General features: G+C 37.8%; 4 protein-coding genes and 1 pseudogene across 19 annotated transcripts in view; 3 read left to right on the top strand and 2 right to left on the bottom strand.

Moving 5' to 3' along the window:
- The window catches only part of LOC131682620 (zinc finger protein 287-like), a 6,747-nt gene extending 5,508 nt beyond the window's left edge, over positions 1 to 1,239 (top strand). Inside the window, exons 3-4 of one of the 3 annotated variants that reach the window (XR_009304110.1) lie at positions 696 to 861; positions 1,006 to 1,239. The gene's annotated coding sequence lies outside the window, so the exon portion shown is untranslated. Of the gene's footprint in view, positions 1 to 695; positions 942 to 1,005 lie in introns of those variants that run through there. The other 2 variants (XM_058964260.1, XM_058964259.1) reach the window with 2 other exon arrangements.
- A 12,523-nt stretch (positions 1,240 to 13,762) lies between these two features.
- Positions 13,763 to 74,087, top strand: LOC131682625 (choline/ethanolamine kinase). 6 transcript variants are annotated; one of them, XM_058964271.1, is made up of 9 exons: positions 13,763 to 14,274; positions 23,989 to 24,018; positions 48,486 to 48,737; positions 65,411 to 65,563; positions 65,626 to 65,999; positions 66,168 to 66,260; positions 66,328 to 66,589; positions 67,083 to 67,256; positions 72,265 to 74,087. In XM_058964271.1, exons 1-9 carry the CDS (start codon positions 14,254 to 14,256, stop codon positions 72,361 to 72,363), a joined length of 1,458 nt encoding a protein of 485 aa, XP_058820254.1. In that variant the 5' UTR covers positions 13,763 to 14,253; the 3' UTR covers positions 72,364 to 74,087. The 6 variants fall into 6 exon arrangements, with proteins under 6 accessions (XP_058820254.1, XP_058820250.1, XP_058820251.1 ...); XM_058964267.1 differs by having other exon boundaries at positions 66,090 to 66,260; XM_058964268.1 differs by lacking the exon at positions 23,989 to 24,018 and having other exon boundaries at positions 66,090 to 66,260.
- Positions 74,088 to 82,205: 8,118 nt separating this feature from the next.
- Positions 82,206 to 83,370, bottom strand: LOC131679976 (large ribosomal subunit protein uL1-like; annotated as a pseudogene).
- A 5,433-nt stretch (positions 83,371 to 88,803) lies between these two features.
- On the bottom strand, positions 88,804 to 90,239 carry LOC131679975 (uncharacterized). Its single transcript, XM_058960718.1, has 2 exons — positions 89,354 to 90,239; positions 88,804 to 89,301 (listed from the first exon to the last, which is right to left on the bottom strand). The coding sequence occupies exons 1-2, from the start codon at positions 89,477 to 89,479 to the stop codon at positions 88,804 to 88,806; spliced, it is 624 nt and encodes a 207-aa protein (XP_058816701.1). The 5' UTR covers positions 89,480 to 90,239.
- Positions 90,240 to 108,055: 17,816 nt separating this feature from the next.
- On the top strand, positions 108,056 to 123,909 carry LOC131682617 (peroxisomal acyl-coenzyme A oxidase 3). 9 transcript variants are annotated; one of them, XM_058964247.1, is made up of 6 exons: positions 108,059 to 108,393; positions 108,535 to 108,921; positions 120,412 to 121,352; positions 121,411 to 122,004; positions 122,065 to 122,219; positions 122,278 to 123,909. In XM_058964247.1, the coding sequence occupies exons 2-6, from the start codon at positions 108,734 to 108,736 to the stop codon at positions 122,674 to 122,676; spliced, it is 2,277 nt and encodes a 758-aa protein (XP_058820230.1). In that variant the 5' UTR covers positions 108,059 to 108,393; positions 108,535 to 108,733; the 3' UTR covers positions 122,677 to 123,909. The 9 variants fall into 9 exon arrangements, with proteins under 9 accessions (XP_058820238.1, XP_058820230.1, XP_058820232.1 ...); XM_058964249.1 differs by having other exon boundaries at positions 108,066 to 108,273; positions 108,832 to 108,921; XM_058964248.1 differs by having other exon boundaries at positions 108,066 to 108,393; positions 108,832 to 108,921.
- The last annotated feature ends 11,249 nt before the right edge of the window (positions 123,910 to 135,158 follow it).

Below are 135,158 nucleotides of genomic sequence, written 5' to 3'. Positions count from 1 at the left end.
TTTCATTATATATCTAGCAATATCGCTTTCTAGTGATGATGACTGTATTAAATAAGACAATATTATTACAAACGTAACTGAAAATAGAGGTGTTGCTTTGCATTGCACCAACTTTAAAAAATATGTTTTCTAAAAATTTTATTCCAAACTTGAATATTAGCTGGTTCTATTCAACGACGAGATCCAGCAAAGTTACTGAAGCAGTATTACAAAACAAGATTCCAGCTATCCAAAATACATTCGAACTCTTTCGATCATGTCCGATCCACAAATTCCAAGCGATTTGAAAATATTGAAATTTTTACTAATTTGAGGTACGCCGAAATGCTGTAGGGCCAAATACTATGTTTGGAAAAATGTATCTCTATGAATATGTGCAGGCTTTCCTTCCCCTCTCCCTTTTCTGTTTATGCAACTAATATATTCACAAAGATCTCCTCGAGATTACTACACGCCAGGAAAATATGTCGTAGTTAAAATGAAAAAGCAAACAACATTCAAAGCATAAAATTCTAGCGAGATATTAAGTGAAAACCGTGAAAACAAACATTTGTCATTTTTGGAAAGAAAAGAGAAAAGTTTATTTTTATTTAAATTAAACATATACACTGGTAGTCATAACAAATATTTATATCAATTGCAATACTATTTCGATATCACTGTTTATATCTTTAAAATAAATTATTTCTATGTAGATACAAAACAAGGTTTACTTGCGTGGTTCTTTTCATTTGCACTTTCAAAATGTCTTCTGGTGAAGAATTTTTTATCGACGCGTTTGAAATGAAGCTGAATGCAGCAGAAGCAGAGACCATCGGGCTGCTAGATGTTTATCTGCCAACAAGTGTTATTAAATTTTATGTAAGTATTTGAATAATTCACATAGGGATAGAGTAGCTTATCTCTATTCTGTTTCTTGAAAAACGAACAGAATTTGTTTTACATTTATCAGAATAAAAAAATCTATCTCGATCCTAAACCTAATATTTTTTCATGTTTCCACAGAAACAGAACGCTCATCACTGCCAGAGGTTTGTGCAAAACGGATGGATTGTTGAAATTTTGCGGGAGCAATCCTCGTCAATGAATTTGTCGTCAATACGCCAAAGTACGAAAAAACATCCATTTCCTACCAGGAGAATGTTGTCAATGACATGGCTCACACCTTTAGAACCTCAAGAAACGGCTTTGTTTGCCTAATGTAATTAGAACAAAGAAATTTAAAAAAAACAAATGAAATACCCAACATAGGTTTATAAAAGCATTTATATTTATTCTAACCTGCTCGTTTATTGTTGCGAATATTTTGGACAAGCCAATTCAGGTCAAATAATTCATTTGAAATATCTACCCAATTATTGATGTTACCAGTATTGTTTTTGTTTCTAAATAATACATTTTATCCAAACAAATAGATTAGCTATAACTAAGTTCAATCAACATTTCTTGAGCGTTTTTTCAAAACGTCATATCTGCAATGAGTTACTCTCTGTTTATACTTTCTCTTTCGATTTTTACGGCGTCACTATAACAATTTTCACTTATTTTACAGTACAGATCGAAAGACGGTGGTTTTAGCTAGCATATTATGCAAAGAGCTGAGGGATAAATGTTAAAGTGACCGAATTATTAACAGAAGAGAAAGTAAACAAAGAGAGTAACTCATTGCAGATATGACGTTTTGAAAAAACGCTCAAGATTTTTGTTACTTATATGCCTCGTTCTGTCAAAAAGGCTAACATCATTAATTTTTTATCAATTTAACAAAAAAAAACTGTTGTTGTTTTAACGAGAAATCTGCATAAGCCATAGAACAAATTTAAATACAAACAAATTAATTCAAAAATGCTTGATTCTTCTGCGTGTAGATGTATAGATGCCAAATTGTTTCAAAAAACTAGTTATTGTCTATTTTTAGTTCATATTAAAGCATAATAACAGCAATATCAGCAGTAAATAATTTTGGCCAGGATTCGACCCCAGTTACTCTTCTGTGCGTGGTCCTAAAGCCGAAAATGGCGAAGCGTTTTCTGGCTCTCGTGGTGTTTTCGTGATTAGGTGTCTTCACCAAAGTTTCATGAAACTTGATTAGGCCTATATTTCGGTAAGCACTTTCACATTCCTTAAGAGGGTACTCTCATTATTTAAAATATTTTTTAGCAACCCCAGTGTACGGTTTGCCGTTAGCGTTTCGTCAGATTTCGTGCTGTTAGTGCAAATGTGACTCGTGACAATACCAGTTTAAATAGTGGTTATTTTACTACGTAGGTAACAATTAGTATTATATATTCGTTTTTAATCATTTATTCAATTAACTTAATTTAATTTTGAAGCAGAAAAAAAATTGTTCTTATTTATGCTGATTATTGCTGTAACAGTAACGTTGCGTGTTACCAATGTATTACTGGTCAGATTTTTTTTTTTCATTTCAATTTCCATCCAAGAGGGTGAATGTTTTGACGTTTCTTTGAAAAATTAGTGAAACCAACAAAAGTTGGCTTTCTGGCTCAGCTAGTTGCAAACTATGACAGCGAACGCGTTTTAAGCAACGTGCACATCTCTATGAGCCAATGTTGTTAACTCGACCTGAAACTTATCGAATGCAAACAAACTTCATTTTGATGTGCTTAACTGGTACTCAGGTGATAAAAACTTTTGGATTTTGTGGAGGAAGTGTGATTTCTCATATATGGTTAATAATTACTTGTTTGAATCCAACTTTTATACAGTTTTCTACAGTTCATGTGCACAGACCTTGAACATTTGAAACGTAGCTAGCGCTACTGGCATTTGGTGGCAGCTTCAGGCAACAAACAGTTTTCACGGGGCTGTTCAAAAGAGATTATAACTACTAGAGAGAGTGAGGCGCTACTGTCTCCATGTATTCACGGACTGAAGCATGGGGTCCCGCTCTAGCATGTTGTATCCCATTACTTTGACATGTGGTGTACCCGGGGCAATAGGTGTCAAACTAATGGGTCTAACATATGTGTGAGCGAGATGATAAATTTTCAGTGTTATCAGCGACATGCGACTTCTAGTAGTTATAATCTCTTTTGGCTGTTTCCATCCATTTCGTGGTATTTTCCAAAATCCGATTTTTAAACTTTCACTCTTCCAATTAATTGCACTTTTCAAAAATATTCCATTTTATATTGTTTCTAGACTATTCTTTCACTTTTAGAATCATTTAATTTTTTTTCAAATCGGTTGAAATTCGTAAAATTAATTTATGTATCATTGATTCAATAAATTCCGTACTTTCACTTACACAGCTGTTTCCGCAATTAAAAAACGAAGGAAATGATGTAATTATACATTTCTTTTGTTTGCATTTTTTCCTGCGAAAATTGCGATCAAACGCGTGAGATACGTTTGTACCCCAGTGCAACGTTCTAAGGTGGAAAACGCAAGTGCAACGTTCTAGGTTTAATAATAAAATCCACTTGTTTTGAAGCCATGCTGGTTCTTTAGTTAATAACTTTTCTGAGCGCATTTTTACAAACTTGCAATGTTCCACGAATGCCTTCACTAGAAGAATACCTTTAGAAATATATAATGTTCTTATTAATTGGTTGATGAGGTAATTTTTTGAGAATTTATTTTCAATGATAATCGATTTTCCGTACTAATTCAATGTAAACTTTGAAATTTTTGGAGGGTCCATAGACACAACCGATCGGTACCAAAATTTCTACATTTACATTTACTTTACATAAAAGGTATATATATATATATATATATATATATTATATATATATATATATATATATATATATATATATATATATATATATATATATATATAATATATATATATATATATATATATATATATATATATATATATATATATATATATATATTATATATATATATATATATATATATATATATATATATATATTATATATATATATACAGGGTGTTTGGTTCATGGTTAAGAATCTCTCGGGGGGTGATAGACTGCCATATTTGGAGAAAAAAATTGTTCTACACATACCATCAAATCTCAACCGTTACAGAGTTATTGAACTTTTAGTGTAAAAAACTTATTTGTCTTAAAATACCTCTAACTTTAAAAGTATACTTTGTATTTTAAATGTTTTAGTTCCATTCGAAAGGTGAGAAAATTTCGCATTGAGTGATGCCCTCACATGTTTCATCTAATGAGTTTAAATAGCCTTTTCAAAGTAATGTATTGAAAATTAAACAATTTCAGACGATTTTTCGTTCATTTCTTGAAAATCATAATAGTTAACCTCATCATTTTAATAATTCAGATTGTTAGTCTTGATGAGCTGCTTAATTTGTTCTTTGACATGATACACTTACCTTTTCTTATTTTCATGATTTTGGGTTATTCAACTTGGATATTTTTATGTTATTTTCACTAGTACCAGCTCTAATTGAAAAATTACGGCACCTATTGTACTTTTTTTCTTTTATTCGAAAGCAGGAAAATTTTACAGTGAAAAATGTATTAATACCTTTCAGTTAAGTGAATTTAGTATTCTTTTAAAAGTAAATTAGTTTAAAGTTAGTGCTATTATTAGCATTTTCGTTAATTTTCTTAAAATAGTAAATTATAAACATCACCATTATTATCATGGAAATAATGCATCTCAGCAAGCTCTACAGTTCTTTCTTTGACTCCATTCAATTATCTCTTTGGTTTCGACGCAAAATCGTTTTTATCACATCGTTTCATATGCAAAAATAACGATTTCGAACCCACTACATTTGTGGCGAGCTCATGCTGTGTTAACTATTAAATAGCAGCAAAATGAAAAGAGATGTAGACAAAGTGTCAAATTAAAAGTTATAGAGAACATTAAGGGGCATCAAATGAACAATAGTAACGATAAATTTTGTTGATTAATAATTAGAATAATTAAAAAACTCCAAAAAACACAAATTTTGAGTTATTTCGTTAGTAAAAAATCATTTAGTACACTTAACTAAAAGACATTTGTACATACATTGATAGGAAATTTTCTCAGCTTTCCAATGAAATCTTGTAAATAATGATATAAAGCATATTTTTTAGATTAGAGTCTTTTAAGCACTTGCAAGTCGGTTACGGGAAAAGTATAGTAATGAAATTACTAAGAAATGAGAAGAGATAGAAATATGACGTCCAAGAACAAATTATGAATCGTCCCAAAACTCAACTTTTGGATACTGGATATTGCTATAATCATACTTCATTATTTCGAGAAAATTAGCAAAAACCTCCTCAAAAACACTAACTTTTAACTACTTTACAGTTAAAAGGTAATTAAAACTAATTACTTAAAAGATATGAGAACATCATTCAATAGGAAATTTTCTCACCTTTCAAATGGAACTGAAACATTTAAAATACAAAGTATACTTTTAAAGTTAGAGGTATTTTAAGACAAATAAGTTTTTTACACAAAAAGTTCAATAACTCTGTAACGGTTGAGATTTGATGGTATGTGTAGAACAATTTTTTTCTCCAAATATGGCAGTCTATCACCCCCCGAGAGATTCTTAACCATGAACCAAACACCCTGTATATATATATATATATATATATATATATATATATATATATATATATATATATATATATATATATATATATATATATATATATATATATATATATATATATATATATATATATATATATATATATATATATATATATATATATATATATATATATATATATATATATATATATATATATATATATATATATATATATATATATATATATATATATATATATATATATATATATATATATATATATATATATATATATATATATATATATATATACCTTTTATGTAAAGTAAATGTAAATGTAGAAATTTTGGTACCGATCGGTTGTGTCTATGGACCCTCCAAAAATTTCAAAGTTTACATTGGAATTAGTACGGAAAATCGATTATCATTGAAAATAAATTCTCAAAAAATTACCTCATCAACCAATTAATAAGAACATTATATATTTCTAAAGGTATTCTTCTAGTGAAGGCATTCGTGGAACATTGCAAGTTTGTAAAAATGCGCTCAGAAAAGTTATTAACTAAAGAACCAGCATGGCTTCAAAACAAGTGGATTTTATTATTAAACCTAGAACGTTGCACTTGCGTTTTCCACCTTAGAACGTTGCACTGGGGTACAAACGTATCTCACGCGTTTGATCGCAATTTTCGCAGGAAAAAAATGCAAACAAAAGAAATGTATAATACATCATTTCCTTCGTTTTTTAATTGCGGAAACAGCTGTGTAAGTGAAAGTACGGAATTTATTGAATCAATGATACATAAATTAACTTTACGAATTTTCAACCGATTTGAAAAAAAATTAAATGATTCTAAAAGTTGAAAGAATAGTCTAGAAACAATATAAAATGGAATATTTTTGAAAAAGTGCAATTAATTGGAAGAGTGAAAGTTTAAAAATCGGATTTTGGAAAATACCACGAAATGGGATGGAAACAGCCAAAAGAGATTATAACTACTAGAAGTCGCATGTCGCTGATAACACTGAAAATTTATCATCTCGCTCACACATATGTTAGACCCATTAGTTTGACACCTATTGCCCCGGGTACACACATGTCAAAGTAATGGGATACAACATGCTAGAGCGGGACCCCATGCTTCAGTCCGTGAATACATGGAGACAGTAGCGCCTCACTCTCTCTAGTAGTTATAATCTCTTTTGAACAGCCCCGTGAAAACTGTTTGTTGCCTGAAGCTGCCACCAAATGCCAGTAGCGCTAGCTACGTTTCAAATGTTCAAGGTCTGTGCACATGAACTGTAGAAAACTGTATAAAAGTTGGATTCAAAACAAGTAATTATTAACCATATATGAGAAATCACACTTCCTCCACAAAACCCAAAAGTTTTTATCACCTGAGTACCAGTTAAGCACATCAAAATGAAGTTTGTTTGCATTCGATAAGTTTCAGGTCGAGTTAACAACATTGGCTCATAGAGATGTGCACGTTGCTTAAAACGCGTTCGCTGTCATAGTTTGCAACTAGCTGAGCCAGAAAGCCAACTTTTGTTGGTTTCACTAATTTTTCAAAGAAACGTCAAAACATTCACCCTCTTGGATGGAAATTGAAATGAAAAAAAAAATCTGACCAGTAATACATTGGTAACACGCAACGTTACTGTTACAGCATAATCAGCATAAATAAGAACAATTTTTTTTCTGCTTCAAAATTAAATTAAGTTAATTGAATAAATGATTAAAAACGAATATATAATACTAATTGTTACCTACGTAGTAAAATAACCACTATTTAAACTGGTATTGTCACGAGTCACATTTGCACTAACAGCACGAAATCTGACGAAACGCTAACGGCAACCGTACACTGGGGTTGCGAAAAAATGTTTTAAATAATGAGAGTACCCTCTTAAGAAATGTGAAAGTGCTTACCGAAATATAGGCCTAATCAAGTTTCATGAAACTTTGGTGAAGACACCTAATCACGAAAACACCAACGAGAGCCAGAAAACGCTTCGCCATTTTCGGCTTTAGGACCACGCACAGAAGAGTAACTGGGGTCGAATCCTGGCCAAAATTATTTACTGCTGATATTGCTGTTATTATGCTTTAATATGAACTAAAAATAGACAATAACTAGTTTTTTGAAACAATTTGGCATCTATACATCTACACGCAGAAGAATCAAGCATTTTTGAATTAATTTGTTTGTATTTAAATTTGTTCTATGGCTTATGCAGATTTCTCGTTAAAACAACAACAGTTTTTTTTTGTTAAATTGATAAAAAATTCATGATGTTAGCCTTTTTGACAGAACGAGGCATATAAGTAACAAAAATGTTGATTGAACATAGTTATAGCTAATCTATTTGTTTGGATAAAATGTATTATTTAGAAACAAAAACAATACTGGTAACATCAATAATTGGGTAGATATTTCAAATGAATTATTTGACCTGAATTGGCTTGTCCAAAATATTCGCAACAATAAACGAGCAGGTTAGAATAAATATAAATGCTTTTAATAAACCTATGTTGGGTATTTCATTTGTTTTTTTTAAATTTCTTTGTTCTAATTACAATTAGGCAAACAAAGCCGTTTCTTGAGGTTCTAAAGGTGTGAGCCATGTCATTGACAACATTCTCCTGGTAGGAAATGGATGTTTTTCGTACTTTGGCGTATTGACGACAAATTCATTGACGAGGATTGCTCCCGCAAAATTTCCAACAATCCATCCGTTTTGCACAAACCTCTGGCAGTGATGAGCGTTCTGTTTCTGTGGAAACATGAAAAATATTAGGTTTAGGATCGAGATAGATTTTTTTATTCTGATAAATGTAAAACAAATTCTGTTCGTTTTTCAAGAAACAGAATAGAGATAAGCTACTCTATCCCTATGTGAATTATTCAAATACTTACATAAAATTTAATAACACTTGTTGGCAGATAAACATCTAGCAGCCCGATGGTCTCTGCTTCTGCTGCATTTCAGCTTCATTTCAAACGCGTCGATAAAAAATTCTTCACTAGAAGACATTTTGAAAGTGCAAATGAAAAGAACCACGCAAGTAAACCTTGTTTTGTATCTACATAGAAATAATTTATTTTAAAGATATAAACAGTGATATCGAAATAGTATTGCAATTGATATAAATATTTGTTATGACTACCAGTGTATATGTTTAATTTAAATAAAAATAAACTTTTCTCTTTTCTTTCCAAAAATGACAAATGTTTGTTTTCACGGTTTTCACTTAATATCTCGCTAGAATTTTATGCTTTGAATTGTTTGCTTTTTCATTTTAACTACGACATATTTTCCTGGCGTGTAGTAATCTCGAGGAGATCTTTGTGAATATATTAGTTGCATAAACAGAAAAGGGAGAGGGGAAGGGAAGCCTGCACATATTCATAGAGATACATTTTTCCAAACATAGTATTTGGCCCTACAGCATTTCGGCGTACCTCAAATTAGTAAAAATTTCAATATTTTCAAATCGCTTGGAATTTGTGGATCGGACATGATCGAAAGAGTTCGAATGTATTTTGGATAGCTGGAATCTTGTTTTGTAATACTGCTTCAGTAACTTTGCTGGATCTCGTCGTTGAATAGAACCAGCTAATATTCAAGTTTGGAATAAAATTTTTAGAAAACATATTTTTTAAAGTTGGTGCAATGCAAAGCAACACCTCTATTTTCAGTTACGTTTGTAATAATATTGTCTTATTTAATACAGTCATCATCACTAGAAAGCGATATTGCTAGATATATAATGAAAATGTTTAAAAACCTACATTAAATGAAAATCAGTATTGGTGGTCAACTTTGGTTTGAAAAGATTTTAAGTTTAAAACTAATATAAAATTCAAAATAACTTAAAATTTCTCAACAAGTTGAAAATTTTCGGGAGGGATCGGAACCCCCAGGACCCTCCCCCTGGATCTGCCACTGAAAACACCTCATAAACATCACCATTTTTCATCCATGTAAAAATTCTTTAATAATTTTTGACATACTCATAATTTCGCTACGTTATACAGTAGACTTTTAGGTACCGTAAACCGGGGCGACTTTGATCATCAGGGTGACTTTGATCACTCGAAACTTTTTTCGAAGATCGCTTATTAAACCAGAATAGTCTACCGAATCATTTTAATTTGAAATGATTTATTCTCTAAACTTATAAAATACTGATTTGTTATACATTTTGAGTATATTGTTCGGGGTTTTTGGGTACAAAAACCACCAAAAAACGAAATTTGACTTTACCTAATTTTTACGAAGCTTCGTAAAGTGTCTATTTTTTATAAAATAAATAAATCTCAGATTTGTGCAAGAGTAATAAATTACAAGCGAGTTTTTATTTTCCTTTATATTGGGTTGTGCCAAATTTAGTTTTAAAAGTTTGTTTATTTTAAATTCATTTTTGTGAAACTAGTTGGCAATTATTTCAAATTATTTTAAGCTACAATTCGCAACATTTTTTTTATTGTTCAATATTCCAACGTGTTAAAATGGATAAACTTTTCGTACATTGACAATGCAATGAACCAATTTTAGCAATTTTAAAGGTTTTCAGAATCTTTTATTCTAGTTGTACACAAATTATACGAATTTTGGTTACTCGAATTTTACAGTACATTGCAATACTTTGTATAATACCAATTAACATCTATTTAACAATGAGTATCTTTCCAGAATTAGTTTACACAAACATTTGAAGGAAAAACATTGACATCAAAAACGTAATGTGAGTGAACATGCAGGTTATCAAAGTCACCCCGGAATACGAAAACGGACTTTAACTTGAAATCATTTTTGGAGAAATAGCTGTAAGCAGACAATTTTAGGTATAATCATCCAATCTTGTTCTCCATACATTAGTACATGCTTTAAAAATATTAAACTCAGTCTATTCTCAACCACCAAAGACATCAGTCACAATACCAGCGTGCTCTCTGCTGCTACCCAAGCCAGCGCAAATAGTTGCTTTTTTCTTGTGTGCATTGTCTTGAGAACGAAGGGAACCGTTACTATTATTCTTGTGTGATGATCTATCAAGATGACTGAGCCTCATCAACAAAATGTGATTCTTCGGGCTAACACGGTGGCCATTGACTTCCGGTCTTTCCGCATAAGACCAAGTGTTGGTGATGTAGAACAATTGCTGAAGGTGAAAATGCAGCTTCGGTTTTCGGAAGTCAGCTTCATCCAATTGGAGCACGTCAGACACGCGGTGCTGATAACGTTCAACAAATTTGCCCAGGCGAAAAGATTCATTTCGCAAAACAACTTGAAACACGTGCTGGATTGTGACACCGCTAAAATCAAGATCCCTGTGTATATGGATAACGGAAACGTGGAAGTCAAATTACATGATTTGGCACCACGTACTTGCAAAGTGGTCATTAAAAGATTCATGTCGTATTTCGGAGAAGTGGAATTCATTACAGAGGACACGTGGAGGAACTACTTTCCAGGTATTGCAAATGGTGTTTTTGTGGTGAGAATGCGGGTAGACCAACCCATTCCCTCCTATCTTACCCTGCAATACACAACAGAAGGGGGTGATACCATTATACAGCGAACTCTATGTACATACCAAGGACAAACTAACACGTGCCAGTTCTGTGAACAAACGGGACATTATGGACAACCCTGCCCAGAAACCGCTAATAAAGCTCACCTACAGAAAGAAATGCCAACACTCAGTCTCCAATATCATTCCCTGAACCACAAACGGTTGCCAAATTTGTGGCTGCTGTTCAAGCAATAATGACAACTGCGAAAGCCGCGTCAAGTACCACAAACTCAACAGCTAATACCATCAGTGAGGGAGCTACTGGCAATGACGAAGGGTTCACGCTCGTGACCCGAAAAGGAAAAAAGTTAGGAGCAACACCTGATGGCGAACATCAAGGCAGTAACCCCGATGATGATCCGGACATGTGCGGCGACGATAGAGATATAATTGACCCCCATGATACAGTTGAAGTGGATGCAAATATTTCAACGACACGAAAACGAATCTCCGTACGCAATGGCAAGTCGCGCGTACTGGATCGGATAGACTCTTAGAGTAGTATTGTTTATTATTTTTATTTTTTACATCATGTAAATATATAAAAGACCCACGGCTCCGTGAAGCTAACGCCTTGAGCCGTGCTAAAAAAACGAATTAAAAAAAAAATAAACTTGAAAAAAATTTGTTGCGTCTAAAAATATGTAATGATTACTTTGAAAAGTGATCAATGTCACCCCGGTTTACGATAGGGTGGATGTACCAATAGTCGCATACTTAAGGAAAACTTTGGCTAAAAAATCGATGAATAGACTTATGGCCAATGTTAGCCCGGATAGAATTTTACAATAGCATTTACCCTACAAACAATCATAAAACAATAAATATTATAGTTATTACTGTTTCAACATTGTTCGATGCCAAGTTCTCACAGTAGATTTACAATAAAATTTCATGTAACAATAAATTTCACTGTTCAGCAAAAAACTGATACAGTGCATTCACATTAAATTTGACTGTTTTCGAGAAAAAAATGTATGGAGAAAAATTGATTTTTTAAATGTTAAGATACATAACCACCCCCCTTTTTCACTGTAAAAGTCTATTTTACTTTGAAATTTACTGTAAAAACGTTAAAGTTGATTGTTTTTGTATTGTAGCATAACACTAAAACTTACTGTAAATTATTGTAAAATTACTGTTGTGTCACAGTGAAAATCATGGTTTTGTTACTGTACATTTCTATTCGGGAGTACATTAAACAAAAGCTTCCAATCCTTACTTCTTAGGAAAAATATAAAGATGGTTTAGTAATCAATTTATGTATTCAAAACCGCTTGTACCACTATTGGAACACATGTACCAATAGTGATGCAATCGCTAATTTTGGTTCTTATTGTTGCAAATCCCATTGATTTCTTATGGGACTTGAAACTATAGGTACATTAGATCAATTATAGGTGCAACGGAGCTCAAAATCCGTAGAAAATCAAAGAAAATCAATTTTTTCAATAGTTATTTGAAATTTCAAGGATAACAGTTTTATTGTCGCATAATTTTAGTGCGATGAATCGATCAAATATATTTGTTCATGGTTGGTACCTTAATTAAACGTATAACCCACTACTGCAACTATAGGTACACCTCAACTATAGGAGCATCCACCATATGTAAAAAATATATAACGAAACCAAAAATCGAAAAAAAAATTAGATTATAGGCCAGGAATTTGTTCTAGTTACTCCTCTGTGCCACGGTGCGACGTCTCAACTGCACATGCGGCATCGCATCCCACTAGATCTTTTTTTTTTCAAATATTTGTGAAAATTTAATGAATTTTTTTTAATGACGAAGATCATTTCAGTTAATTTGAGATACTTGTCGCAATTGATAAATATGTTTTAATTATATATTGTTTTGTTTACTTTGATGCAGGAGTGATTTTTGAAAATGTGCGGCATCCCGAAATTATCCTATAGCAATTACCATACAAAAATGGAAAAGTTCTCATAATTCAGTTGATTGAGGTTTCTAGTCAAGTCACGCCATTATTTTACATGACATTATTCGCTAGTCACGACATTACCGTTTGTACAGGCCTCTTAAAAGTCCTTTTCTACATGAGCTTATTTTACAATGCAAATTGCTGAAATAACTTCAATCCAAGAATATTCGAACGTCGGAATTTGTCTTTTGTTTCCAATGTTATTGAATTATTTTCGCCAAACAAATATGCAGTAATTATTTATTAGTCGCGGTAGGATTGATTAAATTACTTTCGTTCTTTTGGGCTAAAATGCCATCTTCACAAACTGTATTTGATAAAATCAATACACTTATGATCAGTCCGAAATCGGGACTCTTCTGTACTTTACTCTCTTGGTGAAAAATTGTCTATGCAAATTTGAACTAAAAGAAGGCCCAACAAATTATGTTCAGCTTGGTCAACAGTGAGTTCGGTTGGACGATGCGATCGAGAACTTTTGAATGTTGATTGACATGGACAAACTTTCGCCTGTCAACGCTGTTACTTTACAGGGACACCTTAACAACGATACCACACAGCAGGGAAACCTAAAATTTATAATTTTCTTCTTGGTAACCGTTTTGCACGTCTCAGCTAGAGCATGTGCTGCTTCAGGTCGATCCTTCACGTTGTATTGGTGTAGACACCATCGAATGTTTCGTTGGAATATACTGACTGCTTGTACCATGCGGCTCAGTTGCTTCGGAGTAGTCGTCATTCGCACATTGCTTCTGCTTGTGAGCTCTAGCTAAACAAGATTTTCAACTTGTACAGAAATGCTATCTGCTTTTGTAATTTTTCCATATGTTGCCTGAGAAAAGCAGAAACGGAGAAAATACTTGATTTACTCTGAACTGTTTGCATGTATCACCAGTGTCAAACATATCTCTACGAATAGAGAAAACTTTGTTTGCGAATTGTATAAATGACAGAGGTTTCATTGCAGTGAAGAAATTTGTTTATTATTTAGTTGGATGTAATATATGTATTGGAAAAAAGCTGAAAGTGTGATTTTATAAATAATTCTAGCTCTTACAAAAACCTGCAAAGCAACTAGTGAATTGCGATAGTGAGTTGGTGGTAAAAATAAATTTCTATACCCTTATCACTTGGTGTCTGTTCATCGGTTTTCACTGATAGTATAGCTGTCGTTCATAGTCGATAAGATTTGAAGGCGCCTAGTATAACCAGGAAACCAATCATGCATTCTATGATGATAAAGGTAAGCATGATAACCTGTAAATCCTTAGCTATACAATATTCAAAGTTCTCTTGCCATTGGATTTATTTGCTTAAGATACCATGTAGTGCAAAGTAGACAGGGTTACACATCTGGTCTGGTTCAGTAACAACTATCTACATATTGTATACAGGTTGGAACCAATAACATGTATTGGAATGGTTATAAAAGTGCGGTGAAGTGGGCCAGATATATGTATTTAGTAACTTAAATTATTGAATAGTTAGAAAAGCATTCGAAATTTAATACAGTTTTCTCTGAGCCTTGTGGTATAAAGTCATCGTTATCCCTCGTCCTCTATTCATCTAGAACAATATTTAGATCTCATACTATGTCCAAATATTGCTCTAGAGGTATAATATTTGGACATGTTCATGTACTGTGTAATCAATCAAAATATCACCTTATGACACAGAGTCTTCGCCCAATTTACCAATCTTTGGTGATAATAGAAAAAAAGCTTAGGTTCTTACCACAACGAGTTAAGAATAAATATTTAGGAGCAACCATCTTTTGGTATTAAAGTTGCTTATTGTTGACGTGTTCAAGTCACCGGACATTATTGGCGTTGATCGTAGAGCAGTGGAAGAGGTAATTGTGCCTTTTAAACGGCTGCTGACAAGACAACGTATATGGCAGCTGGTAGAGAACGACGAGGTTGTCAACGAATTCATGTTTTGTAAACCTGGGGACTAGGTATGCTAAAGTCCCGTAGCGTACAGTCGCGTATAAAACTGGCTCTATAGGAATCGCTGATACTTCCTGTTGCTCTGCACGGCCATGAGGCATGGGTGTTGAAGGATTCAGATTTTCCAGTACTCGGTTTGTTCGAAGGAAAAGTTCTGCGTTCAGTCGGCGGCACAGTAAAACATAGAGAGTGGCGCAGATATGTACCAAGTATACGATTATGATGCTATTGGACGACTGATAAACATCGAAGACCACAGTAGGTTGGACATGTAGTACGAATGCTAGAAGAAAGATCAGCTAAAGTTATGTTCAGCAGAGAACCTTTAACTGCTCGTCAACTTGATCATGTGTTATCGTCGTGATATTTCCCCCTTTTTTAAATCTTGCGACCTCTCTTGTTTTCTTTTTCCCCTGTTTTTATTTTCTGCCGTTGTGTTGCTTTCTCTCCCGGGTGGGACGTTTGTTATATAGCGTCCTAGTGGAAATGACTACGTCATGTCATCTTTTGCTTGAAAATTATGAGACCTTAGCAACATATTTTTAAAAATATTTTGGAAAAGAAACATTGTCCAAAATTCATCAAATTTAACTTACAAATGATTTTGGAAATTATGGTCTTAAATCGTTAGTGTTACCGACGTAAATCTCAACCAATTTTGAACCCATAGAAGAAGTGCCTTTTCGTTTACGTCGAAAAATGTTTATTTGTAGTTGTTTTTAACAATATTTACATGGATCTGTTCTAAAACTACTGCTCTTGGAGGAAAAACGTCAATAGGTGTTTGATTAATTGGCATAAACTGTCAATTCCACGGACAATGTCAAAAATATATTTTGATCGAGTATACTTTGAAAACAGTGAAGCTCATTCAATTAAACCTAGATACTGACTCTTCTATTGCAGTATATTAAATGTAATTTAAATAAACTTGGCCTGGGCAGATTTCATAAAAACTATGCATGGGAGAATAACGTTAGCAATTCACTGATTACAAAAATATATTATCAAAAATCGTACATTTTCAATGGATTGATGATTCAGCGTATAGTAGCAGTTTTTGGGTCATTTTCTTCACTCATCCAACAAGCTCAAGTTTAGTGTCGGAGCACGTCCAAAACTTGACTGATAGCGCTTACTCACCAGAAACTTGATAATGGACCTTGGAATACCGTACCATTGACAAACTGTTTTGATGCCTTATCATGTCTGATTGCATACTAGCAATGGTCCATTATACATCAACTGAAAAATAAGTATGTTAGCAAGCGGAGTACATTACGTTTATATAGTTAGCAGGGACTACCTAGCAATCACATTTTTGACATCTCTCTATCAGAATGGTTGAGATTTGCTTCACACCCTATAATATACAGCAATCAAAATACCTCCGTCACGACCATGAATGCTGTTATTGGTACCTCTACCGCACGATAAACAGGATAAATATTACCAAAAATCGATGTGATTTTAGTATCCAACCAGGTTTCCGTAAAAACGTATACATCGTAGTCACCGTAAACAGCAGCCAAATTCCACTCTTATATTTTCTTCTCATTCCGCACATATTTCGTTCTCATTCCGCGAACGCTCTGGTAATATATCCGTAATTACCTATCGCGTGCCACATGCGCAGAACGTAACTGAAATTGGTTCGGGGGAGCAACAGACTCAGATGAAGTAAAAGAGATGTACTCGCCTGTGACGGTGACGTTACAGCACTCACCGTCCATATATAAGTGCCTTTAGATATTCATATCAACAGCTGCATCGGTGGGGAATAATGAGCAATGACGAAGTTTGATCGGAGCATAGTAAAGAGGCGGTACTTGCCTGAGAGAGTATCCTGCTCCATCTCCGAAATTAATATTAATGTAATAAGGTGACTTATTACATGCTGAGCGGGAGATACAAGGACTGTTTCGGGAGTATTAGGGGCTTCCAATATGCAAAGTGGGATGCGTTCCGAGAATGGATTAGTTAATGACAGTACAACCGGAACATCGGGCATTACTCCTAAAAATAAGTTTAAACTCCGAAAAAAAAATCTCGCTTGAGTTGGTCGATGACACTGTGTGCATTTATTGACCCTTCCTGGCCAGCCTCGAAAACTGCCCATATCGGCCATGAAAGACGTGCAAGGTTTGCAAAGCCGAAAAATCCCACTGAATATGGGGTGAAAAGTAGCATTACAAAATTCATAACATGAAAAATGTGCATACCTACTCGCAATATCATCGGCTAATCGGTAGTTGCAAATCACGGTGCTCATTTCGTCCCCGGCTACCTATCCTCACTCAATGCACAAGAAACTCCACACAAAACACACAATACAGAATAATTATTATGGTGCCGTTCAGCAACAGCAGGTCGGCGGATGGGACAAAATAAAACTGCTAATTATCGACAAAAAGCTGTTGATTTTGTTATCGATGGTACTATATTCGGTCAACAAATCACTTAATTGATCAAAGTCCACAAAACATAAATGCCAACGGTAAATAAAACATGTGCAAATAAGAGAGCGTTCAAAAACTGAACTTCACAAACACTGTGACGACATAACAGATTGGTAATGGTGGAGCCACCTAAATAAAAAAGAGATAAACTAGTGCCAACTTTTTACAACATAATTTGAACACTTATGCTTCTACGTAAAACTTTACGAAATAACCTTTGCAAACACGCAAATTGCACAATCTAAAGACTATTTGAAAATGCATGACTACTACCGATTCCTAGAGGTCGACGTGACCGAAAATAAAAGTCGCAAGGACAGAACATGCTTCATAAAACACTTTTTAAATATATTAGAATGCAGTGGCGTAACCAGAAATTTGGTTTGGAGGGGGTTCTGATGAAAATCGCAATTTTTTTGAAAAAATGCTGAAATTTAATATGAGTTTGATAAATTATTGAAAACTCAAAAACATAAGTAGTCTAACAGATGTCATTCCAGTCTACAAACAAGAAGGATCAACATGGAACAGTTTTCTAAACTCTATAGATTATTTTCTTGTATAATATGTCAATGAAGTCAAAAATTGCGATCTTTTAAACAGGAATAAATGATCTAAAAAATTTTCAACGTTCAAGATCACCTAATATAATCCTTGACTTTGCAGGTTTGACAACTTCGGGAAGTTATCAACATAAAACAGCGCCTGCTTTAATATAGAAATTTTAGTGATTAACTCTCATAGAGGTAATTATGGTGAATTAATTTTTCAAAAATATTAAGAGACATGGTGCCTTCAGCAAAATTTTTGATAATGTCATTTCAAACAATTTTGTTGAAAATGTGAAGGCTACATGAATTCAACATATAGGGATTTAAATGGACTGGGCCTGCTATATTTCTTCTTAGTGAAGAAAAATTTAGGTGAAAACTATTTTTTCTGCGCTACGGATAAAATTGTTTGAAACAATCATTGCGAGTTGAGAACACAAAACCTATAACTAAATTATGGACGGATGGAACTGAAACTTGCGTTTCGACTTCATCTCATCAGAATCCGACACTAACTTGGTGGGCGGACTAAGCTTGCGCCGAATTGATGCTAGCTCCTGAAAATGGAATCACTCTTTGTGTTTTTGAGTCCTTTTAATATCTGGGAATTATTTGTTTTATATCCAGTTCCCTTATTTTTTTTGTAAGCTTCAAAGGCACCTTGAACGCAATGTGAATTTATTATTTAATTACCGCAGAAGAGATTTATCAAATGCAGTTTCGAATGAATGTGATCGTGACCGTTAAACATTTATCGAGCATTAATTTTACTTTTCTTTATTAGTCAACCTCACAACTTGCAGTACTAGTACGTAGCACACAAAATTTTAGTACGCCATTCATTGCATCCTGCTAAGAGGCTATTCATATAGTTGATAATATGTATGTATGTAAAGCGAAAGTTTTAACTTTACGATTGACAGAATCGACACGATGTAAATATTGCATCACTACCAAAAAAACAAGACATGAAAACGAAATTAAATGTAACAAATTGATCTGAATATAAAAAGTTACCACATTGAAGCTTACTGAGCTTTTCGAAGAGTTCAGTGCCAACAATCTTATGGCGATTTCGCTTGAACCTGAAACTGAGTCAGGTTCTAACCCCAACTGCTGTCAGTTCATACATTTTGACAGCAGTTGGGGTTAGGAACTGACTCAGTTTCGCTTCAAACGAAAACCACATTATTAAGCATATAGGTAAGTGCATACACCTTACGCTGATTCTTTGTCAAATCTGCGACTCTTCGCATTCTTATGCAGATAAGCTCTTCTTCATTATGAGACAGACCCTCGATTGTATTGCGAATGTTTCACAGTTCCTGCTGTTCCGCGGTTACCCTCTCTCCTCTTCGCGTTTTAAATATTATCTACATGGTTGAATGTGCCAAAGATATCTAGAGAAAATTTTCAATAGGACGTAAGTAACAATGAGAGATTCTCTTTGAGGTCTTTCTCTTCTGTTCATTACTCGGCCATTTCAACATTTACTACTCTACTCTTTGCATAATATTGTAGTAAAAACCGTCGGCTTTCGATATGTACTGGAAAATTAGTACAAAGTGTTGTAATGACGTCGTAATAAACGAAAGAGAAAGTAAACAAAGAGAGGCTCTCAATGTTACTTACGTCCTATTGAAAATTTTCTCTAGATATACTTGGGAAACTAACCGAACTTTTCCGGTTTGGTTCCGTACATGTAAGTTTTTTGTTACTCAGTTTACAATAAACGATTTCTTACAATTGTTTTCGATCCGTATCCTGGACCACGTCAATGACAGTGAAGCGACAATCAGGATGTTGGACTGAAAACTTTTTTGGCGTTAAAAAACGTCTGTTTTCATTTTAGAATTATTTCTGAGTCAATTAAATATAGTAGTTAAGCGGTCAATCATGCACCATAAACATCTACATGCACCATAAACATCATTCATACACCATAAACATCTAATAATACTATAATCATATGACTATTAATTTTTTTTCTATAGGAAGGCTACATTACCTTCACCTCAATACACAGTTTGGATTTCGACGTGTGGATACTGTTATAAACAGTAAATACCGCGCCGTAATCATATACTCGTTATCGGCATCCCATAGCACGTAATCTTTAAAACAAGTACCTATACGGAAATTTCCGTCTAATGATGTGGTGAATATGAGCTTAGCTTATTCCGTTGCACGTGAGTTGTATAGACGCTTTACTGCGCACTCAAAATGGTAACGACTACAACTTTTGAGAAGCATCGGCGAGACTGTAGATTATTGGTGTTCAATATATGACTCGCTGGCTGATGTTATGTAAAACAGAAAACATGATTTTCAATTCATATGTTCACATATTTGCTGAGTCGTATATGTTCAAGCTTGCAATATATACTGCTATGATATTTCTACATAATGCCCAATATTAAATATATGTGAATCATAGTTATATGCATTTAAATGCTTGTTGCTTGAATGTAAACCGTTGTTTTCTGTGCTCTAAAGTTTAGACAGCTGGAAATATATGTTTCTATTTGATTTGTGTCTAGGATTATGATAGTGCTAGACAGCTGTTTTGCACGTTTTATTTTTCTTCGACGTGGAATTTAAATATTTACCAGTCAGTAGTTAGTAGTGATTCACCGATTGTGTACTCCCAACATTCGCGTTCTTAACTATCGCTACAGAGTTGAATGTTTTAAAGATGTTTTTTTTATTATAGAGGTTTTAACCTTGGGGTTATTCGCCTCTTTTCGGGTTAGAGAAATCTCTTGGAAAAATCTTTTGGAAAAATCTTGTTGGGAATCGAACCCAGGTGAGCTGCGTACAAGGCACTCGATTTACCAACTACGCTATGCCCGGCCCCCGTTAAAGATGTCTTTGGGAAATTAACCGGGCTTTTCCGGTTTGGTTCTGTACATGTTTATTTTTGTTATACATACCTGATATTGTGTATATACTCCGTAGAGTGTATTTGTTTTGCAACTTAATTCTCACCACTGTTCCATATGATGGTCACACCTTGAAAAAAAATTGTATTTATTTTTGTTCGTGGACGATTTTGTTAGTTCTATTAAGTGTAGTATTTTTGTTGCATAATTCTAAATAAATATCATAGGATTTAGATAGGTCATCGCCCTCCTCTTGCAAAAATATGTGTACACTGGTTATGCTACGATGATAGCTATGCGACGAGGCGGTATGTGTTTGTTTTTGGTTGAGGTGGAAGGCGGCCATCGTAGTTGAGACAGTTAAGGACCACGGTAACAACCAAACGTTCAGACAATTGTTGTTTTGTCGGGACAGTTTCTCACCACCGCAACAAACGTAAAGCGCGTGTGCGAAGGTAGATTCCCGTTGAAAGTGCCGGCCCATGGTCCAGTGTTCAGTGTTTTGTGGTGTTCGGTCGCCGGATAACAGAAGCTGATTGCCAAGGAGCCGCTTGCTTCCCCGGCTAAATAAAAAGGACCAAGAGGCACCAGTGCCATTCTCACTGTGGAGGATCAGTTGATCGAGCCAAGCTTTCCTCCACAGTTAACTGTCAAGGAGTACGGAGCAGGGCGGATAAAGGTTCTTCCTGGGAATCGTTTCCGGGATCGTTTATGGCGAGTAGGGAGGTTCCCCCAAAGGAGCCAAGCTCACCTCCCTTGCTAAACGCAAAGGACCGCTGTCGGAGCAGCTAACGATATACCGGGAGAATTCGGCCGTTGTCGTCCCGGTCGGTCGGACGAAACCATCCATTTACCGCCACCAGCAGTAGAAGCAATTCGACGTGTGTAGTAGAAGAGAGAGGGTGAATAAACACGGTAAAATTTATTTTGTTGTTTGTTTACTTTTCTTGTTTGTGTTATGAAAATACGAAATTCAATTGGAAGCACCTTGGACGCCCTGTTAAATAGGAAACCCATACTTCCACAGTCTTCAATAAATTACTTCACAATTGCTTTGGATCCCTATCCTAAAACATGTCAATAACAGTGAAGCGACAATCTGGATGTTGGACTGAAAACTTTTTTGACGTTAAACAAACGTCTCTTTTATTTCCGGCTTATTTATGTGTCAATTGAATAAAAGAGTTAGGTTGTCCTTTGTCTACCACAAACATCTGCATAGCTAACAAAACTAGAATCGTGATCGTTTATTTTATTCTAAGAAGGCTACAGCCTTCATTTATTACACAGTTTGAAATTCGATGAATGGATACTGTTATAAACAGTAAATAACTCCGCTGTAAGCATATACTCTTTATCGACTACCAATAGCACGCAATCTTCAAAACAAGTTCCTACACGGAAATTTCCGTCTAATGAAGTGGTGAATAGGAGCGTAGATTATTCCGTTGCGCCTGAGTTGTATAGACGATTTACTGCGCACTCAAAAGTGGCAACGACTATAACATTTTAGAAGCATCAGCGACTCTCGACTGTAGATTATTGGTGTTTCTATATATGACTCGCTGGCTGATGTTATGTAAAACAGAAAACATGATTTTCAATTTGGCTGAATAACCTGTAGTTATACCGAAACATGTTTACATATTTACTGAGTAGGTTAAGTGCAAGGTTGCAATAAATCATGTTTACATAATGCCTAATATTAAATATACGAATATAAATCATATAGCGTTTTCGTTTTTTCTTGGTGCTACACCAGTGTAGTGCAAAGAAAGAGTAGATACAGAACACTAGATTAGGATTGTCGCTGGTGTCAGGGTGGCCAGATAGAATTCCTTAATATCGGTAAGGTCACTAAAAGTTTATCGGTAGTTATCGGTAGGCCGGGTTGTTGTACCAAAAACGTAGTGTTGACATAGAATTGTGAAATACTGAAAACACAGATCTCAGACCAAATCCAACCCAAAAAGGAATGTTGAGTAGGATGTGTCCAAAATCAATAAATGTCGGTAGTTTTCGGTAGGGATAACAAAATATCGGTAGTTTTCCCTTGGTCTTCTGGGAATCGGTAGGGATGACCAAAATCGGTAGGACTACCGATAAATCGGTAGGTCTGGCCACCCTGGCTGGTGTTCCCATTGTTTTCGCCTCGGAACATGTTTGTTTTGCTTCCGGTATATATCTGTCAAAGTATCGAAAGTCTCTCTAGTAAAAGTCTTTGGTCCGCGCTTTTGGTACACGCAGAAAAATATGGCCAGCTTTTAACCACAAACCGTTTAGTTGAACTTCAAATTGAGTTTGCCTATTTTTCATTTCAATCTCGTTTATTATGCTGTGATTTTTATGCATTCCAGACCGAAAACGTCCAATGCATAAAATTTGCAACAGAATAAACGAGAGGCAAACAGAAAAATGATGTGATATCTGCTATGTAACAAATTTCTATGTGGCATACTATTATAATTTCATTAATTTTCCCATGATATCTATGCGTGACAGTTAATTTTTATCTGCCACTACAAATTGCAAAAAATATGTGTGAAATCAATATATTCAATATAACGAATTTTCTCGGTGTAAATTTTCGACTGTTATTGTTATGAAATGAAAGAGTTTGTATATACCGCACAAGGAAATGAAAATTTATCAAAATTCAGTACAAGTTTAGACAATTTGTGCATTCTAATTAGTGAAAACACATTAGCCAAGAATAGCCATTGTTTTGCTGGCTAATAGAAACAAAAATGATTAGTCGCTATGAAACGACGATAGAGGATTATTTTTTTGCTTTTTTTATCTGGCCCATTTGACAGGTATATCCCGGAACCAAAACAATGATGTTCTTACCACTGATGCCAGCGACAATCCTAATCTAGTGTTCTGTATCTACTAAAGAAAGAGATAGACTGATTACACCCAAGTTTGAATGCACCGACTACACCGGTGTAGTGCACTGTAAAAAACGAAAATGCCAATAGTTACATGAATTTTAACACTTGTTTCTATAATATAAACCTTTGTTTTAGGTATCGGAAGTGACAGTTTGTTATTGACAACCTATTAAATTTATTAAATAGGTAGATAATAATATGTAATCTGTTTGTTCTCACTAGGGTAATATTCTCACGGAACAATTCCAAGAGGTAAGATATACATACAAGTGTTATAATGTTATAGTTAGTTACTTTCATTTAATTCAGTTTTAGGGAAACATGGGGAGATTTGACCAAGCGCGAGATCGAGGGTCAAGCATTAGCAGGTTTGAGTGCGTCGTATTGAAAATACCAACGTATTTTGAATATAATTAAAGTAATAAAAATACTTCTGTTGTACTTAATGAGGTACTTAACTTAATTACTGTCGATGTGTACGTACTTAAAGTATTTAAAGTACATCTTGATGGTAATTGAAGGATTTTGCGTATTTAAAGTACGAATGCGCTGTGCTTAAAATCGTTTCAGTAATTAATGTACAAAGAATTGGACGCGTACTTTTTTAAATCTTTACGATACTTAATTTACTTTATGGTGTTTAATGGTACTTAAAGTATTTAATTGTGTTAGACTTTTGGCACTGCGTGGTATTGAAGATTTAGTGTTTCCCCTCGCGCGATATTCTACAATTGGTCATGCCATTTGAGCCAGACGCTACATTTGGCCCTACCGTGTTCTATTTGGTTCTCAAAAATTACTTAAAAATATTGGTTTTGATTCCTTCAGGTAATTTTAAAAATTTGGAATGAAAAATCCTTTCATCATAGAAAATATTCCGTAATTTATAATTTGCGTTAAGTGATGTAATTTTCTATCAAACTTTATATTAACGGAACATTGCAATAGTTATTACTAAAATTTGCATTTTATATTTTTACTGGTACCGATGGATTTCAAAAGTAAATGAAAAATGATTACAACATTATTTCTTCTGATTTTTTCAAAATTCTCTTGATTATATATCCCCGAAGTGGAGAAACGGCTAGAAAAACGATCGCAGTGAAACTTTTATAAATTTTGAAGAAGCGCATCAAAAAATCATGAATGCGCACAAACCTTTGGCCATTACATTACAAGAAGTTTTGATGGATTGAAAATTGCTCTAGAGATTTAAGCAAGTTTAGCTTAAAACCTGATCAAGTCTCCTCATGTTTCCCTGTATATGCAAAATATAACATACTAATCTGAATGCCGAAGTTGCGCACTAATTTTTAATTCAGCTTAATTAGCATTGCTGAAATATCAGTAAAACACATACACACAGACAGTTTCTTATCTCGTCGATCTGACACATATGCATACCCTCAAGTTTGAATGTGTTTAGATGCGACAAGATTGAAAATCGGTTAATATTACGAAATCAAAAAACAATTTTCCTGCGACCAGTATTTTTACCACACAAAATGTACTGTAAGTGTGCAAAGCTAATGTTCACATGCTGTACATTTTAAGGGTAAAACACTTGTCACGGGAAAATAGAATTTACATTTCGTAATATTAACCGATTGTCAATTTTGCGGCATCCAAACACATCTACAACCTTAGAGTTATCCAAGAGTGTTGTTTAGGATCTGTTGGAGAGTTTTAGCAATTTAAATCTAAAGGTGTAATTCTATTTTTTGCTATTCAAATCTAAAGGTTCAGCAAATCCGTTGGTTTTTATAAATATCGACAAAATAAAAATTCATGTGTTGAACTTTAGCAAATCAGTTTTGCTAATGCAGTTTCATTTTTTTATGAATCAAAATATATTAATTTTATGATTCCATTGCCGCCGGTTTTCGATCGGTGAGATAATTGGCGATCTAACGTGGGTAATGCAGGTGTAGGTCGTCAACTTCTCACAAGTCTCCTATCTCATGCCTCCACGCGAGTCTAAGGCAGTTGATAACATTTGGTCTTTAGAACGGCGACGACTGGGTGCTATCAGTCTAGGCGTGAAAACACCACCGTCAAAATGAATAGTTGATCGGAGATCATGTCAAATGCGACTTTTATCTGTTTAGTATCGCTGATCACGGGTCGATAGATACTGAACATAAATTCGCCTCGTATGTATTTATGAATCTAAATTCAAACTCCATTTTTTTCTAACATGTCCGTGGATTAGGTTATCAATACCTTGTATTTCCCAGAAATGTTATTATCGCTCATATAAGATGTATTTCACTACAATCCGATATGAAGGAATATTAGGAAATATTTTCCTTAATGTATAACATTCCGCGCTATCATAACTATTTGCCTATATTACCCAAGTATTACCAATTTCGATCCAATAAATATATACCATATGGGAGAAAGAACGAAAACTGTTGCAACAAATAGTGATCAAGTCAATTACGCAGATAAGATAAGCTTTTCTACACACAAAAAATATGAATTTTTTCGTTGACGTAATTGCAAGCATGACAGAGTTTTTTTCGCGAAATGACGAAATATAACCGTGCTCCGTCTAATTTTACATAAAACATATACATTACATGCGCAATGACATAAAATTACACTTGCTGCCATTCAGAATAAATTTGTAATTTATTTATCAGCAGAACGAAAACTTGTCAGTCACATAAACTTTGTATCAAGTCAAGGAAAAACGCTATATGTGGAGTAAAATTACGTGATTTACGAAATTCAACGTCATGTAAAATTAAAATCAAATTCAAAAGTAAGTCATTTTTGATGCTCGTATATGTCAGGGTCAGGAGACGTAAATTTACACGATTTTTTTTCTAGGTGTGTTGGCAATACACCCACGGTCGGCTGTTTGGAGTTCAAATTGCCATTGTTTAGAGCACACTGATGTGCTATCTTATGACAAGCGCCATTTAGCACATTTCGAGAAAAACCAGTTTTTAAAATTTGAGATTGTATGTCTTGAAGCTTATAAATGGTAGAAACAATTCAGAGAATTCAATTCTGTATTTTTGCTTACAGTATTGCCAAATATTTAAATTTTAAAGCTTAAACTGCATTTTTCTTACATTTCGTGCATTTTTATTGTAAAAGTAATTATGCCATTGTGCTTCTCAGATAATTTTACACAGAAAAACATCTAATACATCAAGATAACATGAGCTAATCTCCCAACATAGTCATTTGAAGCAAAAACTACAAGGGGCAGCCCTATGGGATTGCACGAGCTGTAGACGTAAGACTTTACTACTTAATGTAAAACATTTATTTTCTTAGTACATTTATGGTAATAATAAATCAAATATATTTCTTACGTATGGTTTAATCACAACCAATCAACATCGAATATTACATATTGAACCAAACCTTCTTGGTTATCAGGTCATTTCATTTGTAGTAGGTGATCGAATCCGATTTAACTTATTTGAGAAGATCTGAAGAAAGAAGACAGAAAACTGTGACCGAACTAATATCTGGAACTAAATATTTATAGCATAAGATTAGCTTGTAAGACTTTTCGATTATGTGTGGTCAAAAAATCCGGACCAGTGAAGAAAAATCAAATTTTAGACAATATAATCACATTTCATGTATAGACCAAGCCTTCTAGTTATATTTTGCAATTATTGTAACTTTTTCGCATACAAATGTAGCGAAGGCAAAGGTCTAAATCATATATCGAAACTTTAAATATACAAGAATCGAAAACAATTTTATATATGGACTAAGATGCATTTTTTGCAACGGTTTTTCAAGTGGCAGTGTATTCATTCATAAATAGGCTTTGTAGTATGTACCTATTAGTAGAATCAAAATACTATAGGCTGAGTGAATCACGTTAGAGGAACATGAATCAATGAATTTTTCGAACGTAAATAATAAACTTTCGTTGAGCAATTTAGTAACACATTAGATCCACCTACCTACACATTCGCCTTGAACATTGAACCCAAGCCCACAAAGCAAAATGAATCAACGCTGATGATGATGGGTAGAGCGAAAGAGACAACTAATACCACGCCACTATGTTAACCGTGTTTGCAAATGGAGCTCGCATGTACAAACGTACACAAAATGTACGAATAATTATACATAAAAGTGTGCTGGAAACGAGCACAACACAAATAAAGCATAGTATTTGAATGGACAAGCTCAGTCGCGTGTTGGACAGCACTGGGTAGCGTACATCCAGAGCCAGTATAACGAACTTCTAACTCAGCTAAACTGGCTGTGAAAACCCACAGCGCAGTGATCTGCTCCGCCTGTCGTTCAACAGGCAACTGAGTTTGTCCGTGTAAATGCGCGATATTTTGACTAGGTTGTACATTATTGAAATTTTCAATGCCATGATATCAAAAATCTTTAGGTTTATCTATTGGGATCTATTCTTAGAAGTATTTCGGGACGATATGCGCAAAAAATTTGAAAATTTATCGTGAGATGGCTGAATTATATGCGTTTCAAATTGGACCACTTTTCGTTACATACCATTTTTGTAGGATTTGCAACGTGCACCCCCATATCGAAAACAAAGACGTAGTTCTACGTCAAAAACTCCAAATTTCTCAGCGCGTTTCTCGTTATATCTCAGTAATCAAGCAGAATGTCAAAATTCTAAAAACGTCACTTTGTAGAGATTGTTTAGACAAGCAATGTGGCATATACTACACAAATGGCGTATGTCATAAGATAGCACAACAACAACGATATAGGATACTCTCCCAAGTAACAATTGAAGTTTTATAGCACGCTACAAGTGCAATCTAAGTTTTATCACTGGCTATAAAACTATCATAAAACCTCAATTGTTACTAGGGCTCGGTAACATGTACTCAAAGTAAAAAACCTCAAACACTTAACACTCTTTTTCGAGTGATTTTGTACTCGAAGACTAACTACATAATAAACTATGCTTTACAGATCGCATCGATTACCTAGAATCCTAGATCTTTTGTCCTTTTCAGGGGAGGCGGGGTCTGGGTTAAGGGTAAAGGCGTTAAGGCGTAAAAAAACTCTTTTTTGTTAATTTTAGGTTCAGGTGAAGCGAATTGATCAAAACTTTTTTTACATTGTAATGTATTATTTCAAAAATATTCTGTAATTTTTTTATGCAAAAATTTCGACAAGCGACGCGGTGACAAAGCTTTTTGTAGAACGTCTCTGAAGAAACGATTTGCGGTTTTAGCTGCCATTCAAAAACTACTTAACCGATTTATTTCAAACTTTGCATACACATTCTATGTAAAAAATACCTAGCCCCTAAGTTGAGTTTTCAAGATAATTTTTCAATTAAGGGGGTTTTATTCATAAAATGGTAGAATTTTTCATGCAAAATGGCAATTTTTAATTCAAATGAGTAAAAAAAACCCTTAATTGAAAAAATATTCCAAAAACTCAACGTAAGGATTAGGCATTTTTATATATAATGTGTATGCAAAGTTTGAACTAAATCGGTTAAGTAGTTTGTGGATATCTTTGCATAGAAAAATTATAGAATGTTATTGAAATGATACATTATAATGTGCAAAAGTTTTGATCAATTCGCTTCTCTCGAATTTCTAAAAAAAATGCAAAGCAAAAGTGTTTTTTTACGCTGAAACTCTTACCCTTCCTTAAACCTTCTATGCCGTGTTTTTCCGTTAAGTAGGTGAAGTATCAACACTTCCCGTCTACCCTATCCTTTATCCTTCCCCGTGTACGATGGAGATAACTCCGATTGGCAATGGTAGCTTATCATGCTGGCTATCATGCCATGGGTCGAATTAGTATCACTTCCAACTTACCATTTCCTAAGCAACTCTTACCAGCAGCCAAACATGATGAAGTCAATGTGCAATCCGCCAAAATCATAGTCACATAAAATCGCCGATATAGTGCTCACAAATCATGGATGGAAGGGTGCCGTCACCTTGTCATGTGGGGCTCTTACATGGTTGATTTTCTATCCGTAGAAATTCGTCGGAACATAATGGAAAATAAAAACAACCGATTTCTTCAACTCGCTTTACTTATGAACCAGGCTTAACGAGCATTTAAACTTGATTTAAAAGTAAAGTTTGGGCGCAGAAATTAGCTTCAAGAGGTTACACCACCGCATAATTTAAAAAATCCATTTTTTATTGGTGTAAAATGTGCTTTAGGATCTTGAAAATGATATAGCAAACATTGAAAACTTTAACCGCGTTTTTCTCGAAACCTGACCGGAAACGTAACTCGAACAAACGATTTTTGATCGTTTTGAAATTTTTACCTACAACATATTCAAAATTGATTTCTCCAGCGACGTACGATGATTTTATTTTTTTTATTCGTTAATTCTTTTTAATCAACAATTTTGTGTAATTTTTATGACATATTCAGCGTTTTTTATCTAAAAAGAGCGCAATTTAGCGAAAAAACGAAATATTGAAAAAAATGCGTCGCTATGTTAAAAGGAAATAAAAAAAATAGTTTTAAGCTCTAGGTTAAAAATTACGGGAGAACTAGTTTAAACTTTCCGGCCGTGGACCCTTTCTAAAAAAGGCGTCAACGAGAAAAAATTTCACGGCCGCCATCTTGTGACAAAATTACTCGAAAATTATTTTTTTGTGCTTTATAACTAGTATTATAAATCCCATTTGACAAGATCTCGATTTACCTCTTTATTGCGCCTAGAAACATTTCTGAAATAAGCCTATATGTTGTATTTTTTCTCAACACTAATATTTTTCTCAACATTAATACTTTTCTTGCATGTTCTCCGAAAGAAGAATGTTTACTTTGCACGATAGGTAGCCATCGATAGGTAGATTTGGCTTCACTCTGTGCGAGTCTTTATAACATAAACAACGCCTTTGGTAAACACGAATGTCTAGATGATTGTATCCACTGAGGTAGAAGAAGAGAAGGATTGGGTCAGAGTAAACTGGGTAGCTACTGCATTATCTTCTGAATTTTACGCTCAGATAGGGGTCAAGGCGGATACGCGCCAGTCTGGTGGGCTGGCTGATGATGGTTCAGAAGGCTCCGGGAAAGAAACAAGTGAAACATATGGAAGTGGAAGCTGACAGATTAGAGCAGACAAAACCCCAATAGGGAAGACACCGGGGGGATGGTATTAGAATGCAACAAAATCCAGAGAAGCACCCAAACTACAACTAAATTGCTATGTAATGCCCGTCAATTCAGTCTGATATCCTGCAAATATTTTCAACTTGGAACATCAGATATTCGATGTATCTCGTGATCGCCTGTGAAATCCGATGGAAACATCCACCGGCTGGTGTAGAATCAGAATGACAATGTATGCACCGAGCTTTGGATAGCCTTGAAAAGAAGTCTTTCAAACTATGGAACTCTTGTTGGCCACCTGAACTATGTTTTTGGGAAGACCAGACTGCGCTAACTCAAAGAAGCTTGTGCCTTGACGGGATGCGGAAGTTTCAAGCAGTAAAGCACCCGTAAGTGGTCCAATGAAGGGCATCTTACAACGGACTTCTGATCAAAGCAATCCTGCACCAACGTTAAATACGGAATGCAACGCGAGGCGGGGCTCGGAAACTCCCTGTAGACCAAAATAGGCAAATCAAAGTGTTGTACGGCAAGAGTACAGTAATATACAGGACCGAATAAGGCCACTTGAACGTCAAACACACAGGCCACGACCAGCTGTCAGCATAATAATGGTGTCGAGGAATTGACCCCAAAAATCGACGACCAGAAAATGCATCCTGTGAACTTTCATCATTCACAATGTGTAACGTATCTTTGATACAGGAAAAAATATAAAATCTTTAGTTTACATATCTCCTGAGGTAGTATATTCTTAGGACCAATTTTGGTAACCGGAGCAATTATATTCGCTGCCATTACAAAATTCATTCATGATAACAATGTATTATACGAAGGAAATAAAGCTATATTTATAATACAATTAGGAACGGAGTACTAAGCAGTATTCAAATAACAGAATAGATAAAGATTTGGCACGCTTTCGTCTAATCTAATATGAAGGGCGGGTTAAATAGACGTTATGTTCACCATTGTAACTATACTCACACAAAACACATGATTATGAGGAAAACCAACTTGCGTTTATTTCGTCCATAACAAGGAACAGTCAAAGAGAACTGAGGGAAAGATCCTATCTCTAGCTGGTCTGGAAAATGACTTACAGACTAGGATCATTACTGTTCATTGAAACCGCTGTCATCTAATAAAGAGGTCTGTATGTTGCGTTGCTCTTTGGTGGAAAGAAAATTTGCAATCTTTAGAAAGGAAGCTAGACGTCTGTTCAATAAAACATTGGTATCTGATTAGACCACATGAGCGCTCTTACCAAATACAATGCTGAGTTGAGATAGGCAAAAAATCGTTTCACTAACAGGACTTTTGAGCAGGGGGATGTCACTCCTGTCATCCGCTATGGAGATATACAGACTTTGACAGTAGTCAACATATGATGGACCTAGTCGCATCTAGGCCCATGTCGCCCGTGCAATAGCATTGGGTTGTTTTGATTTTAACAAAGACAGATGTTTCACTAACAGGACAAAATGGCTGCCTAGCAGGGGCTGCTTTTGAGGCATCTTATCTGACAGATTTTCGCGTCATCGCTTATAAAATAGACTGTCAGCTGTTCCGACTGGCGGGTTTGGATAGTCTGTCCTTGAGATTTGACGTGTTTCATAAAAAACAAGAGTTTTTACAAACATTCCTTGACATAAATATCTTGATTGACAGTGCCAGTGACCACGCAAAATTCGCTGTTCGACCAATATGTGGTTTTTAGTTCTATTGATGCATCGATATCATTGCTTTCAATCACAAAGTCGAGGAAATGATTTTTTTCATTTAAAGAAAGTCTGCGAGAATCGGACTGATTATACCTAAACTCTGGCAAGACAAAGTACACGGTAGCTGATAAAGACATTCCAAGCGATGTTGGCTATGTGCTGGAAATTGATAGCGAATCCTAGACCTTATACCCTTCCAAACCACCAACTCCGCGACACCTACGGAAGAGTCTGATGAATCGTCGTCCTTCCGTTAAGTAGGTGGAGCATCAACACTTCCCGTCTACCTTATCCTTTATCCTTCCCCGTGAACAATGTAGATGGGGGCGGCCAGCTACGATGGCTATCATGTTGTTGAGGTTTTAATATGGGTCGGATTGGTATGAATTCCTACTTACCATTTCCTAAGCAACTCTTATTAGATAATCAGCAGTCAAACATGAGGAAGTCAGTGTGCAATCCGCCAAAATCATCGTCACAACACAACGCAACGCATGAAACCAACAATTCAGGATGAACTGCATCAATGTTCCGGAAAAAAACATATTAACCCCCTGGTAGTCGCGGCATTATCTGCACTCAGTGCGCGACTTCCGGAGGGATAGTTATGGTCTGGTACTGCAGCCCGTTGACCATAAAGTTGATTTCTGTCTCATTAAAAAATATGATGACACCACTGACGGATATTCCAAAACACGAGGTGCTCTTTTGTGGGTGTAACTAGGTCTCAAGAACTCTTTGATGACTGCTCTCGCACTAGAAATAACAATTTTTTTAAATAATTTCGTCGTCAGCGTCGCACTTTTAGTTCATGTGGGTAGTAAGATAAGGTGAGAGGATCATTACTGGGCATTTGACAAATTTTTGCAATACACACGCTTGTAAAGGACGAGCACAAAATTATTGCGACACATTCAACAGGGCATAAGTTTTTTACCATTGGGTAAAAATCAACAAAATTTTGCACACTTTCTCATTGATGTGTATTGTTTACATGCTGTCAAACTCGAAGTCGTGTTTTTCGATTCAACGAAAATGGAGGTGAACCAACGCGAGTCGAGAGAACAAATTCTTTCCAAACACCTGGAATTTCCTGACCTGTCGCACCGGTAGTTGGGAAAATGTTGAACATTCACCATTCAACCGTCTCCAGAGTGTTGAAGCGGTTCCAGGAGCGGTTGACGTTGGACCACGGCAAAGGAGCTGGAAGAAAACCGGGACCGGAGAACAAAAAGAAGGAGGGAAAGGTGAAGCGGATGATTAAAGCAAATGCCAACGTCTCAAACTGTGATTTGGCTAAAAAGATCGGCATGTCGCAGAGCTACGTCCAGAATGCAAAGAAGAGAGCTGGACTACATACATACAAGGTACAGAACTTCCCAAACCGCGATGAGCGGCAACAATCGACGGCTAAAACTCGGGCATGGAAGCTCTACGAGAAGATGCTGACAAAATATGGCTGCTGTGTGATGGACGACGAAACGTATATAAAAGCCGATTTTAAGCAAATTCCGGGGTTGGAGTTTTACACCGGCAAGAGCAAGTTCTACGTGGGCGACAAATTTAAGAAGAAGAAAATGTCGAAGTTCGCCTCCAAATATCTCATTTGGCAGGCCATCTGCTCTTGCGGACTGAGGAGTGAGCCTTTCGTGACAAAGGGCACAGTAAATGGCGAGATCTACAAATCTGAGTGCCTCGAGAAGCGCCTTTTGCCGTTCTTGCAGCAGCACGACGAAGCTCCGCTATTTTGGCCGGATTTGGCATCATGCCACTATTCTAAAAGTGTCCTGGATTGGTATGAGGCCAATTCTGTCCATTTTGTTCCAAAGGACATGAATCCGCCAAACTGTCCGGAGCTGCGCCCAGTGGAGCAGTACTGGATAATGATGAAGCGGGAACTTCGGAAGAACAAAAAGACAGTCAAAGACCAGAAGGACAGGTTAAGAAAATGGAAAAAAAACTGAGAAACTGGTACCGTATGCCACTGTAAAGACTTTGATGGAGGGCATCAAGCGAAAATGCGTTCAATTTTACACTCAAGGCTCCATCGATTAACTTTTCTTTTGATTTTTGAAGTAAATATATGTATAGAACTACCCTAAAATTTTGGTTTGATTTTAAACATTATAAGAATTGGCATGACATTTTCGGTGTCACAATAATTTCGTGTTCGCCCTTTATTACATTCCCGCAAATCACTTGTAGTGCGTCCGGACAATTGGAGTCGTGGTAGTTCGAAAGTTTCAAACGGGTGTACTGTGTGCTCGAGACACATGTGCGGCTGATTTGAAATGTTAGGATTTGTTGCAAAGTTTCGAGTGGGTAATTACCCAGTCGGTTATGTTCAAGTGGGTAGTACTACCTATACTATCCACATTATACGCTGACACTCCAAATCCATTAAGCCAGAGCTGGGTTACGTTGGTGAATACAATTTTGCGGTATAAAGCTGATCTTCGGCCAACTCATCAAAAGCCCATTACGCAAACGCGCGGCTTTGTCCAGGGGCTAGTGACTTCAATTCTTGTATCAACTGGACCTTGTATGAAATAAGACCAAGATGTTTTCTTAAAATTTTTCATGTCGTAGATGGAAAGAGGTGCAATTGCTGCGCGCATATTCGGACAGGGGTAACAAAAGAATAAACCATAAACTTTCATATTGTTGAACGTGTTTTTATAATAGCCAGGTGAATGGCTATTTTTTCCATGTGTTGTACTTGAACCATTTGGCATACATATGTAAAATTCTAATATGATGAAACGTTACTTCTCATTTCTGAGTGTATTTAATATTACAAAGTTTTGTCGTTTTTTATTCACACATAAAGAATACTTTATCGCAAAGGTCTAAGAAATATTACAATTAATAAACAAGTGGGTCACCTATCGTTATTCCCTCCTATTAACGATGTGACAAGAGACACTTTCATGGTTGTTTTAAAAGATTCGTTATTCCTAATTATTGGATAATGACCTACACGTATTGTAAAATAAATGAATCTTTTCGTCAATATTGATATCGTTTTTTCATATTGGATTATGGATTATGCCGTCCTGTATCTTTGACTAGAATTTCAACAAAATATCAATTGCAATTTACGGGAGCATTAAATCATGAACTTGAGGATTAGTTTTTGGAAATAATTTCAGGGATCTTCGCGAAAAGAACGAGATTTTTGCAATTAAGTTTTGTAGAACAAATTTGGAAATTTAATATAGAATAGATACACAAGCTATATGTACACAACCTTGCCGTTCTAAGATAGCTGTCACGTTTAGCCATTAAAGTTTTACGCGACGCTCAACGAAGCAATATCATCAGACTGTTTGGTTTAGGTAGCGCACTGCATCGCGCCATTTTTCGGGTTTTGCTTCATGTGTTTAGCCCTAATAATTAAGTGATCCAGACTTACAACAAATTAGTTTAAACGCGAGTTTAACATGATTTCCAAATTTGTTTTATACTGCATAAAGCTTAGACCACTGTATTTCTTATAGTGTTCAGGTTAAAAAAAAACAAAAAAAAAATCAATAATGTATGTGTTCCCAATGATTTGAGCGAATACCTAAATTGCCCATGATCGCATATCAGTCCCATAAATATAGGAAATTCTATAGAAAACGGGACAACTATGCGATCATGGGTAGTAAATAGAGTTAAGTGTACCCCTTCTCCCCTATACATCGAGGGTACTAATTGGCGATTCGTGACTCGATAACACACGATTGTCACATATTGTATCGCATTATTTCCCGTTATTGACACATCAATCGCAATCAATGCGGATTGCTGTCGTATTGGACAATAGGTGCTAGTAGAATTCGTAAATCGAAGCTATTTATTAACCAAATATTTCGATATATTTTTTTTATAAAATTTGTTATATTTTTTATAAACAGTGCATATAGAACACGAGATTGGGATTGCTGCTAGTACTTCTGATGAACACCTGTTTAGTTACTTCTGGCGTACTGCTAAGTTTCTTAGAATCTCTGTTAATTAGTAATCTGTGTCAGTGCCACATAAATATGTAGAGTAGGAGTACACTAGAAGTTAGATCGAAATTTTGTACGACTAAATAATTTATTCATTCTTACTTACTGTCTTAATCTAAGGCCATTATGTCCTTTGCTGTGGGTAGAGGTAGAGATTTCGGAGTGAAAAAAGCACTTTTTTGCATTTTTTAGAAATTTGGGTGAAGCGAATTGATCAAAACTTTTGTACTTTATAATGTATCATTTCAATAACATTCTGTAATTTTCCTCGACAAGCGACTCGGTGATGAAGCTGTTTGTAGAACATCTCTGGAAAAAACATGATTTGCGGAATTAACTTCATTCAAAAATTACTTAACTTTAGTTTGCATACACAATCTATGTATAAAATATCTAATCCCTACGTTTTCGAGATAATTTTTCAATTAAGGGTTTTTTTTTCGTGTATAATGATGATATGACTAATGTTTAAAACCTTATTTTGCTCCATTTTCATTAAAAAAATTAAATGTGTACAAAAACATTAAAAAAAATATATGTTTGTAGAACATCTCTGGAAAAAACATGATTTGCGGTATTAACTGTCACTTTTGGTAAATCAAGATTGAACATGAAATATAAACCTTTATAAGGCTGTGGCAACTATTTTCGTTTCGTTCATAACACAGGAATATGAAGTGAGAAATGTTCCAATCATATGAAATCTACTTGTTAGGAGTCTGGCAACTCTTGTTATTACTTTTTATTGAGATACAGTGAAAAATGTCAGATTGGTGAAGAGTTTTTTGAAAAAAAAAAATCGACGATTTCCTTTTGGACAATAAAATTAGCTCGATTTTGAAAAAAATACTCTAGACCCTATAAGTTGGTAATGTAAATTTGTTAAAACAACTATTTTTAATCCGAAAATTTAGTTTAAGAGTGGTAAAAATTGAAAGGAAAAAAAAATAAAATTAATAAATGTGAGTCTGTAATATGTGGTCTCATTTTTCAACTCATCCTCAGAATCCAGGGATTATTTACTGTTAATCAGGTAATAACCAGTAACCCACCTTAATTTCTGTCTGAATTTCTGATCCAGCTTGATTTGTCTTGATATTTGACCAATCTCGTCGGAAATACATCAAATATTACGAAGACTGATATTTTCTAACGGGCGGCAGCTATTATATTTTCAAAACAGTTTTTATTACAAAATAAATGTAAATATGTTCTAAACTAAGTGAAAGAGCCGTGTTTCTATTAATATAACATTCATTAATAGCCTCAAACTCTGGGCCTTATAAAGGGATAAAGAACTAAAAATGACGAAAATCGCCCCCACAGGGGTATGTTCAAAAACACGTAACATGCATCCAATAACCTTGTTTTGGAGTGTCAATAAGTCCTACAATGAAAAACAGCAAGCCGATAAAAATGCTGTTCAAGAAATACTTTTTCATTGAGCATTAAGAATTAGACAACCTCGGGTCGTCAAACGGTGGGATAACAAAATTCTCACAAGTTTCCTATCTCATGCCTCCACGCGAGTCTAAGTCTATTGATGACATTTGGTCCTTAGACCGGCGACGACTGGGTGCTATCAGCCTTCTGCCGATAGTAGCAGAATAAGAGGGTGCGAACAGATCTAGTCGAGAAACCATTGCCGTAAAAATGAATAGTTGATAGGAAATTAGCCCTAATAACACTTTAATCTGACTAGTATCGATGATCACGGGTCAATACGTATTGAAAATTCGCCGCGTCTGTTTTTATGAACCTAATTTCAAGCTCCGTTATTGCTAACAAGCCCGTGCATCAGGTTAACAATCCTTTGTATATCCCTTCAGTGTTCGTTATTATCACTCGTATACTTGTATTCCACAAACAATCCGTTATGGAAAATAAGAAATACTTTCCTTGATTTATAACATCTCGCGCTATTTTTGCCTGTATAATGTGTTATCACTAGGTAGTTTTCAAGCCAATAAATATATCGTAGAGAATAAGTAGCGAATTCTGTCCAAATACTGTTGCAATAAAGAGTGATCCGGCCCATTACGCAGATCAGATTAGCTTTTCTAGGCAATACTCCCACGGTCGGCTGTGTGGAGTTCAAATTGCTTTTGTTTAGGGAACATAATATACTCTCGGTAGCCGGCTGCCCAGAGTTTAAAAAGAACCAAAAACTAAACAAGATCTTCTCTTTTTAGAGTGATCGTGCACTCGAAGACTAACTAAACAACTACCTAATAAAATATTCTTTAGAGGTCGCATCGCTTGCTTGGAGCGAATCCTAGACCTGATACTCTTCCAAACTACCAACTCCGCGACACCTATGGAAGAGTCTGATGAATCGTCGTCCTTCCGTTAAGTAGGTGGAGCATCAACACCTTCTGTCTATCTGATCCTTTATCCTTCCCCGTGAACGATGGAGATGGGGGCGGCCGGCAATGATGGCTATCATGCTGTTGAGGTTTTAATATGGGTCGGATTGGTATGAATTCCTACTTACCATTTCCTAAGCAACTCTTATTAGATAATCAGCAGTCAAACATGATGAAGTCAGTGTGCAATCCGCCAAAATCATCGTCACAACGCAACGCAACGCAACGCAACGCAACGCAACGAGCATTAAGAATTAGACAACCTCGTTTTAGTGTTTTTTTAAAGTACTTTGAATTTTGTTCTGGAGTGCAAAGGCATTTCCGTCAAAACACGAATGGGTCTGTTACATTCAATGGCCATGTCAGTTCATCCATCTTTGATGAGATATTATTCCAATCATAACTAAACAAATTATCGATTGAAGTGAACTGTCAAACTAGTACGCTAATAAACATCAGCTTTGAATTAAAATAAAATCCCAAAATAAGAGTCAATAAAAATGTGCATATATGTGCACCAATTACCAAACACTAAAAAAACGTGCAAAAGTACGAGCACTAATAATTGCATTACATTTACAGGTTAATTTCACGTAATCTATATCCTCTTATCTAATGATTTGGTTAGTATATCATACTTTTTCAAGAGAATTTAAGCTACAATGTTTTTTGCATATAGTTTATGTTTCAGATTTATCGCCTACTACGATTACTTGCAAGCATTTTCTTAAACCTATATCCAATTTTTATATTTGTGTTGAACCAGCGTACTCCTCTGTAGAACAAATTCCTGGCCAATAACCAAAATTTTTTTCTTGATTTTTTATTTCGTTATATTTTTTTACATACCTAAAAGTCTACTGTATAACATGGCAAAGTTAGGAGTATGTCGAAAACTGTTAAAAAATTTTTTGCATGGATACGGTGATATTTTCAGGTGCTTTATAATCATTTTCATAATATATCCAGCAATATCGCTTTCTAGTAATGATGACAGTATTAAATAAGACAATATTATTACAAACGTAGTTGAGCACAATTATTTGTTTAACTTCAGCCTAAAACTAAATGAAAATAGTAGTGTTGCTGTGCATTGCACCAACTTTAAAAAATACGTTTTTTGTAATATACAAAAGGTTACTCAAAAACACCCATAATAAATAATCGTTACCAATACATTGGCGTAGCCAGGGTGTGGTTTTGTGGTTTAACATCCCCTACCCTCAAAACTCATAATAATTCTATTGAAGAAAAAATTAATTGAAGCTGATTAATTTAATTAAATATTACAATTATAAATTTGAAAGTACATTGTCTGATTATTACATTGAAAATCTATTGTTTTAGACGCCATGAAGACCTTTAAAAAATTATGGAAATGGGATCTCTTAGTCGGGATTCCATCATTCTAAAATCATATCAATATCAAATAAAATACCTGCATGAAGACTCATGTAGAAACTGATTCTGTGAAGCTCTGAAACTAATTATAACACCTTAGATTTTAAATATGGATTTGATAATGTGTTGAAAGACGAAAAGTCAATATCATTAATAACGAGAAAAATTTTCGGAAATTAGTTATGGAATTTGCGCTCTGATTTCACCTCATCAGAAACCGATACTAACTTGGTGACGGGACTAAATTAACTCCGGATTGACACTACCTCCAAAAATAAAAACATTATTTGTGTTTCTGTCCTGCGTGATATCCAACAAAAGAAGGAGTTATGATTAAGCTTATTAGAATTAATGAAACTTGGTTTGGCTTAGCAAGCCAATGTATATGTACTATGCTATATTTTTCCTTAGTGGAGAAAAATTTAGGTAAAAACTATTTTTTCTCTACTAAGGAGAAAACTGTATTAAACCACATTTGTGCACTAAGAGCACAATACCTATAACTAAATTAGTTATGGAATTTTTGTCTCATCAGAGTTCGACGCTAACTTAGCGATAAGAAAGTAGAAGGAACTTGATGAAAAATAGCGTTTTCCCTTTGGCTCTAGTAGGTCAACCTTTAAAAATCAAATGCTCATTTATTTATATGAGCATTTGATTTTTGTTGTAATATCTATTATATGAATAGCTACTAAGTACGATTGGAAAAAGATATTTTTATATTTAAAGGGTAGCACCTGTTAATGGTGTACATACGAAAGCTCAATTGAATGGTGCAATAAAATTTCGTCATTCTTGAGTGATGTACTATAATAGTGAAGAAAGGTACAATATATGTTTGAAAACAGTTTTTTTTACGGTCAAGATTACATCATTTCGAAAACGCCCACCTTGGAGGTTTACCGTCTTTGAAGAGTTTTACAACGTACTCTTCTGATAAAATAATTCCATATTTTACAAAAGGTTCCATGATTTCTCCTAGAAGTGAGTATGGAGAATTTTCTTTTCAAACTCTATCATTTTCGGGTCCTATAAATTTGAATAAATTTGAAATTCCCAGGTTCGGATATTTAATATTTTAAACTGCCAGGTTCGGGTCAGATCCACACTTTTCATTTTTGTAATTCTAGGGCTCGGTTTGTAGATTAATTCCTTGACATAAGAGTTGATGATACATAAAATCACACGAATTTTATCAACCCTTGAATCGCTTGGATTCGCCATATTTTCAAATGTCAAAATATTGCAATTTTGTATTCAACAACTGCTTACGAAAAGACATTCATCAAGAAGTAATTTACATCTAAATTCATTGTGCGATTTTGTTTTCATACAAATCATTAATTTACTAGGTCAAGGAAAATTTGTCGGAAAATATTGGCTCTACTTTCCTTTATTGAACATGAAATCCGCCATATTTCGTAGTTCACCGTGGAAGTGAACATTTTAATCGAGCAGCAAATCGACGTAAGTAGAGCTGTACGAAAAGAAGAGACAATTGATTTTTGATACATAGAACTTAACTATGTATATTCTTCAGTCTGTGTTCTCATTTTGCTCAGTTCAGTTAGAAGCTTAAGATCGCTCTACTGCTATAGCAGGGCACGTAATCAAATCTACCCAAATGTCACTTTGTCTATTAGCAAATGCATAATTTCGTACTTTCGTGTGTGAATCGTGAGCAAACAATGCGTGACAATACAAAGCTTCTTCCTTGTGCGGTCAAACTGTGTTGCTTTTGACTTTTCGAAATTATCAGTAAGAGCAATTGTTGAAACTCAACATAATAGAAGTTAGGGCTGTGCAATTCCACCATCTACGTCATGCGGTACTGTTTATGTTCAAAACCATTATCCAAGCAGAATCATTTGCTTCGCACAACAACTTGAAGCACATCGTCGATTGTAATGACATTTTATTCAGTATCTAAGCATATATAGATGATGACACTATTGAAGTAAAGCTACATGACCTTGCACCGCGTACTAATGCTAACTTTTTCGAACTACGCCTGTCAAAATACGTAGAAGTGGATACCATTACGTCATGAATCGAGGACAGATTTCTATTTGCAAATTCTGTGATCAGCTACTACACCACGGAAAACCTTGCGCAGAGGCCGCTAAGGAAATTCCAGCGGTTACGACCAAGACCGGTACATAGTCGTCGTTTTCTGTAAATAACTTGTTTGTCCTCAAATACCTCTAGCTCAAAAAGTTTTTTTTGTATTTTAAATCTTTTAGTTTCATCTGAAAATTTCCCATTCACTGAGGGTGTCCTCATAGCTTTTATTTAATGTTTTTCAGTTTTTTTTAAGTATAGTATTTAAAAGTTAGCGTTTTTATCTAGCTTTCGCTTATTTCTCAAAGAACGAAATAGTTAACATCAGTATTTTAATAAATCGGTTTGTTGGTATTATAAAGCTGGCGTTTAACGCTATACACTTACCTCTTTTTGTTTCCATGTGTTTGGGCTAATGAACTACCATACTAGCTCTAATCAAAAATATGCCATTTATCTTACATTTTTGTCTCTTCTGGAAAGCTAAGAAAGATTTACAGTGAAAATGTACTAATACTTATCATTAAGGTGAATTCAGTATTCTTTTAGATGGAAATTAGTTTAAAACTAGTGTTACTAGTATTATCACTAGTTTTCTGAGAAAAGTAAATTATAACCATTAGTATCATCAAAATAATGCATATCAAGAGCAGTTCTACAACTCGCTCTTTGATTCCATACCATTATCTCATTTCGTTTCGACACAAAATCATTGCATAAGCAAAAATGACGATTTCGAACCCACTGTATGGTGATGTTATGTTGTGTTTACTATTAAATTGCAACGAAATAAAAAAAAAAAATATAGGGATAACGTGTCAAAGAACAAGTAGAGAATGTTAAGGGGCATCAAATGCACAATCGCTATGATAAATTTTGTCAAATGATAATTAAAAAAAATGCAAAACTCCTGGAAAAAATTAATTTTGAGCTACTTTACTAGTTAACCATCACTAAGTCATATACAGGGTGTTTGGTTCATGGTTAAGAATCTCTCGAGGGGTCATATTTGGAGAAAAAAATTGTTCTACACATACCATCAAATCTCAACCGTTACAGAGTTATTGAACTTTTTGTGTAAAAAACTTATTTGTATTAAAATGCCTCTAACTCAAAAAGTATACTTTGCATTTTAAATCTTTCAGCTCCATTTGAAAGGTGAGAACATTTCCTATTGAATGATGTTCTCATATCTTTCAGTTAATTAGTTTTAATTACCTTTTAGTTGTAAAGAGGTTAAAAGTTAGTGTTTTTAAGGAGGTTTTTGTTAATTTACTCAAAATAATGAATTATGATTATAGCAATATCTATTATCCAAAAGTTGGGTTTTACGACGATTCTTTATTTGTTATTCAACATCATATTCCTATCTCTTCTCATTTCTTTGTAATTTCAATACTAAACGTTTCCTGTTATCGACTTGCAAGTGCTTAAAAGACTCTAATCTAAAAATATGCTTTATATAGTTATTTCCAAGGTTTCATTTGAAAACTGAGAAAATTTTCTATCGATGTGTGTACAAATATCTCTTAGTTAAGAATACTAAATGGTCTTTTACTAAGAAAATAGCTTACAATTAGGGTTTTTCGAGGAGTTTTGCAATTATTTTAATTATTAATCAACACAATTTTTCGTTACTATTGTTCATTTGGTGACTCTTAACATTCTCTATAACTTGTTACTTGACACTTTATCCATATCTCTTTTCATTTCGCTGCTATTCAATAGTTAACACAGCACGACCTCACCACAAATGTAGTGGGTTCGAAATCGTTATTTTTGCATATAAAACGATGTAATAAAAATGATTTTGCGTCGAAACAAAAAGAGATAATTTAGTAAAGTCAAAGAAAGAATTGTAGAACTTGCTCAGATGCATTATTTGTATGAGATGATGTTTATTATTTACTATTTTAAGAAAATTAACGAAAATGCTAATAATAACACTAACTTTAAACTAATTTACTTCTAAAAGAATGGTAAATTCATTTAACTGAAAGGTATTAATACATTTTTCAATGTAAAATTTTCGTTTCTTTCGAATGAAAAGAAAAAAATACAACAAGTGCCATACTTTTTCAATTAGAGCTAGTATTAATGAGAATAGGACAAAAATATCCAAGTTCAATAACCAAAACACATGAAAACAAGAAAAGATAAATCTATCATGTCAAAGAACGAATTATGCAGCTCTTCAAGACTAACAATCTGAATTATTAAAAAGATGATGTTAACTAATGTGAAAAATGAACGAAAAATTGATCAAAATTGTTAAATTTTAAATAAATTACTTTGAAAAGGTTACTTAAATTCATTAACTGATACATGTGAGGGCATCACTCAATGGGAAATTTTACCTTCCCAATGAACCTAAAAGATTTGAAATACAAAGTATACTTTTTGAGTTAGAGCTATTTTAAGACAAATAAGTTTTTAGCACAAAAAGTTCAATAACTTTGTAACGATTGAGATTTGTTGATATGTGTAGAACGATTTTTTTCTCCAAATATGACAGTCAATCACCCCTCGAGAGATTCTTAACCATGAACCAAACACCCTGTATAATATGTCGATTGAAATTTTCTCAGCTTTCCAATGAAACTTGATAATTAGGATTAAAACCATATTTTCAGACTAGGAACTTTTAAACACTTACAAGTCGACTACAGAAAATGTTTATTGATAAAATTACGAAGAAACGAGATGAGATAGTAATATGATGTTGAGGAATGAATTATGAATTTGGTTGGAACGCAACTTTTGGATAATAGATATTGTTATGTACTTTTGACTACTTCATTACTCAAAGCTTACCAAACTTAATTAACCAAAAGATATCAAGATATCATTTATCAATTTCTTACCTTTCCATTGGATCCATAAAAAATAAAAATGCAAAATATACTTTTTGATTTAGATGTATTTAAGATATATACAAAAAAGTTTAATTTCTCTATGACGGTTGAGATTTGGCATGTGTAGAAAGATTTTTCCCTAAATATGATACTCTATCGCATAGCCCAACCATGAACCAAACACTCTGTATATTATTAGTGTACATTTATACTTTTGCAACGAAAAGTTGAAAAATTCGTGTATTGAAGTATATAAAACTGCTCGTGAAGGAATGGATATCAATAATCAAATAAAGAAATAAGGGGTTGCTTGAAGCTGTACTCATCAGTAATTTTTTATGATATTTTACGTCTGAGTGATTCTATTTTTGTACCTATGTGTTAAAGTTCGGGCTCTGATGCTTACATTCAATATCTTTGGTTGATTGGCTGTTTAAATATATAAAAGAATTCGGATTTGGGTCGGGTTCATCTATTTTTTTTAGGTTCGGGTCGGAAACAAATTATCCAATTTTAGAATTTTCGGGCTCTGGTCGGGTTAGGTTTTCCAAAATTTTTACCCTATCTCGGGTTCTTGTTCGAAACAAGAACTCTACTATATATGATAAATCTTTTCTGCTGTGTATAAATATTTTATCTAAGGCATGCTTGGTCTCTGAAGCTTACAAAAAAGTGGCATCGAAGAAAACTGGATTTATGAAAATATCGTTTTATATAGCTTCGAGGACATGTGATATTGGCTGTAAGAAAAGTTTTCGTACATTTAATCCACTTTAAAGTGCATCTTCTTTGACTTTATTAACATATTAAATAAGAATATGCTTAAAGTGTTTATTTTACGACCAATCCCTTTATTAATAGTCACGAAGCGCCATAACATGTTGATAACGAATTTTTGATAAGATATGTATACGATAGCACACACGTGCACTTGTTTATTTTTTTTTTCGTTTTCCTCAATTCTATTGTGATTTTGCAAGTATCATATATTGGTATAAGTCCTTGTCGAAATCCACGAACCATGTTGAAGGACTTTCAGAATTTGCGCTGTTTATTTGCTTGTTTTGATGAATGCTCAAAGCATGTTTTTTGCTAAAGCAGGATATTTTGGTGCAATGCAAGCCGTCGAATGATGGAATGCACCGTGCACACGCATGCGTATCCGTTGGATTGTCAAAAACATCTACTACTGTGTCGGCATAGGATACATGCACCGAGACTGACAGTTTATTCAAATCGTGATCTATTCCCGTATTAGTGCTCAAAGTGCTCAAAGGTAGTAAGAAATTATTTGCAACCCACATTTGTTTGAAATAATCGTCCTGATGAAAATTTAATATAGTAGTTTCGCATTTTACAAATGCAGTATACTATATTCGAAGAAATATTTGATACTGCAAAAATGTTCACATAGATATAGATTGAAGTAAACATGATTTTGCTAGTTGGAGCACCGCAGAACTAACTAAATAATTATGGATAATATGTAACAGCTATCGTCCATAAAATCACACAAGCGTGACGATTTCGGTATTCAATTTTAGATGAAATTTTTCTTTACAAATTAGAAATAATAAATCTATATCTAATAAAAATATAAAAGAAAATAAGTTCAAAAACTCCACATTCTTAAGGTTCAAAGAACATTCGGTAAGCGTCTACACGAATTGAACGCTTGATAGTATGCGTCGGAAAAATGCGTTCAACTTTGTCACCGGTTTATCTATATAAAGCATTTACTAAACTCTAAAAGAAGAAAATCAGTCGATTTAATAGATTATCATGATTCAAATCGTGCAAAATAGTTGGTTGAAGAACAATCGACCGTGTGGAATGGTGTTTTTGAAGAAGTAGCGGTGATTTTTCGTCACACCACCACACTGTCCCGGAGCACGCAACACAACTGCGTAGTGAAAAACCCACAGCCACTTTTTCAAAAGCACCATCCCGCCCGGTCAATTGTTTTTCCACCAACTATTTTGCATAATTCGAATCCTGATAATCTAATATATCGATTGATTTTCTTCTTTTAGAGTTTAATGAATGCTTTTAAGGAATAATCAGCGGCAAAGCTGTACACATTTTTTTCAACGCATACCACCAAGCGATCAATTCTTACACATGCGCAAAGAAAGTAACTTGAGCCTTAAATATGTATTATGTGTATATGAAACTCAATGTTTGTATTGTTCGTACTTTTCCAAAGGAGACGCGAATATTATTTTTCGTCGCAGCAAGATTCGTAGCGCTATTCGACGCACGATTCGTCGCAATGTATTTCTTATAGGATGAATGACACTTCAATAAAAGGTGATGCAATTTTGTGTAAAAACCTTACTGTAAATAAAACATACGAAAACCTGAAGCTTTAGAAGCACAGTTTTCAGTCAGTTTTATTGACAAATTCAGTTAAAGTAAATAATTAGCACACATTAAACTTGGGTAATACATATTTTTCGACGTTTTTGAGCATTTATTATCAAATGCGCCAATTCAATTCGTCGCATCAAAATGATTGAATGGCTCGTTTCCAATAAAACGTACAATATGTATGTAATTTATGGACTCCCAGACGGTTTAACCGGTTGCCGTAAAAATATATTCACAGTAGACATTTGTTATGAAGCGTGTTTGTGTGCTATTGGTTGAGGATTATTTGCCCGCCAGATGGCGCTTCGGAACAAATTGTGTTTTACTTCTGTTTCGTTGAAAACCGCAGCTACGCGCGACGAGTATTAGCTGCTTTAAAAAATATTATAATGTTCACTCACCCAGTGATGTTTAATCTACATAAAATTGTTACATAGCCTTTCTCAAATCTCATTGATTTTTTCGTTGTTTTTATATATGTGTGACATATACAAATCATTATTTTATAGTACCCCAATTCTAACATTACCAAATGCTGCACCATTCATTGCTCCCTTATTATGATACGAGAATACAATACTGTTCAACACATAGTGGTTACAAACTTGGTAGTAATAACAGTTGCATATCGATTTTCACTCTGTGTGGATTTGTATTATACGACGGTACATTGAATAGAATAGACGATTTTTTCAAGAGTGGACATTATTATAATCACATCTAGCGACCATAACTTTAAATCGTGTTAGTTTTCTATCTGAAGCCAAAATTTATATAAAATATTATTTAATATATTTGAGAAATAAGATTCTTTTTACTGATACGAATGTGGAGCAAGTTATTTACAACCATTGTGTTTTTTATTTCTCGATTAAGGCGTCCAAATCACCAGCCGAAATGCGTGATATTGCAGCCAGAATTTGTCGCGATTATCTGACTGGTGCGTGGAAGACCATTCCAGCAGAGGAACTCCAAATGAAGCGAATCAGCGGAGGACTTTCGAATTTTCTTTATTACGTCAGCCTTCCGGAGCACTATAAGAGTGACTCGCCGAGAACGTCGTTTTCCAGTAACAGTTCCAAGCGGCCACGAAAAGACAGCTACTCGACCATGTTGGAACCGAAGGAGGTGAGTATTTAAATCACGTTCACTAAATGCGTAAGTAAGCTACGTACGAACTATGCCCGATTTTTATTTTCTTTGGTGTATTTTTTTGATCTTATGCTAGCGCGACCATTTTTATTTTCGTTTGAGCATTTTTTTAATTAAAAATTCAGATCTACGATTTATTGAATATGAGATACTATCAAATATGGTAGAATATTGTGGATGTAATCATTCCACATCCTACCTATAGGTCAGTGCGTAGTGCTAAAGTGGAAACAGATGCGCATTAGGGTGTCCCAAAATGACATCATGTTAAAAAAGTCATCGGGCTCACTTCTTAAATGAAAGATTAGGGTATTAGGACCACTTTCTTCTTCGGAGTGAGTTTGCTAAAAGGCTTCCTATTGGTGGCGACCTTTGATTTTTTGAAAAATGGGCCGATTTTGGATAAAATTTCAAATTTATGCCTGTTGAAGTGGTCCTGAACTGTCTTAGATTTTTTTTCAGCATTTTTTATTTTTCTGGAGATCCAAACGGAGAAGTTTGGTTAGTTAGTTTGTACAAATTTTGAATTATAAGAGCGGCAGTGCCATTAAAACTTGGTAAAAAGTGAAATTTTTGGAGCTTTTCAGTATTTTTTCTTCAAAACTGCTTATCTACAAAATTGTAAAAGTACAGAAAACACTTTATATAGTTGAGCCGAATTCAGGGGCGTAATTTTGCTGAAGAAAGCGTATAGCTATGGCTAATGGGGTATGAGTTATTTAAGTTTTTGTTAGATAACCTTTGACATTTTTAGCAATTTATCAAAAATAATGCTGTTCCAAAAAGTAAATCAGTTCAAATGTGCTTTGACCACACAATGTTTTTCGAAAAAAAGAAGGAAAATTATGAAAAATGACGTTTTCTGTACGTCTTTAGTATGTCAGGACGAGGTTTAATGAGTATCTGATGATTTTTTTGTAACTTAAATTATAAAAATAATAACTTTGCTAACGACGCCAAGTCTCTAATTTTTTTTGAAGAGTTAATTCTCCATAATTACTTCTAGGAGGCATCTTCAACAAAACGATTGTGTCAGAAGATGTGCTGTATTCTGTTGTAAAACTTTTTCGAGGATATTTGCCCCAAATTTGACTATTTCGGAACCTAACTCTTCTGAATTTTTCTCCACTTCAAAGTTCCCAACATGAAAATAAGACTTTGTATATAAAATGTAAGTACGTTAATCAATTCAGCCTTCAAATATATGCCATAACTTGCCATTAACTCGACATATTTGTTTAATTATTTTTTCAGTGATTTTCAAACCCGCTAGGTGGCTTTAGTATAGAAAATATTTTTTTTAAAAAAATCATCAAATGCTCATAAAAACCGATTCTTATGTACTAGAGACAAGCGAAAAACGCCATTTTTCATCATTTTCCTTTTATTTTCCGAAAAATAATATGCGGACAAAGCCCACTTAAGTTGTTTTATTTTGTAGAACAGTGTTATTTTTTATGAATATCATAAAATGTCAAAAGGTTATTTAACAAAAACGTAAATAACTTATACCCCATTGGCCGTAGCTATACACTTTCTTCAGCAAAATTACGCCCCTGCATTCGGCTCAACTATATAAAGTATTTTCTGTACTTTTCAAAATTTGTAGATACCCAGTTTTGAAGAAAAAATACTGAAAAGCACCAAAAATTTCACTTTTTACTAAGTTTTAATGGCTCTGCTGCTCTTATAATTCAAAATTTGTACAAACTAACTAACCAAACTTCTCCGTTTGGATCTCCAGAAAAATAAAAATGCTGAAAAAATATTTAAGACAGTGCAGGACCACTTCAACAGGCATAAATATGAAATTTTATCCAAAATCGGCCCATTTTTCAAAAAATCAAAAGTCGCCAACAGTAGGAAGCGTTTTAGCAAACTCACTCCGAAGAAGAAAGTGGTCCTAATACCCTAACCTTTCATTTAAGAAGTGAGCCCGATGACTTTTTTTAACATGATGTCATTTTGGGACACCCTAATGCGCATACGCGATCGACACAAACAAGTGAAAGCGTGGCCCTGTCATGTATAATTCCGCAAACGTTCAGTGTTTTGAGTTTCTCCTAAGTCGGATTGCGATATAATGATAAAAGTTGTCGCACTTGTTAGTTAGTTACTTGTTTTTTCCTAAGTATTTTTTTCTTTTCATCTGTAACGACAGTCAATTAGCATTAGCGTTAAATTAGGAAAGTGTGAAATATTCAAGGAAGAGCAAGGCGGTGAGGCAGGAAATTTTGGAAAAGCGTGGAATAACATTTGAGCAAGCTTGGACTTTCCCGACGACTTGACCCTTTTTTTCATTCGTTTATTTGACAAGGCTCATAGTGGTAGCTTAACGGAGCCGTGGATCTTTGATATGATCACAACCACTGTTGCGGTGATAGAACATGCAGCCTTAGCTCTATATAGTAATTTTTACTTCAAACGTTGTCACTTTCAATCACGCATTTTAAGTTGTTCTGCATAATGAAACGTTTGGTTTTGGCAATCGTGTTGAATGATACCAATATTGCATTGCGTAGCTGATGATAGTGAAGATACATGACTTCCGCGAGCCTAAGCTCCATTTTCACCTCCAGAAGTTATTCTACTTCACGAAAACTGGATCGTATTGAACAAAATTGAAAGTCAACGATCGCAGCGTCGGAGCAGAGCTTTTTCGCCAGCTTCACTGATGAATAAATGAAAGAATAAATACCATGTTTCAATTGTTCTCTAGCTAAACAATGCATGCTAGATCGAGAGACTGCTAGTTTTCGTTCACTTGGTTTGATTGTAGGTCTGACACGGATAGAAGTAGACAGTAGACTATGACTTAAACCGTTTTTAGATCGGAGGTGCTCTAGGTTCGCTCTGATCTGTCATTTTATGTGGATTTTGTAAATATTAGAGTGAACCTAGAGCGACTCGAATCTAAAACTGAAATTAGCATTTGTCTTCTACCGCAGGAGTCAGGATATTTTCACATTCGTTTTCAATTGCGAATCACTTGAGTCTGCGACATGCCCAGACAAGCGTAAAGTAATTTTACAGTAGGAATTTTTAAGCCTACTTCGTCGCTTTTGTGCTATGTTATGACAAGCGCCATTTAGCATATTTCTAGAAAAACAATTTTTAAAGCATGAGCTTAAAACATATAAATGGTAGAAAAAATTTAGGGAAGGCAATTTATGCTTCTACCTATTCTGTAATAATCTCTTAAATATTACGACTATTAGTTTACTATATACAGCTTTTTACGTGCCATAATGGCGGTCTAAGTTGTTTGGTTCGTAATACATTTAATTACCCTTTTTGACAATAATCTGTCAAGAATAATTAAAATGTCTGTAAAATTCCGTATATGGTTGTGTGAATCCTAGTTACACTAAAATATTATTTTAAAAGTACATTGAAAATAGAATGTTATTGTGAAGGAATCATTCGCATTCGAAAACATTTATTCTAGTGCAATGTTGCTAAACACTATTACTATTTTAAAAGTCTGTATATTTCTGGCTACGTTTTTACGTGACTATCAAAAGTCTATAAAATACAGACTGGCTACGTTTTTACGTGACTATCAAAAGTCTGTAAAATACAGACATGTCTGTAAATCTGGCATCGCTTCACACATATTTTAAACATCTAGTGTTGAATTCGACCCACTAGGAGATACCATGTAAACAAAATGGTAGCGAACGCCTAATCTGGCACCTAGATATTATTCCAAAAAAATTGGACGCAGAGGAGGATACCTTTTGTACAAAAAGCTGATTACACTCCAAATGTACCACAACTGCTTCCAAGTGAGGATTTCTGTTCTAAATTGAGGCGGAGAGTATATTCTAATAATTTCACGGTGTCTCTAGTAGAACAATATTTAGACAAAAAAAATCAGTATCGCTGCAGTACTCACAATCGAAAGCTTAGATATTACTCTTTCATCTGGAACAAAATTTGAAATGTTCTATCGGGGGGTCCAGAACTTTTATTTTTTTTACATTTTAGTGATCTTTTTGAAGATTGCGTTTCAATGAATAGCTCTCAGATGACATCTAACTTGTAGGGGAATGTATTTTTGGACATAAAGTATCAAAAGGAAGGGCTTGTTACGTTAATAAGTACCTCCGACGACAGCAATGACCGACATTTAGCTAATATCGCGTCAATTCAAATTATATATTTGAATAATATTTTTACTCGGGTTTTTTGTCTCTTGTAGAACAACATTACCACAAAGAAATCAATATCACTGATGTAGTCACAATCCGGAAACTTGCTCTTCTTTTGAAAGAGACAAGTTTTGAATTGTTCTGCCTTAGGATCTAGAACTCTTTTTTTCATTTTGGAAAAATAAATAAATATCGAAGTTTCTATACATATGGATAACTCATTATTCGTTTGTACGTCTATTTAAAAAACTAACTTTTTATTAAAATTGATGAATTGTTAACAGTTACTTTCAGTTTATGATGCATTTGTGTTCTTTGAATTTTATTAGTTATGGGTTTTGAAATTTATTAGTTATGTGTTTCGATAATACAAATTGCTGAGCTTTTTCTCAAAGAAACATCATTGAAATCTATGAACAACCTCTTTTCTAATATCAGCTTCCTACTTAAATGTGGCAAGCAAGCTAAAACTGTCTTTGTAAATGAACCTTCCGAAATTGGTTGTAATTTTATGTTTTCTCTTTAGAATTGCGACCAATATACTAAAATATTATCATATTTTACCATGAAAATACTACTATATAGAAAACGTTTCAGTTTTTCACATCTATTAAGCTGAAAAAATATTTAAACAGATGAGGTTTTGGTCCAACATAGGATTATAAACCTATTATACTAACTTTTTAGAATTTCTTCAAATCCGCGAAGCAATACGCTTTTCTTTATATTTTATGTTATTGGAGTTCTTTTTTGCTCGGGTTTCTTTTCCGACCCTTTTCTCATTCAAAATTACATCAATTGCGGATTTCTCAGATCATTTACTTTTATTTGGTGTATTTATATCCTTTGTTTCGCGGTCTAATAAAACCGAAATGCTTTTTTTGATAAAACGGATTTTAGAATTTCAACTTTCCCATATTTGCAATATCAGAATTGCTAGTTTGAACAAATAAACGAATCCTAAAAACAGATAACAGCTTGCTGCTTCAAAACATTTACCGCAGACTACAAAACCGATAGCATGAAATGGTTTTACGGAATATATAATTTTCTGCAAAAGCGTGGACCACTGCGCTTATATGTTTTTAAAGGGAAAGTCTTTCGATCGTGTTAAAACTTGTGCTTTTCAGCGAAACTTAAAACTAAAATAAATCCAAATTTAGGTTTTTTTTCGAAAAATGCATAAAACAATGATAGAATTTTGAATTAGCATTGGTTATATAGAAACCCCGAGCTAAAATATATTTAGAGAAAAATAAAAAGAGGGAAATTTTTTGCTTTGCAAATTTATAGAAACCTAATTACCAATGCGAAACTGGCTAAATGTTGTAAATGGTGTCTTCGAACGATTTTATTAACGCTTCAAGTCCGTTCCTCTGACACTGTGTGTTCACTAATTTAACCTCCTAAAAGTGAGATATCTATTTACAGCTACTCATTGAAAAACTACCTAAAAATTGATCATCATAAAAATGTTTAAAAAAATAAATGTTCTAGACCCCCCGATAGAACATTTCTAAGTTATGCTCAGATGAAAGTGGAGCATCTAAGCTTTCGATTAGTGAGTACTTTAGCAATACTGATTTTTTTGACTAAATATTTTCTCCTACACCAGACACCGTGATTTTCAACCTAAAACTATCAAACATCTAATAATCAAAATTAAGAAAGAAATCAAGAAAATGCCCACATTAACTTCTTCGTAAAGCTTTTCGAATAGGCTCGAATTTTTTCTATGTTAAGTTAATAAGATGACAAATGTTTTCATGTAGAGATAACATTTAAAAAAAAGATTTTTCTTCAATCAAATGCCTTTTGAATTTTATCCAAATTTTATTCCACATACGTTACTTCAGCAGAAGGGTTATATCTCTGCGGCAGCAGAATTCTGAAAACGCCACTTTGTAAAGATTTTTCAGGGAAGGAATGTAGTATATCTAACTCAGTTGTCATAAGATAGCACAACAACGACGACTTGTCATGTGAATAAAGGTGCTAAACGAATCTTAAAAACTAACTTGCCATTTTGGTTTCAACAGTACTGTATTTTCAAAAGCATATTTTCGAAAGTCCGATGCAAAGCATCACCGTCGACCACATATTTAAAAGAAGTAATAAAAACATAATTTTTGGTTTTGGTTATGTGTGATATCTATACGCATTCTGAAAGATCTTTCGCGCACTATCAAAAAATTTTTTTTTTCGCGTAATAGATTAAAACTCACACAAAAAAAAACACAAATCGTTTGAAATTAAGAAATTTTAGTTATTATGCTCGAAATCACAATATCGTCCACAAAACAAAATGTAATGCGACATATTCCCCACTACTTAGAGTACACAACGAGAGGCAGCCCAATCGCCTACTAACCCTGGGCGTAGTAGGGAAGTTAATAATCTTCTCGACATCTGACACTCTCTAACGTGATGTCCCAGAGGTAATATAGCTCCACAAAATTGAGCAGTTTCCGCGCGGGGAAAAAATATTGCAGTGAAATTAAATATTTTGAGAGGTAAAGATAATTCGGTAAAATAGGAACATTAAAAAAAATGTTATGGCGAGAGTGTTAGCATGTTCATTGAATTTCCATGTAATAATGCCACATCTGAACAATGCTGAAAATTAAGCTAGTGACAGTGAAGCTGCGGAGCCGCCTCTTCGAAAACTTGTTTTTTGGTGTACATCATAACTCAAAATCTACTAGTCCAATCGTTTTGAAGTTTTGCACAGTCCTTCTTAACAATATTCCTCAGATAATGACGGTAGTCTTTCATTCCCAAACCCGATTAACATGTTATTGTAAAGATAATAATTATAATAATTTTGGATTACGATCCTGTAGTGGGCAATGATGTGAAGAAGAGCTGTGCGACATTTCAAAGTAATTAGTCCAGAAGATTTTGAGTAATGGTCGCATTTTTTCGAAGTGGCTCCTAAAGTTTTACTGTCACTCGCCCAATTTTCAATATTTTGCATTGAAAATTTAGGGAATTATTGTTCAAATGTTTTATTATTGTATAGAAATCCACTGAATATACACTTTTGTAAAAAAAATGTGAACAATATTTTTTCACCCCCTAAGGGCTTTTAATTAAATATTACGCAAGTTTCCTATTCCAACAATTTTGGTCTCCAAACAACTCTACACATTTTTATCTTTAATTTACATGTATATCAAATACTTTGCAAAATCTACTGATTACTTGCGGTATCGAGTAAATTCCAAACTCTTTATCCATTACCTTAGGCATCAAAGTTACTGATTAAACAAGATTTTGCTTCTTTGTGTTCAAAATAGTTTAACCAATCTCTGGATTTCTAATATTTTACAGTCCTTATTGGTATAAGTCAACCACACTATTGAGGTTGTGCATAACTTCTGCAATTAAATTCTTACAAAATAGAACCATCTCGGGAATTTCGTTGACAATATTTTCAGTTTTAATGATGCTCTATTACGCATTTTCGAAAACTCAAAAAATTCAACATAATTTGTTTTTCTTTTTCAAAAATCTGAGTAAGTTTTTGTGATTCAATTCTAGTGAGGATATTGCTGTTATGTACAATGTTTACATTGGTTACAAAAATATCTACAAGAAACTCGGTGACGAAGCTTTTTGTGGAACGTCTCTGGAAAAACACGATTTGCGGCGTTAATTATTATTTCCTGATTCTACATCATATTATCATGATTTAATCTGTTCCACAATATTCCACCACGTCACTCTGTCAGTTGCTGCTTGTCTCCAACCTCTCAGGTGCCCGATACTCGCCAGGTTCTACTCCACTTGGTCCAGCCACCGGGAACACTGCGCTCCTCTCCGTCTTGTACCATCCGGGTTGGAGATGAAAACCAACTTGGTGTGGTTGTTGTCCGGCATCCTCACAACATGCCCCGCCCACCGTACCCTTCCAGCTTGAGCTACTTTCCGGATACTTGGCTCACCATAGAGTCGCGCAATTGCGTGGTTCTTCCTTCTCCTCCTCACGCCATCCTCCTGCACTCCATCGAAGATCGTTCTTAGCACCCTTCTTTCGAAGACTTGGAGTGCTTGCAGATCCTCCTCGAGCATTGTCCACGTTTCGTGCCCGTAGAGAACCACCGGTCTAATCAGCGTGTTGTACATGGCGCATTTCGTGCGGTGGTGAAGCTTCCTGGATATCAAAGTTTTGTGGAGCCCATCGTAAGCACAATTTCCAGAGATAATACGCCTTCTGATCTCCCGACTGGTGTTATTGTCCGCAGTCACCAATGAGCCTAGATAGATGAACTCGTCAACCACCTCGAACTCGTCGCCGTCGATCGTAATACTACTGCCCAAGCGTTCCCTATCGCGATCGGTTTCGCCAGCCAGCATGTATTTCGTCTTAGACACATTTATCTTCAGTCCTACTCATGCTGCTTCGCGCTTCAGTCGGGTATACAGATCTGCTACCGTCTCCTTGTTTCTACCGATTAAGTCCACGTCGTCAGCGAAGCACACGAACTGTCCGGACCTCGTGAAAATCGTGCCCAGCATGTTGAACCCCACTCTTCGCATTTCACCTTCCAGCGCTATATTGAACAGCAGGCAGGAACAGCCATTCAAAAACTACTTAACCGATTCATTTCAAACTTTGCATACACATTCTATGTTAAAAAACCTAACCCTACTTTGAGTTTTTGAGATAATTTTTCAATTAAGGGTATTTTTGCTAAAAAATTAGCGAAATTGCTATTTTCCAAGAAAAATTCCGCCGTTTTATGAGTAGAAAACCCCCTTAATTGAAAAATTATCCATCAACGTAGGGGTTAGGTATTTTTAACATAGAATGTGTATGCGAAGTTTGAAATGAATTGGTCAAGTAGTTTTTGAATGGCAGTTAACACCGCAATCCGTGTTTTTCCAGATACGTTCCACAAAAAGCTTCGCTACCGAGCCGCTTGTAGATATTTTTGCATGAAAAAAATACAGAATTTTATTAAAATGATGCAGTATAATGTACAAAAGTTTTGATCAATTCGCTTCACCCATCTTTCTAAAAAAAATTGCAAGAAAACGGATTTTTTTAACGGTGACATCCTTAGACCCCCCCCCCCCTTAAGGATTAACTGTACTGCTCATATCGCATGTTCACACGTCAAGAAATCAGCCATATTACTGCTAACTTTGTTTACTAGTGCTAAAAAATAAAGACTGTTTTTTGATGTGGGATTTTTTTGTGAAATGATCAACATTAAGAGTAGGTACCACAGTATAGTAAATATCAGTTATGTTTTGTTATGTTTTTATCTTTCTTTAGCTTATTGTCAGTTGGTCAAGTCTCCCCATAAAATCTTGGTCAAGTCTCCCCAACATTAGTTATTGCGTTCAATGTCGTGCAAAATTTAGTAATAACAATTTCGATGTTAGGAACATGTATGTTATGTAAATCATTTCACTAGTCCATAAAGAATAAAATAATGTATAAGTAGTAAAGTAATTATTAGTCGAGTCAATATGTCCACACAAAGTTTGGTAAAAAATTACATCATTTAACTCAAATTTATAAATTACGAAGAATTTTCTATAAGGAAGGAATTTCAAGGATCTTAATGGACAGAAACAAGTATAAAAATATTTTTGAAATTTTTTAGAACCTCTATTAGGTCTGAGACAATAATAGAATTCTGCGCTTCGTCAAGTCCCCCTACAGAGTTTCACAAAAAATAAAATGCAATATTTTTGTAATAAATTCGATGATCTAGTGCATAAACAATAAAACATGCAAATACAAACGTATTTTTGAACAATTTTGTTATGAATATCGAACAATTGCTGATTTGTAACGGGAGTCAAAAAACTTTGTTTATATGCTGTTTAAAATATAGAATACAGGTTTGTAGAAGGGAGTGATCGACACAGTCGAACACTGCTTAAAGATGAGTCTAGATGGCATCTATTTGTGTTCCATCTTCTATACTTTTAATCAGGGCCGCCGAGAGGGGGGGGGGGGACCGGGGTGTTTCCCCCCGGGCCCACAATTTTGAAGGGGGCCCGGATTTTTAACAGAAACTAAAATTTTGACAAATACTTTTTCGACAAAAATTTATTTGAGAAAACAATTAAAAATTCAATATTTTGTGTATGAGGTAACTAAAATAGCGAAAATTCCAAACTACTGCATATTTGATATCAACTTTGTTTATACCAACCTAATTCTCGCATCGAAACAAGATCAGGCTCGAGCGGGCATGGCGAAATTTGTACATTGAATGTCATGTACGTAGCTCACCTGGGTTCGAATCCCAACCCCGCACACAGGAATAGAGATTTGTTATAGGAAAATTCCTAACCTGAATGAAGAAGCGAATGACCTTATGGTTAAAATATCTATGATCGGAACAAAAATATGATCAGATTTGTAAGGGTTAAACAATTAAATGGTTTTATTAGAAATCATGAGGTTGTCTTCAAATTTGCCAATTTGAAATCGATTTTTTTGATTTATTGAATTTCCAATCTTCGAAAGCGCTGGATTAGTATCGAAAGTAATTATTGAAAGAAAAAACCCTGCTTAGGGTTGCCACTTCGGTTTTTGGAGACGAATTCCGTGTCTTCGTTCAGGTAAATCCGTGTGTATGATTTCACACCCCGTGTTTGTTTACTGGGGAGCAGAGCAAAGCTCGCTCGGGTTATCCTTCACAGCGAGAGTGGTTGGTGCTTTTGGTTTCGTTGTAAATAACCGAGCCAGCGAATCACTACATCCAACTAAATCAACAAAACTGTTAACAAATGCAAAAACATACAACTAAATGTGAACGGCACATAAAGGTGGAGTGCTTTACCTAAACATTACACTCTACGGTGAATGTGAAGAAAATAAGATATTTTCCTCCTAGTGCTACGAGCTACATAAGAAATAAAACAGTGCATATTTAGTTGTTTTAAGGCGTTTTATACAATAAAAAGCAATGGAAGCGCTCCGCAATTCTGTCGCGTGATCACTTTAATTCGAAATTCTAATTGATTTCAACGCATACCCATGTGTCTCTTGAAGTCTAGCCCCTGCTCAGTAAAATTCTGCTGGTCAAAGTAACACTAGAGGCGGTAACCTTATCTCTATTTGAGAGCTCAATTGGTCAAATGAGTCTTCAAAAACTCTTGATATGCCAAAAGAATACGAAATTAACCCAAAAATTTATATTTAAAATTTAATATATTTTGTTTGCCGTTCATTGATACAAAATCTATAAAAAATCATATTCAGATACGAGATGATTCCGAAACATTTTTGTAAAGGGGTCATACTCAAATGACGTAGCTTTTTTCAGCGATTTTCGACTAGCAAAGAAGCCAGGGATGGAAAAAATAAATACGTTTTACAATTATTTCAAATACGGCCTTTTATCAACATTTTCATTATAACAGCAAATTGCGTACACAACAAGCCCCTTTCGTGGCGAGTATAGTGTTAGTAGTTTTGTTTTGAATTTTATATGTCATGTAGCATGAAGAGAAGATCTCTCAGTTCACAATCCTGCAGCAGCCAATGATTCTAAGAAGCATACGTTGAACTAAATTGCTAAATTGTGTTTGATTGATTTCGAAGAGAAAATTTAACTCTGCTTCCAAACTAAATCAACTAGTTAGCAAGATTAGCTAACTAATGCAGCAAGTTAAATCCACATACAAAATCTCTTCGTTTTGGAGGAGTGAGCGTGAGATTTTGAACGTCGCTTCCTGCACGTAACGATTTTATTTTTATTTTTGAACTATTTTCTCGAAATCAGTTACAAAATTCTTGTAAAATATTTTAAGGTGTCCTAACACACCAACACAAATAAAAGAATAATTCATGTTTTTATAGGATTCTGAATATTTTCGAAACCAGCATAGCGTCAAATCCAACCAAAACCCTTATTTGAAATTTGATCCATGTTTCTCATTTTTTTCCATTTTTTTATTCCTACATGGATTTTTTTATTTTGATATAATTTCATTGATCGATTTTTTTAAGTTGTGAATTGTATTTGTATTTCTGCAATTGTAAGATTCTGCCATTTTTATCTATTTGCTTACTTTTATTTTATCCATCTTTTTACGTTCCTTAATTTTGCTTTTTTTTCTATTGCTATCACTATCACTTACTTTAATTTATAGTTTTTTCTCTGTTATTTAATTTTATTCGCAATTTTTCGAGAAAATTCTGCTTTCTTTATTTTTTTTCTTATTGTTTCATATTTTAATACCATGCTTTTTTATTTGTGTCTTTTGTCATTCCATCTAATTTTTAGAATTTGTCTATTTACTACATTTATTCTTGTCATAGCCTTTTTCTATTTCCTTTTTTTCATATTTTTTTGCATTTCCAAAAGCAATTTTACTTATACAAATTCATTCCAATTTGTCTTATTGTTTAATTTTTCACCTTTCTCCTATTTTCTTTCTCATTTTCTAGTTTTTAGCTTTCCGTTTATTGTAGTTTTATTTTATCCCATTGTTCATTTAATACAATTTTATTTATTTTTTATACCTTTTTCTTAAAATTTAATCGTTATTGTTATTTCTTCATGTTTTCCATTTAACCTATTTGGAAGTACTTTTCTGTTGAACATTTTCCTATACGTTAGCATTGAATTATTTTATTTTCCTAAAAAAACATTTGATTAATCTTTTCTTGACACTATGCGCACTTTTTATTAATTTTTCATTTAGTTCGTTGTTTGAATCTATTTCAAATTTCATTTCTAGTGCTTTTTCTGTTCTTTAAATAATATCCATTTTATTCAATTTTTTCGTGTTAATATCTTCATTTTTGTGTTCCTATAGTATACCATGTTGGTTTTTTTCTACTATTTTCTGTTTTCCATTTTGTCTGTTTGCTCCGTTTTTGTTCAATACTTCCAATTTTCTTTACTTTTCCGTCTTTTCATCATTTCAATTTTCCAGTTTTTCAAAATTTAAAGAATCTATTTTTTTAAATTTCTCTATGGTTATTTTATTCTTGTCTTTTATATATACTCTTCTAGTTTTAAACGTTTTATTTATTTTTTCTATTGCTTTAAATATTTCTTGTTTTTAATGTTAAATAAATTTTATTATTCTTGATTTATCGAGTTTTTCAGTTTTATGCATTTTTTATATTAATGCTTGTATTCTTTTTAGTAGTTTTTTTCATTTTCATAGATTCTAATTTTTTTCCTAATTTCCTATCGATTTTTCATTATTTTCACCATTTGTTCAATAATGTTCGACTTTTTTAATCTTCGCAATATGTTTTTGTAGTTTCCTGTTTCCCTTTATCAATTTTTTATAGGCTTTGTTTTGGTTTTTCTCGATTAAACATTTTTGACAATTGACATTTGTTTATGTGGTTGATTTTGTTGTTTTTAGATCTTTTGTACATTCTTTTAATATTTAATATTTAGTTTTCCTATTGTTTTTTTTTATCTTTTGTCGTTGATCGCCGTTTAGATATTTTTAATTTTTATAATTACTACATTTTTAATCTTGCCATTTCCTTACTTTTATAAATACTATTGACAAAAATGGCGCTTTTCAGTCATCAAAACTGTCGAAGAGGTATTAAAAACTCCCAAAGTATAAAAAATTCTACGTTTTTTCCTTCATTTGCACTACAAACAACTAGAGCAAAAAATGGTGCAAAAATATAAAATTTCAGTGTACTATACATAATATCAGTGAACTCCAATGAATTCCTGACATTGACTTTTTTGTACTCAGGCAATACACAGTGATGGGGGCCCGTACGTTGGACCCCCCGGGCCCGTATTTTCTCTATGCGGCCCTGCTTTTAATGCAATGTGAAGTGAACTGTACTAAATTCGTGACTGAAGAAACCATGTTGATCTGTCGATGTAAATATTTTGGCTTCCTTGAACAACACATTGTTTACCAGAATTTTGAACAGCTTGAAGTCTACACAAAGGGAGGTCTCATGCTTCGATACTTTGCTATGTCACACAGAGGAAACCCGCTTGCGATAACGATTGATTGAAGAATGGCTTAAGTTGAGTAAATAGTACACTCGTGCATCTTTCTAAAATAGTTGCAGCACGAAGCCCGCTTTCTATTGGTACTGATATTGTGGTAACTATTTCAAATGCACTCTAAAAGTGGAAAACAAGGTTTAAAATAGGTTCAGAACAATTGTTAAAAAAATATACAAAAAGTTTGTGTCTTACGACTATCTCATTGCTGGTTAGTTCGGTCTAATAGATCGCCCGTAGTATTTTTTTTAAAAACGGACGGGCTAAAAACATCAAATGTCCATATTATGGTCAACATTTTTTTGCGAAAACTATCTAGACTTGATTTTGCCATGCCAAATACCACCGAAACCACCTAAATTGTAATTTCATCTAATTAGGGTGAACCGTTTGAGAAATTTGGATTCATATACATTTAAAAGTATGTGCGTAAACCTTAAAGCTGAAATTAGAAAAAAAAAAATAACGGAAGGTATAATTATAGAATCCTTCTGTGTCACACCAACCCTTTAAGAATTCATGCGGGCAAGTTCGTAATATAGAAAAAAATAACTAGCATTTTTCAACCGACTTTTATAGGTCGTCGGATGAGACATTTCATGCTTTATGTAAATCGTCATTACAACAAAGCTTCGTATTTATAAAAATGTTGAGCAAATTAACACATTTTTATGAAAATATCAAAATATTCGTTATCTACATATTTTTTCTCAAAACCGCATAATATTCTTAACAAATGAACATGTCGTTGGAAAGGTTTATTCTTCTTCTTTCCGGAATCGTTGTAAAATCGAGAATCGGTTCAAAAATTACAGCGTAGCTAATTTGTTCGTGCCGAAGGTCTCCAAAAATTGTTTTTTTTACTTTAAATTATGATTTAGAGTATAAACAACATTTTTGTGGAGCATTTCATGGGGTCTATAACCTATACTGATCACTTGAAATGTACAAAATTACTGTAGCACTTTGTAATCAAAGTAGCATACATTAGTCCATCGGATCTTGTGTATGCCACTTTGACCGCTTTCTCTCGAAATATCGTTTTCGACGACGTTGTCCTCGCTACTCATGTTGTATAGATTTTCACGATTAATTGAATTGGATTTTTTGTTGGGCCTATGAGACACATCGCATATCCGTGTTTTTTTGTTATTTGTTTTATCGTTGGTGGTTGTGGAACTGGTTGTTGATTTGGAGGTAATACGCGCATAATAATGGTCGGAAACGCTTTGCGTAGGTTGTGTTCCTGCGACATTCGTTGGATCCTGAGCAGCAACTACGGTTGTTTGTGATTTAGTTGATGTTGAGGGGGGCTGTGTATTAGGGTGCAGTAACTGCAAGCAAAGTGATGTTATTTCCTTATTGTACATGGTGCATCCCTAGTGTATTTTCTTGTTACAAAACTGATATGTAGGGACTTGTCCTTCATATGTGCACAGTGTGATTGGAGATTTGGTAACACATTCTATTTCGCATTACCAGTTCAGTAAAGAAGAAATAGGCTTCGTCACTCGCATTCTCGCGAACGCCGTTGGAAGTACCTCAGGAAAAAAATTCCCAGGCTTCAATTTTAACAGATTCCACCGCTCTGTATTCCGGCATGACAATTATAATGAAGTGGTTGCTAGTACGCGGAGATAGAACGTGCAGACGCACATCAATCTTATCATCGTCCATATAAACGGGTATCTTGATTCTAACATTGTCATGCTCAACGACGAAGGGGGGTAATTTTTTCTTAAAGTTTTATTCCGAATTGTTAAGAATTAGGCTAGTGACAGAGTTTGCGGAAGCACCTTGAAAAAACGTACGTCATAACACAAGATCTATCTGATCAATCGCTTTGAAATTTTGCACAGTAATTATACCCATAATTTCCCAGCTTTCTATAAAATTATGATATACGTACAGACACTTTATATAATAGACTAGCGGAGAGAAAAACAGTAAAACTAGCAACCATGGATGTAAACTGGCATCACGGAAGCTCCCATAAGCTTTGAATGGGCTTCCTCTTGCACTTCCCCTCTCAAAACCCTCATGCTCGTGTGGCTGCACTTTTTGACAGTCCGTTTGGCTCCAATTTTTGACACTTCGCTAGTCTGTGTATAAAGTGTCTGTAATACACGCGTATTTTTGAATTAACGCAGTTTTTGACACGGATTTTTACGAGCAGGTATCCCCTGCGTACAATAACATGTTAGCCGACTTATTTTTAACGAAACTCGAATTTTCGGCATCAAGGTTATGAAAAATTCAAAAATTGAAAAAAAAGAAGCTCCCAACGTTATCTGGAGAATTATGTGGACAAATACAGTGGAAAAAGAAAAGTTCTCTGCAACGCATAGGTCTGTTTATGTATCATCAGCGGTCAACTACAACGAAGGTTGCATATTTTCAATTATTATCTCTTACAATGTTGAATTTCTCGCGATGCAGAATAATACGAATAATAGTTTTGTCGCATTGGCTATAACAGTTTTTTAATCATAAGCAATACTCATATTAACTTTAACTTCAGGTCCTCCTTCGTATTTACGGACAAACTCATGGCGAACACGCTCTAGAAACAATGCTAACTGAATCGGTTGTATTCACGCTCCTAAGCGAGCGGAAGCTGGGACCAAAACTTCACGGTATCTTCCCTGGGGGTAGAATCGAACAGTATATTCCTGTAGGTCATGATTTCTTTTGGAAAATAATCCTTAGATTGAAACTGCTTGATTTTTTTTAAAGGCGCGTGCTCTGACGACTGCAGAATTAAGCGATCCAAAGATATCGTTGAAAATAGCAGAAAAAATGGCTGCCGTTCACAGTTTGGATATTCCAGTATCTAAGGAACCAGTTTGGTTGTGGAATACGATGCATCGCTGGTTGAAGAGTGTTGAAGCGACGCAGAACGATTTCAGAAAGGATCAAGTCAACGGAAATAAACACATTGCGGGTGCCGACATTATAACTCAACTAGATTTACGCGCGGAAGTTGAGTGGCTCAAATCGCTAGTTGATTCCGAGGAACATCCAGTTGTTTTTTCTCACAATGATCTACAGGAAGGTAATATTCTACTGAGGGAAGAATTCCCCCAATCTCCTGTGATGGGTAGTTTCTGGTAAGTCTTCCATTTGTTCATAATTCGCCTGTAGACATGCTAAATAATGCACGCGCCATCTAGTCATAACAAACTGCCCAAAATTTTCAGCACGCTGGACCAATTCGACGAATCCGCGCAGTTAGACTCACACTTTAGCTCAATTCTAATTTCCAATTCCACTAGCAGCAAAACTGGTTCGAATAGTAATAAGGTGAATGGCGCTGCCTTGACTAGTGGTGACTTTGCGACTGGCGCCGCTGATTGTGATATAAATTCAAGGTAAGGTCTTTCAAAAATTATATGATTTATTCAGATACAGAACGATTTTTTAACGATTTTAACTCAGGAAACGTTCATTGGATGAAAACTTTGAAAATGAGCTTGACAACACGAGAGACTCGGTACTTAGCGGCACTTCACAAGCACTGTCGGAACAGCCATGTGATGGTGAGCCGCAATTGATGGTTATTGACTTCGAATATTGTGCCTACAACTACCGGGGATTTGATTTGGCTAATCATTTTCTCGAGTGGACTTTCGACTACACTAACTCAGAATCGCCTTACTTCTACCACAAACCGGAGCAGTATCCAACTAAAGAGCAACAGGTAAGTCTCCACTGTCTCGGCCGGTAAACGAACAAATAAACAATATTGAATTTGTTCTTTTACTGTGTCAACTTGAAAAAATATACATCATGAACCATGGAATTGTCGTTGATCATAATGCCTTTTACAGTGCAGATTACTTAGTCCCACAAACCATAAATGCGCATTCTCCCTCTCGTCATCAAACTTAGAAGTGACCTGATGTTCTTGCATGGATTGAGTAATTTGCTTGAGCTCAGTTCAGTATACACCACGGTGTAGCAAAAAGGGTGGCCGCTGAAAGGAGAACGATTAGGTTGTCACTTTAGGTCATTGCTTTTTGTTTCAACAACTCACGTCATATGCGAGAGCACAAGTAATTATTCTCTTTTCTTTTTTTTAGACATGCAGTGATACATGTTGCTTGAAAGCCAAATTAAACATTTCCACCTCATTGAGCTACATCTTTGAAAGCGTCTAATTTTTTATCTTTTCAATTATTAATCGTCCTAAGGATAAGTTTACAGCAGTATATTTAGAGCACCTCATCGGCGAAGAACATGTTTCAACTGATGCGGAAATAGCAAAGATACGCCGTGAAGTACAGTGTTTCACCATGGCTTCTCACCTGTTTTGGAGTCTCTGGTCAATTGTAAATGTGTATCAGGAGATTGAGTTCGGCTACTGGGTATGTATGATTGGATATGAACTTAATCTATTTGTAACATAGCTTTGAAATAACCATGATCTTACATAAAATAAAAATCTTTCTTAGAAAACAAGAATCTGCCAAAGATAGTAAAACCTACATTTATGTTATAGGAGTAGCAGGCCCATAGCAATAATATTTATTTTATTATAAAAATAATATAAATAATATAAAGGTAAAATTTAACCTTCTTTAGGTGTTGGGGTCAATATGACCCCAAATTAACTTACAAAGTGCGATAACGTTTTAAGTTTTGCACCTAGAAGTTTAGAATTTCTTGAATTTTCCTCTTTCATGGTGAGCAACGATTTTCAATAGAATTCAAAATTTTCGCTCATTCCTGAAGGGCTGTACAAAAAAATGCACGGATTATATTGACCTCGACTTCGAACTCAGTTTTAAGACACATTTCAACCAAATCTATATGAACTGGTACTAAAATAAACACAAACAAAACAAAAATGAGAATGGGTATAATAAATTTGTACATGACACGACCGATTTTGGATGTCCCGCACTCCAACAAACAATTTAAGTACCAATTCATATAGATTTGGTTGAAAATGTGTCTTAAAACTAAGTTCGAAATCGGGGTCAATATGACCCACTAACACCTGATTTGTTACAAAAAGTTAACACCTAAAGAAGGTGAAACAAATTTGACATGCCTAAGCTTTTCAGAAGCTTATGATGGATTGTCCACTTTTGTTGAATATTCTTACTATGAATGGAAAGTACGAAGAATATGTAAATAATGCAATGTTTCGCAAATTTCAAGACACCCTAAAAAGTTATTACCACAAGCTTATAGTTCTAAGTATTCTGTAAAATTCATTCATATAAACCTACCATCAATTGGGTCTTTAAGCCTTATGCTGTTTTTTAATTTTTCCCGATGCAGCTGACGTTAACCCTTAAAAACAACATCCTGAAAATCGTCTAAAAACTATCGCATTCCATTGAACTACTTTGATCCCTATCCTTTTGCTGGGATAACGGTTAAAAATGCTAACTCATGTGGCTAAATTCACTGTTAGGAAAGATCGACAGCGTCAAACGAGGACATGTTTGCATTTTTTATAAAATTAATTAAAAATCTGAAATTTCAAAGATTAAACATACATATTGTTATATTTAGAAAGATGAATTCTATCGGTTTATTAAATAAAAGGATATTTTTTTTCATTTAATAACCCAATTAGATTGTTGCAAAGAGCTATACCGTTTTTAGAATTGTCACTTTTTCAATATGAATGCTTTTCAATGTATCGATCACAAATCGAAAAATTATATCCTAATTCAAATCCCTCCCACAGTCCTTCCAGAAAAAGTAAACAGAATTTGATTTCATCAAGTTAGATCAGAGTTAGAGAGATTTTCAAATTTCGACCAATTTTTTCGGACCTTCAAAGTAGTAATCTATAGTTCAATATTTGATCGAAGTCCATCCCACATATGCACAAACAAATGCTTAAAAATTCCACCAAAATCGGAGAATATGAATACGACTCGCGACGGATTTTTTAAAAACTGGCTCTTAAAAAATGTGAACATGCTTAGCAAGCAATTTCTTATTGGCAATAGTGAAAAACTGATTTCGGAAGTTTATTGAAGTTGACACAGATTTTGTTATAACCTGAATGGCTGTAATTTGTGGTGGTAGTCAGAGTAATCGAAGCTATTTTTTGATGGCTGAAAATGAACGTGATGCGACTTGTGATGAATAGAAAAAATATTCATTCAAAAATCTACGTTATTCATTCAATTGAATATCGTACAATAATATTTCACCAATTATCAATGAAAATGTTTGTAAATGCTGGTAAAGCATGTGAAGTAATAATTATCATCGTTTACACTGTGCCAGTGCCTACTTCGATGCGTTTGATTCGTTGTTGCACGCCCACGTCGTGCATGCACGATTGCAATAATCGGAAACGAATGAAAATCTGCATTGAATGAATGAGCAGTTGGTTCGTTTGACATTTTCGGTAGCGCCACTGAATATTGAAAATGAATGCTACTGAATATGATCAATTTTCATTCAGTGAATTTGAATATTTGTAACTCTGGTGGTGGTATACCCGATCAGATAATCATAACAGAAAGCTATCAAATTTATATCTCACGTTGATACCAATTACTCACTGTGTTATTTTATGCATCGTCAGTCTATCTTCTGAACTCACACAAAACAGAAGCAAAAAATCGCTACGCTATTGAGTTCTACAAGATGACGTTACGGATGAACTCATGATGAATAAAGTTCATGTTTGACAATTCTCGGTGGTTTGTTCTGTTGCATTTGAACACGGGTGTTCATCTGTTGCATTCGAACTCACGTAAACGAACCACCGACTGTTGTCAAACGACGTTCATCTGACTAATTTTGTGGGGTTATGTCGGTTAGTGTAGAACCTAATAGGCACCAATGTATTGTATCATTGCCCCCTGCTGTGCAGTGAAATGAGTTTACCAAAAAAAAACGAAGGTGTCCGTGGTACGGGATAACATAATTTCGATTGACTTTGATAAAACTCGTATTAGACCCACAATTTAGGAGGTGGAACAACTAGAAACCGCGTGTATATGAAAAACGACATGGTGGAAGATCGTATCCACGATTTGGCACTGCGCACAAGGGAAGATTTCATTCAATGAATTATGACGCGGTACGGAAAAATTCGAACTCACGTAAACGAACCACCGACCATTGTCAAACGACGTTCATCTGACTAATTTTGTGGGGTTATGTCTATTGGTGTAGAACCTAATAGGCACCAATGAAGCTAACCAGCGCTTTGTTCTATATCCAGTGCACAAACAGTATTGTATGATTGCCCCCTGCTGTGCAGTGAAATGAATTTACCAAAAAAAAACGAAAGTGTCCGTGGTACGGGATAACATAAATTCGATTGACTTTGATAAAACTCGTGTTAGACTCACAGTTTAGGAGGTGGAACAACTAGAAACCCCGTGTATATGGAAAACGACATGGTGGAAGAACGTATCCATGATTTGGCCCTGCGCACAAAGGAAGATTACATTCAATGAATTAAGACGCAGTACGGAAAAATTCGAACTCACGTAAACGAACCACCGATTATTGTCAAACGATGTTCAGCTGACTAATTTTGTGGGGTTTTGTCGGTTAGTGTAGAACCTAATAGGCACCAATGAAGCTAACCAGCGCTTTGTTCTATATCCAGTGCACAAACAGTATTGTATGGTTGCCCCCTGCTGTACAGTGAAATGAGTTTACAAAAAAAAAGTGTCCGTTGTACGGGATAACATAATTTCGATTGACTTTGACAAAACTCGTGTTAGACCCACAGTTTAGGAGGTGGAACAACTAGAAACCCCGTGTATATGGGAAACGACATGGTGGAAGATCGTATCCATGATTTGGCACTGCGCACAAGGGAAGATTTCATTCAATGAATTATGACGCAGTACGGAGAATCTATTATAACACTTGCAGAAATTTTTTCACTGGTATTTCCAACGGCGTTCGTATTGTGGGGATGCGACTGACTAAACCGATTCGTTCATGACTATCGAATGCAAATCACCGAAGGATGGCGTAATCTATAAGCAAACAACGCTGATCACATATCCCGTGCAGACCCCAAGATGCTAATTCTGTAACCAAACAGTCCAACGAAAAAAACATGCGCCGATGCAACTAGTCAAAACTCATCTACTACAGGCAAGTCTAACAAGCAGCATCCACCACTTACAGATAAACCAAAAATAATATCCCAATTAACCAATAATGAAGGGACAACGTCCACGAAAACAGCTCTCAAACCAATAACTAGCATCACCGATAAAGAACCAAATACCGATGTAGACGAATTTCCAAAAGCGGCCCGTAAGAACAAGAAATCAATAAGAACCTCTGACCGTGAATTGCAAGCAAGCAGTACCGATTATCAACAAGATCTGGCAGACAGACATTATTATTATTTTTTATTTTGCTTTTGTAAAAACTTAAAAACACACGGCTCAGTTATGCTAATGCATTGAACCGTGTCAAATAACTGCCTTTAGAAAAAAAAAATCAGCCAGCATGTATGCAATCATGACAAAGATGTAGAAAGATTTTACTGCATTAAGCCTTTCGTTTTTAAACAGAAAGCGCCATTGATGATATATAATAAGTAATACAAGCTATTTTGACCGTGGGAGAACTTTAACAAATTTGTTAGAATGCCGAAATTCTGTTATATTTTTTTTTGTTATTTCAACTATTAACGAGCCAAGCGTTATAACAGAACCTATTACGAAAAATCGTCAATACAAAATATTACATGCATATTTTTGCGTTTCTTTTATGCTCAGAGTTTGTTACAATTCGTATATATAGAACTATTTCATATATTGTACTATGCTCGTTTCGAGACAAGAAAATTACTACACGGAATATTTATTACAATACAGCTTTTGGATGTAACAAAGCATTTGGTAAAATTTTACAAAACTTCTGTAAACTAAATAAATGTTTATCGTAAAATCGGCAAATTTAAAAAAAAACAGAATACAGTGTCGAGAAAATAGACAAAACAAAGCTTAGTTGCGTATTGTTTCGCATTGAATGGCTTTCCGTGTAGGATTTGAAATAAATTATTAAATAATTCCTTTACTGCCTATAACCGCAAGTCAGTCCCATGTAGATAGGGAATCCCACAGAACATGAGACTGACTTGCGATTATGGGCAGTCTATGTACTTCTTAAAACATGTTGAACATTTAAGCACGCGTCAGAGTCTAAAAATGATCGATCTTTCTTGACGTGACTCCTAAAAAATGTTGAGAAATATATATGATATATTGTTCCACGCGTTGTAAAAATTTCACCAAATCAATTTAAAGAGAAAGAGGAAAGATTTGGGTGGTTGATACGTTCATATAAATATTCTGTGAAGAATAAATATTAATTCTACAATTGACTTTAAATTTTAATTATTTTTGCTTCTTTCAATAGGAATACGCTATTTGTCGACTGAATCAATACGTTCGCCATAAGAAACTGTACTCCGAGCTGATCAGCAATTCAGGAAATTTGCCGGACATGGACAAATGAAACTCTATGGAGCCTTAATGAGAAGCTCAACCTACATTTCTACACATCTCCTTGCGTACTTAATGGCCACCTGTTAAATTTACTGCAAACGAAACGAATATTGGCGTGCGCGAATAGAAAGGCTGGTCTGGTAGAATGAATGATAATAACCGTCTGCCGATTAATTCCAGTGTGGTAAAGAGATGAGTCACAGTCACAACAACAGTGGAACCGAATTGAAACTAGTTTTTTGTCACATGGGTAACAGGGAAAAATAATAGTGATGATTGCCTCGTCTTGTCATAGGTGGAAGGTATTACTGCTATATTTTGCAAACACTGTGTTAAACGACCAAAGCAACGAGTCATGACTAAGTGTACCAGTATTAGTGACTAATTAATGATCATTGAAAGCTCTAAGATATCGTATAACAATGTAACTTTATACCTGTGTCGATGATTTAAATTTAAAATATTTCCAGTGTGAAGTGCTGTTTTGAAAATTTCATATAGGTATCAACTTTCCCATAGCTACTTGAGTTATTTCTCTCTCCTGCGGTATGATTTATATTAGCGATTTCTATTTAGTTTATATTGTGATAAGAATTTAGATGTAAATGAGTTTTTGTAAAACCAGAGACTTCTGAAAATGGAAATGAAAGTATGACTGATCGTAGTTAGGTTTAGAATGAATTTGAATGTAGGCTTCGTAAAAGAGCCCGAACGACCCTTAGAGATGGGCGACGTATCCATTAAATGTTATAGTACCTATAATTGATTCAATAAATCTCGTTCTTATAAATTTTGTAGTGACTATGAGACTAGACCCAAACATATCGGCCATTCGACCTTAAAACTTATTGTTAATGTAATGAAACATTGTGAGAGATTATAGGAAAACGATGTGATGGAACAACAGTGAAAGCCAAAAGTGTAATCAAATTAATAAATCAATACATCAGATTTATATTGGAATGTACCAAATGCCGATTCGATTTATGATAATGGATGTCAACATAATTCGCAGTTTGTTTTTATTTTACCAACTTCATAAATAAATACACTATCGTATTTCGGAAAGCAAAACTATCTATCAAAATTATTTTGTTTAACTATTCGGAAGTTGCGCAGAACACTGAGTGTACATCGTTATGGAAATCAGGCGAAGTCTTCTTAGAGCTTCAGGCGGTCGCCTAAATATAAATAATAACGCCCCTACCGGAAGTTAATTTAGCTTTCATTTGATTCTTTATTGTAAAACAAATATATTTAATTTTTTCCAACGATAATTCATATGGATATTATTGATTAACTTTCCAAAACCATATTTCAATTACTAAGATCGGGTTTGGAAACTTTTTGATAACCCACCAAAATCAGATGAAACCAGTATGTGAACGACGAATTGAAGTTCATTCCTTTAACAGAAACGTTTATTTATGTTGCGGATCCTAAGATTATATATAGTTTTTTTGTAAATCATTTTAGCGGTTGATGTGAATAGGCAGAGAAAGTAAATAAAAGTTTATTTTATGTGAAATTTATGTTTATTTTTTAAAATGTAAGTCTGTGAACTAGCTATGCTTTTGATTATATCATATCGAAAAGGCGGCCCAATCAAATCATAATCTGATGATATTTCTAATATACTAATAAATTTAGTGCTCCAATTAACATAAATTATTATAAGCGATTTTATATATTGCAATTATCTTAATAAACGTGCATCAGTATAATTCGGAAAAAGTTTATATTTTAATGCAATATCACCGACAAGAATAGGAATGTCAATAAACCCGACAAGAATAGGAAGCAGAAGGGGTATGTAGTACGTATCCTTTATAGAAGAAAATTAAACCACGCGATCGTAAAGGGTGTTCCAGATCAAATTGCATCACGGAAAAACGCTGTAGAATATAACGCACTGGGTATTTTCTCTTAAAAATTTGCGTAGACGTAGTTTATCGTGTATTGTTTACACTGTATTTTTATCTATGTTAGCTTTTCAAAAATTGGAAAAAATGGCGTTACTCGAAAATTAACGTCGTGAATTTATTTTGCGCAAGCAAAAATCTTTTCATTTTCATTTCCCTGGTGGGAAGGATTAGGGGAGTGGTATGATTAGGGGTAAGGAAAATGACCACATAGAACCAGAGCTGCAAATTTTCACCAGGTAGCTTTAAACTTCAAGGAAGAACAAATCTCAAATCATGCCCTACTATGTTTAATTCGCAGTTTTTTGTTTGCATGATTCATTCAAGCAGTCGAGCTGCTCAATCATTTTCTATTCATTTTCGATTTCATTGACCCTATGAATATCTCGGTACTGGGATATTGACTAGGTTTTTAAAGCAAAACTACATACTTCTTACTGTTTGCTTAATTGTTGCACTGGTTCTTTAGTCCGAGCGGTAAAAACTGGTCCGGGTAAATGTTCAAACACCGTTGGAATATTAAACGGACTTTACCAAGTACTTTCACCGTTAAAATAGTAACTTGGATGTGACTAGGTGCGAAATAACACAACGCACGTTGTATTCAAAACACCACGTACTAAATATAAATTTATTGCTCGCAATCTTAATAACTAGTCACATGAAAATAAAATTTCGCCTTCGTTGCACACACTGTAGGCAAATGTAGCTGACTGGTGCCTGTAGCTTCGACGCTGTCCACTTTTTAACTGTCGCAATTGAAGACGCTCACCGAGCGCGGAAAAGGAAAAGCTCGCAGTTGTTAATATAGTGTGTGTTATCAGTTGCCGATTTCTGATGCATTCACAGTCAAGCCAATGACTATCCATTCTCTGCTCAATTTTTGCTGTCATTAGGTGGCGAATTATCCTCATGCACAACGACGAGTTTACCTGGCTCTATAGCAACTGGTGGCAGTCAACGCTTGTTTTTCAGCTTACTGATGAGCTCCGCTAGTTGGTTCCTGTCTCCAACAAAATTGGTGCCATTGTCCGAAAATATGGTTGCACACCTACCTCGCCGTGACACAACCCTTCGAAGTGCTTGAATGAAACAAGAAGTAGTTAATGCGCCCGCCAGCTCCAAGTGGACCGCCTTCGTTGCGAAACACACGAACACGTACACGTATGCTTTCACGGCTGATCGACGATATCCTGGACGAATGTAGATCAGACCAAAGTAATCTACCCCTGTTGTAGTGAAAGGTCGACCTGTAATGACACGTGGAGTGGGTAACTATGCCATAAATTGTCGGATGGTAGTTGGTTTGGCTCGATAGCACCGCATACACTTGTGGACAATCTGTTTAGCGACACTGTGACCACCCAAAAGGCCAAAACCGTTGCCTAATTGCACTTAGCGATAGTTGTACTCCCGCATGTAGCATCTTCTCATGGTAGTGCCTCAGCAAAAGCTTGGTGATGTGATACCGTGCTGGAAGCACCATTGGATGCTTAGCTTCCTCGGTTTCGTAAGATTTCCGAAGTCTTCCGCCAATATGAATAACTTCATTGGAAGACAAGCGAGGATGGAACCAACGTAATGGTGATAGCTTCGATACCGGTCTTCCCTTGAGCAGTGCCTCGTACTTCGTCGCGAACGCTTCCATTTGAACCCGATGGACAATTGTCTGCTCTGCTTTCCGGAGTTTTTCAGTTGTTAACGCTTCTATGGTTGGCCTCAGAAACAAGCCTGTCTGATACCTTATGCGAAAATTTCTGATGAAACGTTGACAATATGTCGTTGTTCTTATCAAAATTGTGTAGTTGAAATATCGTGCAAAATACCAATTGTTAAACTCCGTAGAACATCGCACTACGTATGGAAAGCTAAGCCGGACCTTCCCACCAAAATGCATTCAGGATTATTTCGTCCGGCAAGATACCGCACGATATTAGGTCTGCCGGATTTTGACTACCAGGCACATGCCTGTTGTCCAAACTGTGGGTGCAGCACGCAACCATTGCAAGACTGTCGTCGAGTCTGTCCAAAAATAGGCATCGCCCGTGAATCTTATTGCTTCCTTTACTTTTGTGTATAATTCAGCTGCCATCAAAGCACCACAGAGCTCAAGGTGCGGAATAGATTGACTTTTCAACGGAGCCATTCTGGACTTAGAAGCAACCAACGCTGTTTAACTTGTCCTTCTGAGTCCCAAGACCGAATGTATAGATTGACCCCGTATGCCTTCTGAGAGGCGTCGGAAAAAAATGAATTTGCATGCCTGGCATTTCTGAAATCGTCACCCTTCGATCGACTCGAATCTGCTTCAAAAGTGGAATTTGTTCATGAAATGCGCACCAATTTGTTTCCACCCTTGCAGGTAAACTGGAATCCCAATCAAGCCTTTCCTGATTCTCATTTTCAAGCCGCGACAACATCTGCATGAACACCTTCGCTGTGGTTATTACTGAGCCTATGAGACCCAGAGGATCGAAAAACATGGCTATGAAAGACAGCACCATTCGTTTGGTGAGCTTTTGGTCGATTGTAATTTGTGGAACCTGAATCTGAAGAGCAAAGGCATCTGTGGTAGGATACCAAACTAAACCAAGTGTTTTGACTGCTGGATTGGGTTCCAGCTCTATTCCGTCTGCTATCGATATCGCTAAGTCATCTGCGTCGACTCCTTCTAGCACTTCAGGGTAATTCGATGCCCATTTCTGAAGTCGAAGACTGCCACTTCTCGGCAGCCCGTCCAACTGAATCCTTAATGCTGCATCGTTGGTACCGATGATGGCATCGTCGATGTAAAAATCTTCCATTACTGCCCTTGCAGCCAATGGGAACCTATTCGCCTTGTCCAAAGCAAGCTGCTTCAATGTCCGGGTGGCGAAAAACGACGCTGGTTTTGTACCGTATGTGATGGTGGTCAACTCATAAGTTGAAGGTGGCGCTTCTGGTTTTGAGTGCCACAATATATACTGAAGAGGGGCATCACTACCATTGATGCTTATCTGGCGGAACATCTTTTTCACGTCCGCGACAAGCATCACCAACTGTGTTCGACATCGTAGGATTATACTTCGCAGATCGTCTTGTACGACCGGTCCCGCGAGCAGTGCATTATTTAAGGACACGCCGGATGCTGTTTTACATGATGCATCAAATACCACCCTAACACGAGTTGTCGCACTGGACTCCTTCACAACTAGATGATGAGGCAGGTATCAACGTTGCATTTTATTTACATCGGCTGCCGGAACTAGCCGCATGTGTCCAAGCTGCTCGTACTCATTCATAAATTCGTAGTACTGACGTTTTAAACCCGGATTTCTCTGGAGTCGTGTGTCCATCTGTATAAATCTACGCTATGCAATGGTCCTGGAATCACCGAGCCTCAAAATCGTGTCCTTGTGCTTCGGGAGTGATTTAACATATCGGCCGTCACGTTTTCGTTGAAAGGTTGAAATGGTCCTCGCATTGTATCTCTTCCGGCGAGTAAGTGTTATCTATACTAATCTCCTCACATCGCCAGAAACGGGCCAAAAGTTCCTCCAAGCTGTCCGAAATTACGATATTACAGGCCGCCTTACGATTATTGTGCATAACCGGATACCCTCCACTGACCACCCATCCGAAAACAGACTCTACCAAGAGTGGCAGTGTATCCCCAAGAGATATGCGTTGTCCAGTACAAAAGAAGTCGAAAAATGATCCTCCTCCGAGTATTAGATCCACCTGATGCGACTCGAAGAATGAAGAATCCGCAAACTTAAGTCCTTCTGGTATTTTCCCTCCACTCGTGTTCGTTGAAATACCCGGTATAATCGTGGAAAAGCGAGGGTGTATGTTGAGCTCCACTGGTATTTGGAAATCAGAAACTCGAAAGTTCACGACAACGTAGTTGGTAACCTTTTCTACCTTCCCATTGACTCCGATTACGTCCAAATCTGTTGTTCGCCTCTTTGATTTGAGGATTGTACTAAACCTTTTAGAGACCAGATCGCATTTACACGCACAGTCCAACAATGCCCTTGCCGGGTACTCGCATCCGGACTCGTCCATAGCCGTACGAAGCATCACACCCGTTATAGGAACCTGAACAGAGTTACAGCTTACTACCTGTACAGCTACTAAATTTACGTTGCTACTACTGTTACAAAATCCCTCCTCTGCCGTCTTATCAGAAGAATCCTTGGAACTTGTATTGGAATTGTTCGGTTTACCGTCATCCTTGAAACAAACTAACGTGTGGTGTCTGCCCTTGCATTTTCGGCACGTGTATTTGGAGGAACATTCCTTTACCTGGTGTCCACGTCTAAAACAGTTGCGACATAGAGAATTTGTTCGCAAAAGTTCTCCTTGTCGTGTGTAGGCATACCCTTGAAAACCGAACACTGATACAACGGATGGATTTCTGGACAGGCCGGACAACCTTTGGACGTCAGTTTGTCTTCATATCTCGCCCTGAGCAGAAGCAAAAAATCGTCCCGCGCAAGTGAAACAGTCAATTCTACCTAAAAATCAATCGGTGCCTATCACACAAGCAGTCCATATAACAATAGCTTATAGCTACTGTGCGATTTAGTGATGAGTGACGGTGCCCAGCAAAAAGCAACACAGATGCGGCCGAACTGTGTTGCTGTTGATTTTTCAAAATGCCCCGTAAGACCAGCCATTCGGGAAGTGGAACAGTTATTAAAAGTGCAGATGGAACTCAATCTGGCTGAAGTGAAAACCCTATAAATGCATCATATCAAACATTGCGTGCTGATTTCGTTCAACAACATTAACCAAGCTGAGTCATTCGCCTCGCGAAACAACATGCAGCACACCGCCGAATGCGGCAATGTTAAATATAGCATTCCCGTATACATCGAGAACGGCGCTGTAGAAGTTCGGGTCCATGATTTGGCTACGCGTACCCCTGACGGCGCGATTAAAAAATGCTTGCAAAAATACGGAGAAGTAGACTCCGTAACACATGATACATGGAGGAATTTTTTCCCGGGCATCCCTAACGGTGTTCGTGTGGTGAGAATGCGTGTGACCAAGCCAATTCCCTCTTACTTAAGCTTCACAGTGTTAGGAAGGGACGATGCTCTCATTCAACAGACATCACTAGTCACGTACCCAGGGAAAATTCCTACGTGCCAGTTCTGCACGAAGAAGCTGCACCTCGGAAAACCTTGCGTAGAAACTGTTAAGGAAAACTCAAATCCAAATGAAATCAGCACACAACCATCTTACGCTAAACCACTAACAGCTGCAAAACCAGCTTCTCCGGATCAAGAAGCAACAAACATGAATTCTACAACGATCGCGTTTAATGTCTCTAAGCCAACAACCAGCAACAACAACAATGAAGCGAAATCAGAAGAGAACGGACACACAATAGCGACCCATACGATTAAAGCACAAACCAGACCAACCGATCGTGACGCATGCTGTAGCACCGATGAGGATATGGACGAGTACGACAACGAGAAAGAAGGCAGACCAAATGACCCTCAAGATTCGGCGAACAACTTTTCACCGCCAAGGAAACGAATCTCAACACGCTGCAGCAAGCTGCGTCAACAAGATGGCACGAGTAAAAAATAAATAATGTTTAATTCTTTATTTTTACATATTGTAAAATATTAAAAGATGTCCGGCTCAGTTATGCTAACGCGTTGAGCCGTGTCAAATAAACAGAGAGAAAAAAAACCCTTGGACGAAGATGCTTGAAATGCAGCATTGCATATTTTAATCGATAGTGGGAATTCCCTTTTGCTGATTTGAGCTTAATCATTCTTGATTGTTTCTTGCTTAGTCGATATAGCTTCTAACATTCGAATTCTCCTACGCATGAAATCTGTCAAATCCTTAAGTGTCTCGTCTTCCCTTGATGAAGACAGATCTTCTCAACTCCTTCTTGAGGAACTGTCAATCCGCGAGCTTAACATGTGGAGCAACAGTAAGCCCTTATAATCTGCTGGCTGGGAGACGATGTGATCAAGAGACTTCACAATAGACCTTTCTCGTCCGACCTGACCCCCCTTTTTCTTATTTTTTATCGATAGTTTTCACATTTTTATACACATTTCCGTTTGAATGAGGGTTTTAGGAAGATTCCTAGATTTTTCATAAAATTTTAAAAATTGCAAATTGCAAGAATGTTGAATATTTTTTTCACCACAGCAAGAATGGTGAGTCGCAAAATATGCGTTTCGGCAGCACTGTTCAGTATATTTTGTATAATTTTATCGGGAACACTTCGAATGAAGTGGTGAATCGCGATACTACATTCATTCATAACTGAGTGAACTTTGTTCTGTCAAATTTGGCTTTTGTTAACAATGTTTGCATGAAAATGTTTAACCTCACTTTTCTGAGTTTCGGAGATCTTGTTCCTTGGACTGATTCCACTCAGCACAAGGAACTTGGTTTGAATTGCTTTTAGATTCTAGTACCATGTAAACAAGCTTGCCGACTCAGATCACGTTATCTTGCAATATTCAATTGCCATCGACCAAGCCAACCTAGCCAAACGGACAAAACCTAGCTGAGTCCTTTTACGATGTACCTACGAAACACAATGTTCTTTGTTAAATGGTATGCGAATTCGACGATTTCATGATTCAAGTTGACGTCAAACACTGGCCGTTCACCGTTATCAAGTATTGCAGCAAATCAAAGAACGAGGTAGAGTTTAATTTTATTTCCTGCCTTTTTCAGGCAACTCAGCTTTTTTCATTTTTTCTGCATATAATCTAACCGGCACCCAAATAACGGTCACTGGTTGTCAGGATTTAACTGATTTTTTTTATTATAGAGGATTTAAAAACCTTAGGGTCATTCGCCCTTTTTTCGGGTTAGAAACATTTCACCCTATGTTCGGGTTCGGGACTCAAACCGAGTAGAACTGCGTCCAAGGCAATCGATTTACAAACCATGCTATGCCTGATCCTACGTATTAATTTAAAACTAGCTAATCCTCTCGCGCGTTGCTACGACTTTCAATGAAATGGGAGGAAAACACAATTTGTTCCAAAGCGCTATCTGGCGGGCAGATAATTCCCAACCAATAGCACACATGTTTGTGTTGTCTACAGGCTAGGTAGCAGTTCAGCCGGAAATGAACCGGAATTCTGGCTGGTTCTAGTTAGTAAACCAGCTCCAGTGACACAACCGATTCCAACTAGAATCGGTTGTGTCACTGGTGCTGGAATACTAACTAGAACCAGCCAGAATTCCAGCTGAGCTTTACTGGGTAGAGTTCTTCAGAGTAAATTGACTAAAAATTCGTGTCATCGGAGCTTCAGAAATACTATCACCTGCCCAGTAAAGTTCAGCCGGAAATGAACTGGAATTCTGGCTGGTTCTAGTTCGCACACGGGCTCCAGTGACACAAACGATTATAACTAGCATCGGTTGTGCCACTGGAGCCGGAGTGCGAACTGGAACCAGCCAGAATTCCAGTTCATTTCCGGCTGAGCTTAACTGGGTGTTGAAGGCCAATGCTGTTTTTCTCTCCGCAGTTCTCTTACTAGAGTTTTTCTAGCTTAGACTACCAGCACTGTGCTAAAGCTGGTAATGAAAAACCAACAGCCAGCATACGAGGGATCACAAAGTATTGTATAAATAATTAAAAGTTTTAACATAGCTAGATAATAAGGGGTTAAGAAATCATCAACATAAAACAATATTGCTATGTATTTGTTTTTGTTCCCCTGGGAATTAGAAACAAAAAAATCAAAGGATCTTTACCGATTAGAAGTAAATGGAATAACTTTACCACATTCACTGAGGATATTTTCAAAAAAATAAAGGCTTTCTTTCAACATGAATAAGAATTGATTAACTTTAGCAGATAGGTTTCATTGCTTTATTGCACATGTGTCACGAATAATGAGTCAAATTTGTAACAATTTTACGTACATAAAAGCAACCTTTGCTGATGCTTCTAGTACAGCCGTTGGGAACTTCCCATTGAAGATTTAATGTGCAGCAAGTGAACGTTCTGCCAGTGCTTTTTTGACGTGTCCAACGGCAACCGACAGGCACAAGATCTTTTTCATCTGGAATTTGATTTGGTTGCCTTGATTTCGTCGATCTTCTACGTCATCGATTCGCTGGACGCCAACAGACCAGGGTACTTTCCAGCCTTGTTAAGATCCGGGCGGAGCAGACGGGGAATCTATTTGATTAGTGATTTGGATGATAGGAAGACATCATACTTCTTGGCTGGCTTCTTTACCAGCATGATGTTCTTGTTAATCTTCTTAAGACCCATGGCATCATTTATGATGTATGGAATACGGATTTTGTTTCATGGCAGTGCTACTGATCATCAAAAACATAAACTTACTTCAGACGTAGAATGTACTTTATCCTAGAAAGAGAGAAACAAAATCACTTTTAGAAATTAGCAGCAGTAACTCTGTAGTATCCCAATGTTATTATATTAACAGTTTTCATAAGGTATACATATGTAACCAACAGGGTATCGTAAGCTAATAAATTTACAATTACAATTACAAAATTCTTCATTAGTCATTTGGACAGTAAAAATATAACTGGTCTCATCTGCGAAAATCTGTCCAACAACAACTCACCTTCGGTACCGAATGTTCTCAATTGTTTTAAGAACCTGAGCGCAGCTCCGTCTCCCCAAAACAAGGCGACTTCCTGACATCAGTACCCATAAGCAATCCAAGTGAATGATATTTCACAAGCATTTCACTTCCAGTGTTCGATATTAGGTATGCACGTACTTGACTACCGGAGAAGTTGTTCCATTTGGGGATCCCAGGTTTTCAGACTAATCTCGAGTTACACCGTTTGCAGGAAGCGAAGATGGTTCACCCTTCAACACCTCATTGACGCACTCGTACAGAATGTCCTTCGATACTTTGAAACTAAAATGAGAAATAAAGGAAAAAGGTAATCATAACCTAAAAATACAAAATATGGCATGTGTAGCCAGAAATTTGACTGTGAAAAAATACACGATTTCGCTGATACTTATTTTACCGAAATTGAAACGCAGGATAAAAAACTAATGTTATAAACAAAAATCATACCAATAAACAGAGCACTGAAATTTAAAAAAAAAATACTCACGTCATTTTGCTACAGCTATCCGCAATCAGTCGTTACTACACGAGAACATCTAGTGTTGCTCTGTGTTGCTGTTTACTGTCTACCACTGCAGTTTGAGGACTGATGTTTTTGAGCTTTTTGACAGTGTTGAATGAATTATTGTGGTATCGCGGTTGCCAGATCGATTTATGCAATAGTATGCAGTATAAATCTGAAGTCTGCAAATTTCTGCACGACACTTAAGGGAGGAAAGCAGTGCAATGATTTTTTAAATAATCCGAAATGTTAAATACTCGATGAAATTTAATGATAAAGGCCTTGTATTACGAAATATCTGAAGTCTGCAAAAAATCTGCAGTGTAATTGAAAAATCTGCAGATTTGCTGATAAATTTGGATATCTGGCATCTTTTTTTCATTCACCACTTGAAATTCATCCAAATGGTGTAAAAAATTGGGGAAATGATGCAAGATAGAGCATCAGCATATGGGGTGAAATGAGCAGTTCGCTGATTTTTGAATTTTTTCGATAGTTAGAGGCACTTAAAACTCGCGGCAATATGAAATTTCGACTCAGGGATAAAAAAGGAAGCATTTCAGCCAATAAAATTTTTTGACAGGAAACGTCTATTGCTTCAAACGACTCAAGCAGCTCCTCTTCTTAAATTAAATAACTTCGTGTTTGAGTATCGCAGAACTAGCATATCCCAAGCCACCATATAGTTTGCCTTGGTGAGTGGTAGAGTGTTTACGAGATTTAACGCTTCTCCTTCCAATTGGCTTCTTAAAGAATGAAATTTTTGCACCTCTGGAAGATCCGATTGTCGATTTTCCCCCAAATTTTGGCAAACTTATCTGCGGCAACTTTGCGTGTGGCGCGTGTGTCTGAGCTGCGTCGTTCATTCTGGTCGACTGATTTAGAGCCGAGGACTCCGGGTCATCTTTCAGTCTATCGAGCAAAAACGATTTCAACTCAAAAAATCGGGTTTCGAACTGCAATCTATCCTTAACGGTCGATTCCGTATCCATATTATCCCCAGGTGCCGCTACGTCATCGACGGAGTCATTCATTTTATCCCACAGTGGTTCTAGACGTTCCAGCCTTACCGAAAACTGACTGGCCTTTGAGTTTACCGTGAATTGGTACATATTATTGAATGAGGTCTGCAATCCTTTCAGCTTTGTTTGTAGAACCTTCAGTGTGAGAGGTTTCAACAGTAACAGATCCGTCCGGTACCACTGCAGTCTCGTACCATCAAGTCGATGAAGAAACGGTACCGAATCCAGTATACGATGACAATCATACAGTCTGTATGTAAAGTATATGAAAGCGTAAGCCGAGAATAGCACAAACCCAAGTAGCAAATCGCTACAAGTTTCAAAATGACTAAGTCCGAATTATGTTGCAACAAAATCACAATATAGTTACACTTGTAAAGTTGATTGAAACTGTATCACATCAAGGTTGTTTCGTAACATATTATGTCTCGAAATAGTTGTTTATGTTGCCAATCATAATCTTTTTGTTTATATGTCAAAATGGTATCAACTGGTATTAGGACAAATATGCATTTTGTTAATATTACGTCACGGCAAGGTTTTTGGAGTATATTTATGTCCATTGTACAATTGAATATATTTTTATTATTTGTCTTCACAAATACTGTTGTCACTCACAGATGCAACGATTAATTAACATAGATACAACATTCGATGTTTTAATTCTAAAATGTAATCAGATGCGCTCCCGTCATACGACAGTGAAGTTTATCATGAAGCGGTACAATAAGCCACAGACTGATGGAGAACTCTGGCGGAAGATCAGAAGGAATGGTGCTTTCCGCCAAAAGAAAAATGAATTGATAAACACAACTGACCATAGGTTGAATAAAAGTCCATCTATCGAAGGTACAGCTGAATTTGGTAAATCGGATCCAGAAACGCATACCATCGATCATCATAACAATGCTTTTCTACTGGAGAATCGAGATCTCGTAGATTCTGACGACGATGTGTTGGAACTAAAAAGTCATGACATGCGCGGTTTCCGCGAGGAGCTGCAAAATTGGGCTATTGAACACCAAATAACGCATGTGGCAATAAATGACTTATTAAAAATTCTGAAATCACATGTACCGAATAACATTTTACCTAAGGATGCAAGAACATTGGTCAAAACGCCACTCAGTACTATCATCACTTGCAATCCAGAGCTAGATGGGAAGTACTGGCATTACGGATTACGGCAGGCTTTAGAGAATATGCTAACAAATGTAAAAAAAATAGGCACCATGTATCGCTGAATGTTAATATCGACGGTTTACCTATTTCAAAAAGTTCCTCCACAGCATTTTGGCCAATCCTAGTGAATGTGCACGAATTTCGAAATTTATCTCCTCTTGTTGTCGGAATGTTTTGCGGATCAAGTAAGTAATTGAAGGAATACATCATGACAGTACTAATATTCTTCTATTGTTTTAGATAAGCCAAAGGATGTTAATGTTTTTTTACAACCCTTTGTAAATGATCTAAATGGTGTTCTACGAGAGGGACTAGTTATAAATGGAGAAAAAAATTTAGTAAAACTAAGATGTTTTGTCTGCGACACACCAGCCCGATCTATGCTGAGAGGTACTTATATTATGCTTTTCACAGTAATTGTTCACCCATAATGTAATGTATGTAATCACTCATATTCGATTTTTTTTTGTTTTTCGGCTTCCTTCTTACATTTTTCGGTTATGCTCTTGTGAAGTGTTATTATAATGTGATTCTTGAACGATTTTCACTAAGTTTAAAATGATTACAAGTTGAAAACAACAAAAAATTAAGTTTATAAATATGAACTTGATTTTTAAAATATTTCCAGGTGTAATTGGTCATAACGGATATGGTTCTTGTTTAAAATGTGTTACCGAAGGAGAATACTCTCATGAATTCAACAAAATGATATTTCCCCAAATTGATGCTCCACTACGAACCGATGAGGATTTTCGAACAAAGCTGTATTAAGATCATCATAAATTTACAAGCGTTCTGGAGGAAATAGAGGGACTCGATATGGTCAAGGATTTTCCTATCGGAGACGCACTGCATTTAATCGATCTCGGGATAATGAAACACTTACTAACTGGGTGGAAACAAGGCACATTAAATAATATGAAAGCTAGATGGTCGGCAAGTCAAGTGCAGGAAGTCAGTGAATATTTAGTCCAATGTAAAATGCCAAGAGAAATCAAACGCCCCGTGCGTGGTCTTGAACATTTAACAAGATGGAAAGGGTCAGAGTATAGAACTTTTCTTTTCTATACAAGTATAGTCATACTTAACAAATATTTCCAACATAAAGATATTTACAATCACTTTCTTAATTTTTACTGTGCAATTCAAATATGCGCACGACATGACCAGGATAATAGGTTTGTTCCAGTACCAGGAGAAACTGGAAGTACTCCGGAGCAAACAGGGAGAAAATCGTTCCTGTATTATCTTCTTTTCTTTTTCATCTTCTGGTAGCAAATCGGAGTGAAAAGGAGCAAGAATTTTTTGCTCCGGAGCAACAGGGAGTGACTTCCGTGTACTGGAACAAACCTAATAATAACTATCACGTAGCACGTGCGATGATAGTTGATTTTTTAAACGGAGTGAAAACGTTGTATGGAAAATCGATGTTTAGTAGTAACATGCACAATTTAACCCATTTGATTGACGACGTACAACGATTTGGACCATTGGATACTTTTGACGCGTATCCTTTCGAATCGAAACTTTTCATTATAAAACGAATGATACGAAGTGGTCATCTTCCATTGTCACAAATAGCAAAGAGAGTTGTTGAAATACAAGAGAATATATCAAACATGAAATATTACAGCGACGAAGAAGTATCAGACTTAAAACTGAAAAGGAAACTAAATATCAATAAAATCACAATTGATAGTGAGGTAAAATCATTTTTCGAGGAAGAGAAGTTTGAAGTTTATTCATGCGTTCTTTTTAATATGTTTTGTCTCGATACACAACGACTGTCCGACTGCTGGATACTAACTAAAAAATTAGAGGTGGTAAAAATAGATTATATTGTTCATGACCCCAACACGAACATTACATCATTGCACGGATGCTCCTTAAAAACACAAATCGATTACTTTGAAAAACCTGTGAAATCATCAGCTCTCCAAATTTATGCTTCAAAAATGAAACTAAATCGCCCCCAAATATATTCGTTACCAAACGTGCGATGTAAAATGGTATTTATTGTTGTAAATGATAAAAATCTACCTAAATCTGTATTCGTTCCCCTCATTCATACAATAAAATAAAGATGCATACTCCTTTACTTGTATATGAAAAAGAAATTAAATAGCCTTTATCAACCGTTGACACATTATAGGATATCACGATCGAAATACACAAATAATTAATTTATTTAAAACCATCTTTACACAACAAGCATCTTGAATACCATACACTTAAATATACAACACGATCGAATTGTAGATAAACCAGAATTAATAAAAAATTAGCTATACCCACTTTCAACGCGTAATCAATCATATAGCTTCTGTTCCTCTCATAATTGTACCATATTCCATCGCATTTCCTGTGATGTATGACGTGCATCTCATGCGGCATGATCTCCGGTCTGAGAAATGGTCAGCGAGTGTCAGACATGGTATGAGCTCAACTGTTACTCCTATACTCTACCGTAATACGTATAATTGTCCCATGTTCTATGGGACAATTATGCGTATAACAGCAATACTGTCGTTACACATACAACAGTACCAACAGGTCAATCTGAAGTTCACCGATTTCGCGATACCATCACTGCGTTCACAGTCGCGGATATCGCAGTGCCATAACAATAAAGAACTCGAATATCCTGATGCAGGAAAAGTTTATTTTGTCAATAGATATTACTTATCGTTGCTTATAATCCTGAACATTGCTTCTTATAGCTTCAAGTGCTTCTTATACTTCAATGTAAAATATTAATCGTTGAAAGAAATGGGCTTTGCAGATGTTCATACTGACGAGCACAAAACAAATTTAGATAACAAATATTAAAAAGAATCAACATTGCATATTCGACTTTCTTGGGAGCTGCGTTGACACTAGCTATTCAAATTTACATCGTTTTAATCATCGGAGTCATTCGTAGATGACTCACTCTCGGATGAAGAATCTCTAGCACATTCCATCTTAACAATATTTTTTTGGACAGTATCTCTTTGAGGTTGACCTCCGTACCTCTTGAGCTTTGAATTTTTCTGGCGTAGGAATTCTGAAAATGCCTTGTGTGTTGACTCCTCTGTTGCATGAAAATCTGCTGCACGAACCAATTTACACACAAATTGTATAAAATTTGGCCACGTAGTTTTAAAAGACTCGTTGGTCCTACCTTCAACGCCCTTTTTTGTCCGGGTTTGTCCCTTCCAGGAATATGTTTGTAATATGTTAGGTGAGACTGTCTTCCTCAAAAACATTCTGAAAATTGTTTTCCCCTCCCCTCTTCCCCGACAAATTGTATAACGATTCGCAATATCGCAGTAACTTGGCAGCAAAATCTCTGTTGGTTAACTTTTGTTCCAGCGCTACTAGATCTTGTTTATCATTGATTGTCAAATAATTCTGGCATGCTGAAAAGTCTTCCTCTTGATGAATGCTAACTTGCTCCACTTGGGTTCTCGAAATCAGAAATTTGTTTATGTCCGCTGAAAATTTTAACACCGTGTCTATCTTGCTTGGGACATGTTTCAATAAAATCAGTTCCCTCTCGATTCTGTCGAGTCGATTGCATATGTCTCCAATTTGACAGCAAGGTTCCGCGTGTCTCTTAGCCGAATCAGGACATCCCACATTGGCACTAACAGCGTCATTAGCGACAACCCGAGCGATCGTACCATCCGGCAGCTGGATTAGCGTAGATTCCTCGCCGCTAGGCGTGTTGGTGAACTGAAAAGAAAAGTAATTAATATAAATGATAATTGATAATACATCAACTTACTTCGACGAATTCAGATGTTTCGATCATTGGCTGCATTCCTGCATGAATGAAAGACGATGACTGTGCTTCCGATGACGGAATCAGTTGGGACGATGGCGCTGTGGTAGAGGACAATAGATATTGCATTGAATTGAGGTTATCGGGTAGAGTATTGCGACTTGGCAAAATAACAGCAGGCACCTGATAATGAAAAGTTGTATATTTTACTAACCTTTACGAATTCCACCTTACATTATGTTCCGGTGCCGCCAAACTGTACTCTTTGCACTCGAACTTCCCTTTCTTCGGCTTTGCTATTTTTAGTGTCTCCGTGTCATCAGTCCATTCCGTATCTGACAGTTTTTGAAAACTGGACATTACCATCTCGGCTTCCTTGTATGAAGTCGCCTGACCCAAAACCTTTGCTTTGGATTTCTTCCACGTAGTCTTATCCGGAACTGACTCAGAATTCTGAGAAAGTGTAACGAGGCCGGATGGTGGCCAATAAGCGGATTTGTGATCGACCCATAATGACGGAACAACCGTCATTAGGGGTTTGCTGTTCCGTCTGCCTTTTGTTTGAATTACGCAAAACATTTTAAATTAACCGAACGATAAAACCAACTTGACGCAACACACAGCAAAATAAATTTAATGACATTTGACAGACTCTTTAATGTGTAGTGTAGGGTTTATCATCGATGAGTTGTCGCAACATAATGACAACATAAAATGACACAGCAAAAAGTTTGTTGTAAATTGGCTGTGAATAAGTTAATTTGTCGTTGGGAAATCACGGAAATATGTGAGAGCTTAATTGTGTTGATATGTGTTTGAATACGCGTTTAAAACGATCGTGTAGCAGGAATATAACTTTTTATTCGAATAGCATTACAAGAGGAATAATACAATACAGGGTCATATTCAGGAGAAGTCGATTTTAAATCCTCAATAGTAAATGATATAAAATAAAAATTAATAAATGATCTAGATCTTTGACAATGCTCCATAGTGTAGACTAATAAGCAGTATTTTTAAATTTTAATTATTGAAACGAGTGGTAACGTAAATAATACAATGCTATGACTAGAACAGAAATTAACTTGATATAATAAATCATTTTGCATTTTTCTATTAGTTGCGCTATCCTTATTCACACAATTTATCGGAATTTGGAAGAGAAAACCAATCAGGAATCAAAGCCCAGTACAGACCTATTTCTAGAGCTACGTCCTAGGCCCAACCTAGGTTAGGATACACCAGCTCTGAGCCTGCTGTTAAACCAATTTTGAACCAGATCGTGATTGGTTAGAACTGACATCAACGGGAGTTTAGCTTGAGAACTAGAGGTACAAAAGTGCTGCCTGGAAATGTTGGCAGAATTATAAGTTACTGTGATTTGGTTTATAACGACAATTGCCCTAATAAATAAAATTATTCACCAACTTTAACATATATTGTAATACGCAAAGGCCTTAGTATAGAGGTACGCAATAAGTGTGCAGAAAGTAAAGCCGAAAAAAGTCTATTTATCGAGCAAAATTAGAATCCAACTTTGTTGCAGAGGAATCAGAGATGGATTCCAATTGTGCTCAATAGGTAGGCTTTTTTGACTTCACTCTTTGCGCAACTCTTCTCTATAGACTGTGGTAAAACCATCCCACTTTTTTTTGGATGATACCTTAAGCACGTCGTAAAGCTTTCAAATCATACGATGTTTATTAGGGTGGATAATGCACTGATATTTGTTTCATCCAGATTTTAATTCTTTAACCACCACAAACCTATGAACTATGAAACCCCATAAGATGTCTTTTTACTATCTCTTTCGACATTTCACGGTTGAACTGTTTCCGCCTCGACGTTCTACAAAATGGTCAAATCGATCCACCATCGAACGAACAGAAACAACTAAAGACATTCGTCCGACGTCGAACGGGTTTTTGTCGTTTGCGAGAGGAAGGAACCCATTGCAAACACGGCAAAACTGGGGGCCACATTATGCAACCAATTCGAATCGACAAGCTTGTATACAAAAAACCTTTCGTTTCGAGATGCGCAATGCCACCCCAGTACAGCAAAGATAAGTTGTCAAACAAAAGTCTCGGGAAATGCATATATTCATGTCAAATCATGTTCTCTGCCAAAATCTTCTATGACAAATTTGAAAGAGGAAGAATATTGTTTATTAGTATGAAGTTTGTTTAAAACCCCTTTTTATAATTGTATAATTAGAAATTGCAGCCTTGGTTCGGTCCTGGATCGCTTGAATCCATGTTGGCTATATGCTATAGTATCAAAATAATGCAAATAAAATATGAACAAAAACTGAAAACCGAGCTGAAAACCTATATAAAGTTATAATCAAGCTGGTAAAAAAGCTTACTTTAGAGCGTCTACTGATTTTAAAAACACCATGATAAAATTTTAATATGTTTAATTTTTACCCAAATAAAAAAAAATATTATTACTATCGCAAATTTTGTTGAACCAAGTGCGCGAAAGAAACTGGAAAGTAGAATGAAATTTCACTCGATAGACTAGCTCCGCCAAAACATTTCATTTATCTTAAACTTACAACTTTTGGAAATACAAAACTTCTATCAATGTATTAATGAGGAAAATTTTCTCGGACTTGAGAAATTTTTTGCTTTTCTCGGTGGCGACATTATCGTAACATTTTTATTTTAAAATATGTTATCGATTTGTTGAGGTCCCAAAACACATTTCATGTCAACTACATGTAGTGTAGAAGTAATCTAATAACAACTTACATTCAACATATTGACAATGCTGTGGTTTTACTCAGGTATTTTTGCTTCGCTATGACAACATAAGCCAGCCTTAATTTTAACATTTCGCTCAACTTCAACTATGTTGGAATTACCTTCCGAGGTGCGCTTTTTGAGTCACACAGTAGGTTGAATGTGAGTCGCAATAGCACATATTTATTATTACAAACTGGTTACGAAAAAGGTGCTGCAACAAAACTTGCTACTTGGGAACCGATTTGCTAGGTATGATTGAACAGCTACTAACCTGCAATATAAGGTAAGGTAAGCTCCTTTGCTTTGTCAAGACCAAGAGCAATGGCGATCAAACCCCAACAACCAAAGCTGTGCAGCCGCGACTGATACCGTGAAAACTCGATTAGTCCACAGATCGAATCCTTCCAGGATCCGGCTCGAAGGACCAGCTGTTTAGTTGTTGCACTGATTCTTTAGTCCGAGCGGTAAAACACTGGTACGGGTAAATGTTCAAACACCGTTGGACTATTAAACGGAATTTACCTTTCACCGTTAAAATAGTAACTTGGATGTGACTAGGTGCAAAATAACACAATGCACGTTGTATCTGAAACACCACGTACTAAATATAAATTTATTGCTTGCAACCTTAATAACTAGTCACATGAATATAAAATTTCGCCTTCGTTGCACACACTGTAGGCAAATGTAGGTGACTGGTGCCTATAGCTTCGACGCTGTCCCCTGTTTAATTGTCGCAATTGAAGACGCTCACCGAGTGCGGGAAAGGAAAAGCTCGCAGTTGTTAATATAGTGTGTGTTATCAGTTGCCGATAACGAGGGTTATCTCGATGGTTGGTTACACACGAACACTGTTCATGTCATCATTTGACCTAAACTGGCCTCTGTTACTATGTTTTAATTGCCGCAAGGTTCTACTGTATCGATTTTGCTGGCTCTTTTCGGCGAATTTAAGACTGAGAGAAACGAAAGCAAATGAAATTGAAAGACGGATAGGTATTCTAGAGTGAATCAGTTGTAAACTTAAATGAAAAACTAGGACTAGGCAGGCTCATATGGACATGATCGAAAGGACATGTGAAGAGTCTTTTGCCTTCTGCTAAGTAGGAGTTGGGCGTTGCACCCAAGTTTACCGCATGGTCATTGATAGAACATAACTCATCATCATGGTTTACCGCCGACGCAGCGCCCATACCCATTCGCACTTTCTCATTTCGCTTCTACTGCAGAAGGTGGTAGTACCCAGTCGATGTCGACCTACAGATTAAATGTCATCAATAGAGGCATAAGGAAGCATGAGATAGGAACTTGTGAACACTAGGAAGTATTTATCATTTGACGACCAACCTTCGAAGCTAATGGTTTCGCAATTATGTAACCGTAAAAACGTTGTCGAACATATATTCCACTTTGAAAGTGTATATTCTTTGATTTTATAACAATTTATAAAAGAAAGTTATCTATGAAGATATGAAAGCTATTCTTCACTATTCTCTCTCATTTGTAGAATGGAATGGACTGGCTGGACTGATTTTGATTTTGAACTTACAACTGATTGAGGCCATGGAGGTAATGTAAGCACATTTGAAAGTTACCCTTCGTTCGTTGACAAATTGAAAGAAACAACATTTGGAAGAGTGTTCAGTTAGAAGCTTACCGCGGTAGGCGTAAAACATACTTTCAAATTTTCACTATTGAAAGAAGCTGTTTTTTTCTGATTGGTGCGGAAGGAGGAAGGAATTCAACTTCGAATAATAATGGTAAGAAATGATAAAACCTAAAAAGGAGAGATGTTTTACAAAACGTATATAATATATCTAACACAGACGAAAAAATGGAAGTGGTTAAACGATATATTTATAAACGTATAGAAAGCACAAACGATATTTGCAAAGATCAGGAAAATTTCTGGAATTTATCGCTTTTGAATGATATACCGTTCAGCCAGATTGTAACACTAAAGCCAAAACTAACCTTTTCTATGTTGTTAGGAAATTTATTATTAGTGTGTTGGGACTACCATAATCCATCCAAAACCATTTTTTATGAAATCGTATAGGCCGAAATAAAATCCAGAGTACTAAAATAACATAGTTTAGTGATTTTGACAGATTTAGAGATTTTGGCCAACTTTTGCTCTGAGCGGCATCACTGTGCGACGGCACACAAACGAGTTGGGAATCAGCTTTGTAGTGCTGGGTAAGATGCGCCAACGCGTAATAAGGTAGCAGACAATCAACGAAAGAATGTGTGGAAGCCGCTTCTGCAACTACAGCATCCTCAACGTACACTGCCGCAGTGAGACCCAAGAACGAGAAAGATGCATTTTACGCGCATTTGGAGTCCGCGGCAGAATGTGAAGCTCCTCATCAGTGACACTCTTGAGATAACTTGATTAACAAACAGAGAAGCAAAGCCATGTTCTAATGTGCGAAAATTTCTTCTCCAACATCACAAATGTTCGCAGCTTCCGCAGTGCGAATATAGATTCGAAGTCGCCTACAGGAAGATCGGGATACCGAGGCGATGGAGCATCTGTACAGAGTTACGAAAATTCTACGAGTAGATAAGTCGCTCGAGCAAAGGCTATGTGCCACGGGCCGACATATGAAGAGATACTAGACGAGACCTTCTCACGCCCGAATGTGAGCTGATCGATAAGTGTATTATGACGAATATCGAAATAGCAGTAGACGACGAGAGTATCGCAAGAATCAGCCCGGGGATATGCGCAGCCGACGACAGATTCCTTGCGCCAGATCTAGTTAAGATTCTTGAGAAGATCGGACGGTTGAGGACTGATAAAGCCGCTGGCAATAGTCAACTGCTGAAACACGGAAGAGAGCTGTTGGCTAGAGCACTCCAGGGTGGTTTTGAAGATCTGGGAGAAACAGATTATACCGGAGGATTGAATGGAGGTAGTAGTATGTCTCATCCATAAAAAGGGTGTTAAGCGGGATTGCGGTAACTAGTTACCGAGCTATCACATTGATGAAGGTGTCCGTTCAGCTTTTTAGCTTCGCCGGACGTACATCCGACTGACGTTGAGTAAGAGGTTAGGCCTCCAACCGAGTATATCGATTGATGGTGATGATATCGATCTGGTTGATGAGTTCGTGTATTTGGGCTCACTAATGACTTCAAATTTGGAAGCCTATTCTAGCAGGTGAACGTTATTACTTTAGGCTTTGAAAACCCCTTCGATCGACAACACATGAAGTTAACCTTCTACAAATTGCTCATTAGACCGGTTATCCTCTACGGTCAAGAAACCTGGAGCATACTGGCGGGAGACCAACGCGATCCTAGTGTTTTCGAATGGAACGTGTTGTGAACGATCTACGATGGGATGCATATGAAAAACGGAATGTGGAGACGGCGTATGGACAATGAATTGCAACAGTAGCTTGAAGAACCACCCATTGTTCGCTCAGCGAAATGTGGGCGGCAGCGGTGGGCTGGGCACGTCGTCAGAATTGTGAACAACTCTGCCTAATTGTTCTAGAAACTAATCCGACAGCTACATAGAGGAGAGATCTGTCAAGATGAAGGAGACCTGAGGAGTCGTCGTGCCCTGAGAGGCGACAAACAGCCATAGACAGAGTGAACTGGAGATGACTTCTTGGTACAGCAAAAGACAACATGGCCATAGACTGATTAGTAAGTAAAGTATTTAAGTGAAAGTTTAGCAACAAGTGTCTCAACATAAAAAAACATCTTCTGACATAATCATTATAGTGATAAATTCTCCTAGAAATTATACTGGAGAATCAATCGACGTGGTCGGTTCCGACAGCATGAAGTAACAAGTTACTTTACGCTTGTCCAGACATGTCATAGACTCAGGTGATTCGCATTTCTAATGCCAAAAGATCTTGACTCCTACGGTAGCAGACAAAAAGTTAAGTCGCCGGTGAGCTCTAAGCTTGCATCCTTCCACGCTTTTCTAAACTTTCTCCCTTCAACTCCTTGCTCTCCCTTGAGTACTATGGCTCTTAATATTGAAAAATATACTTCACCTTCCAGTTCTTTGCTAATTAAATGCCGTAACAACTGTTGACAAATTGACTCAATAGGTCATTAACAAAAAATGGTTAACGAAAAATGGTAAAAATAAAAATCAAAAATAATTATTTAACATTAAGCATACAATATTTTTATAAAATTAAACTAATCACCTCTAGTAATTTTTTTTCAATTCAATTAATATCAAAATATTGGTCACGTTACATAAATTCAACGGTGTTTTCTTAAAAATGAATAAAACTTTAAGGTTTTCACAATACTGTTTCAAAAAGTAGACTTAAAGTAGTAAGAAAAAATGTAGGTTGTTGTTGCCTAAATGTTGTATGCAAGCTGATGGTGTGACCCACAAAACTTTTTCGAATTTTCGATCTGTCACGTTACAAATTATTAGTTTTTCATTACTTCACAATTAAAAATAATTAATAATCCATTTTCACCTCGAACTTTCAAGCAATATCATTTAATTTATACTAGACTACGATGGAAAAATGTGGCAAAAAGTTGGAAATATGGATTTTATTGACTTACCTTTTTATCTCCTTGCAGTTTTTTAGTCATTTTCAGGTAATGCAAGAAGCATCAACAAGTTTTAATAAATGACATACATGGAAAAAAATTTTGGACTCGCCATTCATATTGTTTAATATTGGAGGATATATAGATACGGAAACAAAACTAGTTTGGCGCAAAAATTTGTAACAGCTGACTAGCTCAATCGGTGTTACTTCTCAAGGTCGGCTTTCCCACTGCTGCTTTAGGAGGACTCACAACAGATTACTTACCGCAAACCAGACAACAAGGCAGATCGACAAACAGGAAAGACTTTAAGGCTCAGTAGAAAAAGAAAGTTGACTAACATACATTCATTTTACTTATTTATTTGAGGAATTTAACATGTAGGAAATAGGGAAAAGGGTATCGATGCGGCCGAACTGGAACCGATGGGGCACGGGCGACAGGAACATGTAGAGAGAGCGAGGGAAGAATCATACCTGGTGTGTTGGGATGGTTCGATGATCTTCGTTGGGGAATAGAGCCGTTGGCTGTACGGGACCACGCCGGGTCTTATGGGTTCGGTGGGTTGCTTCCGCCACAGTAGCCGATGTTGTTGACTCTATCCCTGGTGCTCATGTGCGGAGGAGGAACTCATCGGTCCAAGTGTCGATGAGCGGGGGCCAGGCTCAACCAGACCTCACCGGACTCAAGCCTCAAAACGTTCGTTCCCACCAATCAACGCACACGTGTGACTCGGCAATATCGTAAAGGGGCTCACCGGCCACCAGCACCACTCGAGGCAGATGAATGGAGACGTCGCTGCGTGGAGATCCGTCACGTGGTTACGTGAGTCGCTGATGACGGGACAAATATCGGATGGTTCTGCTTGATGTTGGACGAGCTGTGTGAATTCCGGACGAAGAGGACTGTTTCCGTACGGGTATAACGTGTAGCGTCTACCGACCGGATGGTGCCTTAGTCCGGGCTGACACACGGAGAGTGAATATTCCGGGCGATCCGGACTAGTACCGAACGGACGGAGCGTATATCGAACGGATGCCGCTTGTATCCGGACTACAGTTGATGGAAAGTTCCGGATGAGCGGTGTATATATTCCGGGCCGACTGTGCTCACTTCGGACTGGCTGCTTTTGTCGTCGACTCACCGTACTGGGATCTGTATCTTCCGGGCACTTCGCACTTGCTTTCGGTTGGTGGTTGTCACTCCAAAAAACGTCTATATCTGACAACTGTCTGCTACCAACTGCCTTCGCCTCTTTTTTCTAACTCCTCTTTAACCTCTTCTCGCTCTCTCTTTTCCTCGTGCTCTCTCTCAACCGGATGTAGTGGTGTTGCGTGTCAAAATTCTTCGCCGTATTCTGTCAAGTTTGTCACAGTGCCTCATCGACGGGATGCTAAACGTGTGGTTTAGGGTAAGGTGTCTTAGGTGGCCTAACTTAATGCTAACATTGAATCATACTAATTTGGAAAGGAGAACATTTCTAATTTATAGTATTTTTATGAGCCTTAATACACTAATGAGAAGACAAAAACTAGGCATTTATATGAATCTAACTATAAGTTACAAGTATTTCTTGTCCGTGGATCTGGTGAAATTGTGACCGGTTTATCAACGGTAACAATCATCCCTCCGCCAGGGGAAAAATTGCTGAGACATATGAGTGTATCAGTAATTTTTCTGCCGTATACTGTAAAACCTGCTAGGACCTTCATCACACATTCTGATTACGGTGGGGCAAGAATCTGGAATTTAGTTCTTCGTATTTACTTTTGTTGGGAACGCATCATTTTTAACCTCTATAGAATCGTCTATAAGCCACCGGACCGGTGTTGCAATTTCTTTTCCTCTTATGACCAGAGTCCGAGAAACACTATCTTCTTTCTCGAGCACCTCCATACTAGCCTTAAGCGATAACGATATCCTATTCTAGCCTATAGTAATTTCGTGTCTATCTCATTCATTCATCATTCAATTGGGTACCCATTACTGCACATTCATTCGCCACTCATTCTTTTGATTCTCTCCCTTGCTTTATACCTATACTAGCTAAATTTTCCTCAAATTCTCTCTTCAGGTTTTGAGAAGTTTCTGACTTATGCTTTTAATATTCCTCATAGTCAATCTTCCGACATTTGAGAAGACGTCGAGGCGACTAATGCCTCGGACGTAGAATTTATTGGTTTGCGCAAATTTTAACTAAATTGTTTTTCTTCCGAAAAACTTAGTTTCTCTTTTTTTTGTGGTGATAATATATTATCCACAATAGTTTAGATCTGCTCTATTTTGATTTCCATACATAGAAATCAATTGGAACGATCATTTGAAATTTAGAGGCCTGTCATTCCCTTGGTTTCAAGATGCGAGCAAGCATTCTTGGTTATCTATTTTTATACGAACGCCAGTAAGCGAACAAGGCGAAATCAAACAGTGCTGTCAAATTGACACTAGAGGATAATTGAAATCATGTGTCCCCAACAACGAAATAGGAACTATTCTTAAACATCCCAGAAAATGGATTTTCCCCGACAAAACCCGGAAAAGGAATCAATTGCCGTTTTCGATATCAGATAAGTGTTTTCTTTCCGATGCAGAGATTTGTTTACTAATCAAGTTTTTTTTTCAGCTGTCTTGCAACCTCAGCGTTTGCTTAGCGGAGAAAGGTTTGGCCCATTCGGAATCGGCCAATTCAACAATTGCTTGGTTTTGCCTCGAGTAAAGACGATGTATCTTCGACCAGATTACTTCCCTCCGAAAATCATAACGGGCAGTTCCTACAATCAGGAAATTGTAGACGAATGAGAGAAAGGTTAATCACCCCGGTTTTAGATGGGATGCTGGCCATACTCCCAGTGGTTTTCCGTCAAGGTCTTCCAACTCGTACGATGAAGAACCTTTTTTACTTGTAACCCGCGCTGGCAAATACTGGGGACCATATTTGGCATTGTAGTTCTCAAGCGCGCTAGACAATTTCATATTGCGTTTGTAAACAAGCTGGCCAACCTGATACCCTTTGCTATACTTCCTGTGACGCAGATTATATCGCTTCTGGCCTTCTTTTCGAGCTTCTTCTAGATTTCGTTGGACCAATTTTGAAATCTGTTCAAATAATTCTCTCTGGCGAGACGCACGACTGTTAGCCGAGTTTTCTTCATCGTCTACACCCAACCGATGGTCTGACCCTTTCCAATACATCTCGTATCCGTGGGTCGCAAAATATGGAGTCAGTGAAGTAGCGGTATGCACGGATGAATTTAATACGGTTTCTATTTCAGAGAGCTTGGTATCCCAAAGTTTTTGATCCTTCTTTACATATGACCTGATTGCTGCGTTAACCGTCCGGTTTACTCGCTCCACAGGGTTGGCCTGTGAGTGGTAACGAGAATTTAGCCAATGCCGAACGTCAAATCGCAGAAGAAAATTTTTAAACTCTCGACAGGAAGCAAGTTGCATTATCTGTAATAACTACTTCAGGGATGGAATTGCGGAAAAACCATTGATCTCTGAGTATACCGCAGAGGGAGACGCTATCAATTCTCCGAAAGGGGACTAGCATAATCCACTTGCTAAACAAGTCGACTACTGATAGTATATATTGATTTTGCTTTTTACTTCTCGGTAGGGGACCTATGAAGTCTAATGCAATTATTTGCCATGGGTGGGTGGTGATGCGCGGTTCACCAAGCGGTGGAACCATAGCAACGGTTGGAGCTTTAGTTTCTTTGCAGGTTGTGCATCTCTGGATATGCTCGCGGACGTCGGTGGTCATGCGAGGCCAGTAAAAACGTTGACGTACCCTAGCGAGAGTCTTATCAACTCCTAAGTGCATGGAATCATCGTGACAATCACGAATAATATCAGGTCGTTGTTCTGGATCTGGGATAACTTTCCAGTCATAATGCGAGTCGTGGGGGGTATCGAAAACCGGGACATATTTGTAAAGGATCCCTTCTCTTACTCGGAAGTCCACATATTCGTCGGGATTTTCTTGTACCTTCTCAACTAAATCATCATACCACGTAGATGTGGGATTGGCCGTCGTTGCTGCCACCGACCTTGATAGGGCATCTGGGACAACGTTGTCTTTTCCCTTTTTGTGTACTATCGTCATATGGTGCTGTTGAAGTGAAAGGCACCATCGACTACACCTTGAAGCGGTTTTCCACTTTGTGGTCATTATATGGGTTAACGCTGAAGAATCGGTCATCAAAATAAAGTGAGCGCCTTCTACATAACCCCGAAAAGCTTCAATTGAAAGAAGTGCAGCCAATGCCTCCTTCTCACACGCATGGTAGTTTCTCTGAGGCGTAGTTAATTTGTGTGAGAAGTATGCGATAACCCTTTCATGTCCTTCCTGAATTTGTGTAAGTACACCTGCGACGGCGACATCACTTGCGTCTGTCTGTATGACAAATTCCTGTGAGAAATCCGGACAGGCTAAAATGGGCGCCGAAATTAGTTTCTCTTTTATCCTGTTGAACGCTTCCTCAGCGGATTCATTCCAAGTTATGGTTTTAGCTTTGGTTTTGAGCAAATCCGTCAGTGGGGAAGTGCTCCCACTAAAGTCGTCTATAAAGCGACGATAGTAGTTGGCCATCCCTAGGAACCGGCGCAACTTGGTCACGGTACACGGTCTCTCGTATTCCACGATGGCTTTTATCTTATCGGGATTAGCACGGAGACCTTCGGTGGAAAGCAGGTACCCTAGGAATGGCAGTTCACTAACGCCGAATTTAGATTTCTCTATGTTAATAGAAAGGTTAGCCTCGGCGAGCCGTTTCGCTACCTCGCGAAGTAATTCAACATGCTCCTCGAACGTCTCCGATACTATGACAACATCGTCAAGGTATACGAAGACGTTCGGTTCCAATTCACCATGCCCTAACACCCGGTCCATTAATCTGGATAATGTTGCTGGGCTATTGACTAGTCCGAATGGTAGCCTAGTGAATTGGAACATCCCCTTGCCCTGGATGCTGAAGGCAGTATAACGCCTTGAGGTTTCCTCTAGCGGGATCTGAAGGAATGCCTCCGATAAATCGATCGTGCTTAAATATCTGGCTCGGGGCATTTGTCCCAAGATACGTCCAGGATGGGGCAAAGGGTAGGCATCCCGTACGGTTCTCTCGTTGACTTTACGTGCGTCTAAACAGAGACGAACCTTACCTGTCGGTTTGATCACGGGAACTACATTGGATGACCAATCCGAATGAGCCCGTTCTATAATTCCGATTCTCAGCATCCTTTCTAATTCTGTTCCTACTTGGGCCTGTACCTTCGGCGAAAGAGTGTAAGGGTATTGTCGGACTGGAGGCTTTCCCTTCCAGTTCGCAGAGATCTCAATTCGATGTGTTATCAGGGGGGTTGTGGACAAGTTATGGGGATCAGCTACTTTAAACAATTGCTTTACTGTTTCTAAAAGCTGCTCTTCTTTGGCTGTGAGAACACTCTCTTTAGTCTGTGGGTCGGGGATTTCCTCATCCCAGACGACCGCGCAAGCCTGAACTGTGGGCCAAATTTTAAATTTGGCCCAAAAGTTCATACCTAGAATGCAGTCTACGGTTAGATTGTTTATCACCAGCGTTGGTAATATCTTAATATGTCCGTTGAAGTTAAACGGTACTAATATTTGCCCTAGGACGTTTAGCTCCGATCCACTAGCTGAACGAACAACTACGGGTCGAAGCAACGGTTTCAATTTAGGGACTTTGAGTTTATTGTACATTCTCTCACTTATTAAAGTGAGTTGACTGCCTGAATCAAGCAGTCCTTTTGCCTGTACTCCGTATATTTTAATATTTGCGTAGGGTCGATTATCGTTGAATTGAGAAAGGGATATGGTAAGTGTTTGTGGGTATTCGTTCTCATACTCTTCTTCATGAACTGGCTCCCAGTACTCTGATGGAGTAGAGATGGGGTACGTGTTTACGCGGGAGGCTGTGGCGGTCGGCGCTTTTCGATCGCCTGCAGTCCGTTTTTTTGGCAATACGGGCAATTCTGCGTATTAAGCACTCCTTTGAATCCGCATATTAAGCACAGGAGCCCCCTATAATGTCTACATTGGTCTAATCCATGATTAGTTTGCCGACAGTATAGACACTCGAAGTTTCTTGGAGGGCGGTGGGATTCCACAAGGGTTTGTAGGGTACGAGTTGGCTTTGAAGGGCCTTCTTGAGGGTTCTCAGTACCTATGGGTTGAAGTTTGTTTTGGTTGTGCCCCGAGGATTGTTTCGAGCCTTCCGAAAGATTATCCTTTCCTTTATAGTGGCTGTCTTTTTGCTTATGGGATCCGTTATTTTGATCAGTGTGTCTATGGGCCTGTTTATTGCCATTTCCGGTTTTATTGTTATCTGATTTTGAAGGTTTAGTCTCTGATATTGCGTTCGTTGACTTTTCTGTGCCGAACATTTTTGAGTACAGCGAAAAGTTGGACGCGTCAATAACATGACCAGCTTCTAACAATTCGGGAAGGTTTGATATTGGCTTCCAAAGAAGTGCCTTTTTGTAATCCATTCCCATGTTGCGTTTTATAATGTCGAGCTTTTCTGAATCGCTTATGGGTGAAATCATTGATCGGAACATACTTTCCATATCATAATAATATTCTTGGAAACTTTCATTGCGCTGCTGTCTACGTTGGTAGACTCTCGTGCGTACTAGTGAATCGAGTTCAGGGTGGGCAAAAGTTTTGCGGAGCTCACTGACTAGGTGAGACCAACTCATCAGGCGACCAGCAGATCTCATCGACATATACCAATTGAGAGCTGGTCCAGTAAATAAATGGAAAGCGGAATCGAACAGTTCAGCCTCAGATGTATGTTCTGATAGGGCTAACTGTGAAACCAATACCAAAAATTCGTTTAATTTTAGACCTTGGTCAGTACCGGCATATTTATCCAGCTTCCATCTTGACACTGGTAAGGACTGGTGGTTCAATTGTCCGCGCACATAATTCGTTGATGCTGGCGGGGCTACCGATAGCGGTATCTGATCATAGGTTTGATAAGGGGTAGGAATCTGGGGGCCATTCATACCTCCATTTAATAAAGTGGTGGGCGCCGGATAGTTTGGAAAACTAGGGTTTGGACCTGTGTATGAAGACGTGACAACTGGACGAGTCCACGGACCTAAATAAGAATCAGGCAATAATGATGGTATCCTTGAAGGAACTGTGGTTGCTGTAGTGTAAACAGGTGGATTAAATATCGCCGTGGGGTAACGCATTGTCGTAACCTGAGCGAAAACGTTATCTGGGTAATAACCAACTGTTGAGGTTATTCGTGGGGTTAAATTTGTTATAGTTGTGGTTGTTAAACCGATTATTGAAGCGTGGGACAGGACGTTGGTAGCTGGCACGGGTGTAGAAATAGTCGCGTTAGACTGTTTCGGGATTGTACCAGTGTATGCAATACTGGGTCGAACTGAGTGAAGTATATCTTCTCTGTAATATGGTGTAGTGGGGTTTGAAAACTGCTGTAGTTCCGAAGGTGTGTGGGTAAACTTGAATATCCTTAAAAGATCCATTTCGTGTTCTAGCTGTTCGAGGGCTTGTTTGATATAAGTTGTTTCAGTTTCGCCCTTTTCCAAAACTCCCAGTCTATTCAGGGATTCTATGATTTTATCATCTGTCAATAAATTTGTTTGCTGAGGTTGAGGGGGTGGATTCTCTGTGAACAATTCCCCCAAACCGGGTACTTCAGGGTCCAGGAGTTGATGCTGGGAGCGTCTCCCATAGAAATATTTGTTCAAATAAATCAGAACTTTCTCCTGAATTTTGTTTAGCGTGCCTATCTCTTCTGTTCTCGCGTAACTTTTCAACAAGATAACTCTATTGCCGAGATGTAGTAACGATGACTGACATCTGGGGGGTAAATCTTTTGAAGTCTGTTTAATAGTCTCTTCTAAATGTCGTAATTTACTTTCGCACACACTTATTTCGTCACTTGGCGTGCGCTTTAGTGTCCTAACATTTGGAAAGTTTTCCTCCTTTTCCAGCTTAAGCCTTTCTCTTAACGAACGACGTTTCCTACACATACTATCATCCTGAACGAAAACAACTTCTCTAATTTCTAATTCGAAATCAAGCTCATCCTCGTTGAGATGATCCACTCGAATGTCGTAAATCAACTTTCCTAAATCACACTCTTGCACTTCTCTTGTAATCCTAGCTTCTGCCATCTTCAAATAATGTATCTAGAACGAACTGGGTATAAGAGAAAAATCAATCACTTGCCACTTCTGATTGCTACGGGTGTTTCTTCTAAATGCGTTCCAAACAAAGTTTAGGGAATCAACGTGAACGCCTTTCGCGTTCCTTCTCGCGTATTCAAACAAACTCTATGCTGGTTCACCAAAATCAAAATATCTGAAAAAGGACACAACACGTTTCACGATACACAGTAGGTGGAATCGTGAGTCTCCCAGAGCAGGTGGGAAAATGTTCTCAGTCAAGATTACTGAGAATATTTTTCTTTACGCGGATCGCCAAACTGCTGCTTTAGGAGGACTCACAACAGATTACTTACCGCAAACCAGACAACAAGGCAGATCGACAAACAGGAAAGACTTTAAGGCTCAGTAGAAAAAGAAAGTTGACTAACATACATTCATTTTACTTATTTATTTGAGGAATTTAACATGTAGGAAATAGGGAAAAGGGTATCGATGCGGCCGAACTGGAACCGATGGGGCACGGGCGACAGGAACATGTAGAGAGAGCGAGGGAAGAATCATACCTGGTGTGTTGGGATGGTTCGATGATCTTCGTTGGGGAATAGAGCCGTTGGCTGTACGGGACCACGCCGGGTCTTATGGGTTCGGTGGGTTGCTTCCGCCACAGTAGCCGATGTTGTTGACTCTATCCCTGGTGCTCATGTGCGGAGGAGGAACTCATCGGTCCAAGTGTCGATGAGCGGGGGCCAGGCTCAACCAGACCTCACCGGACTCAAGCCTCAAAACGTTCGTTCCCACCAATCAACGCACACGTGTGACTCGGCAATATCGTAAAGGGGCTCACCGGCCACCAGCACCACTCGAGGCAGATGAATGGAGACGTCGCTGCGTGGAGATCCGTCACGTGGTTACGTGAGTCGCTGATGACGGGACAAATATCGGATGGTTCTGCTTGACGTTGGACGAGCTGTGTGAATTCCGGACGAAGAGGACTGTTTCCGTACGGGTATAACGTGTAGCGTCTACCGACCGGATGGTGCCTTAGTCCGGGCTGACAGACGGAGAGTGAATATTCCGGGCGATCCGGACTAGTACCGAACGGACGGAGCGTATATCGAACGGATGCCGCTTGTATCCGGACTACAGTTGATGGAAAGTTCCGGATGAGCGGTGTATATATTCCGGGCCGACTGTGCTCACTTCGGACTGGCTGCTTTTGTCGTCGACTCACCGTACTGGGATCTGTATCTTCCGGGCACTTCGCACTTGCTTTCGGTTGGTGGTTGTCACTCCAAAAAACGTCTATATCTGACAACTGTCTGCTACCAACTGCCTTCGCCTCTTTTTTCTAACTCCTCTTTAACCTCTTCTCGCTCTCTCTTTTCCTCGTGCTCTCTCTCAACCGGATGTAGTGGTGTTGCGTGTCAAAATTCTTCGCCGTATTCTGTCAAGTTTGTCACAGTGCCTCATCGACGGGATGCTAAACGTGTGGTTTAGGGTAAGGTGTCTTAGGTGGCCTAACTTAATGCTAACATTGAATCATACTAATTTGGAAAGGAGAACATTTCTAATTTATAGTATTTTTATGAGCCTTAATACACAAATGAGACGACAAAAACTAGGCATTTATATGAATCTAACTATAATTTACAAGTTTTTTTTGTCCGTGGATCTGGTGAAATTGTGACCGGTTTATCAACGGCAACAAATTGATAAAAAAAAATTCGCCTGTGGTTACCATTTTCGGAGCCTTAACCATGTTTGTCTCGTTTTCAATGGGATTTCCTATCTTTATTTGCGATCATGGGCAGTATAGTCGATGCTTCAAGCTTGGGTGTAATCAGACAATTCCGACAGCATGAAGTACAAAGCTACTTTACGCTCCTCCGGACATCGTCGCTGTTGTGCTATGTTATGACAAGCGTCATTTAGCACTTTTCGAGAAAAACGATTTTTAAAGTTTGAGATTGAATATCTTTGAATTTATAAATAACACTTTTCGGAAAAGGCAACCGATGCTTCTATCTTTTCTGTAGTAATCTCTCGATTTATGCGAAGATCGATTGACTATATTGACAGTTTTTGCTGAAAATGTAAACAAAAGTCACTCGCACACGTGTCATAAGCGTGTATTGATGATAAAGTATGTATGAGGTGTCACAAATGTGCACCGAAGATTTCATATAAAAAAGAATCATAACTGATGCGTAATATTATGCGTTATACATCATTATGCCCAATGTTATACTTTTCCATGCGGTAGCAGCAATATAAGGTTACAAAATGATGGTACTGAAACACAAAGTTTTCACAATTTTCCTCGTTTATTCGGGAAAATCAGTAATTAAAAGTTGGTTTCATTAACAATTTAGAGACAAAATATATCAAACAATATTATTGTTGGCAGGCGACTGCACGAAAAAAATATTCTACTTGCACAATCCATTATTACATTTCGGTATACTTCCCAAAACTTGTGGAAATCTCAAAAGGAAATTTGTTCAATAATCTTGTAAACACAAACCAACAATTCGCAGAAAAAACTATGGTAGGAAAAATTTTCCTCCTAACACAAGCTTTTAGGCTTATAGCAAGCCAACAAACTAGGATTGTTGTCCATTTTTTTTTTTATTGTCACAAGATAGCACAATTCGATCACTCGAGAAATTGGCGCTTGTCATAATCGTGTTTCGCTGTATCTCAAAAACCCATCAGAATTCAAAAATTCTGAAAAAGCTGTAGATATTGTAAAATTCAGTAACATGGCATACCTAACTCATTCACCCCAAAATGGCGTTTGTCATAAGATAGCACAACAGCAACGACATGCCGCAGACTCAGGAGATTCGCATTTCTAATGCCAAAAGATCTTGACTCCTGCGGTAGCAGACAAAGGGTTAACTCGCCGGGAAACTCTAAGTTTGCTCATATGACCCTTTCAACGCTTTTCTAAACGTTCTTCCTTCAACTCGTTGCTCTCCCTTTTGTACTATAGCTCTTATTATTGAAAAAAATATACTTCACCTTCCTGTCCCTTCCAAATTAAATGCCGTAACAACAGTTGTAATCAGCCTACCTCTTTTTTGTACTACATAGGTGTATCAGGTAACAACGAAAATGCCATTTAATAAATTTCATGCGCTGAGACTCATACGAGAAAACCGTAGAAAAGAATTGTGCCCCAAGTCTCCCTATACATACACATACGATAGCGGCAAAGAATGGTATTGATGAGAAAGTCTTACGAGCATGAAGGCATTATTTCGTTTCAAACTGTTCTTCAAATTGGTTGTGTAATTTTGGAGTTCGATCTAACAAAAGTTTGTTAAACGCTCCGAAAAATAACTTCAAATAATTGCTATTCTATCGTGTTAAATATAAGGTGAATGACTTCTTGAGATCGTTTTTACTCGGTAGATGTTTCCCACATATCAATAGGTAGAGTGCCGACCAAATTGCGAGGTAAACAGTAAAACGGAACTAAATAACTAACTTCAAGTTCACCGCTACTATTGCAATGACGATCGAGTAATAGAGGGCGGGTTAAAGGGCAAACAATATCGCATTTCGTAGTAAACGCACGTGAGTTTTTTAATTTGTTATTGAATTTTCAATGGGAATAGCTAAAGCAATGGCAATAGCATTCTGATATCAAGCAAATTTCAAATTTGTCACAATGTTTCATTTAGTTCTATATCCACAATAAATGCAAATCATTCGTAGTTAACTGTTTCATTGATATCGCCATTCACACCATAATCAACAACAGCGTGACAAGTGTAAAGTTCACTCAGTTGAAGGATTGCTTTGCTCATGTCTTTGTCATCATCACATCGTTCACCACCAGCTTTAGCAAAGTATTGAGTAGATTGAGTTTCATATTAGCAGTGAAGTTGCTAAGCTCAGTGCAATCTTGTTCTCAATGGGCTTTCAAAAGATTTTGATAAGACGCATAGCAGATAATCTCACTTGTACTATCAGTAAAAACAAAGTTCGCAAAATTTACAACAACGATTTTAGCAAGGTGATAAAACCACGTACCCTGTGTTCATCGGGCGACCCACAACGAGGAGAAGCAAACAACATGGTCGACTTCAACACTGTCAATCGGTAGGTAAAGCGAATGAATGAGAGTTGTAGGGGAATTGTGGGTAAAATGTTAAATAAAAGCGGAACAGCCAAATCAAGACGATATTTGACAAGTATTTAAAGGATATTGAACCCATTTCTTTTGATACAAAACTTTCGAATATGATAAAAATCAAAAACGGTATTCATGTCTATCGTTAATGTTAATTTCGGCATGTAGAATATATAAGGCCTTTTGAGGTGAAATATTAATTTCAATAAAAAATTGGGGTTACATCATAATAATTTAATCTTTTACAGATATTTCACCGCAATGGGTAGGCATCATGAGAAAATTGCTCAATCGGCTCGGTTGTTTAAAAATAAAATAACTAAGGGGTAAAATGAACAGGTTGTAGTGGGAGCCATAGGAACAATCGTAAGTACCAAGCCTAATTTTTTTTTTGGAGACGAAATACTGCGACCAGTATTTCGATCTATTGTGGTATCAAATCTCAATATTAGTCGGAATTCTGTTCTTCAACAGATCCCAAGAATTTTAACAACCATGAATAACTTCAGATGATGTGTAGATACTACTAGATGCCAGAATCAGGTAATATTACGACAAGAAAATTAAATTTTTCCGTGGCAAGTTTTTTTTGCTAGCAAATGTCCTGTGTGTATGCATTGCTCATGTCCCACTGGGACATCAGCATTTCGAAAAATGCAAATGAATTCTGCCTATTGCATACATACAGGACATTTTGTAAGTAAAAAACATTGCTATCAGGTGTTCATTTTACCACAACCACATGATCATTTTACCCACACGCTATAAACATGTCACATTTTCGGACATGTTTTAAAGTAAAGAACACTTGTCGAAAAAATATGTATGTCGAAGTATGTTCACCAATTATGTACAAAACATGTTTAACAAGAAGCATATAAGCTGATCGTAATGTCTCCATCACTAATAATTTAGAAAATAATGACTTTGCTTAACGTGTTCATTTTACCATCGATTCCACCTATGTATAATGAGTAAATCGATTTAGGTGAAATGGGAGTATAGCTGTCGAATGGGCTAAAACCTATATCCAAATAAGAAGAATATGATTGTTTTATGCAAGTAACATGTGGGGCTACTGTATTTGTTAATTAAGAAGATTCAGTCCCTTTAAACACTTTCTGCACTGGAAAATTATTGGGTAGTTTTATAGTGATGTCGTGGCAATTGGAAGAGACAGTAAGCAGGGACGGATGGAATTTGCGTCTCATCAGAATCCGACACTAACTTAGTTAACGGGCTAACCTAGCGCCGGATTGACGCTAGCTCTAAAAAATGAAGACCTGAGACCAGGAATGAAATCTGTGTTTCGGTCAAAAAATTCTTTTTACCATCTGTGTTGACTAAAACAGGAAATAAATCTGTGATAAATTTTCAAATAAATCTGTGAAAAATCACAATATTCACAAAAATCTGTGAAATTTTCATCAAATTGCCAAAAATCTGTTATCTGTAAAAAGAATCTGTGATCAAAAATTATTAAAATAATCTCTGACATTACAGACAAATCTGTGAATATGGTAACCCTGTCTGAGACTTGTGTTCCTGAGCAAACTCCTAGTCAAGCGTGATGTCCCGTAAGAAAGAAGCTCATTTTAAGCTGATGATTTTAAGCTGATGGGACAGACTTATACTACGTTCACACTACGAGTTAAAAGTGTTTTAACGCTATCTTGATGACATTTTTCTTATTGCTAATTATTATAACATGTTTTAACTCTGTAGTCAGATCGTACCAATCACTCGGAGTGATCGGTTGAGTTTATCTTTTTCTCGTTCTGGCCCGTGATTGCCTGGAAAATAAGTGCTCGGCCTACGCCACCCGGATCTTTCTTTCAATCTCGGCCTCAGCCATCCGGCTCCAATCGTATTTCGCTACCCCAGCGATAGTTCACGCGAGTGCAGTGTTAATTCTCCCGATCAGTAGTGCGAATATCAAGTGCATCGAAAGTCGCTTCCCTACGGGTCCGTCCCACCCCAAGGGGCCGCGGAGCCGCCAAAGGGTCACTCCCGACCCAATTTAGCAAAATTCCAAGCTTACTACGGCATTTCCGCGAGAAAATTGGACATCGAAAGTTGTACCAGGTAACAGGAGCGCAGACTCACAAGTAGGTAAACAACTCGCGCCTCCACCGAAACTTCAATCTCAAATCGATAAACACGACCGCGCCTCCACCAAACCAAATATTCAAACTAAGTGAAAAACTTGCGTCTCCACCAAATCGAATTTTCAAACCTAGTGAAAAACTTGCGCCCCCATTAAATTGCCGACCGTCGGCGATTTGTATGAGAGTGTAGCAGCGAACCCTCGAGTCGAACCGGTGCTCGTGTGTGCAGTGACTTGTACGAGAGTTTTGTGACGAACCCCACCAACAATAACAAAATGCCGCGCCCCCCTCCCCCCGATTGGGGCGGGGAACCACCCCTTAGTCGATCACTCCCCGGCTACATGAACTCCGGGGACGTAATTGACCAACAGACCCTACTATTAAGAGCAATCGACGAGCCAGGAAACACGGAACAACGTCTCCCCGCCGATCCCTTCCTTATCCTGAAATCGGTACAGGCAGTGCTTGAGACTGACCCCAGAAACCTGGTGAGCGCAACAAAAGAGGCAAAGGGATACAGATACGTATTGAGAACCCGATCCAAGAAAACCTATATAGCACTACAGAAAATGAACCAGCTCATAGGCGGCCAAAAGGTGGAGATCATCCCCCACCCAACACTCAACATAGTACAAGGCGTTATCTACGATCCCGACACAAAAGACGTAGAAGAAGCTAGACTTCTGGAAGAGCTGAAGACTCAGGGGGTCACAAACGTTCGGAGAATTACAAAAATGGTCGACAAAAAACCGACCAACACACCACTGGTTATCCTATCATTCTCTGGTTCCATCCTTCCGGAGCACGTGTATATTGGTCTACTGCGCACCAGCATTCGCCCGTACTACCCACTGCCGATGATGTGCTTCAAGTGCGGGCACTTCGGGCACGGCAGTCGATTCTGCCCCAACCCCGCCGTCTGCCTGAACTGCAGCCAACAACACGAAACATCAAAGGAAAACCCCTGTGTCAACACAAGCCTCTGTATCAACTGCGGACAAGGACACTCGACACGTAGCCGGGAGTGTCCCAAATTCATTGAGGAGGAAATGATCACCAAAGCAAAAATCGACAACAACATCACCTATCCCGAAGCCAGAGCCCTAATAACCAAACGATCGCAAATCCCAACCTATGCCAGTACCATCAAAGGAAACACCAAGGACGACGAAAAGGACACAATCATAGCCCAGCTACAAAAAGAACTAGCAACCCTGAAGGAAAGCAAAGCTCAAAGCGCGGAAGACAATAAAGACCAGGTAATCAATATTCTTAAGGAACACTGTGCCAAGCAGGCCAAACAGCTGCAAGCAGCCTCCGCCGAAATAGCCAAACTCCGACAAGCTGTAACCGAGCTCTACAAATATCAGTCCGCTCACCCCTCGGAGAACACCAACGAAAACGCTTTTACGGGAACGAAAGCCAAAAAGGGCAAGTTTATTGAACCAACCTCCGTAGCGGGTACCTCTATCGGCCCGTTCAGCCTGTCCGAACCTAGAAGATCCAATCGCCAAAAAGAAAAAGACTCCCGAAAAAGTGGCACTGATAAATCCAGAAGCCCCAACTCCAAAGCAACTCCCGACATGACTCTGCTAACACCCAACAATGACTCCGCAATGTCTTGGTCCCGCTCCAGCTCAACAGCATCACTGAATAACCTAAATCAGGTACCCTCATCGGACCCTGACAACCCATTCACCATCTCGGAATAAACACAACAGCTCGCAAACGCCTAACCCGGCAGTCAGCAAACAACAAAAGCAATTAAATTCAACAGCCGAAACAAAACAAACAACCCTCCCGCGTCGACCCCGACCGGGGACGTTCCGGGTCCTCCCGATGCACCCCCGGCGGCTGTTGACGCGGGCCCGGGTTTTACCCAGGCAAGTACTTTTAGACTAAATGCAACAGCAAACAACCGACTGCCCCTAAACCCTTCTAGCCAACACCTACCAGACGGCACCCGGCCGTCAATCATCGAAACCCTGAACTACAATCACTCGCCCGACACGCCAACACAATCAATAGCACACAAAGAAATCAACAACTTGGACTCCACCCCCAAAAGCCTAGACCACAGCAACATCAACCGTTATCCCCGCCACCCAAGCCCTATAGCCGGATGCTCGTGGCATCCAGTACGGTTTCACTACGGGAACAGCGATTCGAACGAGCCGCAACGGAACATCAATACCTGTTCCACTAGTCCGTCAGCAGAATCCGTTTGTTTGGATTCACACCAGATCAGCAATAACAACAAAAACGCATACATCAAAAAAGCCCCCCTCCTCGCGCCGCCCCCGACTCGGGAGGTGCCGGAAACATCCGATGAGTCCCCGACGGTTGCCGGCGCGGGGAACCCGGGGCTTCCTCGGGTAAGTTCCACCAACCCCGTAACCCGACCGGATCCATCTGTCGCACTCTTCTCCCCTACAGAGTCCCACGGTACAAAATCAGCCGCATCATTGCAGAACGCCAGCGTTACCAAAGAAAGCAACAGACTTCAATCCACCTACAACGCAACTTGCTCACCGTGCATCAAAAAAGCCCACCTCCCCGCGCCGCCCCCGACTCGGGAAGTGCCGGAGTCATCCGAAGAGTCCCCGACGGTTGCCGGCGCGGGGAACCCGGGTCCCTCCCGGGTAAGTTCCCACCATACTATAACTCAACAGATCCCAATTGCTGTCGCCTCTACCCTTTCCACAAAAGCACAAACAGGCCAAACGCTCCCTATAAGCAAAACACCGGCGGTCCCCCCACCGCCCGTTCTATCAACTTCGACAAGGCCCAGCAGCCGACCGGCGAGTAATCGTGGTCCCAACCATAGCTCTGACCCTCTACCCGTACGAACAAACTACACCTTGGCCATTCAGTGGAACACCAACGGCCTGAGAACAAACCTAGGTGACCTCCAACACATGATTGCTCGCTCAGCGCCCATCTGTCTCGCTATCCAAGAGACACACATAAAAGGTGATACGGATCCATCACCGTGGTTCGGGCACCGTTACACCTGGGATTCAGCTAAAGGATCGAACCTCTACCAGACGGTCGGCCTAGGAACCAGAGCTGACCTTCCGTCCGAGCTGGTTAAACTGGACACCGACCTGATCGTCGTCGCCAGAAAGATCAATTTTCCCATAAAATGCACGGTGGCATCCATATACATCCCCCAAGAAGTAAAAGACGTCGGAAACAAATTGCGGAATCTGTTCAAGCAACTGCAGACCCCGTTCATACTAATGGGTGACTTCAACGCGCATCACACAGTGTGGGGATCAAGAAGGTGTTGCCATCGCGGCAACGCCATTATCGACGCAGTTGAAGATAGCGATGCCGTGACGCTAAACGATGGCAGTATAACCTTTCTCCGGGGCCGATCCACATCCGCCATAGACTTAACTATATGCTCTAGCTCCATCGCCGGAGCCTGCGGATGGTCGGTCCTAGCCGACATCGGGAACAGTGATCATCTTCCTATCACAATCTCTCATGGTCGATTGCCCCCATTAACGTCGCGACGCCGCCGTTGGATCTACGATCGAGCGGATTGGCCCACCTACGAAGACAACATTTCGGATGCCCTCGATCGAGACCGCAATTACTCCCCAGAGGAACTCGTAGAAGTTATGACTCAGGCCGCAAAATCATGCATCCCGCGAACTAGCGGAGCACCACCAAACCGGTCGGTTCACTGGTGGAACCCAGAAGTAGCGAAGGCAATCAAAGAACGACGAAAAGCTCTTCGAGCTCTTAAAAATACTCCCCCTGACCATCATCAATGGGATGAGCGATCGGCGGTTTTTCGACATTTTAGGAATCAGGCCAGACAAGCCATCGCGAAAGCCAAGGAGGCCAGCTGGACAGCCTTCCTGGGCGGGATAAGTTCCGAATCGTCGACCGCGGAACTGTGGAGAAGGGTAAATGCCCTTAGTGGCAAAAGAAGACAAAACGGTTTTGCACTATCGCTCAATGGTACCACGACAGTTGAACCTTCCGAAATTGCAAACGAAATCGGGAAGCACTTCGCATTGATCTCGGGGGACTCTTCCCTCCCACCCTCCTTTCTCAAAACGAAGACGGCCACAGAAGCTACTCCTACAATCTTCACGCCAGATGCGAGTCAAAATTACAACGTACCTTTCTCCGGGGTGGAACTTGCCACTGCACTAAGCACAGCAAAAGGCAACTCTGCCGGACTCGACGACGTCGGTTATCCCCTGTTAAGACATCTACCTCCAGTTGCCAAACGAGCGCTACTAGACGGTTTCAACAGGATCTGGGGAGGCGAGCCGCTACCAGACAACTGGAGAACCGCCCTCATGATCCCCATCCCGAAGAAATGCGAAGGAACCAGAAGCCCGAATGACTTCCGACCCATCAGTCTCCTCCCCTGCATTGGGAAAACGATGGAAAAAATGGTGAACAGACGCCTGTTAACCCTCCTCGAGGAACAAGATCTTCTTGATCGTCGGCAGTTCGCTTTCCGAAAGGGACTCGGTACAAGTGTTCATTTAGGCTGCCTCGGCGAAATTTTAAGCGACGCCATAGCCAACGACCTTCATGCGGACATTGCCATCCTTGATCTCGCCAAGGCATACAACACTGTATGGCGCGAAGGAGTGCTTCGCCAGCTGCATCAATGGGGCATCCGCGGAAACCTCGGCTGCTTCATAAAACAATACCTTAGTGACCGAAGCTTCAGGGTGGGTATCGGAGGAAACCAATCGGACCTATTTTGGGAGGCAAACGGGGTACCCCAAGGATCGGCGCTGGCAGTTACACTATTCCTAGTCAGCATGAACTCCCTCTTTGCCACGCTCCCGAAAGGCATATTCGTATTCATCTACGCAGACGACGTGATTCTTGTAGCGATCGGGAAAACGACCGGCCGCACCAGATTGAAGCTGCAGGCTGCCGTAAACGCCGTTGGTCGGTGGGCCAACTCGGTCGGTTTCAGCATCTCCGCCCCAAAATGCGCTATTTCACACTGTTGCAACTCTTACCACTTAGCCACCGACCGGCCGGTCAAACTCGCTGGAACAGTAATACCATTCCGTAAAGAGCCAAAAATCCTTGGCGTGATAATCGACCGTAAGATGACTTTCCTTCCACACTTTCGACGGGTGAAAAAGGATTGCGAAAGCAGGAAACGTCTTGTCCGCACCATCAGCTCGAGACACCCAAGGTGGAACAGGCAAAGCGCACTCAACATCAGCCAGGCCCTCATCCACAGTCGTCTGTTCTATGGCCTTGAAATAACCAGTCGTAACTGGGAGGGTTTAATCGATACCCTCGCACCGCTGTATCACGGAGCAATCAGATCAGCCTCAAACCTGCTGCCAAGCACCCCCGCCGAAGCTGCCTGCGTCGAAACCGGCGTCCTTCCCTGTCGGTGGGCAGTGGCAATAGCCGTTCTAAGACGAGCCATGGGGTTCCTAGAAAGAACATCGGGTGATGAATGCCATCTACTACAGACAGCTATGAGCATACACACCATGTTTGCCAATGCCCCTCTTCCCACAGTCGCCCAGCTACATCGGGTCAACAACCGCGCCTGGCACGAGCGCGGTCCAAACATAGACATCAGTCTGGCTGTATCCACCAGAGCAGGAGATCCTCCCCGGGCTGCCAGAGCCAAATTCCTACAGATGGTCGAACAAAAATACTCAAACCATCTGCACATCTACACCGACGGCTCGAAACTTGGCGAGGGGGTGGGCGCGGGTGTGAGCGGAATCGGAGCGGGCCTCGCCCGTCGTTTACTCTCCGGGTGTTCCGTGTTCTCCGCGGAAGCCGCCGCCATCGTCATTGCGGTTACCAACAAACCTGAAGACACACCCACAGTGATCTTCTCCGATTCCCTCTCAGTCATCAAAGCGCTGGAATCAGGGGAGTCCAAGCACCCCTATGTCCAAGCCATAGAACAATCCTGTGACTCATTAACTACCATATGCTGGGTACCCGGACACAGCGGAATCCGCGGTAACGAGGATGCTGACCACTTGGCTGCGCTCGGCCGACGCTCTCGCGCCCTGTTCTCTAATGAAGTACCGTCATCCGACATCATCAGGGAATTCAAGGCGAAGACCTCTGAGCACTTCATCACTCACTGGAGGACTCTCCGAGGCTACCCTCAAAAGGTAAAGGGAGACCTCGAAAAGTGGACAGACCGCGAAAACCGAGTTGAACAAAGAGCGCTATCCCGCCTCCGCGTGGGACATACGAGGCTCACCCATGCCCACACCATTACCCGCGTCGACCCTCCAATATGCACATCTTGCAGCACTAGACTCACGGTGGAGCATCTACTAATAAACTGCAGGGAGTTCGACAACCTACGACGACATCACAACTTGCCCTCCTCGATTCGAGAAACACTGGCAAATGACCCAGTGCACGAAGAGGCACTACTTGCCTTCCTGAAAGATGCCAATCTTCTTGAATCTATCTAAGACAGACCGCGAACCGGCCAACTTCACACCATCCTCTACTGCAACCACTACCACTACTGCTCAGCGGGCCCTCCGCCACACCCGGACCGGGTGTCGGGGCGGTTCTCCCGCGCCCCTTCCACAACCACAATCCGTCAGACCAACTACAACCACCGCCCAGCGGGCCCTCCGCCACACCCGGACCGGGTGCTGGGGAGGTTCTCCCGCGGCCCTTCTACAACTGCAATCCGTCAGCACTATTACTACCACCGCCCAGCGGGCCCTCCGCCACACTCGGACCGGGTGCAGGGGAGGTTCTCCCGCGGCCCTTCTACAATGGCAACCCGTCAGCCCAACTACCACCACCGCCCAGCGGGCCCTCCGCCACACCCGGACCGGGTGCTGGGGAGGTTCTCCCGCGGCCCTTCCACAACCGCAATCCGTCAGCCCAGCTACTACCACCGCCCAGCGGGCCCTCCGCCACACCCGGACCGGGTGCCGGGGAGGTTCTCCCGCGGCCCTTCTACAACTGCAATCCGTCAGCACTATTACTACCACCGCCCTGCGGGCCCTCCGCCACACTCGGACCGGGTGCTGGGGAGGTTCTCCCGCGGCCCTTCTACAATGGCAACCCGTCAGCCCAACTACTACCACCGCCCAGCGGGCCCTCCACCACCGCCCGGACCGGGTGCTGGGGAGGTTTTCCCGCGGCTCTCCTACAACCGCAATCTGCCAGCCCAATTACTACCACCGTCCAGCGGGCCCTCCGCCACACCCGGACCGGATGCGGGGGAGGTTCTCCCGCGGCACTTCTACAACTGCAATCCATCAGCACTATTACTACCACCGACCTGGGGGCCCTCTGCCACACTCGGACCGGGTGCTGGGGAGGTTCTCCCGCGGCCCTTCTACAATGGCAACCCGTCAGCCCAACTACTACCACCGCCCAGCGGGCCCTCCACCACCGTCCGGACCGGGTGCTGGGGAGGTTCTCCCGCGGCCCCTCTACCATCGAAATCCGTCAGCCCAACTACTACCACCGCCCAGCGGGTGCTAGGGAGGTCTCTCGACTAACCGCAAATAAACAAGTCACCCACCATCATCGTTCAGTGGGTCCACTGACATACCAAAACCGGGCGCTGGGGAGGCTCCCCCGCGGCCCTGGCAAGCTGTCTTCATTCCGGAGCTCAACACCTCATCAATCCAATAGCCAATCGATCTCAAAGAAGAAAAACCAAATCAGTGAAATGTATCACAACTATTCCCTTTCTTATGGCGAATGACCCTGTGTGGTTAAAGCCCAATAAATAATAATAATAATAATAATAATAATAACTCTGTAGTGTGAACGTAGTATTAGATTTGGGTTTTTTCATGTTATAACTACTTTCAATTAGCAAGAGTCTAGAAGATATGATTTTTTTTAACCGTAGTACGGAAGAGCAAGGAAGTGAATGAAGAAGGTTTAGAGCGTGGAATAGGATCATATGAGCAAACTAAGAGTTTCTCGAATGATTTAACCCTAACTTCTACTGAAGGAGTCAGAATATTTTGGAATTTTTATCCACTGCGAATAACTGTTACTCCAGAATTGATGAGTCGGTGATCGATATTCAGTGCAAACATAGATTGAGAAAACATAAACATCATAAAAAACCTGTTTCAATCCACCTAGTGGTGCAATTGTACCTTTCTCATTTGTCCAAACTAAGATTCCATGGCTGATTATGTTCAATATAGTGATGGAAATGTCTATTACATATTCAGTACGATTTGTGCATGCATGCAATGGAACGACAGCCACGAACTTGAGATGCTATGTGTCAATATTGAAACACTTGAAACCAGCGGCGAATATAGGGGGTCCGAAACCGTTTCAAGCTCAACATCATTTCAAACCAAATTTTTCACTGGTTGTTATTGTGTTATTGTGTAGGTTGTTGTAGGTAATGTGCTCATTTCAAAATAGGAATTTCAGACCAACTAGGAAATTTTATTCCGGATTCGCCCCTACTTGAAGCAAAAATATATAATATTTTTTCGAGACTACATCAAATCGTTTCGTGTATTGTATAGATTTGGCATCAAGAATACAAATTCGATTTTGAAATTTTCCTTCACTCCCCCCTTTGAGCATTTTTCAGTTCCTGCTTATATGGAGTCAAGAACCGTCGTAGGTGGCCAATGTGGTCAAATCGACTTTGGTTAGTCGTTATTGATCTAGACTGACAAATCCAAGTAATTTGGCATCCATTTCAATAAGTTTTGCATCTTTTTGATATCTTGGTGGTACCAGTTTATATGGAAATTTGCTATGTGGCCGTACTCTTCAACCCATAACTCCGGAACCTGAAGTCCAATCTACAAAAAAAAATCAATAGCAGCCAATGGGGAGTTCATTTGAAACTAAGTTTGTGTTTGTGACATCTTTCTGCCACATATACACAGACATTTTCCAATCTCGACGAACTGAGCCGAATGGTGTATGACACTCGGCCCTCCGGACCGGGATTAACTTGGCGATGTTCAGAGTGATTGTGTAACGCTATATTACTCCCTAAGGAAAAAAATGGTTTAAAACATTATTTATGCTTAAAGGGCACAAAACCTAACTATAATTAGTCCAGGTGTTTGCGTTTCGACTTCGTCTCTTCAGAACCAATTCTCCCCTCTTTGGCCTCAACCCCCCCCCCCTCCCTCTACCTTCCACTCTCTATCACCACCTCCCCCTGTTCTCAGATCAACCTCACATCCGAATTTCCTTCATCCACCCGTATACCGAAATAAGGTGGTTCCCAACGCATCCTCCCCCTCCCACTAATTCAAACCGCATAGAATTTCAATATCCTACATACCTATCAAAAGTCTTTTTGTACTCACCCCTATATTCATTTTAATGTTTGTTTCACGATTCCAGACCCTCCCAGCAATCCGAGCTTCTGAACAACAAGACATATTTTCCTGATCAGCCCGGCAGTGGACCGCTAGCTAGCTATCGTCAGCAAGCGACAATTGATTGGCGTAAAGTGAAACTATCACTCAATGACGAGGCGTCTCTTGAACTACAACATAAAACATGGAGTTTCATACAGAACCATCCACTATTCGCTCGTCCCAACCATACACCGTCGATGGATGAAAGTCGTCATTTAGCTACGAAACGGATGTACGTTATCCAGAACGCTAAAATTTTCGGTATTGAAAACCTCCTTGAACGGCCCGATTTCATGGGCTTCTTCAACCACCTTCTGATGGCATACGAACCTAGTTTTGCGATCAAATTCTCCCTTGGTTTTGGTATGTTTTCTTCGGTTATTCAAGCTCTTGATGTCGGTCGTTTAGCACATCTTATCGAGCAGAATCAAAGGGGTGAAATTTTGGGAGCTTTCGGATTGACAGAAATTTCACACGGGACCAATGCTAAAGGAATGCGTACTACGGCCACCTACGATGTTAAGAATAAGGAATATGTTTTGAATACGCCGGATTTTGAGGCTGCCAAATGTTGGATTGGGAATTTAGGAAAAACTTGTACCCATATGATATGCTACGCACAGCTTTACACCGAAGATGGAAAACACCATGGACTGAATGCATTTGTTGTTCCTATAAGAGATCCTCATACTTTGAATGCCTTCCCAGGAGTGATTGTAGGTGATCTGGGCGAAAAGGCCGGTTTGCATGGAGTAGACAACGGGTTTGTAATGTTTAGGAATTATCGCATTCCAAGGGATTTTCTACTCGCTAAAACCGGAGATGTTAACGAGGAGGGTGTTTTTGTTTCACCTTACAAGGATGAGAGCAGACGCTTTGGAGCATCTTTGGCAGCACTTTCAGGAGGACGAGTTGGGATTTGTGGTAAGATCTATTGTTCACAGGTAATTAGAAGATGGATTCTATAGCAAATACTTTACAGGAATTGCAAGCTTGTATTTAAATAAGGCAATCTGTATTGCCATTCGCTATTCTGCTAGTCGGAAGCAGTTCGGTCCAGAAGATAGTTCGGAAGAGCTACCGGTTCTGGAATACCAGTCCCAGCAATATCGCCTGTTTCTGCATCTTGCAACAGCGTTTACCATCAAAATCTTCACGCTGTGGTTTTCGAAGGTGTATGGCGATGCGTTTCTCAAAATGATAATGGGGGATCGAACAAACGAGTTTATTGGTATGGAAATACACGCTTTATCATCAGCCGCCAAGCCAGTATGCACATGGGCTGCGAGAGATGGTATTCAAGAGTGCAGAGAAGCCTGTGGTGGTCATGGATTCCTGAAGTTGTCAACGTTGGGAGATCTTCGCAACGATAACGACCCGAACTGTACATACGAAGGGGAGAATAACGTCCTCATACAGCAAACTTCCAACTGGCTGCTGAATGTAAGATCTAAGGGCTATGAGACATTTGCTAAAGTTTCACCACTTGGATCTGTAGAATTTTTGAAAGATTTTATGCGCATTCGAAATTCTAAGGCATCGTGGAAAAGCCCTAAAGATGCCGTCGATGTTAGAGGTACGCATAACCTTGGTCGTAGTTGAGTGTCATTTAAAAATCCTGTTTCAACATTTTCAGAACATTTGAATGCAATGAATTGGTTAGTTGCACATTTATTGGAAGAAACCCACAAAAGGCTGCTGGTTTTAAAACAAAACGGTAAATCGTCATTCGAAGCTAGAAACGAATCGCAGTCATTCTACGCTAGAGTATTATCTCTAGCTTATGGAGAGGTGGTTGCCAGATTACGAAATTTCAACAACAATGTATATCTTTTCTTCTCATACACAGAGAGTGATGCTGTTTGTCGCTGATAAATTTTTAAGGAACCTTGAGGATGGACCTGAAAAGGTTGCTATCGGTCGCCTAGTATCATTGTATGGTGCTAACGTCATAATGAAACACATTGGCATTTTCTATCAGGGAGGTTACTTCAGTAATGTAACTAATGCACTCGATCTACTGCAACAGGGATATCTGGATCTATTGCCAGTGATAAAGACTGATGCGGTATCGCTTGTTGATGCTATTGCACCACCAGACTTTGTGTTGAACTCACCCCTGGGTATGAGCGATGGGGAAGTTTACAAACACATGGAATCGGCTATTCTCCAGGCACCGGAAACATTGGAGCGGCCGAAATGGTGGCAGGATGCAGTGTACAGAGACTATATTAGTGCTAAACTGTAATAGTTTTAAGCTATTGAGAAAATCAGATATCCCATACATTTATTTGAACCAGTGGTCGTAAAATTCAAAACTTTGGCTTCACACGAGTAAGCCCTTTTTCCTCCCAGAAGAGCGTTAAATTTTGTGTACTGTAAGGTGTTATGACTTTTGTTTTAAAAATTTACATCATTCTATTCGAAATACACTGTAGAATAAAGAGCCACTTAAACACAATTTTCAACCAAATATTGGCGCTTCAAACTTTGTTCAAAGAAGCCAATTTCGGCTGTAAAAAGTTATTTAGCCTCAAGGCGATAAATATCAACGGCAGTTTGCAAATCACGGAAAATAAACAAACATTAAGAAGTTTCTGTTATATGACATACTACAGATTTTGAAATGTATTACAATAAAAATAAGGGTCATCTGATACTGAATTTTCACTCCTCAATTGTTTTTCACAATAACGACAACCAAATCGAAAGAGTTTAGCTTGTGAGTAACTTTTAAAAGAAAACATAATCAATTCATTGAAATAAAGAATATGGTGGTGCTAAAAGAAATGGCAGCTATGATTATCAGCAATAGTTGAAATGTGTCTACATCTAGTCATTTAAAGTTTAATCACAGACAAACAAAAATCACTTTCTCATTTTCGGCATTGCTCACACGAATTGTCAGTATTCAGGACTTTCACGCAGAGCGCTATGTGTTTATTAACAGAAAAACCAAGGGCCGGCAAAAGGGATTGCAACCCCCGGGGTAGTAAAAGAGCAAGGTTGAAAGGGGTGAATGATTAGCATGGAGGGTGGGACCAAAAGTAAATGGAAAATCAGAAAAAAAAATCACATTTTATACAGAAAAGAAACTTAATCTGTTATTTTTTTACAAAGCAAAAGTCTGTTCTAGTGCTAGTGGATGTATAAAAAACACGACGATAACAAAAAAGGAATATTTCGAATTTTTAGGTGTGGAATTTAATACAAGAAATTTTTTCCAGGTGTTGAGTTTGCTAGAGCCCTAACAGTGTTTCTGCTGGCCTTGATGTACCGTGTCTATTATAACAGAACTTTAATTCCGGATTGAAGTTAAATGCTCATCTTAGGATGGAGATATATGATTAAGTAGAATTAAATAATTTGTGTTATGTCGGTGTGTCTGTTTGTCCATAGTTACGTTAAGGTATATGGTAGACAATATGGGATTACAAATGAGATTGGAAGAAAATATATTGGTGAACTGTTTTAATTAATATGAAGAGTGTTTCATTTACCGGAGAATTTTTTGAATACCGTGATAATTTGCTAACAGGGCGCTATAATTTTATTTTCTAATAATATTTTATTAGAAATTAGTTATGGAATTTGCGCTTCTACTCCATCTCATTAGAATCCGACACTAGCTTAGTGACAGGAATAAGCTTGCGCAGGATAATCCGATAACAGTTTTTACCTAAATTAAACCAGTTAACAGTTAATAACATTTTTTTACCTAAATTAATAACAGTTTTTACCTAAATTTAACCAAATAATAACGTGGTCAGATCAAGTTAAATACTTGGGTTTAATTTACGATAAAAAAGCTGACATTCGAGGATTACATTGAAGGAATCCAAGCAAAATATATAAAATGTTTATACCCTCTTATAAACAGGAATTCTAGACTCTGTCTAAAGAACAAACTATTAATTCATAAATATTTATATGCAGTGCCAATTAGGAAGAAAACGCTTCGGTATATTCCATACAAAATTCGGAATACGATTTTGACGCGTCCTCCCTGGTTTAGAACAAATGACTTGTACAGGAGGCACCGGGGCTTGTTTGCGGTGTTTTCAGTTTAAATTTTTTACCACTTTGATTCAGGCAGATCGCGCAAAATAGAACACATTGCATGAAAGGGCAGACTGTTGACAACATTTTATCAAAACTTATCCCGGCCCGGGGTGAGTTGGCGGTATGTATGTGGTGTCAGCGATACACCAGCAAATAATCAGTCGAATGAAAATTCAATTACCTTAGTGGTCCTCATGGAACGTACTGAATGTCTTTTCAATAAAGCTGTATATTTACTGTACATCTACCATATTATTTCAGTCTCAATACCTCGCCATTTTGATTTCGACGCGTACTCAATATTAAACAATCAAATTTTAAATAATATTCAGGCGATTAGCCGTAGTAAATGTCTCCTGCTTTGACGAGATACTCAAGAAAAAGATTCTTTTGCTATGGACTGAATTTCATAAATAAAAATATTTGATGACGATTTTGGCGCTGTAAATAGCATCGCCAACTAGCCCCAACCACAAATTTTATAAAAAAGCATTTGAAAAACAACTTTTGTTTGTGGATATGTGTACTATCTATACGAACACAGAAAACTATTTTCACGCACTGTCGAAAAATGTAATCATTTGTGGAATAGATTAAAAAGCGCCTTAAATAACACATGATGTTTAAATTTAAGAAAATTTAGTTGCAACCACAATATCGCCCACAGCTTCTACAAAAAATGTTATGGAACATAAACGGATTGGGAAATGAATTTCATATTACCTGAGGTACAACGAGAGACAGCGCCATATGGCTAAAGGTTATGTTAAGGTACACTTCGAGCTAGAAGTTGTATTAGTATTGAATATAGGTCACATGGCGCTCCAACAGACCCCATGGGATTTCTTTGTAAAACCAGAACCGGTTTTCTGACCTGATAGTATAGTTAATAAATCTTGAATAGTTTTCCGATCATTTGCAAGTGGTTTTGTTGAAATCGGTCGAAAATTGAGAAAACTAGAGCCTAATAAGCAACAAGCAAATTTCACTCAAAGGGGCTATTCCCTACTTCTTAAAAAATTTCAAGTAATGAATAAATAAATAAATAAATAATAATGTTTAAAGTGATAAGTACTTTTAAAACACATTTTTTTGATCGCCCAGCTGCCTAACACCGCAATTTGGCGGGGTAAGTTCTTTAGCTCATAAGTGTAGTTTCAAGTTAGTACACGACCAAATTTCAATTCTACGGTAAAGTACTACTTTGACGTAACTTACTAGTAATTTTTATTTTTTTGGAACTTCAAGAGGTGTGATAATTTTGCAATTGAATTACACTACCACACGCAAAATAATTACTCTGAAATTTCCGAATTTCAACTTAAATATCATTTTATATAATGATTTCAACAAGCAGATAATGTAATTGTATGAAAGTTTTTTGGAGAGTTTTTAGTGGGGTTAACAACACAATTATACATTTTACAGTGATTCTGGTGAACCCCGCCAAACGACGGGATTGGATAGCAGAGGGTTAATAGTAGATTGATATGTTTCAGACCACGGAGACGAAAATGAAAATCAAGCGACAGGAAAAAGGCAGCCTCAGTGCATAATTTATATATGAGCCTAGTTGTAGGGTTACCAAATGGACAGAGAGCAAATTAAGGACATCCCTTCCAAATCTATTCGGAATTGGAGACTGAATCAGTTGCCATTTGAGCCAGAATTCTGAAAAAGTCGGGATTCTGGCTTATTATTCAGCAGTTCAACTGTAACGTTGAATCTTGATCGAGACAAATTGGAATGGTGTAGTACCAATATTGAACGAATATAACCACTTGGGCCAAACCTCATATCGAGCTATCCATCAAATTTTGGTTACTTCTGAGTAAAAGAACTTCTGGTTGGAATGAGTCGCAGAGAGTATGCATTAACAAAAACAATCACTGGAAGTAATTGAAATTGACAATTGAAATTGATTCTCTTGGAATAAAGTTGATCTGAATAATTTAATACAGGGTGATTCATCATGACGTTTTTTTGATCTCGCAAAAAATTGAAAAATGGAGTAAATCGCGAAATGTTTGTCAATCGAAAGAACATTTTTTGCCATATATTGTTTGAAAACAATTTCTTTTAAATGTTAACTATGTTGGCGCTTGAGGTAATCCATTCGACTGGTCCAATTTTTGATGATGGATTCGAGTATTTCAAGTGATATCTGGCTAATTAGTCGAGTAATGTTGGTTTCCAATGCTTGGGAATGTCACCGCCGCTATGTTTTCTCCAATGCGTGCTGGATGTGGTCGATTTGTTCGCTAATCATCCAATAACGAGAACTGCAACTTTTACTCTTTGATTGTATGGCGAATAGTGAAGTCAGTTGGCCGATTAGGTCGACCATATTATGGTCAGAGTACACGAAACACATTTCTCACAGATCGCTGATTTTCGAAATATAGTTGAATAATTTGAAAATGGTAAGCATCCTGTGGTGGCAAACAATACTAAACTACAATAACATGACATGCCCTGTTAAAAAATATCATGTTGAACCACCCTGTATATGCCAAGGTTTGAGACTAAAAATAAGGACGTTTGAAGTAAAATAAGGACGCTTTCCAAAAACCTCGAAAATAAGGACATGTCCTTTAAAATAAGGACGGTTGGTAACCCTACCTAGTTATGATAACTCTTTGTGAAGTCCTTTTTCAACGCATTACATCAGTTGAATTGCATGAAATATTTACAATTTTTAAATTGAACGAACTTTGGGCTCCTCAATGGTAACTTTCCCATAAACCTCTTATGGCAATTGTCATCAAGGAATTTTGTGAAATTGAAAATGGGTGTCTTGATCTAAATTTGAGACGATTGCTGGATACAAAAGCTTATTTAGAAAAAATTCGTTCGATCTATTTTTCTTACAAAAAACAGCGGTGTGCCTCTAACTATTCTGTTCGCTACTGCGTTCAGGTTATTGTTTTATGATTCAGCTATGACATGAATTTTTACAAGGGCGGTAAAAAAAACAAAGAATGTTGCAAAAGTCTACATAAACAAACCATAAACTAGCATTTCTAGGCTGTCTGATCCAATACGGATTTTTCAGCTCAGGTAAAAATTTAAAAAAGAAAATAGGGCGGGTTTTGTTTACGAAAACAATTACGAAAACTCAAAGAGATTTGCGATTTCCTTTGTTATTCTTTGCTGGGGGTTTCTTTTTGTCTCAATAGTGCGGTAAAATTAGAGACTCTCAAACAGGACAGTTTTTTACAACATGTAAATTAGAGCGCACAACCATATCACGAATTCTGCGTGCATATACACCAGATCATTTTTATGTTATCATATTGAAATTAGCCTCCTTGTGATGAGTGTATTTGAAACCCTGTTTAATAGTAATTGTGTTTTGATAGATGCCTTGCTTTTCAAACGATTAATTCTAAATTTTAGGATAGTTTTTTTGCGTAACCAACGCTACTTGAACATTTTTTTTAGAAAAATATACATTCAAAGACACATACACCTGATCAAAAAAAATACTTTCACCTCGAAACGGTCTTAAAACGCGCTTTTAAAGATTTAATTATATTTGAATCCGTTCCAACCAACATGGCTCAAAGTTGAAATATACCTTAATTGAAGGAGACCAAATTAGTGAAGCTCTACGCTGCTCTCGTACACACGCAGGTATATCGACAGTGTGTCGATTCGACACAGGATTAGCAAAGTTTGTTTCAAGCTATAGTTATTTTGTTTTATTAGAATAGAACAACACTGTTCAAAAAGACAGCAATAAACAAAACAAAATTACAAAGTTTATTGGGTGTACTTGATAGCTTTCGTAAACAAACCCGCCTGTTTTCCGTAATACTGTTCTAGACTATAAAAAAGTCCAGTTCAACAAAATTAAAATTGCTCACCATTTTATGATTTGTTTATACAATCTTCTGCGTATGCCGTTATTCGTGACGCCCTTTAAAAGTACTAGTAGAAACAGCTGCACAGTGCATGATGGCCGAACTTCTGTGTCTGAACGTTTAGAAATCTTGAACAGAGAGGCAAATTACTGCGAGAATGGGGTGGGCGCAGCGTAGTTGGTAAATCGATTGCCTTGTACAAAGCGCACCTGGTCTCGAGTCCCGACCCCGCACATAGGGTTAGAAATTTTTCATAAGAGATGTTTCTAACCCAAAGAGGTGAATGACCTTAAGGTTAAAACCTCTATAATCGAAAAAAATACTGCGAGAAACATGAAATTGTACCGAGATGCATTGAAACAGTACCCAGTGCGAAACATTACCGCTGAGGAGCTGTTTATAAATTATGTCGTATATTTAGACAAATATCAATCAATTGCATTACAAGAAAACGATCGTCAAAATTTACCAACTCAACCGATCTTTTTCATATTTTCAGGTAAAAAAAACATTAAACTTTTTCCATGTTCGTTTTATTCAATTTCATACTCATATCCAAAGGCATGTACTTTCTTCTTAGCACCTCCCATACAGTCTATCAGAACATTTGACCCAACTTGTTTTTATGTAGAAATTAATTTTTCACTCATTTCTGCTTCCGATTTAACTTGCTTATGATGCTTCCGGAGTAGGGTGTCCCAAAATGAGACCATGTTACAAAGTCATCGGGCTCACTTCTTAAATGAAAGCTTCAGGAATCATCAGGAATCAGTAGTGTCTTGCTCAAATGGAACGTTCCCCATGTTGATCGGAGATTTGTGCCTTTCCAAGAAACGTCTTTTCATCATATTCCTGATGGGAAACACAGAGAACAATTAAAGCAGAGCATTCTGCACCCCCGGAGGGATGCTGAACGATCTGCAGGTAGCCTACAATAGCACGAATTAAACTTCCAACCCCCGGGGGATTTAGAATTTTTATTTAAGCAGTGAGCGGATATGTCAACACCCCCGAGGGGATATTGAGATAACAGTTCGATAACACCCCTGAAGAGATATTGTCATTCAAATACGGCCAAAACTATAGCTCTTTACCACACTAGGCTAGTAACAATAGCATCCTTCAGTTTCAGCTCTCTGTACATAGGTTCATCTATGTATGAAGAATTAAAAATCCGGATACGTAATTGCACCATCCAGCTCTAGCCAATTCGTCCGCCCATTCATTTCCAGTAATAACGGAATGACCAGGTACCCAAAAAAGGTAGAGAGCATTTGAAAGGTTAAGTTCTTCGATTTGAGTTCGACATGCGATTACTAATTTCGATCTCGGATCTGCCGAACTAAGGGCTTACAGGGCAGCCTAACTGTCATAGCAAAAATAGATTCTTTTACCGTAAGTTCCCTGTTGAAGTGCTCATTGTACGCCACACAGAATCGCAAAGATTTATGCTTGGAGTACAGTACAGTATCTACCAAGCGAATGAGATTGATTTAATCTCATTTCATGACAATAGACACCAGCACCGGCTTGGCCCTCCAACAAAGAACCGTCAGTATAACAAACTACGTATTCTTCAAGTTGTCGCTCCATCCAGCCGAACAGCCATTCCTAGCGAAGAGGAATTCTCACATTGAAAGTTTTAAAAGGAAAACTACAGGTGAGTGTAAGATCACTGAAAGCCAGTGTATATTCATCCCAAGTAACCATTTGGGACCACAGCCTTGTGTGGCTAGTTGCACGATCTATTGAGTTACTGTTCCAGAGCCCAGAAACCTTAAGACGGTATGCACAAGGAAGTGCTTCTTGTTTCAGAAACACATGTAGTGGTTCTACGTTCAAGAGTGCCTCTAGAGCAGCAGTAGGTGTTGTCGAGAACGCACCAGTCATCGCCATCAAGACCATCCTCTGAAGAAGGTTTAACTTTGATTGTCATGACTTCTCCCTTCTGCCACCAAACAAGGTACCCATATGCCAGTACTGGTCTAACAGTTGTGTAGATCCACTGAATGTACTTATGTTTGAGTCCCCAAGATTTGCCGAAAGCCCTTCTACATTGGCCGAAGGCCATGTAAGCTTTCTCGATCCTGAAATCGATGTGAGCTTTGAGTCAAGAATTACCCCAACATACTTAACTTGATTTGCGATAATAATTTCAGCGTCAAAACTGCAGTGGACGAGCTCCGGTTGTAATCCTTCGTTGCGCGAAAAGCACCGTTGATGTTTTATTTGGATTTTATTTGTACAACATGAAGACACCATTGCTCAACAACACATAAGGCTTGTTGCATCAAATCAAAAAATGTGTTAATGCAAATACCGGTAATCATTGGCGAAACCATACGTCGGAAACCCAAGCTCATTAAGTTTCCTCAACAATCCATTGGCAACGAGGTTCCATAAAAGTGGTGACAGCACACCACCTTGAGGACATCCACAAACCCGCAGTTTCCTTATCTCTACTTGTCTTAACTCTGAACACAGATGTTGGTTGCTAAGCATTGCGTGTATCCAGTTCGTAATATATGAAAGTACTCCATGACCTCATGCTGTTTCCAAAATGGATTCGAAAGAAACGTTATCAAAAGCACTTTCAATATCGAGAAAAACTCCCAAACTTTATTGCTTTTGTGAAAAAGCTTTTTCAATGTTGCAGACAACATTGTGTAACTGGGTGGTAGTAGACTTCCCGCACTGATATGCATGTTGCATTGCATGCAGTGTGCTCGCCCAAGCTAACATCCCGAATGTAGTGGTCGATTAAACGTACCACTGATTTGAGAAGGAAGGAGGTCGGACTGATCGGCCTAAAGCTCTTTGCCTCCTCATAAGTGACGCGGCCACCTTCGGGATTGAATTTGACAGTTATTTTCGCTCTAGTGAGAAATTTTGGTGTTGTCCCAATTTATCTACTAAGGGTCAAATATAGCATAATTATTTTCCGCCACACTAATGGAATGTATCCTGTTGCAAGACTACAAGTAAGAACTTTTTTCAAAATAATGCTTGAAGTGTTCATATCCTTTTTTGTAGTAGAACTGGAATGATTCCATCCATTCCCGGAGACTTACACGGAGCAAAACTTTCAATCGCCCATTTGATCGATTCGGTTGTCACAATTCTACGTGCAAATGCTCAAGAATCAGAACTACCTGTAAAGAACTCAGTGGCAGTCATCAGTGATGGCTCCGTACAACCTGGATAGTGTGTGTCAAAAAGACAGTTGAGTACTACATCTTCGACAGATGAGTATTCACCATTAGCAGTTCCAATCGAACTAACATGAAAGTCTTTCGATTTCGAAAGCAACATATTTAATCTACTAGTCTCGTTAAAACTTGAGACATTTGTGCAGAGGCTTTTCCAACCACTTCGCTGAGAGGATCGAAGGGCATTTCTGTATGCTTTGCGAGCCAACCTAAATGCATCCCACCCGTCCCTGCGTCTGCAATTCCAAGCTCTTCTATATAACTCGAAGCGGACAAGCCTCTTAGTATGCTGCTACAATGAGTGAGCTTGTTTTATCCACGACCTCATCCAAGTCACTTGGAGATTCAATCAACGGAAGATACCCATGAAACCTTGTCACCAAGCCCTCTTCGTAGAGTTCCAGTTCGTAGATTTGTGATTACGATATGTGACGATATCTAGCGAGACGGGGTGGGCGTAGCGTAGTTGGTAAATCGATTGCCTTGTACGCAGCGCACCTGGGTTCGAGTCCCGACCCCGCACGTAGGGTTAGAAATTTTTCATAAGAGATTTTTCTAACCCGAAGAGGCGAATGACCTTAAGGTTAAAACCACTATAATCGAAATAAAAAATCTAACGAGACGTTTAAATGATCAAAGACGATGTACTTATGATCAGATAACGGCGGTTAGAGCTCGTTTGGTACGAGCCAGCTTGCCAACTCATGCGTAATACCGTCGGAGCAGAGAATTACATCTAACACCTCTTCTCTGCCAGCCCGTGCAAATGTTGGGCGGTTTCCTGCATTAAGTATGTGCAGATTTGTACTACTTAAGTATTCCATTAATTCGGTGCCTCTCAAATTGATATCTGAGCTTCCCCAAATTATGTGGTGGGCATTTGCATCACTGCCGATTATGAGAGTAAGCCCATTGCTGCCACTGTATGATACAACCCTTTTAAAATCATCAGAAGGTGATAGTTCATTATGCGGCAAATATTCCGAACAATAGACGCATTTCTTGTTTATGATATCAACAGTCATATTTACTGTGACAGCACAAATATCGCGAGTTGTGAGGTCGGATATAAGACATGCGTTAATAGCACTATTCGCAAGTATACATGCACGAGGCATTTCGCGTGGATTTGTCATGCAATTTTTATTGAAAGCTACGAATTCGGGGTTAAGTAGCTTTCCAACATAGAAGTTGACTTTATGGAAATACACTTCTTGAACCAATGCCATGGAAGCTTTTCCTACCTGCACAAGGCGGGAAAGATTCATAGTTGCTGTACGTTTATGCTGAAGATTAATTTGTGCTACTCTAACCATACTCGATTACAGCACTACATATTTCATTATCAGCACTTGTACAGCAACTAGAAGATACCAAACACGTTGGCTTATAATCTTATAGCGAACCTCGAAATGGGTATCAGGGACATGACCATTATTTGAATCCCAAGATTTGCGAAGAAACAAACGTCCACTGTGTCAGAGATTCGCGTAACACAGCAAGAACTCTCCGTGCGCGACTGACATATTTTAGTCCGGCCAGCCATTCAGTCCTCGGCACGGAGAAACCTTGACTCGAGGAATCCTGTTTTCAGTCGCCTTTTACGACATGGGAACAGGAACCCAGGGGATCAATTCTTGCTTGAGAAACTTCAACCCGCCGGATGTCACACGGCCTCTAGGCTGATTTTGTCCGGAGAAAGATAATAGACTGTTATCAACCTTCTAGTGGACCACAGCCATGTATTGTGCGATTTTGGGACAAAAATATGGATACAATCATAGGGTAAACGAGCCCTTATTCATCTCATTAGTCAGGATGTCACACTGTTTCGTTGATAACTCGACTTAGAGTGACTGGATTACTCTTAAATAGGTATCATCTTTGCTTCGTTCCGAAGAAGCAGTACAGGTCGGACTCGATTATCCGGGGATTTCAAAAAAATCTCACCCCGGATAATCAAATCACCCGGATAATCGAATCAAACTTTTTTTTGTGTTATTTTATGAATTTAAGCTTCATTTGCGAAGAAATTGGAAATAAAATGGTCAGGTTAAATTTTCCTATTATGGTAAATGTACCTATTTTGACCCTAGTCAATTTTTCAGAATTTCAAGGCGTGATTTGTATGTTCAGTTGGATTTCATTTATTATTTATATTCGTAACGAATTAACAGTATGTATCAGTTGTTTATAGCTATTTGTGCAAGAATTCTAAGATAAACTTTTTAATAAGGTGTGTCTTCTGTAACAGGTCAAACTCGATTACCCGGCGCTACGATTCTCCGGGGTAAATGATTCTATAATTCGTATACTAGAAAAATAAAGTAAGTAAACTGGGGGTCGTCTGTGTCTTGCCTCTAGTTTAATTTACGTGGTGGTGTCACATATAACAGCTAACATTTCTTTCAACCCTCATGCTAGTTAGGGCGCATTGTGTATCCAAAAGAAGATCCTTGTCTTTGTAACATCATTTAGTTGACCAATGTTGTACAGCATTGTCAGGTGATCACTACACAGAAACTCTCCCACTCATGTTTGTCACCAGCGACGAACTACAGAAGATTACGTAGACGATGGGTTCTCGGCGGTTTCAGCAAGAAGTATTGCTGGCGCCCTCTTTACACAGCCTAACATCCATTTTTGCTTGAGCTACCCAAGAATTGAAAGTGACAACCGGGTCTCCTATCAAAATCTTGTTAACTATTTCTTGACCAACTTTTTTCTACCGCATACCGGGTTCCAAAACTATTTTTGCTCAGAACTGTTGGCATCTCATGAAGAAGAAATACCTGGTTTACTGAAGATAGGTGCTACTTTAGCAGTGCTAGACGCTGCTCAATACATATTTACCTTCCGATCAAGTCCAATTACATGAAAAAGGTAGTTGAAGGCAATCTAAATTAGAAAGTTCTAACAGTTTCCAATAATATTTATATATAATAAGCTACGAAAATATTCCAAAATTTCACTTTCACCATTAACAGAAACTATCCCTGGCCGCACTGTTTCAGCGGAACCCAATCAGATTAATTGTATTACCTAACTTATAATATTTATAACTGTGCTCGAATGAAAGATATTAGTCCCAGCTATTAGCTTACTTGTCGCTGTAAACATACGTTGTGTAAACTAAAAGTAATACTCGTTTAAAAACGTGTTTATTTATTAACAGCATTGGCATGGATGGGTTAAAGATGCCATTGGAATTCTGAGCAGGAATCAATTATTAAAGGGGATAATGGAAGAAGAGCAATATTGTGTCAAAGTCCACCGAAACTCAGAGCAGGATATTCGTCAGAATTTTACACTGGATTTAATTGAAAATAGGAACATGATTCTATCAGCATCTTGAAAAAATCACAATCTTCAGCAGAATGCTATTTTTAGCAGGATTCCATTAGACCAGTGTTTTCCAACCAGGGGTGAATTCACCCCCAGGGGTAAATTGGATGATTGGTGGGGGTGAATTATGCGGGACAAATTTTAACTTGTTATCCAAACATTCCCGTCGGGTATTTGTCTTTATATATTGTGACAGTTTGTCAAGAATTGAGATGCTTACTGAGAGTGCCCTGGAACAGGTTTCTTAT

Source organism: Topomyia yanbarensis, chromosome 2 (assembly GCF_030247195.1).
Source record: "Topomyia yanbarensis strain Yona2022 chromosome 2, ASM3024719v1, whole genome shotgun sequence".
NCBI lineage: Eukaryota > Metazoa > Arthropoda > Insecta > Diptera > Culicidae > Topomyia > Topomyia yanbarensis.
Note: the sequence above shows the minus strand (reverse complement) of the source record. Positions and strands in the feature narration are given on the sequence as shown.

Bases quoted from the DNA above. Each gene is read 5' to 3' on its own strand.
- LOC131682625 (XM_058964267.1), top strand. From the start codon at position 14,254: ATGCATTCTATGATGATAAAG. The intron at 24,019-48,485 runs GTAAGATATACA...TTCTCGATTAAG, and splicing joins TCACGGAACAATTCCAAGAG to GCGTCCAAATCACCAGCCGA. The intron at 48,738-65,410 runs GTGAGTATTTAA...CTTTAACTTCAG, and splicing joins CCATGTTGGAACCGAAGGAG to GTCCTCCTTCGTATTTACGG.
- LOC131682617 (XM_058964247.1), top strand. From the start codon at position 108,734: ATGGGCTTTCAAAAGATTTTGATAAGACGCATAGCAGATAATCTCACT. The intron at 121,353-121,410 runs GTAAGATCTATT...AATACTTTACAG, and splicing joins AGGACGAGTTGGGATTTGTG to GAATTGCAAGCTTGTATTTA. The intron at 122,220-122,277 runs GTGGTTGCCAGA...TCTCATACACAG, and splicing joins TATCTCTAGCTTATGGAGAG to AGAGTGATGCTGTTTGTCGC.
- LOC131679975 (XM_058960718.1), bottom strand. From the start codon at position 89,479: ATGCAATATCTATTGTCCTCTACCACAGCGCCATCGTCCCAACTGATT. The intron at 89,302-89,353 runs GTAAGTTGATGT...TTTTCTTTTCAG, and splicing joins AAACATCTGAATTCGTCGAA to TTCACCAACACGCCTAGCGG.